This window comes from Scyliorhinus canicula, chromosome 3 (genome assembly GCF_902713615.1).
Source record: "Scyliorhinus canicula chromosome 3, sScyCan1.1, whole genome shotgun sequence".
Classification (NCBI taxonomy): Eukaryota; Metazoa; Chordata; class Chondrichthyes; order Carcharhiniformes; family Scyliorhinidae; genus Scyliorhinus; species Scyliorhinus canicula.
The window spans coordinates 270,024,256-270,168,428 of record NC_052148.1 but is presented as its reverse complement, the minus strand read 5'-3'; the positions used below and the strand labels follow the sequence as shown (position 1 = coordinate 270,168,428).

The 144,173-nt window shown below is 43.6% G+C and overlaps 2 protein-coding genes and 1 non-coding gene across 4 annotated transcripts in view; 1 reads left to right on the top strand and 2 right to left on the bottom strand.

Annotated features, from left to right (window-relative positions):
• Positions 1-22,738: 22,738 nt before the first annotated feature.
• On the bottom strand, positions 22,739-120,380 carry rap1gds1 (RAP1, GTP-GDP dissociation stimulator 1). 2 transcript variants are annotated; one of them, XM_038792786.1, is made up of 15 exons: positions 120,022-120,380; positions 104,698-104,805; positions 85,950-86,072; positions 81,354-81,479; positions 71,467-71,613; positions 64,783-64,911; positions 64,363-64,488; positions 57,209-57,352; positions 51,472-51,603; positions 45,582-45,716; positions 42,656-42,781; positions 33,719-33,858; positions 29,274-29,400; positions 26,360-26,488; positions 22,739-23,427 (listed from the first exon to the last, which is right to left on the bottom strand). In XM_038792786.1, the coding sequence occupies exons 1-15, from the start codon at positions 120,023-120,025 to the stop codon at positions 23,300-23,302; spliced, it is 1,824 nt and encodes a 607-aa protein (XP_038648714.1). In that variant the 5' UTR covers positions 120,026-120,380; the 3' UTR covers positions 22,739-23,299. The 2 variants fall into 2 exon arrangements, with proteins under 2 accessions (XP_038648714.1, XP_038648715.1); XM_038792787.1 differs by lacking the exon at positions 71,467-71,613 and having other exon boundaries at positions 120,022-120,379.
• LOC119963958 lies at positions 99,069-99,232 on the bottom strand. Its single transcript, XR_005460215.1, has one exon.
• A 21,458-nt stretch (positions 120,381-141,838) lies between the features above and the next one.
• stpg2 (sperm-tail PG-rich repeat containing 2) overlaps positions 141,839-144,173 on the top strand; it is a 587,689-nt gene continuing 585,354 nt past the window's right edge. Inside the window, exon 1 of the mRNA XM_038792780.1 lies at positions 141,839-141,871. The gene's annotated coding sequence lies outside the window, so the exon portion shown is untranslated. The remainder of the gene's footprint in view (positions 141,872-144,173) is intronic.

The following is a 144,173-nucleotide window of genomic DNA, read 5'->3' as shown; positions in this document are numbered from 1 at the left end:
GTGGTTGCCTTTATACCCCTGTTGGTCCGGCCCTCTAGTGATCATGTGGTTTTACTGATTACACATTAACCCCTTGTGTACATGCACGTACAGAGATCACTGCAGCCTCCTAACCCCAGATTCCTCGAGGCTACAGTATCACGTGGTACATCTCTATTGCCACCTGCTGGTTGGAGGTCTGACGTGTTAACATACAGAATTGCCTATGCATATCATTACAACGAGGGGTACAAATGTATCCTCCTTTGAGGTCATTCAAAGGAGTAGTTTAGGATTGAACACAGGCTTGTCCAGCTGCCCCACCTAGTGGGCATTTAGCCACATTGTCTTAAAAGTATCCAATCTCAATACTGAAAACTGAACCCTTTGTGGAATGAAAATTCTTGTAAAAAGTAATTTCATTGTTCAATTTATATATTTTTTTAAAAATGGATGAAAATTATTTTATTAATTTTCCAAGTTGCCCCTGTAATTTTTCTGCAAGATGAATGGACGATCTAATAGAGTGTTTGGCACCTGCCTGGGGAGACAATGGGCACTTTGTCATTTGCAGATTGAGTGTTGCTGGTTGTGGCGGTAGAGAATGATTGGTGAATGGCAGTCCCTCCCGCAGCTGGCACAGATGAATAATGTTGGCCTGTGGCCCACTGATTTTTTTTTGTTCCTTTCCCAGGACTCTCTTTATGTGAGGCATTTAAAATTTCATTTGATAGGGTGGGTAGACCACAAGACAAAGGAGCGGAATTAGGCCATTCGGCCCATTGAGTGTTGCTCTGCCATTCGATCGTGGCGGATATGTTTCTCATCCCCATTCTCCTGCCTTCTCCCTAGCAATCTCAGTGATTTGGCCTCCACAGCCTTCTGTGGCAAAGAGTTCCACAGATTCACCACCCTCTGGCTGAAGAAATGCCCCCTCATCTCAGTTTTAAAGGATCGTCCCTTTAGTCTGAGGCTGTGTCCTCTGGTTCTGGTTTTTCCTACCAGTGGAAAATTCCTCTCCACGTCCACTCTAATCTGGGTAGCCTGCAAAAGAGGATTTTTCCACTTGTGGGCAAGACCACAATTTGAAGCCATCAATATGATCGCGGCTAATTAATCCAGATGGGAATTTGGGAGAAACATCTTTAGCCAGAGAGGGGTGGGAATGCGGAACTTGCTGCCGCATGAAGCATTGGGTGAATGGTGTAGAGACATGTTTTTAATATTAAGGGGCAATTTAGCGTGGCCCAGCCACCTACCCTGCACATCTTTGGGTTGTGGGGGTGAGACCCACGCAGACACGGGGAGAATGTGCAAACTCCACACAGTGACCCGGGTCCGGGGTCGAACCCGGGCCCTCCGCGTCGTGAGGCAGCAGTGCTAACCACTGCGCTACTGTGCTGCCCGTTGGTGTAGAGACTTTTAAGGGGAAACTGGATAAACACAAGGGAAAGGGAACAGAAAGACATGCTGATAGGGTGAGGGGGAGAGGTAAGGGGCGGCCAGCAGCTGGGCTGAATGACCTGTTTGCTGTAAATTCTATGTAATTCTAGACTTGCACCCCCATTGAGAGGGTAAGCCTGAGTTTGTCTGTACGCCACTGACACTTCCTGTGTGCGAACGGGGCTTTGTCAGATTCCCCCGTACCACACCTGGTGTGAATTTGCCCCCATTTTCTTTCTGTGAGTGAGTTGTGTCTGCCCTCCTCCCTCTCTGTCGCTAGTTTCTAAAATCCTGCTTCCACACACATATGAAATGAAATGAATGAAAATCGCTTATTGTCACAAGTAGGCTTCAAATGAAGTTACTGTGAAAAGCCCCCAGTCGCCACATTCGGGGACGCTGGTACGGGAATATTACTTTCACGTTCAAGTTATTTATCAGGGACTCAGATTCGTACTAATTGGCAAACAAAAAGCTAACGTGGGAGGGGCGCGGGGCTGGGGGAAATGACAAGAATTTATTTTCATATACAGGAGTTGTCGTGACGAGGAATGCGCTACCTGAAGCAGGTTCGATAGCAACTTTCAAATGGAATTTGATAAAAATTGCAGGTCTCGGGGGAAAGAGCAGACAGGCACAATGGGCCGAGTGGCCTCCGGTGCTGTATCAATCTATGATTCAATAAATCAAGAGGTTAAATTTGGGACACGTGGCAGGGGAGTGCTTGTAGTTTGTATCGTACTATTCTCTCAACATGATTGTCAGAGCTCCTTCGTTAGTTTTGTCCCCTTGATTCAGAAACCCAATACAGATATCAGTAATTTGAAACTTTTCACGCAATATTGACAAAGTGATAACGTGGGTGCAGTGTTAATGCCCTCATGCAGCAGCAGACACTGCAGCCTGCAAGTACTCTCAAACAAGGTTTATCAAATTAGGGGTCATGGCACGTGGATGGGTGTCAGGAGGGTTGCAGGGTGACTGGTCGCAGTGTTTGCAATCGGTGCTCAAGGGCTCAATGGCCACGACCGGCTCCTAAATGCAAATGCTAGACTTCCCGCCAGAAGCAGCCCCAGAGAGCAGGTGGCGGGCCCGGCCTGTACACTGACGTCATGTGCCCTGTACATCCATGCTTTTGCCGTGAAATCGCGGAGGAGAAATTCCTCCATTTTGTGGCTGCAAGCATGCAAGGGAACAGATCTGTGAGGAACTGAAGATGGATTCTTTTGGTATAAGGATGAGAAGACCAGAGTTACAAACAGGCCAGGATCGCACAAATGAGTCTGCTGGAGAGAGAGCTGCTCAGGAATCAGCTGACAGGACAAAGCAGTGCTGGTGTGAGCTGTACGCAGAGCTCCAGGGCCTCTGGTCAACAGCCTAAGAAGAAACAGAAACTGGGACCAAAACAGTATAAAAATAATTTCTCGAGGTATGGCTTTGTCAATTGTGCCAATGCAAATCAGGGTGCAAAGTCTATGTGTGTTATATGCAGGGAAGTACTGGCAAATGAGGGTTGAATGCTGAATATGTCTTACCGTCCAGACATTGTTTCAATTCTAAATGAACCGAACCTCAAATTGCAAGGGAAGGATAATGATTGCTTTCAGCACTGTGAAGAAATAGATGCTTTCCAAAACTCATTGAAAGTTTGGCAAGTGTGAGTACAAAGCCAAAACTACTACATGTTCCCCACACTACTACAACACATTGAAGAAAACAATGTTAGTATGGGAGCTGCCAATGGATTGGCAAGTTTTATTCAGTCACATCTGGCTGTGCTGATCAACAGATTTTGTCGCTACTTTCCAGCGAAGTTTCAGATTTTGAAAGAGGAGGCGAGCTAAAAATCTTTGAGATCCTAGTCATTTACTAACTTACGGGCAGCACGGTGGTGCAGTGGTTAGCATTGCAGCCTCACAGCGCCAAGGTCCCAGGGTCGATCCCGGCTCTGGGTCACTGTCCGTGTGTTTGCACATTCTCCCCGTGTTTGCGGGAGTTTCACCCCCACAACCCAAAGATGTGCAGGGTAGGTAGATTGGCCATGCTAAATTGCCCCTTAATTGGAAAAAATGAATTGGTCACTCTAAATTTAAAAAAATTATTAACTTACAACTAACTCCAAGTGAAGAGACGGAACTTCTGCGCCTCACCTGTGACAGTACATTAAAAACATGCCACAAGTCCATGAGGTTGTCAGCATTCTAGAGTACTATCTTAGGGGAGTATCCAGTGCTGAGTAAAACAAGTATTTTGTTGCTAATGCCCTTCAGAATTACCCGCATGCGTGAGGCTGGACTTTCTGTCCTCACGAAGATGAAGACGGTACAAAGGAACTGGTTGAATTCTGCAACTGATATGCGCATTGTCCTCTCCTCCTGTCAATCTGATTGGAGTGAGATCGTGAGGACCTGGCAAAAGTGTTGTCCTGGGGGGAAAAAGTTTGAGAAACACGGATCTAGAACATCACAGGGCTTGTGTTTAACAAAACTAAATAAAAATTTCCACTGACCACAGCAGTGAAGTAGCAAAAGCTCTTCCCAAACACAGTAATGCACACAATTCCCCATGGGAAAACTCTTAATATTTCAGAAACTCATCAGTCTTATCCAAATTTAGATTTCTACCGTGAGTCCGTTATAAAAATTATGCTTTGACTTCACAGCTGCTACATGATATTTATAGGGTGTTACCAGAGCTGAGAGCTATCGGGGAAGATTGAAAAGGCTGGGTCTTCTTAAAAAAAAGATGAAGGGGTGACTGAATAGAGATCTTAATGATATTATAAAAGGATTTAATAAAGATGTTTCTATTTGCAGTAAAGATCAGAATAAAGTGTCATAAATATAAGATAATTACTAATAAATCCAACGGGATTCACGAGAAACCTTTTTCTTAAAATAAAAAGAGGCAGGAATATGTCACATGCTGCCACGCAGAGTTGAGGTGAACAGCAGAGATAAATAACACATGAGGGAGGAAGGAATAGAGGGATATGGGTATGGGCTTGGATGGAGTTGGGTGGAACAAGGAGGATGGTAATTACCAGCACAGACCAGTTGGGACAAATGACCTGTCCCTCTGTTGAAAGGAAGATATGTTGTCAAAGGAGGAATATTCTGCCTGTTTCCTTGGCAAATCCAGCTGGGATTTAAATCTGTTCTGGAATGAGCTGTTTGAAGGTCTCACAGAAGGGAATGATGGTTTGACGGTTCTGGTCCTTTCACACTCTTGGATATCTCCCTCTTGCTAAACATGGTCCATGTGTTTTTTAACTTTCTGGCAAAGTGGATTCCCAGGGAATTAAAATGTAATTTTAGTAGTTCTTGGCTGCTGCTCAATGTCCTTTCTGACCCCGATTGCTAACCTCTGAATATTAGGTTATAATGAATGGACTGTAGGATTTTCTTCTGACCTTTTCCAACACGCACTCCTTGCTTAGCCTCTTTGTCCCTCGAGGGACATAAAGCTGCTATGAGCTTCCACCATCTTTATCTATCTTTAGTCACATTTTGTGCTTTACCCCATCTCATTCAGCTTGGCCATCACAGCTCTGCACATGGTTGTCTTTGGCCTGCCTGGCATTCTCTTCCCTGGTGGTGTTCATCCAAGGGCCAATTGTGCCAAACAAGTTTACTGATGACACAACCATAGTGGGCCACATCTCGAACAACAATGAGTCAGACTACAGGAGGGAGATAGAAAACCTAGTGGCGTGGTGTAACGACAACAATCCCGCCCTCAATGTCAGCAATACTAAAGAGCTGGTCATTGACTTCAAGATGTAAAATATAGAACATAGAACATAGAACGATACAGCGCAGTACAGGCCCTTCGGCCCTCGATGTTGCACCGACATGGAAAAAATCTAAAGGCCATCTAACCTACACTATGCCCTTATCATCCATATGCTTATCCAATAAATTTTTAAATGCCCTCAATGTTGGCATGTTCACTACTGTTGCAGGTAGGGCATTCCACGGCCTCACCACTCTTTGCGTAAAAAACCCACCTCTGACCTCTGTCCTATATCTATTACCCCTCAATTTAAGGCTATGTCCCCTCGTGCTAGCCACCTCCATCCGCGGGAGAAGGCTCTCGCTGTCCACCCTATCTAACCCTCTGATCATTTTGTATGCCTCTATTAAGTCACCTCTTAACCTTCTTCTCTCTAACGAAAACAACCTCAAGTCCATCAGCCTTTCCTCATAAGATTTTCCCTCCATACCAGGCAACATCCTGGTAAATCTCCTCTGCACCCGTTCCAAAGCTTCCACGTCCTTCCTATAATGAGGCGACCAGAACTGTACGCAATACTCCAAATGCGGCCGTACTAGAGTTTTGTACAACTGCAACATGACCTCATGGCTCCGGAACTCAATCCCTCTACCAATAAAGGCCAACACACCATAGGCCTTCTTCACAACCCTATCAACCTGGGTGGCAACTTTCAGGGATCTATGTACATGGACACCGAGATCCCTCTGCTCATCCACACTACCAAGAATTTTACCATTAGCCAAATATTCCGCATTTCTGTTATTCTTTCCAAAGTGAATCACCTCACACTTCTCCACATTAAACTCCATTTGCCACCTCTCAGCCCAGCTCTGCAGCTTATCTATGTCCCTCTGTAACCTGCAACATCCTTCCGCACTGTCTACAACTCCACCGACTTTAGTGTCGTCTGCAAATGTACTCACCCATCCTTCTGCGCCCTCCTCTAGGTCATTTATAAAAATGACAAACAGCAACGGCCCCAGAACAGATCCTTGTGGTACGCCACTCGTAACTGAACTCCATTCTGAACATTTCCCATCAACTACCACTCTCTGTCTTCTTTCAACTAGCCAATTTCTGATCCACATCTCTAAATCACCCTCAATCCCCAGCCTCCGTATTTTCTGCAATAGCCGACCGTGGGGAACCTTATCAAACGCTTTACTGAAATCCATATACACCACATCAACTGCTCTACCCTCGTCTACCTGTTCAGTCACCTTCTCAAAGAACTCGATAAGGTTTGTGAGGCACGACCTACCCTTCACAAAACCATGCTGACTGTCCCTAATCATATTATTCCTATCTAGATGATTATAAATCGTATCTTTTATAATCCTCTCCAATACTTTACCCACCACAGACGTTAGGCTCACCGGCCTATAGTTACCGGGGTTATCTCTACTCCCCTTCTTGAACAAAGGGACCACATTTGCTATCCTCCAGTCCTCTGGCACTATTCCTGTAGCCAATGATGACCTAAAAATCAAAGCCAAAGGCTCAGCAATCTCTTCCCTGGCTTCCCAGAGAATCCTAGGATAAATCCCATCCGGCCCCGGGGACTTATCTATTTTCACCTTGTCCAGAATTGCCAACACTTCTTCCCTACGCACCTCAATGCCATCTATTCTAATAGCCTGGGTCTCAGCATTCTCCTCCACAATATTATCTTTTTCTTGAGTGAATACTGACGAAAAGTATTCATTTAGTATCTCGCTTATCTCCTCAGCCTCCACACACAACTTCCCACCACTGTCCTTGACTGGCCCCACTCTTACCCTAGTCATTCTTTTATTCCTGACATACCTATAAAAAGCTTTTGGGTTTTCCTTGATCCTACCTGCCAAAGACTTCTCATGTCCCCTCCTTGCTCGTCTCAGCTCTCTCTTTAGATCCTTCCTCGCTTCCTTGTAAATATCAAGCGCCCCAACTGAAACTTCACGCCTCATCTTCACATAGGCCTCCTTCTTCCTCTTAACAAGAGATTCCACTTCTTTGGTAAACCACGGTTCCCTCGCTTGACCCCTTCCTCCCTGCCTGACTGGTACGTACTTATCAAGAACATGCAGTAGCTGTTCCTTGAACAAGCTCCACATATCCAGTGTGCCCAACCCTTGCAGCCTACTTCTCCAACCAACACATCCTAAGTCATGTCTAATGGCATCATAATTGCCCTTCCCCCAGCTATAACTCTTGCCCTGCGGGGTATACTTATCCCTTTCCATCACTAACGTAAAGGTCACCGAATTGTGGTCACTGTTTCCAAAGTGCTCACCTACCTCCAGATCTAACACCTGGCCTGGTTCATTACCCAAAACCAAATCCAATGTGGCCTCGCCTCTTGTTGGCCTGTCAACATATTGTGTCAGGAAACCCTCCTGCACACATTGTACAAAGAATGACCCATCTAATGTACTCGAACTATATCTTTTCCAGTCAATATTTGGAAAGTTAAAGTCTCCCATAACAACTACCCTGTTACTTTCGCTCTTTTCCAGAATCATCTTCGCCATCCTTTCCTCTACATCCCTAGAACTATTAGGTGGCCTATAGAAAACTCCCAACAGGGTGACCTCTCCTTTCCTGTTTCTAACCTCAGCCCATACTACCTCAGAAGAAGAGTCCCCATCTAGCATCCTTTCCGCCACCGTAATACTGTCCTTGACTAGCAGCGCCACACCTCCCCCTCTTTTGCCCCCTTCTCTGAACTTACTAAAACACCTAAACCCCGGAACCTGCAACAACCATTCCTGTCCCTGCTCTATCCATGTCTCTGAAATGGCCACAACATCGAAGTCCCAGGTACCAACCCATGCTGCCAGTTCCCCTACCTTATTTCGTATACTCCTGGCATTGAAGTAGACACACTTCAAACCACCTACCTGAACACTGGCACCCTCCTGCGAAGTCAAATCTGTGCTCCTGACCTCTATACTCTCAATCTCCCGTACCCTAAAACTACAATCCAGGTTCCCATGCCCCTGCTGAATTAGTTTAAACCCCCCCAAAGAGCACTAACAAATCTCCCCCCCAGGATATTGGTGCCCCTCAGGTTCAGATGTAGACCATCCTGTCTATAGAGGTCCCACCTTCCCCAGAAAGAGCCCCAGTTATCCAGAAATCTGAATCCCTCCCGCCTGCACCATCCCTGTAGCCACGTGTTTAATTGCTCTCTCTCCCTATTCCTCATCTCACTATCACGTGGCACGGGCAACAACCCAGAGATAACAACTCTGTTTGTTCTCGCTCTGAGCTTCCATCCTAGCTCCCTAAAGGCCTGCCTGACATCCTTGTCCCCTTTCCTACCTATGTCGTTAGTGCCAATGTGGACTACGACTTGGGGCTGCTCCCCCTCCCCCTTAAGGACCCGGAAAACACGATCCGAGACATCACGTACCCTTGCACCTGGGAGGCAACATACCAAACGTGAGTCTCTCTCGCTCCCACAAAATCTCCTATCTGTGCCCCTGACTATTGAGTCCCCAATTACTAATGTTCTACTCCTTTCCCCCCTTCCCTTCTGAGCAACAGGGACAGACTCCGTGCCAGAGGCCCGTACCCCAGGGGTACACACCCCTATCAGCATCAATGGTGCCGAGGTGGAGATGGTCAACAGCTTCAAATTCCTAGGTGTGCACATCACCAACAATCTGTCCTGGTCCACCCACGCTGATGCTACGACCACGAAAGCATAACAGTGTCTAGAAGGAAATTCAGCATGTTTACATTGATTGTTACCAATTTTTACAGATGCACCAGAGAAAGCATTCTATCTGGCTGCATCACAGCCTGGAATGGCAACTGCTCGGCCCAAGACCGTAAGAAACTACAGAGAGTCGTGAACACCGCCCAGTCCATCACACAAACCCGCCTCCCATCCATTGACTCCATCTACACCTCCCATTGCCTGGGGAAAGCGGGCAGCATAATCAAAGACCCCTCCCACCCGGCTTACTCGCTCTTCCAACTTCTCCCATCGGGCAGGAGAGAGTCTGAGAACACGCGCTGACAGATTCAAAAACAGCTTTTCCCCACTGTTACCAGACTCTTCACAAATCTTCTCTACTGCTTGATACTATACTCCTGTAGGCTTCACCTGATGCCTGTGTCTATGTATTTACATGGTGTATTTTGTTTGCTCTTTTCTTTTCATGTACGGAATGATCTGTCTGAACTGTACGCAGAATAATATTTTCACTGCACCTTGGAACACATGACAGTAAACAAATCCAAAGTCCAAATCTATTCTCTCCGATGGCATTGTGAATATGTGACCAAGCCAATGGAGCAAGTCTATGCTGGAGATGTGGCTTGGACAGGAGATGTGGCAGATTTTCCTTTAACATTCATTGTGGAAAGCTTCCACTTTGCTTGAATCTGACTTTATGACTCACCAGCACTCATAATACCATGGGAAATATCATTCGACTGTTTATACAATTGTCACATTGCGCTGAATTCAACATCTAATTATCTCCTACAAAAACGCCCTGCTTAATTATTCATAGGAAAATAAATGTCAACATACTTATGAATTTTTTGAAAACAGGAATTAATTTTTCTGTCAGAATGCTCAGGTTAATGTTGGTGGGTGGGAAATTAAATGTGCTTTTTCCAGTTGGTTTTCGTTTAGTTTATGAGGAGCATCAAATTATAAGATCAATATATTTAAGGCCGAGATGGATCGATTCTTGATCAGTAAGGGAATCAAGGGTGAGGGGGAAAGGGCAGGAAAGTGGATGAGGAATGTTGGATCAGCCATGATCCTATTGAACAGCGGAGCAGGCTCAAGGGCCCGAATGGTCTCCTCCTGTTCCTATTTCTTATGGTCTTAATACACGTCTCTAATTGACCCATTAGTAATTATGGTCAATAGATGTACAAGCGGTCTGTTTTATACACCAGACCCCTTCTCTTCCTAATGACTCAGTTTCTGAAAATTCCCAGGCAAGTGGTAAAACACTGCAGATACTGGAAATCGGAAATATAAACAGAAAATGCTGAAAAGTCTGTTCTGATGAAAGCTCACCAGCCCGAAATGTTATCTCTGTTTCTCCCTCTGCAGATGTTGCCTGACCTGCTGAGTATTTCCAGCATTTTTAACATTTTATATTTATCAGAGGTCGGGTCGGACAGAGGTCCTCAGTAAAGGGGTGCGTGACCACCACTGGCAGAGGTTTGGCCTCAGCAATGGCAGTGGACAAAATACCGTATTGATCATGAGATGTTTGTGAGAGCCAGGTAAACATTTAAATCCTTTTTCCATTTTACCTAGAATGCTAGAGGCATTGACTTATAGCTGTGAATAAGTTTACCAAATCAGTGTAGAGAGGACATTTGGTAGCTTTGTTCATCTTGCAGTGCATGTGTTTGGCATCCATCTGCGACTGCCATTGCCTTGGCTGCCTTCTGGAGCCCAGCTGTACCTCGAGTCATGGATAACGTTGACTTGGCAGCATGGGTATCTGCGTGGGTATCTGCCGTGGGTATCTGCCGTGAGTCTTGTGACCAAGCTGGCTAATATGACCCTCAGCTGTTTTGGGGTATGTGGGACAGGACACTCCACAGGTTACTGGGATCCGGGGTTCAGGATTTACTTCTTTTCCTTTCCTTCTCTGAAGTCACCATCTCTGCACCATCGATAAGGCATTGCAACTCGAAATGCGGTGCTACTTGATAGTTAGCATGAAAATCCCAGATACTGTCAATGCTGCTGTGCCTCCCAAGAGAGACTCAAAGTGTTTCCTTTTTCAACCCCTAAAACGTTGGCCATTTGAGAGTTGAGAGAACAGTCCTGGCGAAGGAGATCAATTTCTGACTACATTGGGCAATTTTTGAATTGAATTTTTGGGCTTCATTGTCAATGGCAATTTGGCAGCAGCATGTATCTTTTCATTAATGAAGGATTTATTCACTGAGATCCACATCCTGCAACTCCATTCAACCACTCCTCTCTCCATCCTACCCTCCTCCTTCCCACAGTATTGTTTTTTAAAACAAATTTAGAGTACCCAATTCATTTTTTCCGATTAAGGGGCCATTTAGTGTGGCCAATCCACCTACCCTGTAGATCGTTGAGTTGTGGGGGTGAGAACCATGCAGACACAGGGAGAATGTGCAAACTCCACACGGGCAGTGAACAGGATCGAACCTGGAACCTCGGCGGCGCAGTGCTAACCACTGCGTCACCGTGCTGCCCTCCCACAGTAGTTTCTATTGATCAAGACAGCATTGAAATGATATTCTGACATTATTCAAAAGATAATCAGCAGAATAAAACATCGTACATCATGCCAGTTTTTTTTTAGTTACTTACAATTTTTTTAAAAAATGCTATCTAAAGTTGTCAGATTTTTAAATAGTTTTTTTATGACCAAGTGTCACTTTGAAAGGTTGAAATTCTGTAAAAGTGAGGTGTAATGTATTTTTAATCCAATTAGCTAAAGATGCAATTTTTATAAATTCAAACCATCAATTGCTGTTCGTTGATGATTATCGGCCAAATTTATTAGTTGGAAAATACTGTAATGATTAACATTTTAAAAATATTTCACTTGCTGCAGCATTACCTCATCCCTCAGTTACCTCACCCCTCAGCGAGGGGCTGGTTTAGCTCACTCGGCTAAATCGCTGGCTTTTAAAGCAGACCAAGCAGGCCAGCAGCACGGTTCGATTCCCGTACCAGCCTCCCCGGACAGGCGCCGGAATGTGGTGACTAGGGGCTTTTCACAGTAACTTCGTTGAAGCCTACTCGTGACAATAAGCGATTTTCATTTCATTTTGGAGATTTATCCCTTAATCCTTTAAAGATAGATAGTTTTTTGAAGAATAAAGGGATTAAGGGTTATGGTGTTCGGGCCGGAAAGTGGAGCTGAGTCCACAAAAGATCAGCCATGATCTCATTGAATGGCGGAGCAGGCTCGAGGGGCCAGATGGCCTACTCCTGCTCCTAGTTCTTATGTTCTTATTCTTATGTTCTCAAAGCTGCTCGTCTTTAACATTAAGCCTGACATTGTTACAATCCCAGTTGGAGACATAACGAGTCAGGCATACCAGAATGGCTCAAAGGACTGGAACTTTTACTTGTTTTTAATGAAATGTGGAGGAATAGAGTCACAGGACCACTAAATAGTTTCAACAAGAAAACCAATTAAACATGGAAAAAATGGATTATAATACAATACTCCTTTACTCCCCCCATATCAACAAATATATGGGTTTAAGATGAAAGCAGATGATAAAGTACATGGAAAGCTACAATGGTCTCATTAACACCAGAAGTCCATTTGACACATGCAAGATGCCTGTGGTCAAGTACACACTCCAGTCTGAAACCCCAAATGAAGGTCCATGGACGTCTCCTCAGAAGTGCCCAGGTGATTGTCACATGGAGGTTTCCAAATTCTAATCCCCAAAATATGCTTCAAAATCTTCTCATAATTATGCTCTTCGTTAGCGGTTTACATGCTGAAATCCAGTCCACATTTTCCAAAAGACTTGTGATGAACATTCGCTCCACATTTACCTGCGAATCCACTCTTGGATTTTACACCAACACCTCAGTATTCCTTTGTCTTGACTGATTTCCACTGTTACACCTCTGGAGAGACAGTATGGGCTGGATATCAATTACTTTTAAAATTTGTTTTGCAGACTGCAGTAAGACATTCCAAACGTCTAGGATTACTTTCAAAACTTATCTCCTCACCGGCTGATTCCTTCTCAGCTCTGTCTGTGGTGCTGTGAACAATATCCTGTTATTGCCAGGTTTCTAGAACCAACTGTCCATTAGTTTCACTGGAGCTTACTCTCTTGCATATTACTCCATTATACAGCTTCTCTTAACTCGAGCAGAGCTAAGAGAGGATTCCTCTCCAGCTCTCTATCTGCAACTGTTCTGGCATTCAGTTCAGTTCAGTACTGGTCTACCTTACAAAGGCCTCTCGTTGCTACGCAGCCATTTATCCTGTCCCAGGTTTTATTTTTCACAGCTCAGCCCCCTCCAAGCACCAAAAGAATCCCAGTTGGAATTGAAATCAACCCCCACACAAACACCTTTGTCCAGCATAAATCTAATTATAGGTTTTACCCTAGAAACATTACATTAAACACACGTAAAACGATACCTTATTTCTGAGGTTTACCGATACAAATATAAATCATTTAAAACTACCTCTGTCTTCCTAACACCTCCCCCGTTGAAAGTTATTTATGCTGGTGTTATATCCACTTCACACAAACTTAACATGATAAATATTTACTCACATAAAGTATGCTATAATACTTCTTTACTCCCCCCTCCTTATCAACAAATACACACACATTGTAAGATCAACAGATAGCAAAGTACATGAAAAGCTATAATGGTCCATTAACATCAGAAGTCCATTTGACACACACAAGATGCCTCTGGGTCAAGTACACGCTCCACTCAAACCTCAAGTGAAGGTCCGTGGGTGTCTCCTCAGAATTCTCTCAGATAATGGTCACCAAGGTTTCCAAACTCTTTAAAATCTCATCATTATGTTTTCATAGTTCACACTTACGCATGTCACAATGTATAATTCCAATGATTTAACCAAACCAAAGCAATAACTTTAACAGCACCATCGGAATCTATACATGGTAACAGCATCATAACTGAAGTCCTGTTTTTCTTTTTCTCCGGATTTCCAGTTTTCAACTCAGAAAATGTTTCATTTAAATGTACAGTTTACCAGACCCTCCATTTCTTGTTCAAGGTATTGTAGGCTTGGGACAGATGAACCTGCAATATATGTATGTGTTGAATGCATATTCATGCACAATCTATAGACACGCACCAATCACAAATACACAGTAATATATAATTACACACTTACTAACACACAACCATAATAATAATCTTTATTAGTGTCACAAGTAGGCTTACATTAACACTGCAATTAAGTTATCGTGAAAAGCCCCAAGTTGCCACATTCCTGTTCGGGTGCACTGAGGGAGAATTCAGAATGTCCAAATCACCTAACAAGCACGATTTTCAGGTCTTGTGGGAGGAAACCGGAGCGCCCGGAGGAAACCCACGCAGACACGGGGAGAACGTGCAGATTCCGCACAGTGACCCATGCCGGAAATCGAACCCAGGTGCCTGGCGCTGTGAAGCAACAGTGCTAACCACTGTGTTACTAACAATCCTAAAACCTGCTTCAAAGCGAAACATAGCAGTTCACGAGGCATACTGGGGTTTATGGCTAATGGACTCGACCATTTGTGAAACCTCGTTACTTCCACGGACATATATGGGAATGGCTTATTCAGCAGGAAATCCATTAGCAGCAGCTGCCTCCGAGGAAGCTGCTTGGAACCACAGAAACCAAGGACCGTGGATGAGGGAGGGGCCACCACCTGTTGTTGAGCAGACTATGCAGCCAGCTCAATTGTTCTCATCGGTTCTCTTTTTCCATTTCCAAACTCCTCTTTCATGTGTGCAAGTTGATTTGTGTGTCAATCTGGTTTTCCTTCAATTGCTTGTTATCTGCAACAAGTGTCTCATTTTTCTCCATAGTTTTCAAAAGTTTGTTAAGGGAGGGGGTCATGTGATGTGAACATGGGAACGGCTGAGTTTTCACGAGTTTCGGCTTCACAATAAGCGATTTTCATTTTCAACTAAATTTTAAATCATTTATTTTATCTAATGCACATTCCATAATTATCTATTTTGGGGATATATGTCTTGCACTATATCCCTGGGCGATCCTGGTCAGTTTGGTGATGAGGATTGAAGTTAAATCAGAGAATTCTCATGTGATTGAGCCAGTTGGAGATGGCTGGGGTGGGATCCAGCTTGCAGTGGAATTTTTCTGCTGAGTGGCCCCAGCCCCAGTGGTGCTGTTTGCATCGGGATGATGGTGGCTGCCTTGGCGAATTATGTTGAATGATGGTCTCAGCTCCGTGATGCAGGTCTTTGGTGCTCACATTGATGAACTGTGAAGGGAGGATGATGGAAGTACAGAAGAGAATCCAGAGAGCAATTTCACTGGTAGGGGTTCACCTTCTGTTCATAGAAATCCTGCTGCGTGGTGTGTCCTGACTGATTCAGGGCCAGACAAGGAGCGTTTGTGAGGCCGATCTCGAGAGATGTGGAAAACAAGTTTCCGATGAGTTTGAAAATAGGCCGCCAGGTTTTAGCAATCTTGATTTGGAGGCTTGGGGAAGGGGGGGGGGGGGGGGGGGGGGTCAACCAAAGGTCTTTTATCATCATGTTGGTGATACTTGTCGTGACGGGTTTGGGGTGGCTGGTCGTGTTGAGCTATGCCCCCCCCCCCCCCCCCCCCCCGCCTAGGTTCCTAGTTGTCTGGGTGTTAGGGCGACTGCATGGCGGAGGTGAAGGTGCTTTGTTTGATGACCTCTCGATGGCCTTCACACTATTTTGCTTCACACTCTCAAATTCAATGAGCTTGTCCTGGCTGCTTTCTTGCATTTCAAAATTTCTGCCTGTATGCCTCAGGGACCAAGTCATACACACCAAGGATAAAGCGGGGGTGTGGGCCAAGGGTAGGGTGCTCTTTAGAGGGTCAGTGCAGACCCGATGAAAGAAAAGGAAAATCACTTATTGTCACAAGTAGGCTTCAATGAGGTTACTGTGAAAAGCCCATCGTCGCCACATTCCAGCGCCTGTTCGGGGAGGCTGGTACGGGAATTGAACCGTACTGCTGGCCTGGCTTGGTCTGCTTTAAAGCCATCTATTTAGCCCAGTGTGCTAAACCAACCCACGCCGAATGGTCTCCTTCTGCTCTGGAATTCTACAGATAGCTTTCTTCACTGCATCATAATCTAGATACCTCTTCTGACAATCATGCATACACCTTACAAGCTCTACCTACCAATCCACTTTGTAAAAGTAATGTCCAAACTTCTTTTTGCCATTTCATCTGTTTAGCCACATTTTCAAAGTAAATAAAGAATGCTTCCCCATCTTTTCCCTCAAATTTTGGAAGTTTGTAAAAATTAAACATTTATCCACTGGGTTCATGTCTAGAACTACTTCCTTCCTCAACCTGCTCTAGTGTCTCTGCTTTAAAGTCCAGCATTTTAAATTGAATTCTCTCTGCCATTGCCAACTTCTCCATTTCCAATTTCCTTTTAAAAGCTCTTTGCCCTTTCCTGCATTTCTAATAGTTTCATATTTCTAATAGTTTCATTGAATTTAGCCAATTCAATTTTCTCACAAACTCAGCTTTCCTTACCCTTGCAGTTAACCCCAACTCCAATTTGTCTGCCAATTCAGTTAATTTACTCTTGGTTACTTTCTCTAAATCCATCAAAATTCCATCTTTAACAAAGTCTTCGTAATTCATTAAAAAAAATATTTTTATTGATTTTTTAAAAAATGAACAGAAATAAAAAAACACACCCTCAAACCAAACCACAACCACCCCCCCAACCCCAACAGTTGTGACTAGCTCTTTAAAAAACGGAATTAAAGGACGCAATCTTTCATAAAATAACCCAATTGCCAGTCTTTGCAATTTCCAATGGCATTTTGGATTCAAACCTATGCACCTCACAGTAACTCTAATTCTTTTAACCAGTATCGTTGTACCCAACTTACTCTTTGATGGCTCTTCACAAAATCTTTGCCGTTACGATATAGGCCTAGAGTTTTAAGATGCGTATGTATGTATAAAATTTGTATGTTGCTGTACACTGTATTGGTTTCACATATATGCTCACTAGGGCAGCAGGGTAGCATGGTGGTTAGCATAAATGCTTCACAGCTCCAGGGTCCCAGGTTCGATTCCCGGCTGGGTCACTGTCTGTGTGGAGTCTGCACGTCCTCCCCCTGTGTGCGTGGGTTTCCTCCGGGTGCTCCGGTTTCCTCCCACAGTCCAAAGATGTGTGGGTTAGGTGGATTGGCTATGCTAAATTGCCCATAGTGTCCTAATAAAAGTAAGGTTAAGGGGGGGTTGTTGGGTTACGGGTATAGGGTGGATACGTGGGTTGGAGTAGGGTGGTCATGGCTCGGCACAACATTGAGGGCCGAAGGGCCTGTTCTGTGCTGTACTGTTCTATGTTCTACATCAAAGGGCTGAATTGTACTCTTCTAGCAGCGGGTTTGCAGATGAGGTGGAAATGTGTCATTCCACTACCCCTCCTCCTGCTTGTCCACAATTTTACTGTAGGTCTGTATAAATTATAAAAGTAGCATAAATGGGGGCAGCACGGTAGCATGGTGGTTAGCATAAATGCTTCACAGCTCCAGGATCCCAGGTTCGATTCCCGGCTGGGTCACTGTCTGTGCGGAGTCTGCACGTCCTCCCCGTGTGTGCGTGGGTTTCCTCCGGGTGCTCCGGTTTCCTCCCACAGTCCAAAGATGTGTGGGTTAGGTGGATTGGCCATGCTAAATTGCCCGTAGTGTCCTAAAAAGTAGGGTTAAGGGGGGGGTTGTTGGGTTATGGGTATGGGGTGGATGCGTGGGTTTGAGCGGGGTGGTCGTTGCTCGGCACAACATCAAGGGCCGAAGGGCCTGTTCTGTGATGTGCTGTTCTATGTGCTGTTCTATGTGCTGTTCTATGTGCTGTTCTATGTGCTGTTCTATGTGCTGTTCTATGTGCTGTTCTATGTGCTGTTCTATGTGCTGTTCTATGTGCTGTTCTATGTGCTCTATGTCTGATGTGGAGATGCCGCTGTTGGACTGGGGTGAGCACGGTAAGAAGTCTTACAACACCAGGTTAAAGTCCAACAGGTTTGTTTCAAACACGAGCTTTCGGAGCACTGCTCCTTAGGTGAATCACTGTAGAGCCTGTCCATCCTTGTCCCAGTCATTTCCCTTGGCCTCAATTTTCAGGCTGCCATTCTGGATCAAGGGAGTCTAGAAAGGCTGCTTGGGTGTTGAGTGGGAAGGGAGAAACCTTGCCTCCTTTGCAAATAGAGTACCCCTCCTCATGAGATTCCTCCCCCCGCGCGGTTCCTCCCTCCTTCCCCCATCTTCCAAGCCCCTAAAGGCCTCACACCTCCCTCCTCAGCGCCATCTCCACTTTGTTCTGGACTCTGGGACCTAACTTAGAACCTAGAAAATAGTCCCAGTACTGGCTACTGTGCTATAGGCTACTGTGCCAAGGCCAGATTGGCTGGCGGTTCTTTGAGGTAGGACGTCCTCCTGAATGAAGGGCATAAATTCCATTTCCAGCCAAATAATGTTCCTCAGAGTAACAGTTGCAGGGCAGCCAGTATCAGCGGAAAAATGTTCCTCACCTTTTTTCTGGGTGGTGGGTCAGGAAACCTAACCCTCTGAAAAATCCCACCCCATGTCATATATGAAAATGATGGAGCTACACAGGTCTGGCAGCATTTATGTGGCAAAAAAACCTATTTCAGGTCAATGCCATTTCATACACATGTACTAGTTGGTAGTAATGGTTAGCAGCGTATGCTTAATTTGCACGAATGCCTGTTGAAATGCTTACTTTTTAAAAAAAAACATCCATTCTTTAAAACCTACCTCTTCAACCAAGCTTTAGGTCATCTAGCCTCATTTTCTTTTATTCATTCAGCAATGTGGGCTTCGCTGACCAGGCCAGCATTTATTGTCCATCCCTAACTGCATTTGGAGAGGGTGTTGAGCCACCTCCTTGAACCTCTACAGTCCACGTGGTGTAGGTACACTCACAGTGCTGTTAGGGAGGAAGTTCTAAGACTTTGACTCAGCGACAGTGAAGGAATGGTGATATAGTTCCAAGTCAGGATGGCACATGGCTTGGAGGGAGACTTGCAGGTGATCGTCTTTCCCAAGTATCTGCTGCCCCTATCCTTCTGGATGGTAATGATCGGGGGTTTGTAAAGTGCTATCTGAGGTGCATCCCTGCAGGAGATGGTACACATATCTCTCACTCTGCATCAGTGGAAGGGGCAGTGAATATTTGTAAAAAAGCTGCCATTAAGTAGACTGCATTGTACTGGATGATGTTGAGCTTCTTGAATGTTGTTGGAGCTGCACTCATCCAAGCAGTGGAGAATATTACATCAATGGCACTAATGCTATTGCCATCAGCCTCCACATTATGCGCTCCACTGCCGTCACACCTCTCACACCCCTCGTACACCAGCTGTACAGCAGACGCCGCAACCTGGAAACCAAGATTGAGTCCATATTCTGAACCTGCGCTCAGGACGCAGCAGACCAGCGCCAAACAGATGAGACGACGATACTATGCCACCTGCCACCTATATGCACACCAAGAACAGGAAGTTTGAGAAATTCGGCATCACCACCAGCAGCAACCAAGCTTCCCCCTGTACCACAGTAGAAAACAATACAGGGAAATCTTTGTCAACTTGTCGGACTACACCCTACAACCAGACAAAATCGAAGTCCTCAGCAGAAGGCTCAATTTCTGCACCACCACCTAAATGGACCCCATCAGTCTTGCGGCAGACACGGAGGAATTCATCAGGCGAATGAGGCGCCGCGAGTTCTCCCACAGACCCCAAGAGGCCAACAGCGAACCCAATGAGACAACCAATGAACCGGAGCAGCAGACGGAGAGATCTGCGGTGCGGCAACTAAGAGGAAAGACGAATTGGACCTCTCCGGAAGGCCACTGCCCTAGACTCGACATGTATGCTCAAGCAGTCAGGAGTCGGTTCAATGCCAGATTCATCAGTCGCATTCACAAGACAGCCCCGAATGTCACCCAAGCACAACGCAAGCTATCCACGCTCTCATGACCAACCGCAACATCATCAAACCAGCAGACAAAGGAGGGGCCACCGTCATACTGAACAGAACAGACCACTGCAAAGAAATGTACCAACAACTCAACAACCAGGAACACTGCAAACAGTTACCCGCAGATCCAACCAAGGAACACACCCATCAACTCAACAGACTGATCAAGACCTTGGATCCAAACCTTCAAACCACCCTCATCACACTTACCCCCTGCGTTGGAGATCTCTACTGTCTCCCATAAATACACAAGGCCAACACACCAGGCCGTACTATCGTTATCAGGCAATGGGTCCCTGTGTGAGGACCTCTCTGGCTACAGAGGGCAACTTGAAACCCATCATACAAAGGAACGCCGGCCTTCTGTCGCAATACGACAGACTTCTTACAGAAACTCAGCACCCATGGACCAGTTGAACCAGGAACATTCCTCGTCACAATGGATGTCTCGGCACTCTACACCAGCATCCTCCATGACGACAGCATTGCTGCAACAGCCTCAGTCCTCAACACTGACAACTGCCAATCTCCAGACTCCATTCTGCAACTTACTGCTTCATTCTGGATCACAACACCAAGTTCTTCATCCAGACACACGGAACAGCCACGGGGACCAAATTCGCACCTCAATATGCCAACATCTTCATGCACAAGTCTGAACAATACTTCCTCACCGCACAGGACCTTCAACCGACGTTATACACCAGATGCATCGATGACATTGTTTCCTTTGGACCCACGGCAAAGTCACTGAAATGACTACACGATGACATCAGTAAGTTCCATCCCACTATCAGACTCACCATGGACTACTCTCCAGAATCAGTTGCATTCTTGGACACATCTCCATCAAGGACGGTCACTCAGCACTTTGCTTTACCACAGGCCCACGGATAACCTCACGATGCTCCACTTCTCCAGCTTCCACCCTAAACACATTAAAGAAGCCATCCCCTATTGACAAGCCCTCCGTATACCCAGGATCTGCTCAGACAAGGAGTGTAACAGACATTTACAGACGCTGAAAGATACCCTCGTACAAACGGGATATGGCGCTTGACTCATCAATCGACAGTTCCAACGTGCAACAGCAAAAAACCGCACTGACCTCCTCAGAAGACAAACACAGGACACAACCGACAGAACACCCTTTGTCGTCCAGTACTTCCCCGGAGCAGAGAAACGACAACATCTTCTTCACAGCCTTCAACAAGTCATCGATGAAGACGAACATCTTGCCAAGGTCAGCCCCTCACCCCCACTACTTGCCTTCAAACAACCATCCAACCTCAAACCATTGTTTGCAGCAAACTACCCAGCCTTCAGAACAGCGAGGACACCACATAACCCTGACATGGCAATCTTTGCAAGATCGACATGGATACCACCATTACACGCGAGAACACCACCCACCTGGTAACTCGGCCAATGTTGTCTACCTCATACGCTGCAGGAAAGGAGGTCCCGAAGCGTGGTACATTGGCGAGACCATGCTGACTCTGCGATAACGGATGAACGGATATCATGCGACAATCACCAGGCAGGAATGTTCCCTTCCAGTCGGGGAACACTTCAGCAGTCAAGGGCATTCAGCCTCTGATCTGAGTAAGCGTTCTCCAAGGCGGCCTTCAGGATGCGCGACAATGCAGAATCGCGAAGCAGTAACTTTTAGCTAAGTTCTGCACACGGGTAGTCTCAATTGGGACCTTGGATTCATGTCACATTACATTCACCCCCCACCATCTGGCCTGGGCTTGCAAAATTCTACCAACTGTCCTGGTTGAGACAATTCACACCTCTTTAACCTGTGATTATCCCCTCTCTCCAGTTGTTCCGTCTGGACCTGTAAAGACTTGCATTCAAAGTATCGTCTTAGGTTTCTGGAATCTACCTCTTCATTCACCTGAAGAAGGAGCAGTTCTCCGAAAGCTAGTGATGTGAAACAAACACTGTTGGACTTACTAACCTGGTGTTGTAAGACTTCTTACATTATGCGAGGCATTGTTCAGTTTCCTTCAATAGGAACCCAGGAGTCCCTCTCTCCTTTGCTGTATTTGGAGCAGTTGTAGGTTGGTCCAATTTAAATTCTATTTCTGTTACTATCCCTTGCCCCTTAAATGTTTGTTAGTGCAATATTTGGTCATTGTTGGCTTCTAAAAGCCATATTCATTGTTGCAAACTGTGCTGCAGACTTGCTCGAGGCTCCTAAGATAACCTGACTGCTTTTACCAGAAAGCTTGGCTCAAGGTGCAAATTCAACACAAGTGGGGATATATAATTTCAGCAGTCAAATACCATCTAGATTGCAGTATCCAACATTTTAGTTGAGTGAAAGTCAATGGAATTTACACCATAGTTTTCCTACTCTCCAACCATAATGTCACAGATTAGATTTTGATATTAGAGAAATAACGAATGGCTACATCTCTAAAGTTAGGTTGGGATAGCAAGAGCATGCTGTAGAAATCAACCTCAATATACCTCATTCTACCAACCTCAAGGAGGATGTGGATAAATTGCAGGAGTGTAACAGGTACAACATTTGAAGGAGAATGTGCTATCGGAGGTTGAGGTGAGGAAAGGGAGACACCAGGGTGCAATTGTACCATCTTGATAGCACCACCACCTGGAGTTTGTGGCAGATAGTACAACCAGATGACAAAGCTTTTTGTACAAGTCACATTTCACACAATAAGCCACGTTACCACAATCACTCATTTTGTGAAAGGGAAACATGAACAAAAGTGTGGTCAAGCAAATAGTTTACCAAGAGGAACTAGAATTCCTTATATTCAGAAATCCAGTTCTTAAAATACAACACATACACAGTGGGGAACTCGAGATTTAATTTATTAATTCTATGTACCATGATTTTACATCATTAACAGCCAACATCTGGACACCTGGAAGGACTGATGATGCACGCTAGTTTATTTTTCCACTTTTTGAGAGGCTTTTGGAAGCATTAAGAATGAAGCAAGCTTCAACATCTGAATATAAAGGAAATCTAAGGTCTAATTTCTGCATCCTGCACTACCCCCAGTTGATAGCTTTATAGTGCTGTACGAAATGGAATGGGATAGCTGTATGGGTGGTGTGCATTTTTTCTATAAACATGGTCACATTGTTATTTTACTACAACATGCAAGTTCTACCACATTGCTTCAGGCAATAAGGGACATTAAGTGGACATGGCATGACAAATGGCTATGTTTTTTTTAAAACCACAGCTTACAGCTGAAAGTACCTTGGCCCCAGTTTTCTTTTGTCAAGACTGGACCAATCTAATGCATGCACGACAAGTGAGAAGCAAGGGTGCTGCAAGAGCATTTCACAGCAGACAAAGGTGACTCAGTGACAGGACACTGAAGAACAGGCAAACGGGAACAAATCTCAGCTTTCAATAATCAGTCTTTGCTCCGTCACTAATGCCTGCTGGGCTACAAGTTTATTCTCGTGGCAGCGAAGCTTTGACATGACCTCTTTGAATGGCATATTTTGTGCTTCCTTTCTCAGGAGCTCTGAAAAATACAAAACCAAAAAAATCTTGCTTACAATACTTGATTACAAACATACAGGTGACAAAAGTCTGTGTGATGCGCACTTATGGTTGTTATGGTACATTCACTGGTAGTAACTTCGCATAATTGAAGAAGTCAAGACACTATTATTGGTTACACCAACTTGACGATTACACCATTTATCACTCACTATAACTGAATGAGGCAGTCAAATGTGTGAATGATGCCAAAATATCCCTCCACACAACTATCGTACACATACAATTTTAAAGCACAAAAATAGTCAGCAGTGAAAACAGAGGAGAGAAGAGCTCCAACCAGTTAACTACAAGTGGTGTTGACTCTATCCACAGATCATTGAATAAAGCACAACATTGAATTGTTTAAAAAAACAGGAAATATTTGGTTAACTGTTATGCCCTACAATTTTGTTTTCAGCAGGTGCATCATAAAAGTGTGAGGGGAGGAACAAACAAAATTGAGCAAAGCAATTGAGAGATCTTCATAGGCAATAATGAAAAATTAAACTTTTGAAGGATATACGGAGAACTTCCCAAACAATCAATGCTGGAAACACAGAGGCTACGAGACCTGAACATTACAGCTGAGGGACGGCATTCTCCCCTACCCGGCGTGACGGAGGGTCCCGGAGTAGGGGAGTGGCGCCAACCACTCAGGGGTCGGGCCTCCCCACCTTTGGGGGCTAGCCCCGCGCCGGAGCGGTTGCCACCAGAAGACCGGCGCAAAAAACCGGCGCTCCCGGCAGTGGGGCTGGCCGAAAGGCTTTCGCCGGTCCGCGCATGCGCCGGCAGTGACGTCAGCAGCAGCTGGCCGCTGACGTCACTGTCGGCGCATGCGAAATGTGGGGTTCTCTTCCGCCTCCGCCATGGCGGAGGCCGCGGAAGAAAATAGAGCAGCCAGGGCACTGGCCCGGACTCTGAGGGGGGGGGGGGGGGGGGGGGCCCGATCGCGGGCCAGGCCGCCGTGGGGGCACCCCCCGGGGTTCCATCGCCCCCCCGCACCCTGCTCGCGCCACTGAGCCCGCCGTTCCAGAGGTGGTTTAAACCTCGGCGGCGGGAGAGGCCTCCCAGCGGCGGGACTTTGGCCCATCCGGACCGGAGAATCGCCACAGGGGCCTCTCCGATCGGAGTGGCGAGATTCCTGCCCCCGCCACTTCCCGGGTGGCGGAGAATCTCTGCCACGGCGGGGGCGGGATTTTAGGCGCCCCCAGGCGATTCTCCGACCCTGCTGGGGGTCGGAGAATTTCGCCCAAGATGTGCAATGTATGAAGGCAGTGATATGCAGAATTATTTTTTTCAAATTACTGCAGAAATATATGCATGGCTTATTTTATTCCCCGTTCTAGATAACTTAATTATACCGAAAGTGCATTGGGAGCAGAATTTTGTCGATCATTTCAAAAATAAACATCTAAACCACTGTTGGGATGGGCACTATTTTTAAACAGTTGAGATACCAATTAGCATATCATCAGAAATTATTTGCTCAAATATAGTCAAAAAGCCCCAGATGAGTCAGCATCAATTACAACGTTTCCCTCAGAATCTTGCACCCAATATCTTTGTAAAGATAGCACCCAAATTCAAATGGTTGAGAAAAACAGATGCCAGCCCAAATTTTATATAATTCTCTCTTCTGTGCACCCCCCCCCCCCCCCCCCCCAACCTCCAAAGGAGCTGCAATTGACGAGAGTCAATCATTAAGCAGCGTGTTAATATTACTAGAAGGAACTGGGCGAGGAGTTGCTTTACTAATTTTTTAACAATTGGATTAAGATATGTCAAGATCTTTCAGAGAATTCTAATTATAACTGAACATTTTATGCAGCTCTGTCACTGTAACTCCTCCAAGGCAGTCTCCCATACCAGCTTCCCCGGACAGGCGCCGGAATGTGGCGACTAGGGGCTTTTCACAGTAACTTCATTGAAGCCTACTTGTGACAATAAGCGATTTTCATTTTTCATTCCATTTCATTAATATTGTTTGCATTCACTACTTTCTTGACCTCCCATTTTGTGGAAATAATTTTAATCTGTTTGATTATTAATGGTGATACAGATATAATTCCAGGTCGAAACAAATCTCCATATGGGTGGGGGAATAATCAAACTGACTGCAAATACTTAACACTTTATTGACACCATAGGGCCAGCCTGAACTTGGAACTTATGACAAGTAAATTAGTGATATGCAGGGAAGTCAGCCTAGCCTGCTAAGCTTCATCAGGCATTCACACTATGTACAAGAAATCTAATCAACATAGCTGCTACACAGGTACCAACGGGCTGCTAAAGTACAGAGTTTAACTAGCCAGCAGCAAGCAGTCTGTCAGCCATTACCAATGACCTGTCAGTCAGATAAGAGTTAATGGTCTTAAAGGCTTTAATGTGTAGGCAAAAATCTATTGCACATCACCAAGACTCCCAAAGATCTTTCTGGCTTGTTCGCACTAGGACTAGGTTTGGAAGATCTTTCAGTCCATCATTGAAAAGCAATTACTTTTTTGTTGCACTATATTATTTATTCAATTGAACAAGCTGGCACTCTCTTCTCTAGCACAGGGAAAACTGCAAAATGGCCTAACAGAGCCCTTCAAGATTAAGGCTTTGGCAGGTTAAATGCAAAGATGTTTTCATTTGCAGGTGAGACCAGAATTAGGAGTCATAAATATAAGATAGTTACTAATAAATTGGATAAAACATTTCTAGCAAGGGAGCAATGAGAATGTGGAACTCACTGGAAAGCTAGATAAACACAATATAATGGTGGGATTAGATGAAGCGAAGTGGAAAGAGGGGCATGTGAACTGCAACAGTCTGTGTTTTGCTGATACTTCATATCAATTGCACTATTTGAATTTGCAAACAAGGTTATGCATTTAACAGGGATCACTTCTGTCCATTAGCCTCACCTGATCCCATTATGGTACAAATCATTATCATCGAGTTGTACTTGATTTCAGGTGCACTGGTGTCATCAGAAAGCAATTTGTGCAGAATTTCCACAAGTTTAGCATTCTCTAGATCCTGTTCAGCTGTACCTAGGTAGGAGAGAAAACAAAAAGGCACATCAAAACTGAGCATTTGAACCAAAATACTAAGTTGTAGACTGTACCATTTCTAATAGATACACATCAACCCACTATTCATGAAGCTGCTTCTCTTCGCACACACTATAATAAATCCCATGCTAAACATTTTTCTGGTTAACAGTGACCAGTGAATAATTTCTGATGTACTCAAGTATAAATCATTTCAAGCTTGATTTTTAATCACATTAAATTTCCTAAATTGAAAATGTCACGAATCTACTCGAATTGTATTTATCTGAAGTGAACTCAAGCCTAGCCTATAATGAACTTGCTACTTGGTTGAAAATGTTTAATTGAATATGTCTGTGGATACTGTTCAAATGAGTCTGTCATGTGCATATTAAAAAAAAACACTGCAGAAACTTCAAAAGCATAACAGACATTGAAGATAAACTGACATGAGAAAATCAGCTGCTTTGCCAATCTGTAAACTTCAAACCCAAATGCTCAGACAGAGTGTAGATGGTAATCAGTGGCCTTGATTCTTGAGGGATGTGCTTCTGCTGTGGTGGTTTTCTACTTCCTTTGGAAATTCATCCATCATTAAATGGGGGTGGAAATTGGCTAATAACTGCAGAATCTGTACAACTTCAATGTAATGGCTCAGAAAGCAATGATACTTTGATGCATTAATGTATCATGTCAGCACCTTTCTCACATTGTAAGTTATTGTTCTTACTGATGCTGTCAGAGGAAATACTGAGCAAAGCATCACACCAGGGCAGGTACTGATTTTCTTTTTGAGGCAGAGTATTAATAATTTCTATATACTGTAATTATCAGCAGGAATTACCTCTTTCAAGTACTTCATTTGAGTTTGAGTTTAAAACCCTATTTCAACCTTTATGAAATGAAACATCAACCTGTCAAGCCATGTGTTTTATCCCAAACTGACTCATTGGAAATGCCTAGACCTTTCCTTCCCCCTACAGCACTGGCTAAGGAGTGTTCAACGACATTGGGCAGCTTATAAGAGTGGTCACAATTCACAAAGAAGCTCAGTTAATCTATTCCATCAAAGAATCATAGGACAGTTTGATCTTGCCCTCCCATAACGTATGCAGAAAAGGAGACTGGATAGCTATTGAAAACCTTTGCAGATATTCACCCCCTGTAGCCTGGGGCCTATGGAATCGACTATGGTGTTGCCAATGCAGCAGAAGTCAGCTAGTTCAGTATAAAAAAAGAAAGAATTTTGTGCAACCAAGTTAAGACATATCAGAGAGTGTCTTCACTCACTATCCATTGTAATGGTTGAGTCCTACCATAAATAAAGTCAGCATGAAATACTTTGTGCTCTTGGGAACCTTTTAACAAGACAGAGGACTGACATACCAAGGAACAGACGAGTTAATTTTGTTCTAAAAAGATTAGTATATCTTATAGCAGCACGGTAGCATGGTGGTTAGCATAAATGCTTCACAGCTCCAGGGTCCCAGGTTCGATTCCCGGCTGGGTCACTGTCTGTGCGGAGTCTGCACGTCCTCCCCGTGTGTGCGTGGGTTTCCTCCGGGTGTTCCGGTTTCCTCCCACAGTCCAAAGATGTGCGGGTTAGGTGGATTGGCCATGCTAAATTGCCCGTAGTGTCCTAAAAAGTAAGGTTGGGGGGGGGGTTATTAGGTTACGGGTATAGGGTGGATACGTGGGTTTGAGTAGGGTGATCATGGCTCGGCACAACATCGAGGGCTGAAGGGCCTGTTCTGTGCTGTACTGTTCTATGTTCGCTTTTCCATGATCCCTTCGCAAAGTTCTTGATCAAGGGTCGAAACCCAAAGAGATGAAGAAATATAGAAATGTAAAAAAGATTTTCAATGAAGAGTGTGTGTGTATTGATTTCTCCAGAATGTTTTGGTACGCAGAGAGCTGGCTGCAAATGAGCTCGTTAGAACATGACAACATTTCATGGCAAAGACCTTAAATATTTCCCTCCAGAACCAGAAAATATCAGAATACTGGGGCACAAAGGACGTGAAATTCAAAGCATTGCTTTATTTTTAAGCCGAGAAACCTAGCTAACGAGCCATGGGCACAATGAAAGGAAACACCAAAGCTGAAAAGATAAAGAAAGCTGAATTAATAATTCCAGAAATGCCTAAGCTTTGCCCTGATACCAGAGCTTTTGCATTTCCAGGATCAAAATTTCCTTGGTAATGGGAGTTCTGAAAATTTACTCCCTTGAACCGTCTCCCCCATGATCATCTACAAGAGGTGTTACTTGTCCAGGAAATGGTGGTTAGTATTTCCCATCAGCAAATCTGTTGGGAGACGGAGTATGAATGACTGGCGGTTGTTTTTTTAATTGCACTATTGCCATACAATCCCTTTTGATAATATATTCTCTCTGCCTCAAGCAGATGGAACACGACACCGTATGATTCTGTGCAGCGCACAAGATGAAATTGGCTTACATTCTTCAAGATGCTTGTTACGTGATTTCAGTAACAAAGATGTCCGAGAAGTAGACTTCCACTTCTTACATGCCTAAAATACTCATTACTGTGCAGCACGATTCTTTGCCCTGGGATTGAACACTTGGGACATTTAAATGGACTAGAATGGTGCACCAAATCCAAAACAACAACTTTACCTGGTTTTCACAGCTATTCAGAAATCATAGTTTAATGACAATATGGGTATGCGTTGAACGCACTCACGTTGCTGCTCCCTTAAACTTAGCAGAAAGTTGCAGTAAATTGCCTAAAACAAGCCCCAAAATTGTATGGTCACCACTCACCAAGTTCCAGAGCAGCAATCAGTCCCAAAGCGACAAGAGCTTCATTCTGCATTATAACATGCTCACTTGTAGCCATAGTGACCAAATGCTTAACACCGCCACTTTGAACAATGGTCTTGACAACATCCTTGTGAAAGAGAAGGCAGGAGATAAAAGTTAAGAACAACAACAATGAACATGAATATACTTAAATCCAAGAGTCTCCATATTTATAATACTAGCGAAGTTAAATGAGTAGTTAACATTTATGACTTACTGACTCTGTTGCTATTTCAAATCAATGGTAAAGAGTACAAAAAACCTTAAAGTTAACATTTAATGATCTTTTAATTCACTCAGACAATTTTCAACGTAATGTTGCACTTTTTCTATGATCAAACTAAATGGCCCTTTTAATGGCCTTGTTCCTCCATGATGCATTCGTGCACTGTAGCGCTAACAATTATACTCAAAGCCGAGAGACTAGTACAATAGAGGCTTTATTGTTGTACAATGTTGTCCCTCCATCTGCAACTGTAGACTGAGGGTCTGAGCAGCTCTCATACATTTATACATAAGCTCCCTGTGGGCGGAGCTAGCCGGCAGGGGCTTACCGGAGGAACCTATATTACAGGTACAGGCATACATCCCCCTACTGCAGTACACATAACTACAGTGGTTATCTCACCACATGCACAAACATGAAGGCATGAAAGTAACTAACCAAACACTTTCTGAAAAGGGAAACTTGATGTTTTGTCTTGGAGTCATCAGGACAAAACAAAGAATGCCAAATTTCAAACAATCACAACATTTTATGCCACAGGAGAAAGGGGATGTTAATTGGCTGGCAAGTCAACTGAAAGGCTCCCAGAGCTTTGGATAATACATTAAAGATGCAAGGCTTCAACATTCCTTTTTCGGCAAAGAATGGGTCTCTGCATATGAATGTGTGTCGCTTCTAGCAAGCATAAGTGAGCCAATTTAAGAGCTCAACGGATTAGCTTAAATTTGTTGTTAGTGTAACTTTTAGTGCACTCAGGATTGTTCAGCAAGTGCTGCCTAATCGCACAATTGCATCCAACAGTAAATGAGGGGCTGGTTAAGCTCACTGGGCTAAATCACTGTCTTTTAAAGCAGACCAAGCAGGCCAGCAGCACAGTTCGATTCCTGTACCAGCCTCCCCGGACAGGCACCGCAATGTGGCGACAAGGGGCTTTTCACAGTAACTTCATTGAAGCCTACTTGTGACAATAAGCGATTTTCATTTCATTTCATTTTTCATGAACACGTTCCTTTGGCTGTTCATAATAGACAGAGTATCGGTCATACTGAATCAGCCCACGTTTTGCAAAACCCAAAATGTCTACTGTTAGATACGATTCTGCTTGGGGAGCCTCCATGCTTTCTCGATGGCAGTGCCTTGGCCAATTAGAGTATACTTTCTTCTGTAATATAAATTGCTGAGACCATTTGAAATTTGGCTGATGAGTGCAAGACAAAAAGTTTCAGTAACATGTCTCTTTTCAGCAATATTAAACTCACTTTAATATGGGAGTACAAAACTGTCAAAGTAGCACTTCTTGTCCAAGTCAGCACAGACCCCACTTAAAATTGTCATTTCTCTAGCGTGCTGCGGCAGATGGGAGTACAATTCTTGTGATTTTACCACGAGGGTCATGTGCAATCTAACTGACAGATTTACAAATCAAATTCTTCTTTCAAAAATAAAGTACCCAATTATCTTTTTCCAATTAAGGGGCAATTTAGCGTGGTCAATCCACCCATCGTGCGCATCTTTGGGTTGTGGGGATGAGACCCACGCAAACATGGGGAGAATGTGTAAACTCCACACGGGCAGTGACCCAGGGCTGGGATCGAACCCTGGTCCTCAGTGCCGTGAGGCAGCAGGGCTAACCACTGCACCACCTACAAATCAAATTCTGCCGTTTTCTACTTGCAATATATTCTGGTGCCACACATCATGTACACAGTTAAACTCAACTGTTATTGGGGTGCAAGAGCTGTATTAATTTCCATCATAGCTGAACACATCCATTATGCAACAGTTAAACCAAAACACATACAACAATAAAAACTGAACAAATATATTTATATAGAAATATGGAGGAACCCTGTAAGCTGCACAAATTTTGCTCCGATCTCTATGGCCCAAATGTTTCTATGACAAGCAAAAAAAGAGGTGCCGGTTATTTATTAGACTTGTTTGATATAGATGCTATTTTGCACTGCAAATTGTTGAGAATGAGATGGAAACAACACAGTGCCCTCCATAGGACGTCAGAGTCCTGAATGAACAGGACAAGCAATCATGCATCTTCTCAAACAGTCTGACTGAAGGTGTGAAATTAACATTGCAGGGACGGGGAAGGAAGTGCAAGTTAGGGTGGATGAACTCATCAAATAGAAAGAAATAAGAAGGAAAGAAGAATTGCCTTGGAGGGGGGGAAAAAAGGACACGTTATGAAAAAAACGTATTGTTTTTAAAAGTCTCCAACAATCAAAACCTGAAGGAATGATATTCCATACCTGTGACCGTTAATTTTTAATGTCAGAGGTGAACTGACAATAATTTTACCATCACATTGTTAAAATGGTACTTGAAATAATGACTTGTGGCAAATTTAGTTCACATCTATCATTTAGTGCATTTAAGACAGTTGTTTTCACAAAGTTAACTGTGGAGCACCACATCTACAACAGCAAACCTTTTATTTCTACATTTAACTTCATATCTCCTCTTGCCTGAAGTTGCTGTGGCATTTGTGCTTACATAACTGTGTGCTCTATTAGCTTTATTTTTTAGCATTACCATGACAGAAAACTTTGGGCCAACGCGTCTGAACTTTGTAGAGACTGTGCACCAGAATAATCTTAGAACATACAGTGCAGAAGGAGGCCATTCGGCCCACCGAGTCTGCACCGACCCACTTAACCTTCACTTCCACCCTATCCCTGTAACCCAATAACCCCTCCTAAACGTTTTGGTCACTAAGGGCAATTTAGCATGGCCAATCCACCTAACCTGCACATCTTTGGACTGTGGGAGGAAACCGGAGCAGCCGGAGGAAACCCATGCAGACACGGAGAGAACGTGCGACTCCGCACAGACAGTGACCCAGCAAGGAATCGAACCTGGGATCCTGGCGCTGTGAAGCTACAGTGCTATCCACTTGTGATACCCCTAATAATCTACAGTTGCTGTAAGCTATAGCTGCTTCAGGTTTGTTAGTAAATAAATACTTCACACAAGGGCTGAGCATGCTCAGAAAAACAATAAACAGCATTGGGAATTATTAGTGAGTCAGGGTCAGTGTGTGGCGCCAGGGAATTTGATTCATTTACTCAATATATTTACATGCAATTTTATTGAAATGAGAGCGCTATGATTGCTTATTTTGTAGTTTTACCTGTTGAAACACAGCATTTTCCAATTGAGTGTAGTGTAGTCCTGGCATTTAAATAAAAGTTGACTTCATCTTTCACTGGAATATCCAACATTAGTCTTCTACCCACTTTTTGTAGTTAAAATAGACAGTAGTTTCTACATTAGATAGATCAACTTATCACCAAAGGTTACAGGTTCTACTTCCATTTTAGAAGAGTCACTTATTTTTATAATGAATACAACTCAATGTTATATAAAGCCCTTAAAATGCAGCTTTTATTTATGGACTTCTTTTTTACTATACAAATATATTACTATACATTGAAGAGGAAGAAACATTCTGAAAGTATCGCCGTATTGCTAATTGCTGCCTTGAATCAATTTCTGTTAATTTGACTTTTTATGTTAAAATATCTGCAACAGGTTCTTGGTGGCACCATTTAGATATCCATCACAGAGAAGTAATTATGAAGTTATTCTGGATAGCATGCCAAAATCTCTCAATTAGCTCTTTTCAGTAAAGCTGCAAGAAAATAAAACAGCAGGTAGTGCAAACAGTGTGAGCACACTGCTTTGTCTCCAAGAAGCAAATATGCAATGTTTACTGCAAAGATTGTACAATTAGTCTCCTCAACCACAAAACATTACACTTGCTGCAATATTCTAGGACGAACATTACAATGGACCCTGAAAACATATGGGTGCCATAACTCTTTTACAAATGGAGAGTTGCTTCCATGTCATCATAGGCTATTTTACTGCAACCAGTTCCCCCCTCCCACCCCCAAATGCGTTGATGCAAAGTTCAGTTCTCACGGATTTATTTTTCTACTTTAGTCACTTTCCAATTCATTAATTTTGGTGGATCTGGTTTTTCGTGGAATGATTGTAAAATTTAGCCATTCTGCACCTTCGTGTTGCACCCACACACACATTGACCTACTTATATGACTGTATATAGAAGCATTTTAACATCTCAAGATGTGCAGATTCCCAATTTTACCGTTTACCACACAAGGATGCCAGATTTTAGAAAGTAGCATTCCTGAAAACAGACCTTTGATTTACTGTGTCTGATAAGTGCAGATAGCAGCCGGTTTGATTCACCCATGACACCTGCATGATCCTTCGCATCACACCATTCTACCAAACGCTCCACCAGTTTAATGTTCTTCCCCAGCTTATCAGCTGCTTCAGCTACATTGGAAAACAGAGAATTAGAACATGTGGAAGAGCACTTCAGAAAACAGTTCCTCCCCAGTCATCAGTTTTGAAGCCGAAGAAGCAGGTCCAGCAATCTGAACTTTTCTGGGTGGATTTAGTGAAACGGTTCTACTTTTAGTGTGCAGCTCATACCCCTGATTTAAACTCAGCTCAGAAGAGTTAAAATAGCAAATTGAGCAGACGAATTTTGGGATAATTCAAAATCTTCATTGGCTGTAAGTGACCGTTGCAAACAAAAACAAAATTGCTTTAAGAAAGTGCACTAAATGTACAAAAGCATCCCAAAGCACTTCTCAAGAGGTTTAATCAGACAAGAATGAATAGCGAACTAAAAACAGAAAGAAAAATTAGGAGTCTGACTGCTGTTCCTATTTTCTATGGCAGAGGAACTGGATGATGGACTCAGCGTGGGGAAGGCACGAGAGTTTTGGATGAGCCAAAGGTTCCAGAGAATTGACGATTGGAAGAGAGGAATAGTTGAGTTTCAACAGCAGATGGGCTGAGGTGGGGATAGAGGTAGACAATGTTTTAAGTGGGGAAGTAAAGGGCCTTTGTGATGGAGTATATAGCTCAGCTTGGACTGAAAGAAAATACCAACTACAAACAAGCTGAACCAGACAGATATAGCTGGTGTACTATTTGAATGAGTTGCAGCATGTAAGGAGGCAGAGATGGGTGCCTCAATCATAAATGCCAATGTTGGGTTCAATCTTGGAAAGCAACAAAGTTGCAACATAGTGCAGTGTAGGAAAGTTAATGTTCAACAATTAGCTTGACGCACATTCTCCAGTGTCTGTGTGGGTTTCGCTCCCACAACCCAAAGATGTGCAGGGTAGATGGATTGGCCATGCTAAACTGCCCCTCAATTAGAAAAAAATGAATTGGGTACACTTAAATTAAAAAAAAAATTAGTTTGAGGGGCGGCACAGTGGCTATCACTGCTGCCTCACAGCGCCACGGTCCCAGCTCTGGGTCACTGTCAGTGTGGCGTTTTCACATTCTCCCAGTGTTTGCATGGGTTTCGCCCCCACAATCCAAAGATGTGCATGCTAAATTGCCCCTTAATTGGAAAAAGGTATTCTAAATTTATATTTTTTAAATTTTGTTTGTAGTGTAGTTGTGTAACAATCGCTGAAAGCATATGAATTAATTAACCAATTATATTCTGTTTAATTGTAATCTGTATAGGACACGTGCCATGCAACTTCCCCATTGTCTGTAATTGCATCCTTACTTTACAAGTGAAAGATAACACATGGCCCCAAGTCTATGCAAAGCTCCACTTGTATAGTTTAATTGCAGGCTATTGCTGCAAAGCCTTTCACAGTTGAATGAGCAATGCTCTGGAACTGTTGACACTCAGCCATTGACATTTATTAGCTATACTGGAGTTAGAAATGTTATACTGTGTGAAAGGGTAGGCAGAAGATTTCAAGCTTCAGCCCTCCATCTTAAATTAGCTTACGTAGGAACAGGGATTGAGGCCCTGAAAGCAGATTTTAGGGAGTTAGGAAGGAGACAAGAAGCTAAAGCAATAATCTTAGGATTACAGCTACACTCATTCCATTGAAAGCGAGTGTAGAGTTAGGAGAATTGAGCGATTAAACACGTGGTCAGAAAGCAAGAGGGATGTCATCAGATTTCTACAGCATTGGGACCAGTTCTGGGGAAGGTAGGACCTGCACAAACCAGGCGGTCTACACCAAAACAGGACTGGGACGGTTATTCTTGCAGCGAAATTTACTAATGAAATGAAATGAAAATCGCTTGTCACGAGTAGGCTTCAAATGAAGTTACTGTGAAAAGCACCTAGTCGCCACATTCCGGTGCCTGTTCGGGGAGGCTGGTACGGGAATTGAACCGTGCTGCTGGCCTGCCTTGGTCTGCTTTCAAAGCCAGTCATTTAGCCCTGTGCTAAACCAGCCCCCTAGGCTGGTAGGAGGGGTTAAATTAGATTGGCAGGAGGATGGGAACCAGAGGGCAAATTCAGAGCAGGGAACAGGAGATGAAGAATAAGTGAGTGACTCTGAAAGACAGAAATAGCACAGGTTTAAAAAAAAGTGCGCAGCACAGGTGGCAGTGTTAAAGGGTCTATGTAAATGCGAACATAGCAAATAAAGCCGATGAGCTGAGGGCAAAGAAAAACACATGGTAATACATCACCTTTGCTACAACGAAAACTTAGCTTAAGGAATGGCAAAAATGCCCCTGGATATAGAGTTTTCAGGCAGGATGAGGAGTGGTGTAGCAGTATTTGTTTAAGAATCAATTATAGCTATGAGGGATGATGGACTAAATGAAGCATAAAATGAGGCCATACGAGTTGAGCTCAAAAATAATACTGCTAGGAATATACTATATACCCCCAAATAATGGAAGGGAGTTGTAAGAGCAGATACATAGAGATTTCAGTTCAAAAACAATAGGGCAGTAATTGTTGGGGACTTTAACTGGAATACGAACAGCGTGATGAGCCGAGGACAAAGATTTATGGAATGTATTTAGCCAGCATGCAACAAGCCCAACAAAAGGGGGCGCAATTCTAGACTTCTGTCTTGGAAAATTAAGCTGGACAAGTAGATGAAATAGCTGGGGGATAATGATCATAATATAGGTAGATTTAGCATCTTATGCAAAAGGACAAAGAATAGGAGTAAAAGTTCTAAGTTTCCAAGAGAGGTGAGCTGGCCAGAATGGACTGGATATTGCTATCAGAAAGAATGACTGTCAAATCAGTAGGAAGCATTCAAAGGCAAAGTTCTACAGGCATAGTGTAGACATGTCCTCACAAAGACATTCTGGTTAAAGTGTGAAATATTAAAACACAAAAAGCACAGGTGAGAGGGCAAATACTGGAGGGACTGGCATCCTTGAAGGTGGACAAATCATTAGGGCCAGATAGATTGCATCCCAGACATTCGAAAGAAGCCAGGCAAAATATAATGGAAGTTTTCCAATCCTCACTAGATACAGTCAAGATCCCAGAGGATTTGAGGTCTGAGAACATTGTACTATTATTTAAAAAAAGACCACAAAATTATAGGCTGGTCCATCTGGCTTCAGGGTGGACAAATTATTGGAATAAATTCTGAAAGACACTAATTGAGCAGTGATAATCAGCATGTTTCTGTTAAGGGAAGATAATGTCTTACTAACTGAATATAATTTTGTTGATGTAACAAAGATTGAGGTTAGTGCAGTGCATGTTGTCGTCATGGATTGCAGTAAGGCATTTGACAAGGTCCCACATGGCAGACTGGTCGAGAAGTGAGATCTCATGGGATACAGGGGAAGGTGGCAGATTGGATCCAAAATTGGCTCAGTGACAGGAAACAAAGGGTAATGGTTTTTCTAAATGGAAAACACAGTTTCCAGTGGTGTTCCACAGGGCTATATTAATGATTTACACTTGTGGGAGGCAAGATTAGGAAATTTGCAGGTGACACAAAAATTGGCTGCGTAATTGATAGCCAAGAGGATGGCAGTCAACTCCACAATGATTCATAAAATCCCCTGTACAGGAGGCCGCCATTTGGCCCACTGTGTCTTCACTAACCCCCCCCAAAGTGCACCCTACCTCGGCTCACCACCCCACCCCATCCCTGTAACCCCATTTACCTGCACATCTTTGGATAGTGGGGGAAACCCACGCAGACACAGGTAGAATGTGCAAACTCCGGAGATGGTCACACAAGGCCAGAATTGATCTCGGGTCCCTGGTGCTATGAGGCAGCAGTCACTGTGTCAATGAGTGGGAGGGGAAATGGCAGATGGAATTCAATACGGAAAAGTGTGAGGCAATACATTTGGGGAAGACAAGCAAAGCAAGGGAATACTCAATAAATGGGAAGATATCGAAGGGTTGAGGAAGTGAGACGCTTTGGAGTGCCTGTCCACAGGTCCTTGAATGTGGCAAGACAGATGGACAAGGTGGTCAAGAAAGAACATGGAATGCTTTCCTTTATTGGACAAGGAAAAGAATACAAAAGCAGGGATGCAATGATGGAACTGTATAAAGTTCTGGTTGGGCCATAGCTGGAAGTGTGTAGAGCAAATAACAAAGAAAAGTACAGCACAGGAACAGGCCCTTTGGCCCTCCAAGCCTGTGCTGACCATGCTGCCTGTCTAAACTAAAATCTTCTACATTTCCTGGGTCCGTATCCCTCTATTCCCATCCTATTCATGTATTTGTCAAGATGCCCCTTAAATGTCACTATCGTCCCTGCTTCCACCACCTCCTCCGGCAGCGAGTTCCAGGCACCCACTACCCTCTGTGTAAAAAAAACATGCCTTGTACATCTCCTCTAAACCTTGCCCCTCGCACCTTAAACCTATGCCCCCTAATAATTGACCCCTCTACCCTGGGAAAAAGTCTCTGACTATCCACTCTGCCTATGCCCCTCATAATTTTGTAGACCTCTATCAGGTCACCCCTCAGCCTCCGTCGTTCCAGTGAGAACAAACCAAGTTTACTCAACCGCTCCTCATAGCTAATGCCCTCCATACCAGGCAACATCCTGGTAAATCTCTTCTGCACCCTCTCTAAAGCCTGCACATCCTTCTGGTAGTGTGGTGACCAGAATTGAACACTATACGCCAAGTGTGGCCTAACTAAGCTTCTATACAGCTGCAACATGACTTGCCAATTTTTATACTCAATGCCACGGCCAATGAAGGCAAGCATGACGTATGCCTTCTTGACTACCTTCTCCACCTGTGTTGCCCCTTTCAGTGACCTCTGGCTTCTGGTCACATTACAAGGAGGACATCATTTCTCTGGAGATAGTGCAGAGCAGATCAACAGGAATGCTGCCGGAACTTTAACATTTCGGCTACGAGATGTTGGTTATATCATGGTTGTTTATCCTTAAAACAGAGGGGAGAGGGGTGACCAAAGTGAGGTGTACTAAATTATGAAGAGTGTAGCCAGGGTAGACAGGAAAGACTTGTTTCCCTAACTGAGGGATCAATTGCCAGGTGGCATAAATTTGAGGTGACTATTAGAAGGATTGGAGGTGGCAAACTGTGCTGGAAAGTGGAATATAAATGGAGTGGCTAGTTTCTTTCTTATATTCTGGCTGGCAATGAAACAATGGGTCGATTGGCTGCTTTCTGCACTGTGACCTTTCTTCGTTCTTGCAATGCCTTTTTGTCCTTCATTGCTAGAGGGATGGCGTTTAAGACTAGGGAGGTTATGCTGTATAAGGTGTTAGTGAGGCCACACCTGGAGTATTGTGTTCAGTTTTGGTCTCCTTACCTGAGAAAGGATGTATTGGCACTAGAGGGTGTGTAGAGGAGATTCACTAGGTTAATCCCAGAGTTGAAGGGGTTGGATTACGAGGGGAGGTTGAGTAGACTGGGACTGTACTCGTTGGAATTTAGAAGGAATTTAGAAGGATGCCCGGGGGTGGGATCTCACATAAAATTATGAAGGGTATAGATACGATAGATGTGAGCAGTTTGTTTCCACTGGCGGGTGAAAGCAGAAGGATTTAGCCTCAAAATAAGGGGAGGTAGATTTAGGACTGAGTTTAGGAGGAACTTCTTCACCCAAAGGGTTGTGAATCTATGGAATTCCTTGCCCAGTGAAGCAGTTGAGGCTCCTTCATTAAATGTTTTTAAGATAAAGGCAGATAGTTTTTTTGAAGAATAAAGGGATTAAGGGTTATGGTGTTCGGGCCGGAAAGTGGAGCTGAGTCCACAAAAGATCAGCCATGGTCTCATTGAATGGTGGAGCAGGCTCGAGGGGTCAGATGGCAACTCCTGCTCCTAGTTCTTATGTTCTTATGTATCATTGGGTGCATCCTGTTGCATTTTATAAGTACACCTTGCTACCAGATTTAACACACTTGTTGTCTTTATGCATCAATTTTATACACGCTGTGTGAAATAACTTATTTCTTGTAATTTTTGTGTTAGTTTTAAGGTTATGTGCCACGTCTTACTCTTTTGCTATTTTAGTTAACTTGTGATGAGAACCAACAGTCACTATAGAAAGCCACACGATATCAAAACATTTCTCGCAGCCAAAACTGATCAGCGTTTTTCTTAATGAGAAGTCTGCAGGACATGCAATATTGATACCCATTGCAAATTAGGCATGTTGGGTGGTGTGCCCTGAAGTTAATTAGTACATTGGCACCACAGTTTTATCTCAAATAAGCAGTCACAGAAACTAACCAAGGCACCTTGTTATTAGTGTCTTTCTGCTCTTTGTAAATTTTGCGGGGACCAATCAGGAGGTAATAGGAAGTGACATCTGTAAATGACTGCCATTCTCAAGAAACCAGAGACTGATCACGCACCATCTAAACCAGGGTTAATAGTCACAGATCATAGCCAGTGTTTCAGAAACGGTTAATAAGCAGCAGCTGGACATGCAGAGTTTGAAAACTGAAGTAGCATACGGTCAACAGACTGCTTTCCAGCTGGGGAAAGACCACAAAAGTGAGGGGAGTGAAGATCATGTGTCCCCTTGCACCTCAAGCAGAATCAGGGAGTTTAATAAATGCTTCCTGAAATTAGGCCACCAGACTATCTCCTACTGTCTGAATGGTTAAAGATGCAAATAAAAACAAATTAAAATTAGACAAGTGAAGAGAGTCTTAAACACCCCCAAAAGACAGAAGTAATGGTCTCAGGTTGGGTGGTAACCAAAATGGACACATCCATAATCTTTAAAATTGCTTGAAAACAATGTTGTTACATCAAATTTGGAGGGAGGTCTAGTACTTCTCGGATAAATAAATTTAGAGGACCCAATTCTCTCCCCCCCCCCCCCAATTTAGCATGGCCAATCCACCTAATCTGCACATCTTTGGGTTGTGGGGGTGAAATCCAGGCAGACATGCGGAGAATGTGCGAACTCCACATGGATAGTGACCCAGTTCCGGGATTCGAACCCGGGTCCTCAGCGCCATAGTCCCAGTGCTAACCACCGTGCCAAATGCCGCCCTCGATAAAGCATCATTGACACCAGGTAACATACACTCTCCCAAAAGGATTAAAAGAAAATGCCCAGGTTGGTGTCCCGGCTCTGGGCCACTGTCCGTGTGGAGTTTGCACATTCTCCCCATGTCTGCGTGGGTTTCGCCCCCACAACCCAAAGATGTGCAGGGTAGGTGGATTGACCGCACTAAATTGCCCCTTAATTGGAAAAAATAATTGGTTACTCTAAATTTTAAAAAAAATGACATTTATATTGCACCACGTGACCTCTCAAAAGATCACATGCAATTAAGCACTTTCTTGTGACTTCAATAGGTAAATAGGGTGGCAATTTCTAACACAATAAGATGAAGGCTAGGATATCTGACATTTTTCCATCTATCCACATAACCCTTGGTTAGTGTGAATTCAATATTTCAATGAAAAATTGAATTTTGTCTTTGTAGCCAGACACGGCTTTTGAAAAAAGTGCATTGTAGTTCTGCTAGATTCAACGCAAAGAGGGTTAAATTATATTTCCCAATGCTTCTCAGGGTGGACGGGAATTCATAGGAGGTCCATTTATAGACATGGCACTACTTGAACTATGAAACAAAATGAAGAGACACCCCAGTAGTCAGTTGGTTTTGTCAATACATGGTGAACTAGCTACTCAGTGAATTGAATCAAAAGCCCATATTGTCTCCACACATAAGGGAGAACATTTCAGAGAAAAGAACCTTTCCTCAAATAGTGCATGCTTTTTACGGCAGTATAATTATTGATAAGATGTTACTAAGCAGGAGAAACTAACATATGCATCGTGAAATTAAAATGGGAACAGAATCAAATCAAGTTAATCTCGCCCTGCAACTCCACTTGACTTGCCATTTGTAATTATACAATCGATCAGGTCTCTAATTATTCAGACCACTGACAATTAGAATACTATCACATTATAAAATATCATTGTCATGTGAAATTCATTCTGGTCACTGTCATTTTTAAAATTAGACCATTTAACAATCCTGAAGTTGCATCTGGAAACAGGAAAGAACTTGTAAAGTTTGTACCAAGTAGGCTTTTTGTTTCTCATGTGTAGTCAGTCAAACCTCTATTCACTGCTGCAAATGTTTCTTGCTTAGTGACTCTGAAAACTAGCAGCTTATACTGGAGTGTGGCTGCACAGGCAACGGTAACCCCCTCCCAGCACGTCATGACAACAAATGTGCATTAGCAGGCTGTAAGGCTACAAGCACAAGAACATTTACGCCAACTGTGATGCCCCCATGGCTTAAATAAGCTAAACGCTAACCAGGGAAATTTGCTTATCTTAAGCATTAGAGCAAGTTATTTTTTTCCTTCTCGGGTGCCCTCCACACACCCCAGCCGGAATTTATCCGGTCATTCGCTGGCGGTGGGATTCTCTGCATGTTTCCCAGTGGCGTGGGGTGGTTTAAATGAGATATCCCATCGACAGCGACGGGAGCAGAGAATCCTGCCCAAGCAAACGGCGAGCCACCTCCTGCTGCCGAGAAGCAGGCGGCTGGCAGGCTGGAGAATCCCACGCCCTGAATCATAAGTTCGAGGTTTCTCACCCCCCACCGAGATTTCAGTAACCAGGCATTAGTAGGTTCTGAAGACAAGCAACTGTTAAACACATTTCCTTCTCTTTTACGAGATTGTTCATCGCCACTCTAGGCATCTTTAGAATAGCTATTTGGTAGGAGACAGCTTGCCATTTAAATCATAGACCGATCACACAGGATAAAAAAAAAGAGCAACTAAAAATTCTCAAATACAATTTTACTACGAACAAGTATCTTGCATACAACCACAATACCTTGTGCATCAATTAGCATGCGTAATGTTCCAAGCAGTTTGAATTGGACGGGTGGCATCTCAGACTTGAGAAATTTCAGCACTTGCTCTGCAACTCCCGCTGACAGCATCTTAGCTTTATTTAATACTAGAGAAAATAAAAAATTCAAGTGAGTGTGATTTTCATGTTTACCTGGGCAGGACAGAAAGTAGGCAGTAATCATGGCACAGAAGGCTGTGGAGGCCAAATCACAGAGTGTGTTTAAGACAGAGATAGATAGGTTCTTGATTAATAAGGGGATCATAAATTATGGGGATACGACAGGAGAATGAGGATGAGAAAAATATCAGCTATGATTGACTGGCAGAGCAGACTCGATGGATCGAGTGGTTGAATCCTACTCCTATGTCTTGTGATGAGAAGCTGGTAAGCAGAAGAGATGGCGAGAATATCCAAGAACAGATCATTCATGTATTTTAAATAAAACAAAGCTACATTAAAATGTGAGGAATCAATATTCTCCTTGTGTTGATTTTCAATGCATTAAATCCTTTACTGGTGCTGAAATATAAATAGAAGATATTAAGGATTAAAACCAGAAACATAATGATCTAGGCTGTCATACACGAGCTATGCTGCCTGTATTGGTATAGCCTGTATAGCCGAGTTCCGCACACATGATTACGGCCTCAACCGGGACCTGGGATTCATGTCGCATTACATTCATCCCCCACCATCTGGCCTGGGCTTGCAAAATCCTACCAACTGTCCTGGTTGAGACAATTCACACCTCTTTAACCTGGGATTACCCCTATCTCTGGATATGTAAAGATTTAATTACCTGCAAATGCTTGCATTCAAAGCATTGCCTTGCATCTTTGACTTTGTCTATATATGTGTTTCTGGAACATACCTCTTCATTTACCCAAGGAAGGAGCAGTGCTCCAAAAGCTAGTGTTTGAAATAAACCTGTTGGACTTTAACCTGATGTTGTAAGACCTCTTACTGTGCTCACCCCAGTCCAATGCCGGCATCTCCACATCATGTATTGGCGTGTGTGCAATGTATCTGTCAGTTGATTATATTACTGTAATAAATTCAGTAAGCTCTGCATTTTGCATATTAACAACCAAACATCAAATCCTGTTCTGTTGAGTCCTGGTAGAATGAAGAGTGATTACTTATTTTTGCATATGTTTTTAAAACCAAATCTACATTATAATCTTGCCCTGCATTCAGTTTCCTATGTGAATGAGTGAATCGGTTTCCAATAAGCAGATAACAATTCCAAAGTTAATCACATTGTTACAGCTATTGACCTTCAGCCAAAATGAATAGATGGTGAAGAGGGAAATTTGGACATCAATAGATATCACACTGCAACCAGTTTTAAAACTCTAGATCCATTATTTATTAGGGAAGTTAAAATCAGTTCTGACTGTGGAATCAACACATACTACAAGGACACAATTTGCCAGTGACGTGCCAGATTCCAGTGATTAAAATCTGCAGGTGTTAAAATTCAAGGTCTGTTGATAGTGTATTATTTGCTATGGCTCCAGGATGTCTGCCGACAGCGGCAGGGAGGTCGAGGGGGATGGTTAGCTTCCATGCCTCGAGGAAGGTGATTGATAGCTACACCCCAGATATCACTAATTGCAAGACAGCATATGTGCCTTTGTGATGATTGGACAATTTAATGAAGCATACGGACCGTTAATGTGATTGGTTAATTATTCTTATATACTATGCATGATGTAACCTTAATCGATGTCATAATTGGACATAGATAACTAGTAACAAATGTTTGGTATATGCTAATTTCTTGTAATCGAATCTCGTATAACTGCCTGTACTATCCTTGAATTTGTACTGTCTGGTGTCCCAGTTTGGAATGCCAATTGCCCTTGCTTGCAATAAAAGACTAGTTTTCTTTACTCCAAGAGTCTTCACCTGGTTTCTTCTGAGTGGAAGAAAGGTCAAATAGCTATACTTTTCTCTGCAGCAATGGATAGAAATAAAAACATTTTACTTGCACCCCCAGTCCATTAAATTTAAAAAATAAAATAAATTTAGAGTGCCTAACTTTTTTTTTTCCCAATTAAGGGGCAATGTAACGTGGCCAATCCACCTACCCTGCGCATCTTTGGGTTGTGGGGGTGAGACCCACGCAGACATTTATAAATATTTACCCCGTTAAAATCTTGTTTTTGTTTAAAAAGGGAGTGATGACAATTATTTAATGATGGTCGCTAGGAGCGGTGGCCGATGTCTGCAGGCATGGGCCAAATGGGTCAAGGAGTGATTATCAATATGTCTTCCAGAATAGAGAAGAATATAAGGAGCACAAAATCACAGCAAGACTTAATGTGCTGAATATTGTTATGGCCCGGGACTGTGCTATCTTGTAACTAGATATGAAGTGGGAATGATATTCGACAAATCACAGAGGGCATGGATATATTCATGGGAGATTGGTAGCGACTATTATCTTGATTGTGCTAAAATATCCAGTGCAGGCCTGGAACTCTTGGGGTGTGCCAGGAACAGCAGTTATATGCCAGCAAATTTTCTTACTGGGTTATTTCACACTGGAAGCTGCACAGGTAATAAGTCATCTGATCTGCTTTCTTCCACAGCCCACCCTCCCCAATAAAGGGAGATATGGCTTCCTTCTGTGCTGTACTATTCTATGATTTTATTTTAAAAAACACCTGGTTTGATGTATTATTCAAGCTGAAACCTTTGGAAGTATTAAGTTTTCACAAAAGGGAGAGAGAGAGAGAGAGAGAGAGACTACTGGTTCAAACCTACTAATAAAAACAAAGATTTGTTTCAGTCGACAAGAATTTAAAATAATTTGCTAGAAGATGGTTGTTACAAAATGTAAACAAACATTTTACACGTGCATTTTCCATATTTCTGAGCGTTAAAGTCTAACCCATACCAGGAATAGCCAGATTTCGGAGTGCACTAAGTGCAGCATGTTGTACTGTCACGTTCCCCTCCTCTACATGTCTATCCAGTAAATCTAATAGCTTCTGCACAATTCCGATTTCCACCATGTGAATGCAGTTTCCATCTGGAGTGGGAGAAAAAAAAAAAGCATGTTAGCTGCATTAAGGATGTAGAATCACCGAACCAGTTTTGAGCACAGTATAGGAGTAAAGGTGTTAAAAAGCAGGATACACGATGTCAATTGTATTTGTGGTGATGGTCACGGAGAAGTGTTTAAAATTATATCTCCCTCCAACTGTTGGATATGACATTAACGTGTGGTTGCCAGCCAATGTCAGAACTTAAATCCAAGTGGAAAAATAAAATGAGGAACAGACCACATTAGAGGAAAAAGAAACAACGGATTAAAAAGGTAATTAATCAACTATGCGGCATTGCTCATCATGGTTTTCAATTCTACATCAGAAGATTTTTGGGATTGCTAATTTATTAGTGGTTCATTTTAGGCCATCAATATTATATTTTTTCCCCTCCAATTAGGGGGCAATTTAACGTGGCCAATCCACCTACCCTGCACATTTTTGAGTTGTGGGGGTGAGACCCTAGCAGACACGGGAGAATGTGCAAAGTCCAACCGTGATTGAACCCGGGTCCTCGGCGCCGTGAGGCAGCAGTGCGAACCACTGTGCTACCGTGCTGCCCTCATCAATATTAGATCAACGAATACCACAATCTTCAAGATTAGCAAAGACAAAGAATATCACTTCATATTTACCTCTTATTGGACTGAAAGAACCTAAGAAAGGCACAGCAAGAATTTTAGACTTTTTGCCTGCAGAAACTAAGTCAATGGATCCTGGACAAAGGGAAGGGGAGAAAGCTCATGTCAAATATTAGACAAGGGTTTATAATATTCTTGGATTACTGTGAATTCATATGCTGCAGTGATGTGCCAGTGAGTGTTTTTGAGGGAAGTTTGACCCTAATTGCAGAGTACAGTATTAAGGGATTTAAGAATATATCAACAACTTCCTTCTGATTAGTATATGTAGAAAATATTCCAAGTGCGCTATGCAACAAGAGTTAGGCTGTCGATGTGACCGAACACTAAAGGATTCTGACATGCTTAGGCAGATGACGGGTGAGCTATCAAAAGAAGATAATGCTCAGAAACTATACTTAAAAAAGCAAAGTGTGCTTGTGCAGACAATAATGGAGCAGGATGCACAGGTGGGGGTGACTGAACGAAAGGTCTAGAATTTAAAATTCAATGCAGTGGGTGACACTGAATCAACAAAGACCAACAAGGACGGGGTGCTGGGTTAGTGCAAATTGCTGCCAACTGGATATTGAAATTAGTGTTTTCTCAACCAATTTTCTTTGGGGGGGGGGGGGGGAGCATGATTTTAAATGACACTCAAACCAGACTTTAATCCTAAGAAATCCAGATTTCTCAACCTAAAGCAAACTCTACCTACCTACCATGGTTTAAGTAGCTGCTAATTCTGCATTTATTTAGCAATAATCACAAAGAGAGAGTAAGAAGAGTTACTCGAAGAGTTGGAATTCTTGAAAGGTGACAAGTTGCCAGGGCCAGATGGATTGTTTCCAAGACTACTGGAGGTCAGGGAGGAGATAGCAAACGCTCGGAGGATGATTTTCCAATCTTCACTCGACGCAGCTGGGGTAGCGGAGAACTGGGGAAATGCAAATGTGGTTCCATTGTTTAATAACGTGGTTGGTTCTGCTGCAGAGAGGCAGAGTAAAAAGTGTGGGAATGCAATAGTTATAGGGGATTCAATTGTAAGGGGAATAGATAGGCATTTCTATGGTCACAAACACTCCAGGATGGTATGTTGCCTCCCTAGTGCTAGGGTCAAGGATGCTTCGAAGCGGTTACAGGACATTATGGGGGCAGTGGGGGGAGAAGAGAGAGAGAAGAAACAGCCAGTGGCCATGGTACACGTCGGTACCAGCAATATGGGTAAAAAAAAAAAGGATTAGGTCCTAAAAATAGAATATAGGGAGTTAGGAAGAAAGTTCTGAAGTCAGACCTCAAAAGGTAGTGATCACAGGATTACTACCAGTGCCAAGTGCTAGCCAGAGCAGAAATAGCATGATATATCAGATGAATACGTGGCTGAAGAGATGGTGTGAAGAGGAGTGCTTCAGATTCCTGGGGCATTGGGACTGGTTCTAGGGGAGGTGGGACCAGTAAAAACAGGACGGGTTACACCTGGACAGGACCAGGACTGATGTCCCAGTATTTCCTAGAGTGGCTGGGGAGGGTTTAAACTAAAATGGCAGAGGGATGAGAGCCTATGCAAAGAGTCACAGGAGGAGGAAACAAGGACAAAAACAAAAGACAAAGAGGAATAAGAAAAGTGAAAGACAGAGAAACCAAGGGCCAGATTCAAACAGGGCCACAGTGAAACATATTGGGAGTGAGTCAAGTAATGTTAAAAAGACAAACTTTAAAATTAAAAAATGTAGAATACTCAATTCATTTTTTCCAATTAAGGGGCAATTTAGTGTGACCAATCCACCTAGCCTGCACATCTTTGGGTTCTGGGGGCGAAACCCTCACAAACACGGGGAGAATGTGCAAACTCCACACAGACAGTGACCCAGAGCTGGGATTGAACCTGGACCTTGGTGCCGTGAGGCAGCAGTGCTAACCCACTGCACCACCGTGCTGCCCAAAAAGAAAAACTTAAAGGCTTTGTGCTTTAATGTGCGGAGCATTTGCAATAAAGCGCATGAACTAATCACGCACATAGACGTAAACAGGTATAATAATTGATTTTTTACAACACCGAAAGAGGCCCTTTGGCCCATCATGTCTACACTGGCCATCAAGCACCTGACTACTTTCCAGCACTTGGTCTGTACCCGTAGCCTTGTATGCTATGGCATTTCAAGTGCTCATCTAATACCTCTTGAATGTCGTGAGAGTTCCCACCTCTACCGCTCTTTTTCAGGCAGAGTTCCAGATTCCCATCACCTTCTGGGTGAAAAAGCTCTCACATCCCATCTAAACCACCTGCCCCTTAAAATCTATGCTGCTTGGTTATTGTCCCCTCCTCTAAGGGGTAAAGTTCTTTCCTATCCATGCCCCTCAATTTTATTCACCAATCAGGTTCCCATTAAAACAATCCCAGCCCATCCAGCCTCGCTTGACAGAAACACAGAAAATAGGAGCAAGATGAGGCCCATTTGAGCCTGCTCCACCATTCATTATGATCACGGCTGATCATCCACCTCAATAGACTAATCCCGCTTCTCCTCTTCCCCCCGCCCCCCTATCCTTTGATCCCCTTCACCTCAAGTTCTATAATCTAACTGCTTTTTGAAAACACGCAATGCTTTGGCCTCAACTACTTCCTGTGGTAATAAATTGCACAGGCCCACACACTCTCTAGATGAAGAAATGTCTCCCATCTCTGTCCTAAATGGTCTACCCAGTTTCCTCAGACCCTGTCTAGTCCTGTTAAAAAGATTCCTCCCCCCCCCCCCCGTCTCATTCTCTGAACTCAAGCGAATACAATCATAACCAATCTCTCTCGTACGTCAGTCCTGCCATCCCAGGAATCAGTCTGGTAAACCTTCGCTTCACTCCCTCGAGAGCAAAAACATTCTTCCTCAGATAAGGAGACCAAAACGGCACACAATATTCGAGGTCTGGCTTCACCAAGGCCCTGTATAATAATTGCAGTAAGATATCCTCTCGCCATGAAGGCCACATTTGCCTTCTTTACTGGCTGCTATACCTGCCTACTATCTCCAGTGACTGATGTACGAGGACACCCAAGTCTTGTTACACATTCCCGTTTCCTAATTTATGGCCATTCAAATAAGTCTGCCGTCTCGTTTTTGCTACCAAGTGGATAACTCTGACTCGCTCTACTGTTGAACATCGTAGGGTAGAGGGCTGATGATAACAAGGTACTTTGTGGGTTCACCTCACCAAGATAATCAGAATTGGTTTGGATGATTTTGGAGCAAGAGAATGTTTGTGTGGGCGGCACGGTGGCACAGTGGTTAGCATTGCTGCCTACGGCGCTGAGGACCCGGGTTCGAATCCCGGCCCTGGGTCACTGTCTGTGAGGAGTTTGCACATTCTCCCCGTGTCTGCGTGGGTTTCACCCCCACAACCCAAAGATGTGCATGTTAGGTGGATTGGCCACGAAAAATTGCCCCTTAATTGGAAAAAATGAATTGGATATTCTAAATTTATTAAAAAAAAAGAGAATGTTTGTGGGCAGAAAGACAAGCAGGTTTTAATATGCACCTGTCTCTGACAGTGACAAGCAAGATCAAAGAATCTCTCCCACAAGCTTTTCTGACATGCTCTGCCTTGCTACAGTATATCAACAGCAATTATTAGGCCAAGGATCTGAAACTGAAGATAATTTGTACCCCTCAATGAGTAAATTGGGTGGACAAATTATCAGTTAATCTTCATCAAGCTATTGTTTTCGACAAAAGGCAAGCCTCAATCTGTCAGCCCACCATGCAATTCAGCGTGTACATGTTTTCAGTGATGCAGCTGCTACCCTACTTTCATAAGGAGAATTAACCATTCCATAAAGAACTGAACCACACAAATGTAATCAATAATCCTTTTTATTCAGCACCATATGTACTATCGAATTTTGTTTCTCACCTATTATCGAATATTCATAACCGTTTCTAATATTTAAAGATTTTATGCTTCAACCATACAATTTATTTCATACCCGATTTGCATCTTTTAAAAATTCTGTTGAATTTGCAGCTTCTGGCACGGACCAGCTTTAGGCTCCAAATGAGCAGTCTCCCACTTCCACCTCACCCTATAAAAATTTCTTTCTCCCTCATGTACTCGTGCATTTCTTACTAGATTTGCTAGTGATGGTTTTATATTTATGGCCCCCTAGATTTGGTCCCAAGCAGCAATATTTCTCTACACGACGAGCACCATCAATAGGGGGATGTTAAAAAGAATCTCCAAGTAGGCCCTCTCCTCCCTTTACTAGGGAAACTGGCATTCCATTCAATCCTTTTTTAAAAAAAATATAAATTTAGAGTACCCAATCCAATTTTTCCAATTAAAGAGCAATTTAGCTGGCCAAGCCACCTACCCTGCAGATCTTTGGGCTGTGGGGGCGAAACCCATGCAAACACGGGGAGAATGTGCAAACTCTACTCGGACAGTGACCCAGGGCGGGGATCGAACCTGGGACCTTGGCTCCAAGAGGCAGCAGGGCTAACCCACTGTGCCACTCTATTCACTCTTTTCTGATAACTACAAACCTTTCAGTTCTCTGGGTATAAACAGCAAAGAAATGCTATGAAAAAAATTCTAAACTCACTCAATGGAGCGCAACTTAAAAATTTTTTTTTTTTTTTTTTAAAAAGAGTACCCAATTCTTTTTTTCCCCCAATTAAGGGGCAATTTAGCATGGCCAATCCACCTACCCTGCACATCTTTAGGTTGTAGAGGTGAACCCCATGCAGACACAGGGAGAACGCGCAAATTCCACATAGTGGCCAGGGCTGGGATCGAACCTGGGTTCTTCATGCCGTAGACAACAGTGCTAACCTTTGCGCCACCATGCTACCCCTAGTTGAGCACAACTTCTACAGGTGATGCATTGCAATGTCATACGAAAACATTCTCAACCTATCGATATGAAAATGTGAAGATAACAGCCGTTTCCAATTACAGCTGAGAATGGGGAAATCAACTTGTCTGCATATTTATATAATCTAGGAGATTTGAAGGAGGTTTATGCATTTTAGGTAAAACCTTTAAGGTGAAAAATTGAGCTATTCTGTTGAGCCGAGTAGAATGATAAGACTATTGTTCGCGAACGGCAAGTTTTCGGGAAACTCACCATTTCGTGCAAAGTTCGCAATGGCCAGTGCTCCAGCAAGTTGTAGCTGATGATTATTTGAAGGAAGCCATGACAGCACTTTTTGAAAGACACTGCCTTTACCCGCATCGAACAGCTTCTGCATGGATTCATCTGCAAGAAAGGAGAAACTTCTACATAAATGAAGGTAACTTCCATAAATCTGGCATAATTCTGGAATGATATTACACTTTTGGGGTTCCAATTTTTTATGATGGGGGGGGGGGGTTTGCAAAATACAGGGTTTTTATTACTGAGCAAAATTTAGGAACAGGAGGAGGCCATTCACTTCAAGATTATTCCACCATTTAATTAGATCATGCTGAATTGTTTACCCTCATTCATCCATATCCCTTAATAATAATATTATTATCCAGCGCCTGTTCAGGGAGGCCTGGACGGGAATTGAACCCGTGCTGCTGGCCTTGTTCTGCATTACAAGTCAGCTGTTTAGCCCACTGCGCTTACCGACCAAAAATCTATAAATCCCAAGATTTATTTTAAATTCGATAGTCTCAACAACGTTTTGAGAGTTCCAGATTTCTACTAGCTTTGGAGTGAAAAGGTTCTTCCTCACGGCATCCAAATAATAGATTTATTAGAATGATTGAAAGTATTCATCATTCAACTTTTCTTCGTGCTTTTTGGAATTTCAAACAGTGGCTTGGCAGAAATGTTAAACCTTTGTGCGAGGAATTAGGAGTATCAAATTATATTTTTTCACTCTGTATCACAGAAACTTCAGCTCTAATATTTACTGGGCCTGGTTCTGAAGTAGGGTTTGCAGGGAGGAGTTATGGACCTGAAGGGCTAGACTTTTATAGGCTATTTTCATTGGACAGATTTGGCTGCCTGTTGCCGGGGAAGACGGAAGCCTAGGTTTAGTGATGGATGCCTCAATACTATTTAAGTAAACTATAATTATTTCCCATCATCCCATCCTTGCTACATCTTCTGCTGTCAGTACTGCATTTACTGTTGATTAATAATGGTTATTTTTTGTCTCCTTTCCCGCCCCACCTCTACTCCCCAGTGGCTTTAGAGACTTAGCAAATCAAACATGTGGGTAACAATGTACCGATATGGATTGCAATTTCCCAGCTATTATTCCACTGATTCAGTCTAAGTTCTATGCACGCATTAATAGAACATAGAACATAGAACAGTACAGCACAGAACAGGCCCTTCGGCCCTCAATGTTGTGCCGAGCCATGATCACCCTACTCAAACTCACGTATCCACCCTATACCCGTAACCCAACAACCCCCCCCTTAACCTTACTTTTATTAGGACACTACGGGCAATTTAGCATGGCCAATCCACCTAACCCGCACATCTTTGGACTGTGGGAGGAAACCGGAGCACCCGGAGGAAACCCACGCACACAGGGGGAGGACGTGCAGACTCCACACAGACAGTGACCCAGCCGGGAATCGAACCTGGGACCCTGGAGCTGTGATGCATTTATGCTAACTACCATGCTACCCTGCTGCCCCAGGATCAGAATATTAATCCAAAAGAAAATATAATTTTTGATCCAACTTCAACTACTGTGTAAAGTTTAAAAGTTGAATTATAAAATTACCACCGGAGCCATTACTTCTCCACCATTTTAGCTTTACAGTAACACAGTGGCATGGTGGCAGAGTGGGCAGGCCTATAGCCACTCATTTTTGTAATTTTGTATTTTATTTCTGCTTTGCTCTAGATTTAAGCCTATAGTGAGTATTAAGTAATTTTGTATTAAGACACTAATCTTAACCCAACTACAATTGTGCTTTTGATTAACTAGTCAACAATAATCAGTAGTGGCATGTTTTCCCACAGTTTGTTTTTTTCATACCAGCTATCATAGAATCCCTACAGGGAAGGAGGCCATTCGGCCCATCGAGTCTGCACTGCTGCTGATATTTGGACTGCATCTTAGTTTTCCATTTTTCCCAACGAAGAGAAAGAATAGCCAGGTAGCCAAGAATCAGGGGAGGGTAGCCAAGGCATGAAAGGGACTGGGAGGGAGTGGCAGCTAAACCTGAAGAAAGAAAGGCGAACCACGGGGGGGGGGGGGGGGGGGGGGGGGGGAGGAGACAGCGGAACTCGAGGAGGGAGGGGCGAACCGTGGAGGGAGGGGGGACAGGAGAGGAGAACCAGCGGGATGGGGCGGGGGGCAGGGAAACGGGAGCCGGAAGGAAGGCACGGGGTGCCAAAACGTGCATGACATCTCCAGGAGCGGGGAACGCGGAGGTTGGGGATGGAGGACGGGAGGAGCAGCGGGGGACGGCGGCGTGAACCGTCCGGGAGAGGCGGGCGACAGCGGCACGCGACCCGGCCAGGTGTCGCACACTGTGGGTATCTCCCCGGCACCCAAATGTATATTTGCCCCCCCCCCCCCCCCCCCCCCGCGCAAACAGTCACATACTTACGTGGTGTAAATAATTCGGCCAGATGCACAGAGCTGCCGCTGTCGAGCTGGTGCACAGTATCCCACCAGTTAGTCTATTTCATATTTTATTGTATTCTATGTTGGGGTGTGCCCTTCTCTTCTAAATATATATATATATATATATATATATATATATGTTTCTTATTCTGTGTACATAACAGTAACTATACCTTGTTCAAAAACCCAATAAAAACATTTATAAAAAAAGTTTTCCATTTTTCAAGCTAGAATACTAAAATATGTTTTTTTCTGCTTACCAGAAGCAATTTTTTGTTACTACATTCAGTGACCCGTTGGACTATAGGCCAAAATGTTGAGTAACCTTATATAGATAGGGTGGTCACCTGAAGCATCGAGGATGATGCATTGATGGTGTGACAATGATAGAGAAAAGACTTGGGGAGAAATACACGGAAATATTGGAGTTTAAAAAAAAACTGTACATTTTTTAAAATGGACATGAGACACCAAAGATGGCTGGTGAATTCACCATTAGCCACTGACAAGACTGACTGCAGAGAGTCTCAATGGAATGGGGCACCTTCCTGTGCTGCCAGACAACTCGAGGTGCTTGTTTTAAAAAAACACAGACTAAGTATCATCTCTGGAAGACAAAGGGACATAACGACGATCTCAAGGTCCCTGGATGTGATGCCTATTGCAGGTGAGTACACGTCTAGGGTTTAAAAGCTCATTTGCTGGCCTGTCTGCCAGGCATTCGTCTGTGACTCTCTCTCAGTCTGCATAACCGGTCTGTCTGTGCGTGCACTGAGGAACCGCAGCTGGAAGTTACAACACATACCAAGAGAATACCAGTGATCCAGGCAGTGACTGCTGCTGGGAAAAGAATGGAAACCTCTATCGCAGTGTTCTTCAAACTTTTTTTTTTAGAGGGACCCATATTTACCAAACGGCCAAACTTCGGGACCCTACCCGGCCGACCTTTGCGACCCACGCCGGCTGACCTTCACGACCCACCATTTTCTCTTATCTTGTTTGCTGCTGACAAAAATGGAGGAAATGGTTTTGGGTCCCTCTGGCCCTCATACACGCTCCTCCAATGGAACCTGTTGGATGAAGGTGAAACCTTCCGGTGTTGGAAAGTATGGAGTCTCCATCTGTCCAAAGTTCTGAATTTTTTTCCTGTAAAATTTTATCAAATAAACCCCCCCCCCCCCCGAACTTATATAAAAAAAAATAAAGTGAATAAAATAAATGAAAAAAATGAATAAAACCCCCCCGAACTTGTAAAAAAAGAATAAAATAAATGAATAAAAACCACTACAGAACTTGTAAAACAAAAAGCTGCAACCGGTTAAAAAAATAGCGGCCGCATGCGCAATAAGGTCAAATTAAAAAAATTGTTTTAAAAACATGTTCTTGGCTGCTTGCAGCCGGTGTTGTGAAAAGCTGGCTGCTGCGCAGGAATTTGCGCGATCGGGAGCGCCGAGAACTACTGCTCCGCGACCCACCCAACACCCGCCCATGACCCATCCGCGGGTCGCGCCCCCCGACTTTGAAGAACATTGCTCTATCGAACTACAGGAAGAATCAACTATTTGTCAGCAGAGGCTAACTAGAAATCATAGAATTTTACAGTTAGAAGGCTATTCGGCCCATCTTGTCTGCACTGGCCCCCGAAAGAGCAACCTAGTTAGTCCCATTCCCCAGCCTCATCTCTATAGCCCTTTAAATTCATCATTTTCAAATACATATCCAGCTGTCTTTTAAAACCTCCGATGGATACCGCCTCCCCTCCCCCACTCTCCCAGGCAGCGCATTCCAAACTCCAACAACTCGCTGAATAAAAAAGTTTCTCCTCATCTCACTCCGAGCTCTCTTGCTGACCATCTTGAAATTGTGACCCCGCGTCACTGACTTACCAACTAGTGGAAACAGCATACCCTTCTTTACCCTGTCAAAATTGTTCATAATTTTGAACAACTCAATAAGGCCGCTACTTAATCTTCTCTGCCCCCAGGGGAACAAGCCGATTTCTCTAATTTCTCCTTGTATCTAAAATTCCTCATTCCTGGTATCATTCTAGTCAATCTCCTCTGCACTCACTCAAGGACTTTAACATCCTTCCTTAAATAAGGTACCCAGAACTGAACACAATAGTCAAAAAGTGGTCTGACCAATGATTTGTAGAGGTGTAGCAACACTTTTTTGCTTTTATACATAAACCCAAGAATCTCATAAGCCCTCTGAACAACTGTTTCAACTTGCCTGGCCAACTTCAGAGAATTCTACAAAAATCCAGACCTCACAGCTGCAATGTATCATCTTCTTCTCTTTGCAATTCAAGGGATTCCACATAGCTTTTTAATTTATATTTATTCGTAATCCGGATGAATGCAGATGCATTTGTTTTACTGTTTCTAAAGTCTGCAGGAAGGCAGACCTCTCGTGTTCAGTGACCCAGAGAAGACAATAGAACAAGTGGGGACTGGAGTTAAGGAACAGCTCCGGAGACATTAATGGGCCTAGATTAGGATCAGGCAACACTGGTGGAATTTAAGCCAGACAAAAAGGTGACCTGGAAATCGTAGGTATGTTTTTTGCAGAGTTAAATAGGGACCAGACAAATTCTCAGACAAGGGACAGGGAGGGAGGTGCCACATCCAACTGCTGAGTTGGAGTGACTGGAAATTTAAAGGGTCAAAGATAGGCCAGCAGTAACAAACAAGGTCCACGAGGACATTTCTCGTTACTTTTATTTAGTAGTTAATAAACTTACTCCATCCCAGGCGGACATGACAAATCGAGCAGTCTTACCTGGATCAATAATTTTTGGGAAACCCCAATGGGCTACCTGGGCCAATTTTAAATAAATATTTTCCAAATGGATCACCAAAAAAATATTTACAATAGATTCTTAAGGGTATGAGAGAATCTCCTGCACTGTCCCCACCTCCCCACAAAATAATGACATAATAATCTTGTCAAAAGTAGGCTTACAGTTACACTGCAATGCAGTTACTGTAAAAATGCTCTAGTCGCCACATTCCGGCGCCTGTTCGGGTAAACCTAGGGAGAATTCAGAACGCCCAGTTTACCTAACAGGCACGTCTTTCGGGACTTGTGGGAGGAAACCCACGCAGACACAGGGAGAACGTGCAAATTCCGCACGGGTGGTGTCCCAAGCCGGAATCAAAGCTGGGGCCCTGGCACTTTGAAGCAATAATCCTTACCACTGTGCTACAGTGCCACCCATTTAACTTACTAGGTATTGACAAAAGACCAACTATTGATTAGACACCAATGAATCAAACTCACCACCCAAAAGCAGCAACACCATGAGATCAGAAGCTGTTTTAAGTTCAGAGACATCATCATCTTTATTGCTGTCCACAGTTTCTTGGACAAGCTCCAGCAGACAGTCGACTAATCCTGCATCAACCAGCTGTAGTTTGATGACATCTGAAGCGTAAGACAAAGAAACACATGTCAGCTTATAGCACTGGGTAGCAGTGATTTCAAATCTCATTTGATAGTTTCTAGACCCTCTTCAGTCTTGGGCCACAGAACCATTTTCAGCTAAAGGGTTCTGTCATGATTGGTTTCTAAATGTAGAATGGAAAACTATTTGTTAATAATTGAAAATTCAAAGCTTCACTTCAGTATGGAACCTTTAAGGTTCAGCCACAGCATCGAAGCAAGTGTTAGTAGCAATGGAGACATTACCCCACTGCCATTACTTTCTATCTTTAGGATTCAAAGTTTTTTTTTATCCACTTACTAGGGCAATACCACCCACTGCCAGCGCAGCCTTAACAATGGACATGTGGTCTTATTGCAAATTCCCAGGAGAGTCCCTAAGTGTTTCAGCACCTGAAAAAGAGGAAAATGAATAGCTGAATGTCTTTTAACCGAGAGAAATAGAAAGGAGGCATTAGAAAATTAAAGTTGAAATAATTGAGAAATGCGAACATTATTTCAATCAAATGGCTATTACTGAAACTGGCAGATCTCTTTAAATTGCTTCCATTCCATTATATATTTCAATTTTTGGATGAATGCCATGAGACTGAATGGAAGAGATTTGAAAAAAATGTAAATGTAGTTCTAGTACCTGCTGGCTTTAGAAACCCTGCAGTGTCCATGACATGCACTAGAATGTCAGTCAAAACGAAGTGAAGCAATTATTTTATGATCTCCACTTTAAGTTTTCAGCAACAGTGATTTGACTGAGATGAAGTTCTAACTACATCTTATTGCTTACTATTTCAACTTTAATCTCCATCTGCCTTCACTTCCATTTAAAACCCCTGCCAAATAAATCTCTTCAGCTATTTATTTTCTGCTTTTTTAGATGATTTGATACAGAACATTTTTATTTGACATTGGTGGTAAGAAACGGGAAATTAATTTGGCAATATTTTGCTGATAGCAGAGAACAGTTTCCCAAGACATGCAAGTAGCGCTTTTTTCCTCCAATAAAATAACATATGTATTTCTTAATATTAAATTCACTTTAATACTAGTGTGCAACATCTGCCTTTTCCCCCCCTTTACCAAACAATGGCAAATTAGATTCATTGCACCTGCATCGATGCCAGCATGGATTAGTTGAGATAATAGAATGATATACAAGGTAGGTCATTTTAACCCATGCAATGTAATCGAAGGTTCCGCTCTTCACCCCAGCCCAATGCAGCATCCAACTGTACTCTACCCCAGCCCAATGCAGCATCCAACTGTACTCTACCTGGAAGTATAAATTTCCTGATTCCTGCTCTAACTTAAGCCTATGTTTTTTTTTACCCAACTCAATTTTTTTTACTAAGTTTTTTCTGCAATTCTGTTAACCGTCTCCAAGATTACTTCTCCAACATCTATGCGGCTGAAATGCTCAAACTTCTCAAGTAGTTTCCTCACACCTTTGACACGAGCGATCAGCTTTGTTATGGTTCAGTGCTGCCTCCAGCTCTTGAATGTCACTGCCTTGCTTGGCAATCAAACTGGCTGCAGTTTAAGAGACAACCTGATTTATGTCAAAGCGATCTGATTTTATTGCGGTTATCTCACACTTTCCTTGGTCAATAATTCCAAATGTTTAGCATTTTGTGCTCATCCTCTGTTCCAAGTCTATTTGCATCCTTTATGGTTATAACCTCTTGCCTGACCGCCCTCTTGCTGTCAAGGTGAGAAATTAGAGCTCTAATCCAGGATTTGACACTGGAGTACATACTGATGCGGCGCTGCACTGTTGGAAGGGGTGCTCTTCAGATGAGACATAATTTCTGCCAGATACAGTTGTTCCCTGGGTATCCTGTGGCCAATATTCTGACTTCAATCTCCAAAGGCTGCTTGAAGAATCTTCCCACGTACAACTGAATTTGCTCACCCAACAATAACTGCATATTATTGCAGGGGCTGGTTTAGCACAGTGGGCTAAACCGCTGACTTGTAATGCAGAGCAAGCCCAGCAGCGCGGGTTCAATCCCCGTACCGGCCTCCCCGAACAGGTGCCGGAATGTGACGACTAGGGGCTTTTCACAGTAATTTCATTGAAGCCTACTTGTGATAATAAGCGATTATTATTTATTATTATATGGACCATTCATTCAATGTAAAGGATCTGAGAGATAGAAAATCTGAGAAATTATGTCTTTCTTTTCTGATGATCTAACATGGATCTTTGTGGGGTCAGGTTTGGATGAGAAGCTTGGGTGAAATAATATTTTTCTAAACCCTCCTTTTTATAAAAATAAATGCATTATCATTCTCATTAGCAAACAGCAAGCCATCCCATGCTTGGATCATTATCTCTATGGCTTTGCATCAATTTAGTCAGATAATTGAAAAATTGCCAACTGATTAAACACAGATTTTTAAAAAAAATCCAAATTAGCAAATTTAGGACACTGATCACATTTTGGTACTAGCTACGGAAGTGTTAGTGAATTTCTTGTTCATTCAGAGGCTTGGATGAAATTGTACACAATTTGCCGTTAAAAGCCTGAACTGAAGTAGTCAGAACGTCAATCAACTGTACTGCATAGGTTTAATCATTTTACAAAAATTAACTAATTCCCATTGAGGGACACTTTAAAGATGTGCATTTATAACAAGTCTTAAATATTTTAAGGCACTTCCTAGTAGGTTACATGACTGAGGTAGGAAAAAGGGGCAGATATTTTGTACATAGCACAATCTGAAACACCGATCAGGTGAATGACCAATAAATCTATTGTTGCAGATAAAACAGACTGCATTTGCTGTGCAATCGCCTGTACGTCGGAAAGGCAGAACAGAGATTAAATGAAAGCTTTGGCGTACATCTTCATTTAGTTTGCAAACACTGATCTGGCCTTCCTCCAGTTTGTCACAAACTGCCACACAAATCAATATCCGCACTTTTGATCTTTCAGGCTATTCCAACAAAGATCAGCTTTGTAAGCTTCAGGAACTATGGGGGGGGGGGGGGGGGGGGGGGGGAGAGAATTCCCACCCCCGTTCTCACGAGAATCCAACCGGAGTCCCAAAATGGCTTTTACAACAGCGTGATTCCCCCCCTCCCCCCGCTGCTAATGACATAATGGGGTAGGAGTTCCCACCATGAAACCGGTTGAGATTGTTCCCACCCCTGTCAATGCCATAACGGGGTTCCCACCATAAAAGGTTGGCAACCCCATTCGCATATATTTAATGTTATCAGCAGGCTTTCCCGCTGTATCAGCTCTCTTCACCCGCTCCCTCCCCATTCCCTGACATCGCATTGGCAGGGTTTACAACAGGACCTGACAACAGGGATCTGGCGCACGGAACCCGCTGGGGCCCCAGAGTGTAGATTTGTCATGCCGGGCAGTACCTGGTCACTGCCCCCGACATGGTTCTGCCAGGGGTGGGGAGATTCCGTGTCACTGGGGAAGGTCCCTTTTTTTCCCCCCCAGATTGTATGTCCTTTAAAAAGGGCAGCTCTATTTATCAGAAGTCGAGGTTGCTGGTGGGGTGGGCTCATGCTGGCTGCCTCGCTAGCATGACATTGTCGGACCTACCCCTTCCATCACCCCCCCCCCCCCCCCCCCCCCCAAAGTGCTGTAATGCAGCAGGAAAACCCTGCAAGCAGCTGGCGGGCTGACGCCTGTTTTTCCCTGTTGAAAAATTCCACCCTATGACAATTTTTGTCCAATGCTCCAACACAGATTTTAGTAACTTCAGACCATGGCTCTATTTTCTCCACAGATGCAGGTTCTCGTCATGTAAAGTCATACACAATAGATGTTCGCTTGGCTCACTGTGCCCGTACTGGCTCTTTGAGACAACTATTCAGTAAGTCCCCCTGATCTGTTCTTTCCTCAATCGTTCAGCAATTTCCCTCCACTTGAAGTATTATCAGATGTCTGGAAGACGGAAAGCATTGTTTTTGGTCCATCTCAAACTCTGTTCCCAAGTGAAGTAGTGGTTAGCACTGCTGCCTCATGGCGCTGAAGACCCGGGTTCGATCCCAGCCCACTGTCTGTGTGGAGTTTGCACATTCTCCCCATGTCTGCGTGGGTTTCATGCCCACAACCCAACGATGTGCAGGGTAGGTGGATTGGCCCCACTAAATTGTCCCTTCATTGAAAAATAAAGAATTGGGTACTTTAAATTTAAAAAAAGTCTGTTCCCTCATTACCAATTTCATCACACTCCCTGGCAAATGTGCAAAACAGAGCTACACTGTTTATTATAGATGATCGGTGAGTTTCCTACCACACATCATCATTAAGATTGCCTATTTCCACAAATGCAAGATTGCCTGGCTTCCATCTTGTCCAGTTTATCCATGGCTGAAACTCTAATCCATACCTGCTACTTCTACATTGGATTTTTCTATTGAAATCCTGGCTAGTCTCCCACATTCCATCCGTCACAAACAGGAGGCGGTTTAAAACTCTTGCTGCATGTACCCAAACTCCACATGTCCACAAAAAAAGGTCAAATCTAATCTGGCCTATTACTGAGAATGCGAAGCAAGGGTTAATAGCTAGAACAAGCCAGAATTAATGGGACACATTAGTGGAAAGTTACAAATAAGTGAGTTATTGAATTTGTGAGCCGACTCATGACTCTAAGCCGAATAGCCTTGAGAAACAAGGAAGATGGCTGGATGACGGAATATGAAATGTGGGAGCCGTTGATACTGTGGCTAAACACCTGCTGTTTTTGCTAAAACTGCTATATACTCATGTGCCAATAGATAACTTTAAAGTCTGTAAAATCATGTATCGAAATTATGGCAATAACAAGTTAATCATGTATTGGATCTATGGTAAAAACAAGCTATGCTTTGTAATGGGGGCATGCTCAAGTGAATGCAAGGGACAGCCCTCTTAAAAAACATATAAAGGATGCTTTAAGCAATATTTTGGCACTCTCAGAGGTGGTTCTTTGGAATACCTAGAGGGCTGCCCTGATCGCAATAAAGAATATTCTGAAGTACGGACGTGTTCGAGAGTACTTTCTTCCGGACTGAGACACAAGTGAATTAGAGACACATTCACATTACCATCTCAACAGCTTCCTCTCGATTATCTGGAAAGTGATGGAAGGGGCCTCATCAGCGCTATCAAGTGGCACTGGCATAGCAATAATCTGTTCATGAACGTGCAGTTTGGCTTCTAACAGGGCCAATCAGCTCTGGACCTCCTTACGGCCTTGGTTCAAACAGACAAATGAGCCGAATTCCATTTCTGACTGAAATGCTAGTTTATTTCTCATGCTACAACTTTAATGAAAGGTGCACACCTGAAATGTTGTAACCTGTCCTTTCTCTTTACATTGGCTGACTGAAGGTACTATTTCCATTTTTGCTGTTGTAATTTCTAACCTAGGCAGTTCTGGTTAAGGGAGGAAACTGGTGGGAAGTGAATTTGGTCTTCTGGTCAACTGGTGCCATAGAACGTTTAGCATCCAAGTGAACCCCTGAACAAGCTTATGAGGCAAACAAACCAACTACTTGTGACTCCTGCAATAAATCAGGTCAGTCAGCGTGGTTGATTATCAACCATTTCATTTGTTGAACAATTTTCATTATGTACAAGTTGTTTTATTCTTTCTAGTATGGCACAGGTAGTTTTCTAAAGAAAACAGCATGATCTTTCAAATCTGAAGGTACCATCCCCTCTCTTCCAACCAGGTAGCCCAGTAGGCAGCATCCCTACCTCTGAGCAAGCTCTAGGTTCGAGTCCTACTCCAAACTCTGATGGCCAAGCAAGCTGCGGTCATAACACGGCCAAGTGGAGTATCAACCTGAAAATCTTTGCAACAGATGATGATTGCAGGCAGAGAGCAGGAGAGATTCCTGGTCAGTCATCTGATGGAAAGAAGGCTGGACTCTCTATCATTACCATCCATAGCTCCAGATTACAACGTCCATGTAAAAGTGCTTTTTGCCACAGTAAGTTTGACTCCAAGTGAACTGTAACACCACCACATGCAAATTCTTATTTGTTTCAGAAGGATCTTCCAAATGTACATCTTTCTCTTTGGGAAACCATTAGTTTTTTTAAAAATCTGTTCATAAAAATCATGCAACAAGACAGAGGATACCCATTGAATTTTAATAAACTCTCAAGTCATTCCCTGGCTGAACAAATGCGGCCTGTTACCAGGAAAGTCCTAGCTTTGAACTCTGGTTAGGAGTTATCCGATTTAAATTAATATACAAAATCTTTACATTTACGATGATGTTCTAGTTACAAATGCTCACCTTGGTCACAAGTTTGACTTTTTACAATGGCACCAAGAATCACAATTAAGTGGGGTAAATAGAAATCAAGTCCTGACCCGACCCTTACAAAGACAGATGTGAATATGGTTTACCATTACATTGGGTAGAGAAGCTCTAAAGGATTGTATAGGCTGAGAGAGATTATTACAAACAGCAATGCACTTGAACCAACAAATCTCAGGTTTCAGCAGTCAACCTTAGATGCCAATCACCTGGAAGGTAGTTTGTTTTTGAGGATACTTCTCAGTTTAGATAAATCAGTTTAACAAATTAGCAAAAAACAAAATGTTGAACTATGATTTAACCTGAGAAATTCGAGACAAACCAAAAGAATGTACATAATTTTTGTAAATGCAAATGATACACAGTCATTAACAAGCATTTGACTAATACACTTTAACATCATGGTTCGGTCAAGACTTGGGGTGGGATTTTCATCCTGGCATCTCGACATCGAAATGAGTATTTCACCTAAGGTACATAACAATGGAAGTATTCAGAGTTGTGAGAAGTGAGTCGCCAGAGAGTGACTGGAAAAATTTGATAATCAGACTGACACTGGGACTTACAGCACAAAGCTAATATGTTACAATGAGCAAGACCACAGTAATACCTCTCTAATTATGATTAAGCAATTTGAAAATAAATGAATGGGTCTTTTAAAACAATGGGCCATCAATAATGTTCTCTCATGAATTAAAATAATACGCACCATGTTCTGCCAATGGAGCCAAGACTTCAAAAATCATCTCTTTCTTCTCGTGTTCAGTTTGCTTTTTGAAGAGCTTTACAAGTTCATCTGCAATCTGAGTTGATGCAAACTGCTCTTTGCTGGACTCTTTATTAAATTCAAATTTACAAATATATTAAAACAAAAGGCAATTAAAAATGAACAATAATATATTAAAAAGGGAAGACTATCCTTTAATATGGTCTTACACATTAGTTATGTAGTGGTTAATTTACTTGTCCTGCATTGAAAATAAATATGACAAAAGTCTTAAATTACTTGCTATTGGCCAGATGTAAAACATTTCCAAAATACTTCAGATCAAATGCGAAGACTTTGCTACAAAACAGACGTTTTCAGAAGTCACAAATCTGTTAGGTCTCTTGATGTATCCTAGCTTACCAATCTCTGCTAGGTTACCGAATGCAACCAAGCACATTTCTGTCAGTGCTGTATGTTGAGAATGTATTCCCAATAACTGAACCAGAGTAGGAATGACCCCCATATTTATCAGCTGGGCTTGTAGGGCATCTGTAAAATAATAATTTGAAAAAACAATATCAAGTTGACATTTAATTCTTAAAGGCCAAAACACAAAATCTATCGTATGACATTATAAACAAACAGTTAGAAAAGAAAAAGATTGCAAAACATACACCGTCTGAAAGAAATGGACTGAAAGGAGAGAGATTAAGTTGCTTGGAATGATTAAAGACTTGATGAATTTGAACCACTAAACCATGCTGGCTTTAACAGCCCTAATATATTGGGAGAGTTTGTAAATGTATGTTCAGAACCACAATGGATGATACAAAGTTGAAGAGTTTGTTTATTCGAAGTGAAGGTAAATCTACAAATACAATAATAAATGGTGCAACCCATTTCCTCCATGTCACTTTCTGGGAGAGCCATCGACATCGGAGGGCCAATTTAAAAATTATTTGAAGCATCACCATTTATTTATTTTTTAAAATCACAATGACATAAGGCAACAACTTATTAAAATATAAAAGGGAACTTGTGTCAAGGCACTACCGGTGAAGTGTTCCTGTGAGGGAAGAAATCGCTAATTCCCAATAGTTGCAATCTATCGACCCTCTCCTAGAAAGCAGTGCACACTTGCATGCAAGCGTAAACAGGATTAGGTTAAACTTCGGCATTCAAGTAGTCTGCTAAAACCCGTGGTCAAGTAACAGTCACTATCAGTGAATGTGGAATGGAACCTCGTCAAGAGTCACAAATTTCAGAAGACAAGTACACAGGATGATGCAATTTCCCAAATTTGTTCCAAGTCCTGTTGCAAGATATTGCATGCCTGTAGCATTTATTGTGCCAGTGGACTTGGTAACAAATTGTGGGGGAAAAAATAATAAAACTTTTACATCTTAAATGGAAAATGCAACAAACCATACCATGAAACTGGTCACACAACTGGATATAGCACAGGTTTTATCATGTGTTAAGCCTGGCTGTGTAATTTGATATGCCTGTTATTTTGCTAACTAACATCTGTGTCCAAACTCTTTAGGCGAGAATAATTTCGTACAAGCTATGAAAACAGCTCCAAGCTATTTTGAAATCAATTTCACTTTATATTAGTTAGAAACAGGCATTTACAATGGTTATAAACAAACACACTGCATCAGTCTCACATTTTCTCATTCTCAGTATTTATAATCGTGCTGGCAAATATTTATATTGTAGGGCATGTGTTTGCTTGATCTCTCATGTACATAAACCAAATTTTATGCTATATCCACAGTAGTAATATCGGTCACCACATTTATATTCAGTATTTACTATTACCAACAGGCAGTTTTAGATATCAACCACACTACATAGTATTCCCAAGTGCAAAAGGATGCTAGACAGGTGAAGAGGAGTTTCAAGTCAGCCATCTTTTATACTTACACAAGTCAGTATGAATGAGTCCTTAGGCCAAAGTCAGTGCAACTATAAAAGGTTTCAAATAAGTAGCAAGGACAATAAGATACCATTTATACTGGTCACTTCACATAGCATTGTCTTAGTGACATAACATGGAAAAGCAGGTTATAGGACTAAATTAAAAACACCCAAGATATGGGCTTCTGACATTTGTTTTGAAGATCTTTAACTTGAAGGCCATACCACTGCTACTACTATGGACTAAATGGAAACCTTTAATTGATTTAGTTAAATTAATCATCTTGGTCAATTAATTCTGGAATAGTAATACATTTTAGTGGTTGATTATTTCAGAGGTTTAAAGTAATTTTGAATTAATATTTTAGCATAGAAATGATCTATAGTGTCTTAACTAAGGAATCCAACTATTTTAAGTGGCTCACGTTCATCAATTAAGTCAAAATTCTGGTACTCCAAACAGAGCTTTGAATGCATAAACTTTCTCCTGGCTGCAGCCAAGCAATGTTAGTGCCTGTGAATTGATAACATAGCTACTAGGCGGAGGTTGGCGACTGCACTGTAACTGCAGCCACGAACAAGACAGACAGAAATTGAAAGGTCAAGGTCTAATTACTGAGCCAAGGTCTGAGAGATTAACTGTTTTTTGAATAAATTTAGAGTACTGAATTATTCTTTTCCAATAAGTGGCAATTTAGCATGGCCGATCCACCTACCCTGCACATCTTTGGGTTGTGGGGGCAAAACCCACACAAACACGGGGACAATGTGAAAACTCCACACGGACAGTGACCCAGAGCCGGGATCGAACCTAGGACGTCGGGCCGTGAGGCAGCAGTGCTAATCACGGCGCCACTGTGCTGTCCTTGACTGTTTTTTTAAAAATAAATTTAGATCACCCAATTATCTTTTTTCCAATTAAGGGGCAATTTAGCGTGGCCAATCCACCTACTCTGCACATTTTTGGGTTGTGGGGGCGAAACCCACACAGACACGGGGAGAATGTGCAAACTCCACACGGACAGTGACCCAGAGCCGGGATCGAACCTGGGACCTCAGCGCCGTGAGGCGGTTGTGCTAACCACTAGGCCACCGTGCTGCCCTATCCTTGACTGTTTTAATAGTCCCTACAAAGATCTCAATTTCAAGCCAAGAACAAAAAGTAGAAATAATGTAAAATTTAAGTAACGAGGAAAAAAATAATGTTTGCATTTTTCTTGAATATTTAATATTTGAATAAATTATCCAATTATTACAGGTCCAAGAGCCTACATAAATTAGAATTGAGAATATTCTGATGTCAGAGTTTAATATACAATGGGATATTTATAAAGTAATACAGTCTTAAAAACAAATGGATTGCTCATGTTAAACAAGCAGAATTCGAATCACTCAGCATAGATTCCCACGGGCATTAGGGTGATAGAAACTCTGTCCATCTGGCACATTTATTACACTTTGAAGCATCTCAAATTCAACACTCGTCACATATGCAACAATTATTTAAGACAGGACACCCACCAAAGAAATAGCATATTTTTTTTAATGGTATTCAAGCATTGCTGCCAAGGACAGCATTTATTGCTCATTCCCAAGTGCCTTTTTTTTCATTTTCATTTGAGGGGGTAGTAAGCGGTCTTCTTGAACTCACTGCAGTTCATCTGGTGTAGGTATACCAGAGTGCTCTTTGGAAGGCTGTTCCAGACATATAGTCCATCAGTGAGAATGGTGAACAGTTTCACACCACAATGCTTCGTGGCTTGGAGTGGAATTTGCAGCTGGTGGTGGTCCCATGAGTTTGCTGCCCTTGTCCTCGGTGGTAGAAGTCGCAGTTTGGAAGGTGGTGTTGAAGGAGCTTTGACAAGCTACCACAGTGCAGCTTACAGATGCCACACACTGCTGCCACTGTGTGCCAGTGGTGGAGAAGAGCGTATTTAAGTGGTCAATGGGGTATTGATCAAGCAGGTTGCTTTACCCTAGATGGGGTTAACCTCGAGTTGTTGGTGGAGCTGTACACATCCAGGCAGGTGATGATAAAATAAGGGGGAGCAGATTTAGGACTGAGTTGAGGAGGAACTCCTTCACCCAAAGGGTCGTGAATCTGTGGAATTCCCTGCCTGGTGAAACAGTGGAGGCTACCTCATTAAGGCAAAGGCAGATAGATTTTTGAACAGTAAAGGAATAAAAGGTTAGTGAGTGGGCGAGCAAGTGGAGCTGAGTCCACAAAAAGATCGGCCATGATCTTATTGAATGGTGGTGCAGGCTCGAGGGCCAGATGGCCTACTCCTGCTCCTATGAATATCCCATCATAAGCCTGGCTTGCGCCATTTAGATGGTGGACAGGCTTTGGGGAGTTAGAGGTTGAGTCACTCTCTGTAGAATTCCCAGCCTTGGTCCCGCTTTTGTAGCCACAATATTTATAAGGCCGATCGAGGTAAGTTTGATCAATGGTAACCACCAGGATGTGGATGATGGGGGTTTCACCAGTAGTATCAATGTTAAACAAAGGGGAAATGGTTAGATTCTCTCTTGTTGGAGGTGGTCATGGTCTGGCATTTGTGAGGTGCAAATATTATTCGCTACATATATGCCCATGTCTAGCTGCAAACAGAAACAGGATACTTCAGTGTCTGAGGAGATACAAATGGTACTGAACATTGCTCAATCAGCAAACATCCCCAATCTGACCTTCTGATGAAGGGACGGCCATTGATGAAGCAGTTGACGATCACTCTGTCTAGGAAATTCCTCAGAGAATCTCCCAGTGTTGTCCTGGGGCAGAGATGATTGGCCTCCAACAACCAAACCATCTTGATTCTAGGTATGACTCAGATTTCCATTGACTTCAATTTTGTCAGGGTTCTGTGATGCCACACTCAGTCAAATGCTGCTTTGATGTCAAGGGCAGTCACTTTCACTTCACTTCTGGAGTTTGTCGGTTTTGTCCATTTTGGACCATGGCTGTAATATGACCTACAGCCGAGTGGCCGTAACGGTAGCCAAACTGAGCATTGGTAAGCACGCCTAACATAATCATTGACATATTGACGACACCGTCTATTATTTTGCTGATGATTGAGTGTAAGCAGATCGATGGGACAGAATTGATCAGATTGGATTTATCCTGCTTTTTGGGGATTGAACATACCCAGACAATTTTTCACATCATCGGTTAGTGCCAGTGCTCTAGCTAAACACAATCAGCTTGGCATGGGGTGCAGATAGTTCTAGAAAACAAGTCTTCGGCACTGCAGCTGCAGCGTTGTCAGGGCTCATAGCCTTTGTTGACTTCAGCGGTTTTTTTTTTGACTAGCATGTGGAGTGAATCGATTTGGCTGAAGACTGGCACCCGTGAAGCTCGGAACTTCAGGGGAGATTGAGATGCATCATCCACTCCACTTCTATTTTCCGCAATTAACATGAGCTTATCCAAGTGCTCTATTATAACTCCTTTAATAAGCAGCTTCCAACATTTTCCCTACAACAGATGTTAAGTTAACCAGCCTGTAGTTTCCGGCTTTCTGTCTGCCTCCTTTTTCAAATAATGGAGTTACATTTGTGCTCTTCCAAACTAATGAGACCTTCCCAGACCAACTATCTCACTAGACACTTTATGACCCCAATATGAAGTCTATCAGAACCCGGACTCCTCAACCCACACCTCCAACAATTTACTCAATATCACTTCTCTGGTGACTGTAACTTTCCAGAGTTCCTCCCTTCTTCCATTTATAGCTGCTTCTGGAATTTTAGAGGCAACAGATTCGCAGGAGACTTGACAAAATAGATGTGAAAAGGTTGATTCCCCTTGTGGGAGTCTAGGACCGGGGGCATAATCACAGAGTAAGGGGTCACCCATTAAAGACAGGCAATTTATTTCTCTCAGTTTAGTTATCCCTCTTCGGGAACAATGTTCCTCCCTGTCTATTCTGGGGAAAAAATCCAGTTAATAATATCCCTTAATTTTCCTCTCTATAAATATAAATTCAGCCCAAGGATAACTGATAATGAGCCTGCCATTTTGCCCCGAAAGCACCTGCTAAAGTATACTGTCCCATAAATAGTTGCACCCCAGAATCTGATCTGCCTTGTGTGACTGAAACCAAATCAGATCACTTTGCTAACTTTTTGTCCCATCATAATCTGCAATTTTACTGCTTCTTTTACCAATAGAATGGGCCAGTGGATTTAAATCAAAAATCTTAAAATGGACAGTTTGTATATAATTGTCAGAATAATTCTATTCCTTGGTGTCTAACCCCAAAAACAATACATGCTGTGAAACACGCCAAATGCCTCCACAATAACTCGCATCCACTTTTGTTTGCTTAATCAAGGTGCCACAAAAACTGGCCAAAGTCTAACCCCTAGTTGCTGCACTGTCCTCTGAAGCAGATTCAAGCCTTGCAATTGCTTTCTAATGCAGATGAAAGAAGTTAAAATAAAAACAAAATAAAAAAATAATTTAAGTGTTTTTTAAAAAATGTATACACACTGCAATTCTGCAAGTTATAGTCTACAAAAGCATTAGGAAACATCTCGGCCTTATTTTGCTTTTTATTTCTTGTGGGTCTAAGGGATAAAAGTTAATGGAACCAAATACCATTTCAGATCAAGTCACTAAAACTCTCAACAAGGCAAATAGAAAATTGCATTGAAAAATGTCCTTTTGATTATACAGTAGTCACCGGAAATTCGAAACCGTTGTTAAATATGATGCTCTGCAATAGTATCACTGATAAGATGAAGCAGATAGCAATAGAGAGATTAATTGTCTTGACACTGTGCAGAAAACCTCTTGACTGTACAAAATGGAATAATTTAATGGGACACTAATTAGATATTGTTTGAAATTCATAAATGAGAAGTTTTTTTCCCCTCCTCTTTTCCCTCTACAAGATGGGGCTATTTTAAATAAATCAATGCAACTTAAAGTTGGTCTTTCCTTTGACCGATAAGCATCAACTTTTGGGACTTTTTTTTATGCCAGTCAAGGATCTTATTGTAGTGATAAAAAGCAATAGATTACAAAAATACGGTGAAAAGGTAGGGAAAGAGGACAAGACAAGACATTCATGTCAAAGGTCGATGATTTTATGTTACATTTACTATCGAATATAAATTAAGTTTGCTTTAAGATGTCAAGTATGTATGCAAACTATAAAGTTTTCTTTAGTTTACCATTATCATTGCTATAGTTCAACAGGAAGCCACAAAAGACAGTCAAGAGCTTCTGATTGGCCGCATCAATATTACTGCATAGTGTCTGTAAGTGGTCAACTACTATCTGTGCGCCACCAGATAGGTCAACTGCACTCCTGCCCTCATCTGCAAAACAAAGAATTAAATTAAAAAATCTACAACATAAAGATAAATTTAAATAAGACAGTGAAAATAAAGTAAAATGCTTTAAAATAAAAAGTTAAGCAATATTGATAAAACCACCAGGAAAATCTCTCAGGTTGTGTTCTAGGCAAACCTATGAAAAATATTTGAATAGAATAAAATGAATACAATTTTTGAACCAATGAATAAATCAATTTTTCTAGGACTCCAAAGCACTAGTTTACTGAATTGTTACAGGATATTTTTCCAAGACCATAGGAGACAAAATAAATAGATTAATAGTTTGACCTCTCACCATGGTTGATAAAGTAAAATCCTGTACTACTTTGTGCAGATGCATTACTCAATAATCCAGAATCAAAAGTAAAACTTACTAGAAATGAAGGTAGCAAAGCAGGACATGAAACAGACTCTGGACTTGAAGTTACAAACTTCAGACAAGGATTACTAAAACATTATTCAGTTTTGGGACTTGGAGGAACCAATTTTCTTCACTTCACGAATCAACACAAATTAAAATGGTCAAGATATCACTGAAATGTACACGGTGATGACAATAATATCTTGAAAACTAGTGAACCCGTTGGAAAAACAGAAATAAATACAAATGGACTTTTACTGTGTCTGGTTTTGGAAATGGCGGATGGTTATGTCTAATGTCAACTACCCATCGCATCAACTGAAAATATCAATACGGTTGCTTCATCCTTTTCAAATAGGGCATTTTGAGCTCCATCTTTTAGTTTTGTGCTACAGCGCAATTTGGCTAATGGAAATTATGGATGAGGTTAACGTAAATCATTTAAAGATAAATCATTAATAATAAAAATATGCCCTAACGATTCATGTTTTTGATACTTTTTTGAAGCAGCTTTTGCAGGAGCTGCTGCAGAAAGCCTTTGGTAAGGTGCTTTACCAGAATGTTATTCATGGGGAGGAAGAAAGAAATCATTCTCTCTCAAATGTGTCCTACATTCAAGTCTTCAAGTCAAAGATCCAGACTGCATAATTTAATTGGCATTTCATACATTCAACACTTGGATCAAAATTTAAAATCAAAATAAACTTGAAAGCTATAAGTATGCCAAACAGTACAAACCGGATGGTCTGCACCAGGACTGGAACTAATGTCCTAGCGGAGTGTTTGCTACTGCTGTTGGGGAGAGTTTAAATTAATGTGGCAGGGGGATGGAAACAAATGCAGGAAGTCTGAGGGAAGTAAAGTGGGGACAGAAACAAAGGTAGTAAGTGAAAAGTGAAAAGCAGAGAAACCAAATTCAAAAATCAAAAAGGGCCACAATTCAGACTGTGGATAACTCGGTGAATGGGTCCAGTAAGGCTAAGAGAAGTAAAACACAGCGAGTGTACAAAACATGACTGGACAGATGGTTTGAGAAAGCAGAGAGCAAGGGAAGTCTAGACTAAACTGCATATTATTGCAATGCACGAGATCTGACAGACAAGGCAGATGAACTCAGGGCATGGGACTGGGGTATTATAGCTATTACTGAAACAAAGCTATGGGAGGGACAGGACTGGCAGCTCAATGTTCCAGGCTAAAGATGCTAAAGAATAGAACAGGACAGGAGATGAGAGGAGGGGGGAGCTGCATTTTTGATTGGGGATAATATCACAGCAGTACTGAGCGGGGTATATCCAAGGATTCGCCCACTGAGTCTGAACTGAAAAATTATAGAGAGATCAGGATTGTACTACAGGCGCACAAAGTCAGCGGGAAATTGAGGAGCAAATATGCAAGGAGATTACAGATGGCTGCAAGGAAAATAGGGTGGTAATAATTGGGACTGCCATTGCATTAGGGGCTTGGATGGAGAGAAATTTGTTGTGTGTGTTCAGGAGGCATTTCTCATTCAGTATGTGGGTGGCCCGACTAGAGGAGGCAAAACCTGACCGCCTCTTGGGAAACTCTTGGGCAGGGAACAGAAGTGTTAGTGAGGAATCATTTTGGGACCAGTGACCATAATTCCATTAGTTTTAAGATAGCTATGGAGAATGATGGGTCTGGCCCAAAAGTTAAAATTCTAAATTGGGCCACAGCCAATTTTGATGGTATTAGACAGGAACTTTCAAAAGTTGATTGGGAAAGTCTGTTCGCAGGCAAAGGGGCAGCTGGTAAGTGGGAGGCTTTCAAAAGTGTGCTAACCAGGGTTCAGGGTAAGCACATTCCTTTTAGAATGAAGAGCAAGGCTGGTAGAAGTAGGGAACCCTGGATGACTTGGGCTATTGAGGCCCTGATCAAAAAGGAGGCACATGACTCGTATTGGCAGCTGGGATCAAGTGGATCCCTTGAAGAGTATAGAGGTTGTCGGAGTAGAGTTAAGAGAGAAATCAGGAGAGCAAAAAGTGGACATGGGATTGCTTTGGTAGATAAGGCAAAGGAGAATCCAAAGAGCTTCTACAAATACATAAAGTGCAAAAGAGTAACAAGGGAGAAAGTAGGGCCTTTTAAGGATCTACAAGGTCATCTATGTGCGGATCCACAAAAGGTGGGTGAGATCCTAAATAAATATTTCTCATCTGTATTTACTGTTGAGAAAGGTATGGATGTCAGGGAACTTGGGGAAATAAATAGTGATGTCTTGAGGAGTGTACATATTACAAAGAAGGAGGTGCTGGAAGTCAAAGCGCATCAAGGTAGATAAATCCCCAGGACCTGATGAAATGTATCCCAGGACGTTGTGGGACATTAGGGAGGAAATTGTGGACCCACTAGCAGAGATATTTGAATAGTCGACAGCCACAGGTGAGGTGCCTGAAGAATGGAGGTAGCAAATGTTGTGCCTTTTTTCTTTAAAAAAGGGCCGCAGGGAAAAGCCTGGGAACTACAGACCGGTGAGCCTAATGTCTGCGGTGGGTAAGTTGTTAGAGGGTATGCTGAGAGACAGAATCTACAGGCATTTAGAGAGGCAAGGACTGATTAGAGACAGTCAGCATGGCTTTTTATGAGTGGAAAATCATGTCTCACAAATTTGATTGAGTTTTTTGAAGAGGTAACCAAGAAGGTAAATGAGGGCAGTGCAGTCAACATTGCCTATATGGACCTTAGCAAGGCCCTTGACAAGGTACAGCATGGTAGGTTATTGCATAAGGTTAAATCTCACGGGATCCACGGTGAGGTAGCCAATTGGATACAAAATTAGCTTGATTTGGTGGTTGCAGAGGGTTGTTTTTCAAACTGGAGACCTGTGACCAGTGATGTGCCTCAGGGATCAGTGCTGGGTCCACTGTTATTTATTATTTATATTAATGATTTGGATGAGAATTTAGGAGGTATGGTTAGTAAGTTTTCAGATGACACCAAGGTTGGTGGCATAGTGGACAGTGAAAGTGGTTATCTACGATTACAATGGGATCTTGTTCAATTGGGCCAGTGAGCCGATGAATGGCAGATGGAGTTTAATTGCGATAAATATGAGGTGATGCAGTTTGGTAGATCGAATCGGAGCAGAACCAACTCAGTTAATGGCAGGGAGTTGGGGAGAGTTATAGAACAAAGAGATCTAGGAGTACAGGTTCATAGTGCCTTGACAGTGGATTCACAGGTGGACAGGGTGGTGAAGGTGGCATTCGGCATGCTTGCTTTCATTGGTCAGAACATTGAATACAGGATTAGGACGTCTTGCTGAAGTTATACAAGTTATTAGCAAGGCCACACTTGGAATACTGTGTACAGTTCTGGTCACCCTATTATAGAAAGGATATTATTAAACTAGAAAGAGTGCAGAAAAGATTTACTAGGATGCTACGGGGATTTGATGGTTTGAGTTATAAGCAGAGGCTGGATAGACTGTGACTTTTTTCCCTGGAGAGTAGGGGCTTAGAGGTGATATTAGAGGTGTATAAAATAATGAGGGGCATAGACAAGGTAGATAGTCAACATCTTTTCCCAAAGGTAGGAGAGTCTAAAGCTAGAGGGCATAGGTTTAAGGTGAGAGGGGAGTTACACAAAAGGGTCCAGAGGGGCAATTTTTTCACACAGAGGGTGGTGAGTATCTGGAACAAGCTACCAGAGGCAGTAGTAGAGGCGGGTACAATTTTGTCTTTTAAAAAGTATTTAGACAGTTATATGGGGCAGGTGGGTATAGAGGGTTATGGGCCAAATGCGGGCAATTGGGACTAGCTCAGTGGTAAAAACTGGGCAGCATGGACAAGTTGGGCCGAAGGGCCTGTTTTCCTGCTGTAAACCTCCATGACTCTATTTGCCCCAAATTAAATTTGCTATGTGCTATTAGAAGTGTTTTCAATTCTTGATAAAGTGTAAATAGGATTTAATCCATCTACATGGTGGTTACTGAAGGTGATAATGGTTGTGTTCACTGCATTCCTCACCATCGAGAACTTAATTTAAAACCTATTTTTAAAAAATGAAGGCGGCTGGCAAGACTTTTACACAAGGTATTTTTACAGCTTTTCGCCTTTACATTCGATGAAAATAATCCTGCCAACTTTGTGTGCGCGCATGCATCGTATATATGGAAGTCCATTCTATTAATATGCAAATTCTTTCACAATAAAGCATTTTAAGCAGCTGTGGTCCAAAAAAAATCTACTATTTCATTGACAAACCTGCACACTTTACACCTTGTGACAATTATGTAACTATCTGGTTAAGCGAGATTACTTAGCTTTTACGGGCTTTTGAAAACTTTTAGATCAGGTTTACACACAGAAATATGCCATGCAATCCAACAAGCCACATGAGTCTGCTTCAACCTTACTTCATCTCACCCTGGCCTATCAACACATCATACTAGTGGAGAAAGGCCATTCCTATGTGCTTTTCTGCAGGGAAGAATCACACGAGGCAATGCTTATGGATTATTTACTTTATCTCGCGTACTGAGGTTTCAATTTGTTTTGTCTCAGGCTAGTAAATTATAAACATCTTTCACCCTATCTATTGGGACAGCCAAATATTAGTGCAGAGCTGTGGGCCTGCCTTTTATTTAAAAATGCATACCTTTATATGATCAATCTTCCGAGAGTGGTAAATGTTGAAATTCTCTCCCTCAAGGAGGCTGTGGAGATTCAGTCAGACTATTCAAAACATAGATCAATCTATGGGGATAGTGTGGGCAGAAGATCAAACATGATCTAGTTAGCTGGCGCAGCAGGCTGAGGGGCCAAATAGACTACTCTAGCTCTTATTGCCTGTGTTCCAAAGATTAAGAGTCTTTCATACACTGCACGGTACTGACAAAGTAGGGCCCAAAGAGATCACAGTCACCCATCACGAGACTGACCTGCAAAAGCAAACAGCTGGACTAAATTAAGCTAATATTTGGTGAAAGGTATGCAGATCGATCCGGGTCACAATGTTTCTGATATTTAAAAGCAAATGAAAGATTCAAGTGGAAGGAGATTTGGTAGAGTGCCAAATTCCCTTCCCAGAGATATGATAGACGTGAACGACGTGCTGGAGCAGACATTCACCAGTCGGTTTGGAAATTGATTTCCTTTGGGTTCATGCCACGAAGAGCTGGCAAGATCAATGGAAAATTTTAGTACATGAATTAGCACCTCAATTCAGATGGGTGTGATGTGGAACAGAATAAAGATGTAATCGCCGTTGCAAATGAAACAGACGAAGAGCACACCCAGATTGCATTTAGCCTGTCACAGCAGGAAACATAGCGGCCAGGTCCATTTAATCATGGGAAAGCCCCTGCATCAGACTTCCGGTGACAGCAGAACCTCCCCTGATTAAATGGAACAACTGACATGGTTATCTTGGCCGCCTGACACTCATTATCTGAACCCACTACAACTTGGTGCCTTCGGGACTAAACGGGGCTGTGCGGCTTTCGCTTTTGGTTTCAACAGCAGCCTCGTGATTGGGTTGGGGGGTGGGGCTCTCTCCCTTGCAGTCGGGTACTCTGCAAATCCAGGGATGTAGCATCGAAGAGAAGATCCCACCTCCCACTGACGCAATCTCGAACTCCACCCCACCCACCTTTGGTCTGGGTTTCCATGGTGATCCTGGACATTTGGTGGGTACATTGCTGTCAGCTGTCACCACTTCCTCTGGGGCCTTAAGCAGAGTCAGAAGCTCCTTAGTGGGCAGGGCTTCAGCCGCCAGGATCACCGCAATCACAAGGAAGGCTTCAAGGTGGCCACTTAAATACCTAAAGGACACCTGATTCTGTCGGGCCTCCCCCACAGAGCTCCAAGATTTCCACGGTTCGCCAACTGGTAAGCGAAACCCCCTTCAGCCCGACAGAATCCTGGCCATAAATCTTTTTAGAAACTGGAGGTGCTACTCAAGTACAGCTAGATTAGAATGCAAGATCACATATTTACTTGTGGTAAGGTAATTTTGCCCACCATAATTTATTCATCCAGAATAACCTTTCACTATAACAGTGCAGCTAATTGTCTTCTTAAATTATTCTACAATTTACATCTCCACTATGCTACCTGGAAGTCTATTCGAAGTGAAGCAGATCTTGATACTTGCCCAAAAATGACTTTCTGTCCCCTTATCCTATTCCAGTTGTGTATTTTAATGTAGCATTACAATGAACCTTTTCCATGATTCACTGTTTAACATCACCTCTCAGATGATTAGAGCCTAGAGATTCAAAGTAAAAATAATTGAGTTGCTAAAGAACTGCAGTAAAAATTCCATGAAGGAAATACTCAAAGCAAAGAGGATCAAACTTCCAAAACACTTCCAATAAAATCTGAAGAATATAAGTCTCCATAAGACTATCAAAGGATCGTCTCCAAGGAATGCACCTGAAAGATCACAAAACTGCATTAGCCCCAACATGAACATCAACATGATTTGATTTGAGTGCATTAGCTGTCAGTCTGTTTACTTCTGACAAAAGGTAAGGGTTAAGCTTAATGGACAATCAAGAACTGTCAGGGATAGCAAGTATGAGCTGTGGCTTCACCCTAAGGAAAGATGTTACAACTTTTTCAAGATGACATATCCTCTCCAGTAATGTTCTCACCCTCTAAAAGGACCCCCATGACTCCAGATACTCTCACTGTTGAACCTCCTCCGAGCTCTCGGAAGGCAACAAACAATTCCAGAGTCCAAGTGGAGATTCCCACGCCAATTTTCCTGGCTGTTGAATCATGATTATGACAACCTGTAAAACTGTGACGGCCCTGCTGTTCATTTGACGGAAGACATAGGGCATCCTTTAAAACCTAAATAAAACCATGCATTTTTCAGCCAGAACAAAGGTGCCAATAGTCTACAGATGAAATAAATGGATAAATCACATAATCAGAATGTTATCCCAAGTTGAAACAAGGGAAGCCAAGTTTGAGGCTGAAGTATATAGTGTAGTGCAGGATTTTCAACAACACTGGAATGTTGTCTATCCTGACTTTCCCCGTGACACATAGGTGGGGCCTCGCTCCAACAGTGCATGGGGATACTGAAAATGTGCTCAGTTAATAAGCTAGCTAAAAGATTACCATGACTGTTAAAGGGATGGATAGATCAAGGTTTAGACCACATCTTGTATTTTCAAATTGCTGCAAGAAATAACTCTATTCTGTTCCTCTTTGTACCAAGGGATGTTTTTTGATAATTTACCACCTCGTGGCATTTAGTCATCTTCCTAAATTCTTCAAATAAGGCACATTGCTCTGATCCTCTGCTTTACCTAGCCTTTTACACATGTAACAGTACAGAATACATTTTGACTATCACAAAAAATATCTGCAGAGGCATCGTCAGTGCATTTATCGACGGCATCGTGGGATAATTGCAAGAAAAGCATTAGATATTTTAGCACAAAAACCCAAAATAAACCGGTTAAAACAGAACATTGCGTAAAATTTGTTCAACATAACAGCTATTTATCTGCCAAACAGTACAATTTTCTTCAACATTGCAGTATTTCTGGAATTTGCCATGTTTTCATGGACCTGCATACATAATGGAATCCTAAGGGATAAATGAAGTTTTAAATCTACGATATATTAACCAAACTGGCTATTAAAAGTATTATTACTTCATATGAGTAATGAATGACTGAAATAATTCTGAGAATTACAGACTTGTAGGGAAGAGGTTAGATGCATTGTCAATTTCATATGTATTTAGAGGTTACTGTAAAATATACAATATAATACAATCACTTGGTGCTATTCAAACTTGTATTTTAGCAGTTGTAGAGAATTCAAACATATGTGGAACATGAACGTTGCCAATTTCTACACTTGTATCCCAGCCAACATCTTCACAACTCTCTCGACTGATAAGCTGACTCACCAGACACTTCAGTATTATCAGTGGATTCATTCATCATTCAAGAATATTTACCAATTATATAAATTTAGCCTGTACGCCAACTTGTGGTTCTAACCACTGAACCATAAGGGGCCAAGGAGCTCATGGCTGAGAGCAAATCCTTCGCAGAAGAGGGAGAGCAGTTGAAGAGGGGCAGGGGAAGGGAATCAAAACATAAGGAGTGATACACAAATTATACAAAGGATTAAAACATCATTTGGCTCCATCATCCATTTGCTTAAAGCTGGTGCATCAATAAAACTGCCGGAAGATTCTGTACCTATCCTACAGAGTTCACATCTTAATTGTATTAACTATGATTTGGGGGGCATGGTAGCACAGTGGCAAGCACTGTCATAGAACATACAGTGCATAAGGAAGCCATTCGGCCCATCGAGTCTGCACCGACCCACTTAAGCCCTCACTTCCACCCTATCCCCGTAACCCAATAACCCCATCTTTTTTGGTCACTAAGGGCAATTTATCATGGCCAATCCACCTAACCTGCATGTCTTTGGACTGTGGGAGGAAACCGGAGCACCCGGAGGAAACACACACAGACACGGGGAGAACGTGCAGGCTCCGCACAGACAGTGACCCAATGTGGAATCGAACCTGGGATCCTGGCGCTGTGAAGCCACAGTGCTATCCAGTTGTGCTACAGTGCTGCCCCCAACTGTCACTTCACAGTTCTAGATTCCCAGGTTCGATTCCCGGCTTGGGTCACTGTACGGAGTTTGCACGTTCTCCCAGTGTCTGCATGGGTTTCCTCCGGGTGCTCTGGTTTCCTCCCACAATCCAAAGACGTGCAGTTTAGGTGGATTGGCCATGCTAAAATTGTCATTGTGCCCAAAAAGGTTGGATTGGGTTACGGGGATGGAGTGGGGGTGCGGGCTTAGGTAGAGTGGTCTTAGGTAGGGGCCGGTGCAGACTCGATGGGCTGAATGGCCTCCTTCTGCACTGTAAATTCTATGATTCAACACGAGCAAAACTGAAAGGAGCAAGTTATACCCCTTTAATTAGCAAATCAATACAAGAGCAAATAAAGAAACTAAATTACTACATGGGTTTGATAACACCCAGGATTATTAATAGACATCGAGAGCACATTTAGATGTTTGCGGCAGGTGTTTTAAATTAAAATTAGAATGCCTTTCAAAAATAGCATCGTTATTAAAACAATCTTAATCACATTTAAAGCAAATATATATTAATTTTGCAAGGATTGAAAACCTCCTGGTGCTTCCTGACACATTGATGCACATGCTTCTACATATGGTTTGTATTTAATATTGAGGGATAATGACTGGATAATTCATGGATTTTATTTTGACAGTAAAGTATTGATATCATAGGTGGTCTGCTAGTAAAAAAGGATTTGTTAAAGAGTGCTAAATATAGACGTGAATATCATATCATTGCAAAAGCGTTTTTATTCTGGACTTACGGCTGTCATAGCAAATGTTCCCCAGTGCACGTCCTGTTTGAAGAAGTACTTCTTGATCCCTGTTGTTCAAGAGCTGAACCAAAGGCGGTATCAATGCTGTATCCACACAGGGATTTCGCATGAATTCTGCAAACAGTATGGATAGCAGTAGAGCAATTAATTGAATATTTGACGTGGATATTAATTTCTAGGTTTCAAGACAATGCTTATATTGAAAGGTGAATGTATAATATTTGCATATCTTCTAAACCTACATATTCTACTTAATGTTATTCTGCCTTGGACAGAAACTGCAAGGCACATTTCAATATTTTCATTGCAAATTTCAATAACCCAAGACTGCTATTTTAAACACAAAAATGGTAATCTACAACACTGGCTTATGACCAATCTTATATTTATACGGAAGTTATTTGGGAAGAAACCTTTTGGACTTGCAACCATTTTGTTTTAACACAAGGAATTAATGAAGGGGCAATCCAAAACAAGCTTCTTCTGCAAGTAATTTAACAAAATGGCTCATTAAAATTTTAGCTACAAACATAATTGATCTCTGGAATGCATCACTAGACATACCCATTGTAATCTGCCAAACAGGAGTGCACAATTCTGTCAAGAGTGACATTTAACAAAAAATATTTTCTTTTCCTTTTTCCTTCAAGTCCATCTGTGATATGTACGATTTCCTGGCCAAAAGAACAAACAATCTGCTCCTAATGCAACTCTCAACAGATACCAAGTAGCACACACAGACAACCTCCCAACTAAATTTTGATGCTTTCCTCAAGGGGCTAAACTCTTCTACTTGTATTTATAAAGTGCCTTTAACATCGAACAGAAATTGATTGTTCACAAGGCACGACCTGATGAGTTTTGAAGAAATTAATCGAAGGCAGGAACTAGGGCGGTATGGTGGTGAACACCGCTGCCTCACGGCACCAAGGACCCGGGTTCGATCCCGGCCCCGAGCAACTGCGGAGTTTGCACATTCTCCCCTGTGTCTGCGTGGGTCTCACCCTCACAACCCAAAAAGATGAGCAGGGTAGGTGGATTGACCACGCTAAATTGCCCTTAATTGGATAAAAAGAATTGGGCATTTAAATTTGAAAATAAATTGAAGGCAGGAATAGAGCTGGAAACGCTCAAGGGTTTTACAGATAGTGATGGGAATACAGCCAGCTTAAGGACCAGTCAAGTTATGAGATTGGTTGAGGACATGGATGAGATGCAACAAGGCCAGAAATGAAACACTGGTGAGCTTGTTTTGGCACATATGATGGGATGAGGTATAGTGGAATGTACCAATGTTTAATCTGTTAGGTTGAATGGGTAGGGGACCAACAGAAACCAGAACAAAAGGGGAACAGGACAGTGCAGCCTAGGATGAAAGAGATTTTCACAAATTACGAGTTCATGCAAGGTAAGGCATGGCAAACTGGTAATGCAAATGTCGAGAGCTGAGAATGTCTGGATGACTGCATCACTGGAAGAATCGAAGTAAAAAATGGAATTCCGTTCTACTGCAGAGATGGAAAGGGACAGTCCTGATAAAAGGCTGGGTTTGAAGCAGATCTCGGGGGCAAACAGAAGACCAAAACTGTCTTCAACCTAAGCAAGCAGCTGGAGGGGTATGACTAGCATTTTGGAGGGCTTGGTGTGGTGGAGAGATGATCAGTGATTTGGGTCTGGAACACACTGTTTGGAAGTGTGTTGGAGATAGTTTCAATCGATGCATTCAAGAGGGTATTAGATTATTACGTGAATAGAAACTATGTGCAAGCGCACGGGGAAAAGGCAGGGAAATGGCACAAAGCCACAATGCTCATTTGGAGAGCGGGCGCAGAAACGATGGGCCAAAAGGCCTCCTTCTGCACCATAACAATTCTATAATTCAGCATGCAAAATGAAGCTAACACTATATCTATACATCAGGTCAGAGGAAGAGAGGGGGATATAATAGTGGGGGATTCTGTGGTTGCAGGAGAAGCCATTGCAGAAGATGAACAGACTTTGTTGGGACACCAGTTAGAAATTGAATGGAACAAGGTCAGCACCAAGCTGGTAGACAATGGAGCAAACACTGGGGAAGGAGCGAGTGGTTAACCATGGCAACCACCATAAAAGTTTTAAGAGAATGATGAAATGCATGCATCACAATTTCAATCATGAAATATGTTTTGACAATGACCAAGAGAGCTTCAGTGCTGGGGGGAAAACAAATCAGGTTTAGGGGATTTGAAGGGAGGATTTGGTCAATGAGGGGTGAACATGAAGCGGGGTGCTGATGATGAGTCAAGGGCATAGAAGTGCACAGGGGTTAAAGTGAGCAAGAATGCACATTCATACTTTATCCCAGCTAATAGTCTTCAACATGGCTTTTCTGATGAAAAGGGGCACACAATGTGTAGTCTTTGGTTCATGAGCATAACCTCCCACATACCCAAGAAATAAATAAAGCATTATGATGGAATATGTATCAAGGTTCCCAGTCACAATATCTGTGCCAGAATTTAGCCCAGGTATTGTAACATTTTTGTAGCAATGTATGAAAAGGAGATAGAAAACTATATCCAGTTGTTTAAATGAATAAAGTGAGTGAGTTTAGACTTGTTAGAACACTAACTGGAAGGTCTACATAAAATATTTACAGGCATCTTAAAACTATGTGAAGTCCAAAGGGTTAATATTGTTAGGACTAATCCCTATCCCATTTCTTTTTTTTTTTTAAATTTAAAGTACCCAATTTATTTTCCAATTAAGGGGCAATTTAGTATGGCCAATACACCTACCCTGCACATCTTTGGGTTGTGGGGGCGAGACCCATGTAGGCGCAGGAAGAATGTGCAAACTGCACACGGACAGTGACCTGTGGCCGGGATCGAACCTGGGTCCTCGCCGCCATGAGGCAGCAGTGCTAACCACTGTGCTCCCTTCCTATCCCATTTCTGTTGTTCAATACACACATCCGCCCATCTGGGAACCTTTCAGAAGGTCGCAAGGCCAGAACCTGTTCCTCCCACATGGGATGCTAGCTTTAAAAAAAAACTAAATACTGTGTGAAGGTGCATGACATAGATCACAGACAGGAGAACAGACAGAAGATAACTCAATCTATAAATGAAAACAGAAGTCAAACCAGAAGGGAAAAACAGGAAAATAAAAACCAAATGATGAACAAATTAAATTTTAAATACACAATTAATGTAGTATTGGAAATTAATGACAAAACAAAAAGTGATTAGTATCAATGTTTAATGATTTTGATGCTACACTTTCCAGTGCTACAAGCACTTGAGTACAGAAGCTGAAATTGTACTTACCAACTAAAACAGCATTAGCATGATGCTAATCATACAGTTTGACAGTTAAAAGGTTCTTAGAGATCCACATACATGGCTCTAACCAAAATTATAATAACTGTAAGAACTTCAAAAAGGTTCATTAGATACCAGCTTTAAGCTTTCTTTCACAAAAATATATTTTGCTCAATCAATTACATGCACAAAATTAACCCATCAATTAATATCACCATGAGTTACCAGCAATACATGAACTACAGCTTCATGGTTTGGGTTCATTCCTTCTCAAAATGTAGAAAAAATGCATAAGTTAACTTTAAAAGAACATAAAACAATAGTACATCATAACACTTTATATGTCATCATAGTCAGTACAATACAATTAATAAAAGTCAGAAAATAGTCACTGTGGTAATATATATATATATACATATTTAAATAATATATACTGAAAATTTTACCTGCACACATTTCCCGTCTCACTTCCGGTTGTACTTTTCCCCATTAAAAATTCCTTAAATTATTTGCACTGCACATTGTGCCTGCATAAACTTGCTTTCCTGGGACAACTTTCTATTGGTGGAACATTGGAGGCCCCTTGAGCCTCCTCCACCATTCAATAAGATCATGGCTGTTGCGATTGTGACCTCAACTCCACATGCCCCCCGCCCCCCTCCGCCCGGTAACCTTCGACTCCCTCGTTCGTCAAGAATTTATCTACCTTTGCCGTAAAATATTCAATGACCCTGTCTCCACTGTTCTCTGGGGAAGGGAGTTCCAAAGGCTCAACCCTCAGAAGATAACATGTCTCCTCAGCTTAGCCTTAAATGGGAGACCCATTATTTTTAAACCATGTCCTCTAGTTCTGGACTTCCAAATGGCGAAACATCCTTTCAGCATCCACCATCACATTCCCTCAGAATCATCTCTCACTCTTCTGAACTCCAATGGATAAAGGCCCAAGTTTTTCTCATAAGATAACTCACCTCAAATCCCCCACCCCAAACACCCCAAGTATTAGTAGAATGAACTCAAATAAAATATATAACTTAAAAATCCAAACTACATCTAATCTTCTGGCTGCCTTTCAACCCATTTAAATGAAGACTACACATTTCATGCAAGATCAAATATTTACTCTAAGTAAATTGCAGATTATGTTATACTGAAATCAGCAAAATATTCACTGCACCAAAAGGCTGTTTAAAAAAAAAATAAAACAATTGAAAACATACTGACAGATGAGGTGCAAAACTGAAGATGTTCCACCAGAGAAAGTTCTTGTTGAAAACCTCACCATTTTTGGCTATTTCTGCTACGATGTTTGCTACTTTTGCTACACAGGAACAATGTGGAGACAACAGACGCGGGAAAACTTGAAGGATTCCACTCTCTTGGACCTTTAAACTGGTTTCTGCATCTGCAATAAACACAAACAAGTCCAATCAAAGTCATAGAATACAATAGTACATGTCCTTACCCATGGCAAACAACAAATAATAGGCTGGGAATTGCATTTTGTATATATGTGAAGCTTTTGATCTGCTGGAAAATAAGATTATAAATCACACATCTACATGTGAGTTTTTGAAAAAAAAGTGAACTATCAGTTGTGTCAACAAGCTGTCTTTAATATGGAACAATTTCTCAATGTGCTTCAAAGAGGAGCAAGGGAGAAAATATGCAAATCAAAGGCGATATTAGGATAGGTGGCTTTAAAAGTTCACATTTAACTGTGCATTTTAAGGAAAAATCTTAAAGCAGTTTATGCTGAGGTTCAGGGAGGAGTTTTAGAGCATGGGGCATAGACAAATAAATATTGCCATCAATAGTGGGGTGAATGCAGGGACGTTACAGATAGGGAGGAGCAAGTTCATGGGAGAGAATTAATTGTGCACAAGAATGAAACTTTATGCAAGGTGTGGAGAAGTGGGAGCCAATGTAGGCAACAAGGACAGGGATGGTGGTAGATAGGATTGATGCACAACAGGATATAACAGCAGCATGCTGATCAATGCTCTCCTGATTGACCTCGAGTACGGCACAGTTTTAATAGAAGAAAATGGTTGATTTGGACCTGCTAAATGGATGGTGATCGATAGCTGTGTCAGGTGTGAGTTCATTTTTGTGCTTCTTGAACTCGAGATGAGATAGAAGACCGAGGGTTTGCTGATGACAAGGACAAAGTTGGAGATGAGGAAGTAGATGAGCAAATCAATGGCTGTAAAGTTAATGTGGCTAATTAGGGGGAATCAAAGGCTAACTATATGTTGGTTTCATATAGTTCCAATGTTTACCATATGGGTCTCTCAAGCACGTGTCTGGTAAATATGGTCAGATTTCAAATGCATGCGTGGTTCTTTCACATCAATAATTACTGTTCCTCTGCTTCCCATTTCCCTTTTAAAAGTTTGAGCTCAAGAAGCACAAATTTTAGCGATTCTACTATTAAGAAAGCAACCAAAGTATATTACGTATTTCAAACCAATGATCTTCACAGTACCTGCTTCACTAATACTTTCAGATTATTACACCGAAATTTGAATTAGAGATGGTAAGATAAAGTAAATCACAAATCAAGAAATAATTTGGGATTCACAGACTTAGAAGGAAATGATTAAGAGGTAATGATTCAGCATATGGTTCAAAATTCTCTTCGATCACAATTCTATTTTTCTTCACTGGATTTTAAATTTGATATTGTGAATGGAGATAAAAATTTTCATTGAAAGTGTTATTTTAAAAAAAATTACAGTAGAAAATAATTTTTTCCCCAATTAAGCATATCTGGTCTCTCCAGCGCAAAGTTTAGTGTCTGTACCGTTTGTTTTTTGTACAACTGTGTTGTGAACTGGTTTACTAATCAGAGTATCCTACCCCACTCCCCATAGGTTGGTACTGAGGGGAGGGTACCCTGTTTGACCAATGCAAAATTAGTGTTTGTACCGTTTGGCCATGTACAAATGTGATGGTTACTGTTTTAATAATCAGAGTATCCTACCCCCTCCCTATACATTGGTGTAGGTGTTTGTCCCATTTGGCCTTGTATATATTTTTTACTGTTTTATGGGGCTGGTTTAGCTCAGTGGGCTAGATAGTTGGTTTTTGATGCAGAACAAGGCCAGCAGCGCGGGTTCAATTGCCTTACCAGCTGAGAATTCCGAATTCTCTCTGTGTACCCGAACAGGCGCCGGAATGCGGTGACTAGGAGCTTTTCACAGTAACTTCATTGCAGTGTTAATGTAAGCCTACTTGTGACAATAAAGATTATTTATTTATTTAAAATGATATGGCCTATCTGCCTAACTTCACATCTTTGGATTGTGGGGGGTGAAGCCCACGCTGACACCGGGAGAATGTGCAAACTCCACGCAGTCACCAAATTTAACACAGGTCCCTAGTGCTGTGAGGCAGCAGTGCTAACCAATGTGCCATTGTGCCGCACAAGATTGTTTTTTGTTCTTCAATCCTCTAGCTATACTCCGAAAAGAGAAATTCCTTCTTAAAACTGTTCCCTTTGAGCCTTCACCCATCATTGTTTCAATCATGCACCAATCTGAAGTGGAAGTTTAAAAGGAGGCCACATATTTCAGCACTTGGAGCTCACTAATGATAAGGGTGCCAACCTCAATATTCTTCCAAATTCTCAGCAGATTTGCATCCCTGGTAGGTGCATCAAAGTGGGTGATATCCTCTTGGATCTCTGGAAAAACATGCCAGCATCCAAGATACTTATGGGAAGGGACTTTATTTCTCTGAATTTCCCATCTTCCAATCAGCTCTCCAGTGCAGTACATTTGAGATGGGCAATTTGAGGAAGTTGAACAACACATCTGTAGCCTGGAGAAGCATAATAGTGACGCTCCAGTAAACAGAAAATCCTCAACACAAAATGCACTCATATCCAATACTACACAGGCTGGAAATCCATGCCTTGTGGAAGATATAGAAACATATCTGGACCTTGATTTCTAAGTTTTAATGAATGACTTGCAGTATGGGGTTGGGGGGGGGAATGAAAAAAGGATTATTCATATTTGATAATAGGGAAGGAAAAATACTGTTCATAACTTCATGATTGTAAAAGTTCTTTGGAGTTGGGCTGAGAGAGAAAGCAAAGGTGATGCAAATATTCAAGACCTTGATATTTTTGGGAAGTGTAAAGAGGGAAGGCAACAAAATTTAAGTTGCAGCAAAATCTGTTTATCAGGAGGGATTAGGGAATCAAACAGGCTATTCAAGTTGTTCCAATACACTAGAGCTATGTTGAACCATTTTAAGGAATCCAAAAAGAGTCTGTTTAAGTAAGATAGTTGAGTAATTAAGATTATATACAGAAATGTAATTTAACCCAAATGTAGCATTTCAAGAGGATTTAATGACTGAAATCCTTTGCATCATCAGCTCTCAACTCTTGGAAAAGGCTGCATATTTTAAAAGCAAGAGTTTATATTCCAAGTTGCAGCTCTTCACTGCATCTGTAATTTGAATATAATCATATAAAATAAAACAGCATTTTTTTTGCATAATTTTAATAGAAGTTAAGCAGTTCTGAATTAAAAATATACTGTTTATTTTGTACATCCAGATAGCGAACACTATTCGAACTACTGAAAGGGATTAGGAGAAACATGCATGCAATTAGTTGTCCTTAGCAGTTAATTTTAAATCGATTTAGATATTAATATGCTAGCTTATTTAATGCAGAGTTTATGCTTGATCTGGGCACTGCATGCCCAAACAGATGGGATGATCTGTCTGGACTGTATGCAGAACAATACTTTTCACAGTACCTCGGCACACGACAATAAACAAATCCAATCCAATGAGGACATAGGATTTGCTACACCTAGCTAGGCAGTTTCTTTCACTGGCAGACTGGCTTAATGAAACGCCAAATAGGAAAACAGATTACTTCTCCATTTCGTAATTTTTAGCCAACTGACAAGATTTAAATTTTATGCAATTTGTATTGAGACCGCAACAGCTCAATTTTTAAATTACTCAAAGTTAGGTGAACATTATGCACAAGGGAAATCTGACCCGAAACAATAGTCTTAAATGACTAGAATGCATGCATCGCTAAAAAAAAATTAAGAAACCTGTAGAATTAGTCTACTCCGAGGGCACGCTATAATCTAAAATATCACGAGTGCCAAACTAGCCACCATGGACATTACAAATGTACTCCAGCCTTTTGAAGGCACAACCTAGGTACAGGTTTATGTATGCCGAATTACCTAGTATATTGCCCACATGACCATTCTTCTTGTGCGAATGTAGAAATTGAATCCCATTACACTATTAAACTTTGGATCACAGAAATCTTAGTTATTCATTTATGGGATTAGGATGTCACTGGCGAGGTCAGCAATCATTGCCTATCCCAAATTGCCTGAAATTACTGGTGTGCTGCCTTCTTGAACTGCTGCAGTCAGCACTACACCAAAGTGGTGTTAGCTAAGGAATTACAGGATCTTGGCTCCGCCACTCAAACATATCATGGCTGATCACCCGCCTCTGCCATTTGTCCCAAACTATCCCCACATTCCTTAATATTGTGAATATCCAGAAATCTATTAATTTCTGTCTTAAACATGCTCAATGATTGAGCTTCCAGTGCCCTCTATGGTAGAGAATTCCAATGATTCGCCACCTGAAGTGAAGAAATACCTCCTCATTTCAGTCGTAAATGGCCTGCTTCTTATTCTGAGGCTGCAATATATTTACAAATCAGGATGACAAAGAAGCCTTGGCGAGCCAAATCCTGCTGTCTTTGGCCAAAGTCTACCTGTGCACTTTCTAGTAAGTATCAATACATTGTGCTCCAGTCTAGAAGCAGTGCTAAGATAGGTCGCAGGATCTCTGTGCCATCCTGATTGGTATGAACCAGTGAAATTCTTACTGCAGGCTGAACTTGCAATTGGTTTGACAAGCTCAGTAACACGATATGCTCTACAGATTCAATCAGCAGGCAATTCAAAGCAGAAGTCATAGTCAACAGTGAAAGAAGAAGCATGCATTTGTGTAGTGATAGGCTGAAAGTCTAGGCCGTGAATGCCTATCTGGGGAATCAGTGACAAGGAAGAAGGCCAAAGTGGGACTTCCTCTCACCTATTATCAGTCTCAAGATGGCATAGGTATTTGTTGCTTCTGGACTTATTATTTAGACACTTGCCTAGTCAGCTTTCCATATTTCATAATGCATCATAACCTACACAAATTTTCTGGTGAAGTATAATTATAGTGCCATAACAGGGAGGATAATCGGTTTCCAAATTTGGGCCAGAATCTCTCTCCTCCTGGTGCAGCCTTCCAGGAAAGGGGCTTCAGATCACATATTAAAAGGCTCAAGAGAAGTACATTATTTTGTCCAATAGCAATTTTGGTGCAAGATGATAGTTTAAATTCCAAACTTTTGCCACACACAGCAAATCCAAAGCTTAGTTACATAGCACTTTTAACATAAGCAAAATGTCAGACAATTAGAACAAAATTAACACCGGGCCAAGGGAGAAGACACAAGTACAAGCGACCAAAAGCTTGGTTTCAAGTGTTGTAATGAGGAAAGAGATAGATAAGGGACTCCATAATGTGGGGCTTCAGCAGCTTACAGCACAGGTCCCAATGACAGAAAGTAACACAGTTTGAAGGATGTAAAAGACCTGAGGGAGGGATGCGACAATGAAGACATTTGAAAACAAGTATGAACATTTTTAAAACCCGGTGCTCAGAGTCTAGTGATACAACACCCTGGGCTCGCGGTCGATTTCAGCCCCACAGGCCAGAGTGCCAATTTGTATAAAGTTTCTGTGATCTTTGGCCCTTGACTGCTCCAATGACTTACAGGCATCAGATTGAAAATGAAAAAATGAAAATCGCTTACTGTCACAGGTAGGCTTCAAATGAAGTTACTGTGAAAAGCCCCTAGTCGCCACATTCCGGCGCCTGTTCGGGGAGGCTGGTACGGGAATTGAACCGTGTTGCTGGCCTGCCTTGATCTGCTTTAAAAGCCAGTTCTTTAGCCCTGTGTTAAACCAGCCCCTCATTGCGGTGTTAATGTAGCCCAGCATTAAGCGAGATTTTAGGATTGACAAATTGCACATTTACCCTGTGATATTGGAGAGTGCTGCAATTGCTAGACAACAGAATGATGGGCTATAGCTCCTTTTCTTTTACATTGTGCATCATTGCAAATGCAGAAGGCATTATCTTAACAAAAAGCTACCAGTGCATAGATACACTTTGAAAGATCACATAAAACAAAGAACCTCAACGTCGAAGTTGCACAATTTTGTCAAGTGACAATAGAATAAGTTAACAACCTCCATTATTCAATTTGATTTTTTTCCAGATTATTTGCTGTAATACAGTACAATGTTCAGTGTAGTTTGTTATTGAGAGCTAACAAACATATTACTATATCACTGTCGTTGCTTTTAAAATTGAATTACCAGAATGAAAGCCTTTTGCATATTGGTCATTAAGTGAAAAGTACAGCAAAGTATAATTAAATTTAAAGTAAAAGCTGCTCTCCAGCTTTTATGTAACAGATATGCCTATATTTCAATTATTAAAACTGCAAACATGCAATTAAGCAATACACAAGGCACGAGAAGCAGCTTTTTGCTGGTTTCTCCCATCTTTCTAAACATTCAATATTCTTGCTTTTGTGAATTCTTGCTTGCTCTTTCCCAATGTTTGAGCTGCATGCTTCCTGAGGTTAATGATTGCTAATGTGCTAAATCAACACAACCGTGCCCTTTGGTTGGGGGGGGGGGGGGGGGGGGGGGAGAGAAAAGTATACTGGTCTCATTCCTGTACCGTGATAAGTTTTATACTGAAGGTGAACAAATTTCATGAATCAAATTACTACGGTCAGTACTGAAAGCTCCTTGGTCATATACAACATATATATGGCAGATTAAACCTCCATTTACTGCTAATCTACAAAATAACGGCTTCATTTCCCACATTGGGTATTTCTCTGACCCAATTTCAGGACAAACGCGTGGGCACATCACGTCTCCCAATTAATTAAGAGCATCATCAATGAAGTGAGATAAACATTTCACCCGCTAATCTAAATTGAAAAAGAGTAGCTAAAGCAATGCTCTAATCCACTGAGTTGTGTTACCAACTTTAATTTTCTCCACAATTTCTTTATTTGACAAAAGACGTTAAACATCTAGCAATAATGCAATTCCATCATACTAATGGGCGGCGCAGTGGTTAGCACTGCAACACCCCAGGTGACTGAGTGGAGTTTACACATTCTCCCAGTGTCTGCGGGGGTTTCCTTCGGGTGCTCCGGTCTCCTCCCAGTTCAAACGGTGTATGTGCAGTTGCTCCCAATTAGATCATTGCGATCAACAGGTCCCATTTGGTGGTGATATTTGTGTACACCACATTCCCAATTTCACTTTTCAGTGATGCGACCTACTATATTTGCAGACCTTGGTTCAAAGGTTTATATCCTTTAGGGGATTCTAATTTCCATCCTATTCCCTAAGGAATGCACCACAAGTGGTGGATAAATAAAAAAGCAAGGACAGAATGCAGAGTTATTTTCCCTTGCAAATTTAATGTGCAGTTGCATTGAGAGCTTCTTTTTCTTCAGTATTTGAAACGTTAACCATCCTGGTACAGAATAAATATTCAATAAGCCATCACTGTCGCCCATCCCTGCTTCCCCACGCCATAAATCAAAGTTATAGACTGGGCGCAGTGTGATTGGTTTTCTGCTCACGTCGGGACCTGTGCACATGCAGGCAGATATGCATTGGTGGCCATCTTGCATTGGCAGGAGACCACATAAAAATAAAGACTCGATTGATTGATTTTGATTTGTCACGTGCACCGAGGTACAATGAAAAGTATTATTCTGCGTACAGTCCAGATAGAGCATACCATACATGAAAAAAACGTAGGACTTGCATAAATACACAATGTAAATATATGGGCACAGGCATCGGGTGAGCATACGGAGTGTAGTACCTCTCACTAGAGAAGATGTGCGAAGAGATCAGCTCAGCCCATAAGAGGGTCATCATTCAGGACTTGCTGCCCCAGAGTACTTCACAGCCAATTAATTACTTCTGGAAGCATAGTTACTGTAAACTCATTCTGCCAGACCAGAAAGCAAAACAGAGAAGTCGGCTCCCACTTGCACGGTTTCTCCAACCCCCTTGTGTCATCAACTTGACTTATAGTACTTTTGGTGGAGTGAAAAGGTTGTGCGTTCAAGCTCCACTTCAGAGATTCTAGCACATATGATAAATTGACTATTTATTGCAGTGCTGATGCACCAGCCTCCCCGGACAGGCGCCGGAATGTGGCGACTAGGGGCTTTTCACAGTAACTTCATTGAAGCTTACTCGTGACAATAAGCGATTTTCATTTTTTTTTCATTGTTCAAAGCTGCACTATTATCTCAATGTCACAGATTTCTTTCAACTCCCAACATGGGATTGTTCCCCAAAGTCAATCAATGCCCATTTTGTATTTAAATTCAACGTAAATGTGCTATGATAGCTCAAAATATCGTTTAACGACTCCAATTTCCTCAATAGCTTCAGTTCTTGGGCATCACGCCACACATTCCCATCGCAGTGAGACAAATGTTAGTGACACAGACCACTGGCCATGAAACTCATTCTACTACATCATGGTATTTACTGGTGTGCAAGGCTGCAATATGCTATACTATACCATCCACAATCACCATCCTTTCCATTTCCCCAGAACTGAAACCTTTTTGACAGTAATTGAATCTGTTCCAAAAATTCTAATTTTGTACTTTAAATTAAGGCACGCTGTAGGACTTGAAATCAATATTTGAAATTGCAGCAGTCAACTAGCTTTGTGTGGCTTGCAAAGCCCAATTTGCAAGTCTCAACAAATTTGGGAACGAGACAAGAAAGCACATCAGTTTGTAATTGATCAGCAGTTTGAGTTCATCAGGAAGTCTGCAGTGAAGTTCACTTTATGGTATACATTATCTGCCTGATCAGACTAGTGAAATTTAATTCATAATCATAAAATAAGATACCTTATAAGGAAGACAATAAGGGGTAAAGAAATTAGTATGATAATAGAACATAGAACAGTACAGCACAGAACAGGCCCTTCGGCCCTCGATGTTGTGCCGAGCCATGATCACCCTACTCAAACCCACGTATCCACCCTATACCCGTAACCCAACAACCCTCCCCTTAACCTTACTTATTAGGACACTACGGGCAATTTAGCATGGCCAATCCACCTAACCCGCACATCTTTGGACTGTGGGAGGAAACCGGAGCACCCGGAGGAAACCCACGCACACACGGGGAGGACGTGCAGACTCCGCACAGACAGTGACGCAGCCGGGAATCGAACCTGGGACCCTGGAGCTGTGAAGCATTTATGCTAACCACCATGCTGCCCATAATAATGCAGGATAGATAAAAACTAACAAGTTTGGTTTAGGAGCGCATAACTTACATGGATTAACAAATCAATCAAGGTACAGAAAAAAATAAACTCAAAATTCCTGCTAGAAAAAGCAAGGAGTTACGGTTCAATCGGATGTAGAAACATACCAATCAATAATGAAAATAGATCTAAAAGGAACCCAGCAGCAGATGCCAAACTGAACAGCAAGAAATTCTTTCAATACTTCAACAGGGGTGCAATCTGAAATGAGATGCAGAAACAGAAGAAGAAAGCATATATTCCAAATGATCATTTTTTCCCAAACACCTACATGGGAAGACAAAGACAATTTGCTCCCCAGAGTTAACCCAGACAAAATTGGCAGAAACTAGAGGGGATTGGATATATACTTGAAAAGAAAAAACATTACAGGTTTATGGGAATAAAGCAAGGTAGTGTTACAAATTTCATTGGTCTTTTAAATGAGCCAGTGCTGGCATGATGGATCAAATAGGTTCTTGCTCTGCTACAACATTGCATAACAAAGGAGTTGGAAGCTGTTCTGTGCTGTACTGTTCTATGTCTCAAAATAAATAGAAGGAGCTGTAAGGCATGGGCAGACTTCTGAGGGAGTCTGTGATCAGGGATGTGGACTCGGAGAATTAATTTGGTAAAGCCACCACATGAAAGGCTATTAAACCAAAGAAAGCTATGGCGATCCAGAATGAAACCTTAGCATTGATATTATTAAGTACTTATTATTGGAGCAGTATCAGTTAGCAGAGAAGATGGGGTGCTCGACTGATCAACGTTAAGGCTATTCCTGTTTTTAATTTCTGTCCATCAAAACTGGCCACATTTGCAAATGACACCAAACTAGGAGATAGCACAAAAATCGCAGAACAAGCTGAACAAAATATGCAACTGACCAGGACAATGGCAGATGAAATTTAATACATCTCAAACAAAATCCCGTATATAGGGAGGAACGGTGTCCTGTGTACTGTCATGATCGCAGCTGATGTTATTGCTGGGCAAGTCAGATCCCAGAGCATAACTTGGTTTATAGATCCTAACTTCTTTGTTTAGAGACGCGGATGAATGAGTCACAGGACGCCGATGAACAGTTAACAAAATAAATAATTTATTAAACAAGATTAACTATAACACAAATATATCTATGAAGGAGTAGTGCAAGGACACAATAAAACATCTTGTACTCTACTGTTCTCAGTAAGCACATGGTCCCTGCAATGTGGTCAGACACACCAAACGCTGAAACCAAGTGACAGATGCCACTCAAAACAATTCCTGTGAGTTTCTCATCAAACCCCCTCCCCAGGTACTTGTCACACTGAGAACCAACTGGTCCCAATGCAATTCAACTTTCACTTAAGGGTTTTCAAATTCTGCTCTCGAAGAACATGCCTTGGAATCTTCTCCCACACAAGGCTCGCTCTTGGGTGCCTTCACCAAGGATCTACATTCAGGGTTTCAACCTCTCCTTTCAGTACTCCTCTGCCCTGGGACCACAAATTCAAACTTCCACACAATCTCTCAGGTGCCCAGTCACACCAACAGAAAGAAGTCCAGCAGATTTGTTTGGAATCAATGGCTTTCGGAAGCTAGTGATTCCAAACAAACCTGTTGGAATTTAACCTGGTGTTGCAAGACTTCTTACTGTACCCACCCCAGTCCAATGCTGGCATCTCCACATCATGGACACCAACAGAACACTACTGCTTCATAGGCTATGCTAATGTTTCACTAACCTTAGGACAAAGATGTCTAGCTTCACGCTAGCCGACGCCTCCAGGTGTGCACCTTGCACCACTCTAACTGGGAGCCTCTCTCTCTACTCCTCTTTGCTAAGAAAACCCTTTTTCTAGATTTCACTCCTTTATTCCTGCAACTCGCTGGAACTTTCTTTGGTCCCATTCCCTGATTTTTGAGATTTTGTTCTTTAGCTTCTGGGACTTGCTTATTGTCCCACTGTGGTTAGCTTTCTTGGCTTTAGGTATCTTCAGGTGATGGGATTGCATGAGTAGAGGTGCTATCCTTCATGGGGCTGCCGCCTCCGATGTTGAAGGACAAATTGTTGTCGATATTGGGGAGGGGAAGGTATCGGATATTTGCAAGGAATTGATGGAGAGGGAGGGTGCTCCGGTGGAGGAGATTAAGTGCAAGTGGGAGGAGCAGGGAGGGGAGGTGCGGGCCGGTGCATGGGTAGAGGCCTTGTGGTGTGAACACATCTTCGTTGTGTGCGAGGTTAAGCCTCATCCAGTGACGGTGGCGAGGAGGAGTAGATGGAAGACAGGTGTGGGCGGTGTGCAGGGGGACCCATGAATCACGTCCACATGTTTTGGGCATGTCCAAGACAGAGGGGCTCCTTGGATCATGCGGCGGATAACTCAATTCAAAACTCCCCAAAGCCTGTCCATAATCTATAAGGCATAACTCAGGAGTGTGATGGAAAACTCTACACTTGTCTAGATGTGTGCAGCTCCAACAACACAAGGTGATTGACTCCACCCAGGACAAAGTAGCCTGTGGGATTGGCACCTGATCCACTAGCATTCACACACCCTTCCATCACCAACACACCACAGCAGCAGTGTACACCATCTACAAGCTCCTTAGGCAGCAGCTTCCAAACACACGACCACTACCACCTAGGACAGAGGCAGCAGATACATGGGAACACATTCACCTGGAAATTCCCCTCCAAACCACTCACCATTCGGACTTGAACTGTATAACCTTTCGTTCAGTGTCGCTGGGTCAAAATTCCCAAACTCTTTTCCTTACAGCACTGAGTGTACCTACACCACATGGACTTCAGCAGTTCGCCACCACTTGCTCAGAGGCAATTAGGGATGGGCAATGAATGCCGGTCTAGCCAGCCCAAACCTACATTCCTTGAATAATAAGATACAGTGCAGCAAAATGAAAAGAATGAACTGCTACAAAAGCTCCTCTGACTTGTAGTCAATTTTTGGTTGTTATCAAACTTTGCCTCGAGCTTTGGGAGCAGTGTCTTCAGATCTTATCCTTTGAATGATCAGTAAGAGCTTGAAGGAGGCATCAGTTATTCGATCGTAGAGGTATACAAGGTTGTAAATCATATAGAAGAAAAATCTGGAAAATTACTTCAAACCAAGAACAGGATCAGGGACAAAAGGTTCAAGTCAGTGTAATTAGTAGCACTGCTGCCTCACAGCGTCGATGTCCCAGGTTCGATCCCGGCTCTGGGTCACTGTGCGTGTACAATTTACACATTCTCCCCGTGTTTGTGTGGGTTTCGTCTCCACAACCCAAAGATGTGCAGGCTAGGTGGATTGGCCACGCTAAATTGCCCCTTAATTGGAAAAAAATGAATTGGGTACTCTAAATTTTTAAAAAAGTCAGTGTTATTGGAAAATTTGGGATTGATAATTATTCAGAGTTAGCTGTGCTGTAGGGTAGCATAGTGCTTAGCACGGCTGCTAAACAGCTCCAGGGTCCCAGGTTCGATTCCCGCTTTGGGTCACTGTCTGCGCGGAGTATGCACGTTCTCCCAGTGTCTGCGTGGGTTTCCTCCGGGTGCACTAGTTTCCTCCCACAGTCCAAAGATGTGCAGGCCATGATAAATTGCCCTTAGTGTCCAAAAAGGGTAGGTGGGGTTACTGGGATAGGGTGGAGGTGTGGGCTTAAGTGGGGTGCACTTTCCAAGAGCCAGTGCAGACTTGATGGGCCAATGGCCTCCTTCTGCACGGTAACTTCTACGATATTTGCCACATGGAAGAGAATCTTGATGATTTTCACCTCCACGATTCTACGTGTGTAGTCATATTTTCAATGAGCAAAGCCAAATTCATTCATGGTCATTTCAGTAAATTCTCATTACCTTGGAGATAAATTTGACTGTTTTAAGTATACCTAGATCACAATCCATTTCCCCACATTAGAGTATTCATTCAAATTCTTTAAATTGGCAGAACACAATTTTCCAAAATTAATGTTTTGTATGCAGCATTATACATGAACAACAAAATCCTCTTAAGATGTTCACACCTGTTACTGCCAAGATGAACTTTGAAGTTCAACTTTTGTTAATCTAGGTCAAGGCTTGAACTCCTGAATCGGACGAGAAACCCCCAGGAGTTGAACAGTTTCCAAGACCGTTATTATTCTGTACAATTTATCATAAAACATTACAAAAAAGTCATATGGCAAGAAACAAAACAGAAGGATTTGAGGGTCTCCTCGCTTCCAGGCAGCAACAATGATATTCCAGATAGGAAATTCAGGCATTCCATGGCAGCAGTGCTCAAAGTAAAATGGTCTGCAACTTTAAATTGGTTTGGAGACTGATCTGGGGCCACCTGACTCCAGGAAAAGATTATCTGCTGCATATATTTGTTACAATCCAATTAGGGACCAGTACATTTTGTTTATAGCAGACAAAGTTTGAAATACCAGTTATTCATTTAGGAGAATAAAACCACAAGATTCCATGGTTTTAAACAAACATAAACTTTACTACAAAATCAGAAAAGTAAAACAATTTACAATCTACATTCAGAATTAACATTATGCAAATGTGAATTAACCAGCAAACTGGTCAAACGCCAACATTAAATGGCAGGTGCAACCAATACATATCCCGTGGATTTCTTAGCAACCCAACTAGACATCAATAACCAAGAGTCACAAAATCTCATTAAAAAACGTCTTCCTCATGGGAGAATTCAACTCCTCGCTTTCAAATAGTCTTCAATCAATGCCCCAACGACTCATCTCATCTTCTTAGACTTTGTTCCACAGGATTCATAAAGCTACACTCACCAGGCTCATTTCTAACTCTGTCGCCAACAATTTGCTTCACTAAGCTGGCACTGCCCCATGGTTTCTCCAACTTCCTGTTTCCCCGATGCATTGAGCTACAAATGGTTCCCAGAGCTTCTCCGAGGCCCGTCTCCATCACTGAACCAATGACCTTCCAGTGCCTTCTCAGCCTTCAAGGACAGTTTCTGAGCCCTAACAACACCAAACAACTGCCAGGATTTCTCCATGAGCTGCAAACCACACAAGGTCCCAACTCAATACATTCAAAAACAGATTCTTCCCCTCTGTTACCAGACTCCTAAACGACCCTCTTATGGACTAATCTGATCCTTTCACACATCTTCTCTACTGGGTAGTACTGCACTCCTGTGTGCTTCACCCGATGCCCGTGTCTATATATTTACATGTGTATTTAGGTGTGCCCTGTTTTTTTTAATGTATGGAATGATCTGTCTGGACTGTACGCAGAACAATACTTGTCACTGTACCTCGGTTCACATGATAATAAAACAAATCCAAATCCAATCCAATCTCACCTCTCAGCTGCTCCCAGGGTTTTCTGAGATCTACTAACAGCAGCATCTTTTAGGTGTGGTACCCCCTTCCCCCTGTTACATCACAGTCCAGTAAATCGGAATCAGAGAATCGCCTTAACCTGCACTCATCTCCATGACAACCTAGCCTTTCAGGCTGCACTGAAAGTTTTTAAAATTGATTGAACTCTAACCTCCAAATAAAACTTCTCTCTGGACTGTACCTCTTTGCAGGAAGTGTAGACATCACTTCTCCAGCTCCCCCATTAAGCCCATCTGCTGTTTTAGGATCATATCAATCTGGCTGCTAACCCCTCAAGTCCAACATGACCCTAACCCAGTAATAACATGGAACGCTGCTTTAGTTGCATCGTCCCATGGTCTACAGTTAAAAATTAATCTTCTCAGAACAAAAAGATTACCTCTGAAATACTACTACGAACTACAAAATAGATATTCGTCACATATTGTAAAAATTGGGCTTGGTAGGAACAGATGCTGCAAAATTTGCAAACTAGAGTAAATGAGGATGATGAGGACAAGGGTTACAGTCAAGAAAAGACATGGGGAATGCAGCTTGGAGGAACCAACAGGTTTGTGGTTGGCACATACAAGTAGGAACGGGCTTGCGATACACCATGTTTTGGGATGCTGACAGCAAGTAATGGAAGGGTTACATTCAAAGAGGTCACTCAAGAAGTTTGGGGGTCTGAATGGCACCATAAAAGCTGGACCAGACAACCAGCGGGGTGACGGTAAAGCCAAAATATAAACTATGATCGGTGGGGCGTGGAGAACATGGGTATTGAGTAATATAAATAAATGTTAAAAATATTCAAAACACATGTTCATTATGTTCAAAAGCTTAAAATAGAATAGCTAAAAATATGACAAAATTCCAATCCAGTATGGGGAGTAAGAAAGAAACAAGTGCCTCTATCTGACATTAAATCGAAGAAAGGAATGCCAGCTATCCTAATGGGCATCAAACGAGAGTATTTTCCCCATCTTGTTTTTCTCACCTGCCCCAGGAGATTTCTGGCTGAGTAGTAGTTGGGATGTAGGGAATGGTGAAGCAGTGTTTAGCCAGAATAGTCCAGCCATCTTGGTGTGGGAATGTTTTAAATATACTAACTGGTCTTTTCTTACGTGATATTTTCATATATCCATACCACATTCACATTTACAGGCCGACAGAATATAGATATGCATGACAGAAACGGATTCCAGAATGTGTGATTCTGAAGAAAATAGCAAGTTTAAAAATCAGTAACTTCAACGGTATGCATTAGAAATCAAGCTGTGAGGAATTGAAAATATAGCATGCATGCCAAATCCCACCATCAACAACCTCTGTAGGCAGCTATGAGGTGAACGGTTGCACAGAAGGTGGCTCTCGCTTGGGGGATTCTGTTTTTGTCCCGGTTTGCCTGCTTAACGGCTTCGTCATGCGAGAGAGTATGGTGGGGAGGCCGGGGGGGGAGAGAGAGAGGAAGCGTGAGAGAGAGGCCAGCGTTTATTGGCTCACCAGCTTAGTTCAGGTTAAAGGGTTGGTTTCTGCACCAGAGAAGGTAAATGTGGTTTTCGAGACCTTTTATCAGGGTCTACACAAGTCTAAGTCTCCGGAGGATGACTCTACTATGGTACAATTTCTGGTTGGGTTGGACTTTCCCATAGCGGAAAGGGAGAGGGCAGGAGCTGGAGGTGTCACTTGGGCTGGAGGGAATCATGAACCATATTCATTCAATGTAGTCAGGGAAGGCACTGGGCCCAAAAGGATTCGCCGTGGAATTTTATAAACAGGACGCGACTGTGTTGGGACCACACCTGATGGACATGTTTAATGATTCATTGCCCCGGGGAGATCCTGGCACATTGTGGCGCAGGCAATCTCCTTCACCTTGAAAAAGGAGTGAGGGTCATATCGGCTCATCTCTGTTAAATGCTGATGCAAAGCTGTTCGTTAAGGTGTTGGCAACCCATTGGGAGGGGGTGCCTGCTGGGGGTCATTTCTGAGGATCAGATGGGTTTTGTTAAGGGCAGCAATTGTTGGCCAACATTAGGAAACTTCGAACTGGTGCTGTCGCCCTCATCGGGGAACGCAAAAAGCATTCGCCCGGGTGGAGTGGGGGTACCTTTTTGAGGTATTGGGTGGTTTGGCTTCGGGCCAAAATTCATTGCGTGGATTAGGCTTTTGTACAGGGCCCACCCCATTGCTAGAGTCCATACCAATGCATTGGGTTGGGGTATTTTCAGTTTTATAAAGGGTACAATGCATTTTCCCCCATAACCGTTACTGTAGGGGGCATATAGTGTCCCTATATACAGATGATTTATTGCTGTACATCACAGATTCTGTTGGCCAGGATTAGTTTTAGGTACTTGGGAATACAGGTAGTTCACGAATGGGCCTCCTTAGATTAGTTAAACCTGGCCAGTCTGGTAGAGGAGACAAGACAGACTAGATGAGGTGGGATGCCCTCCAGTTGCCCTTGGCGGGAAGGTCAAGTTGAAAATTCTTCAGAGTTCTGGTATTTTAACGTTTCCCAGTTTTTCCTTCCCAAATCTTTCTTTAGTAGGGTCAACAAGTTTAGACTTATTTGGGTGAGTAAGATCCCCCCCCTCCCCCCAAAGAGTGTTCTTGCCAAGGGATAGGCAGTCGGGGGATTGGCATTACCTAATTTGATGTATTATTACTGGGCTGCAAACATGAGAAAATATGGGGGTGGCTTCTAGTACAGGTTTGAATTGGAGGGCACTGGTTACTGCTCCTCTTCCATTCTCTCTGGCTAGGTTCTCTTAAAGTCCAGTGATAATAGCTCCTCTGAAAATATGGAATCAATTCAGACAACATTAGAGGCTATGTCGTTACTGCAGCCGATCTATGGGAACCATAGGTTTATACAGGCTGGGATGCGTTTGTCGTATAAGATCTGGGAGAGGGAGGAGGTCTGAGAGGTTCAGAGATTTGTTAGTGGAAGATAGGTTTGCTGGGCTGGAGGAGCTCCCGGGAGGGATTTTTTTTTTTTTTTTTTTAAAAAGGTATTCGCAGGTACGGAACTTTGTGCTTACGAACTGTGTTTTCTTGGTTGCCAGCACCTTCACTCTTGATGAGATTGGGAAAGGGAGGATATCAGATATAAATGGGCAGATGATGGCAATGGAGAAGGCTTCACTGGAAGAAGGGGAAAATGAAAGGAAGAGTTGGGTTTGGTTGGGGGGGGGGGGGGGGGAAAAGAGAAGAAATGAGAGGTGGGGAAGGGGTGTGGAGTGCGATTCTGCATAGGGTTGATATTACCGTCTCATGTGCAAGGCTGGGTTTGATTCAGTTTAAGGTGGAGCACTGGACGCACTTGACCAAGGTACACACGAGTGGGTTCTTTCCAGGTCTGAAGGATGTATATTGTTTGGAAAAGATAAAGTATGCCATAATGCCGTAATACACTGACCATTTTTATTTCATAGAATTTATTCAGCATTCAAGTAAAAGAAAGCAAGGCTGAAAAACAGATGGCAAAAAACACTCTCTCCATAGGCTACAAATCATACTTCAAGATGACTGGCATAAGAATTGGTCTTGGGCCAGGTTGTATGAGCAGAGTCCTTTCCTGCAGGGAACTAACTAATAAACACTCATATCAATGCCACTTAGGGCAGCACGGTAGCATGGTGGTTAGCATAAATGCTTCACAGCTCCAGGGTCCCAGGTTCGATTCCCGGCTGGGTCACTGTCTGTGTGGAGTCTGCACGTCCTCCGCGTGTGCGCGTGGGTTTCCTCCGGGTGCTCCGGTTTCCTCCCACAGTCCAAAGATGTGCGGGTTAGATGGATTGGCCATGCTAAATTGCCCGTAGTGTCCTAAAAAGTAAGGTTGGGTGGGGGGGGGGGGGGGGTTGTTGGGTTACGGGTATAGGGTGGATACGTGGGTTTGAGTAGGGTGATCATTGCTCGGCACAACATCGAGGGCCGAAGGGCCTGTTCTGTGCTGTACTGTTCTATATCTATATAATCAAAGTCAAGGTGTAAGTTTGTAAGAGAGATATCCAGACATGAACCTACTTATTACCAAATGCGTTAGAGCAACCGTAAATCACTAAATTTTTTTAGCTATGAACAACATTAGGAAAATCTGTAAATTCGGAGTACAAAAGATCACGACTGACAAAGCTCAGCTGTTAGCCGTGACATATCCTTGGTTTGGACAGCTTGAATTGACAGCAATGTTTCTTCAGACCATTTAGCATAAGCAATATACCCCATAATCCACTCACTGTTTTGAGCCAGGGCATGGAGTAAGCAGTCAAGACATCCCTCTACGTTATCAGATGCACCATCAGCAGCAGTCAGCTTCAGTTTTTGTAGGGCATCATTTAGATTATCTATGAGAAAAAAACAACTCATTTTAGATAATATATCAAAGCTGCTCATCAATAGACAAACAAAATTGACTATGCTGGTTATTTGAATTTCCCCCAGACAATCTTTAATAATGGCAGCAATGTTCCACGATACAGTTTCCTGTTCAAGAATGAATCATACGGAACAGAGTTTGAGCAGTATTTGAACAAATGTTTCCTTTAAAAAAAGTTGAGAACTTAATTTGGAATCAGCTTTCTGCAGACTTTTTGCACTACGTTTTGTGATGCACATCCTTTTCCGTTTGCATCAGCATTTCGCAATGCTGTTCAATCACGCTTTGCAAGGATATTGATTTGTTGAATCATCACTTGTTTAAAGGTAGAAGTAAAACTGCAGTGATTTTTTAATATCAATTTCATTTTAAGATAATGGCATATGATCAAATCATATGTAAACAGTGTGATTTTCATATGGTAGTCACACTTGCGTAGCACTTAGCAAAATACCTTTGGATGACTAAGAACTTATCCGCGTTAGTACTACATGTAGAAATTCTTATGCGGTGACTGAAGACTTGGGTGGGGTTTTCTTTAAAAAGAGAAAAATGCAGTGTCAGAGAGGCTTAGGAAAATAATTCCAGACAGCAGGACATAAGAGGAAGTGCATGATAACCAGTCAAAGGACTGGACTGTAAAAAGCTGAAGAGGGGTTACAGAATTAGGTGGACTGAGGCCACTTGCAAAGAATGAGGATTTAAACATTTGGTGTGCTGGGGAACAGGAAGCCAGTGTAGTCCGGCAAAAACAGTAGGCAAGAAGAATTTAGCACGAAGAATGTGAAGCGTGGGTAGGATTTTTGTCCATGTTTGAATCCCTACAGTGCAGAAGGAGGCCATTCGACCCACAAGTAGTGTGGATGTGCAGAGGGATCTCGGTGTCCATGTACATAGATCCCTGAAAGTTGCCACCCAGGTTGATAGGGTTGTGAAGAAGGCCTATGGTGTGTTGGCCTTTATTGGTAGAGGGATTGAGTTCCGGAGCCATGAGGTCATGTTGCAGTTGTACAAAACTCTAGTACGGCCGCATTTGGAGTATTGCGTACAGTTCTGGTCGCCTCATTATAGGAAGGACGTGGAAGCTTTAGAACGGGTGCAAAGGAGATTTACCAGGATGTTGCCTGGTATGGAGGGAAGATCTTATGAGGAAAGGCTGATGGACTTGAGGTTGTTTTCGTTAGAGAGAAGAAGGTTAAGAGGTGACTTAATAGAGGCATACAAAATGATCAGAGGGTTAGATAGGGTGGACAGCGAGAGCCTTCTCCCGCGGATGGAGGTGGCTAGCACGAGGGGACATAGCCTTAAATTGAGGGGTAATAGATATAGGACAGAGGTCAGAGGTGGGTTTTTTACGCAAAGAGTGGTGAGGCCGTGGAATGCCCTACCTGCAACAGTAGTGAACTCGCCAACATTGAGGGCATTTAAAAATTTATTGGATAAGCATATGGATGATAAGGGCATAGTGTAGGTTAGATGGCCTTTAGCTTTTTTTCCATGTCGGTGCAACATCAAGGGCCGAAGGGCCTGTACTGCGCTGTATCGTTCTATAAGTCTGTACCGACCCTTTGAAAGAGCACCCTACCTAGGCCCACTTCCCCTCCAACCCCATAATCTAGCTTGCACATCCTTGGATAGTGGGAGGAAACTGGAGCACCCGGAAGAAACCCACGCAGACATGGGAGAATGTACAAACTCCACACCGACAGAGATAGCACTGCTGTCTCACAGCGCCGAGGACCCAGGTTCAATCCTGGCCCATGATCACTGTCCGTGTGGAGTTTGCACATTCTCCCTATGTCTGCGTGGGTCTTACCCCAACCTAAAAAGATGTGCAGGGTAGGTCAATTGGCCACATTAAATTACCCCTTAATTGGAAAAAAGCATTTATTAAAAAGAAACTCCAGTGACCCAAGGTTGAAATTAAACCTGGGTCCCTGGTGCAGTGAGGCAGCAGTGCTAACCACTGTGCCAAAGTTGCAACAGTGCAGGTCAAGAATCCAATAAGTAGTGCATTGGCGACTTCCGGCAGCAGCCATGAGCTGAGCGGTTGCACCGAAGTTGGCTCTCTTGGGAACTTTTTACTAGGCCCTTTAAACACGTCAAAGCTCCAACAGTACTCATTACATCCTTGCTTCAAACATGAACAAAAGAGCTGAATGCCAGAGGTGATGTGACAGTGACTGCCCTTGACATCAAGGCAGCATTTGACCGAGTGCGGCATCAAGGAGCCCGAGCTAAACTCTCTCAGGGGGAAAACTCTGCTGGCTGGAATCAAACCTGGCACAAAGGAAGATGGTTGTGATGGTTGGAGGTCAATCATCTCAACTCCAGAACATCACTGCAGGAGTTGCTCAGGGTAGTGTGCTAGGCCCAACCATCTTCAGCTGCTTCATCAATGACCTCCCTTCCATCATAAGGTCAGAAGTGGGGATGTTTGCGGATTACTTCACAATATTCAGCACCATTCGTGACTCCTCAGATAATGAAGCAGTCCATGTCCAAATTCAGCAAGTCCTGGACAATTTCCAGGCTTGGACTGACAAGTGGCAAGTTAGTCACGTCACACAAGTGCCAGGCAATGACCATCTCCTACAAGAGAGGATCTAATACTATGGCTACCTGGGCAGGTCAAAGGCTAGGAATCCTCCAACGAGTAATTCACCTGACCCCCCCCCCAAAAAGCCTGTCCACCATCTTTAAGGTACAAGTCAGGAGTGGAATGGAATACTCTCCATTTGCCTGAATGAGTGTAGCTCCAACAACGCTCAAGAAGCTCAACACCATCCAGGACAAAGCAGCCCACTTGATTGCTCCCCCTTCCACACAAACTCAAACCCTCTACCACCACTGACGAACAGTGGCAGCTGTGTGTACCATCTACAAGATGCACTGCAGTAACTCACCAAGGTTCCTTAGATAACACCTTCCAAACCCACGATCGGTACCATCTAGAAGCAGCAGAAACCTGGGGACCCACCAACTGGAGGTGCCCCTTCAAGTCACTCACCACCCTGACTTGGAAATATATCACCGTTCTTTCATTGTCACTGGGTGACGCCCACATCCGTAAATGATTTTTTTTTTAAACGGACACAAAAATACCACAAAACCCCCAGCTTCACCCCAATTAATACCCAACCGACTGAAATGCCGTCGAACCAGCTCAGCAAGTCAGGAAAGGAAACCACAACCCCAGAACAAGGGGACATGCAGGGCGATCCAGATCAGAACTTGGTGGACCCAGTAGTAAACAAATCCAAATACCTACAACTGAGGAAAAGTGGAAGGAGGAGCTGGACATGGAGATCGGGAGAGGACACTGGAGCGAAACACTCCATAGGGTGAACTCCACTTCCTCATGCGCAGGGATGAGCATAATGCAGCTAAAGGTAGTGCACAGAGCACACTTGACCAGGACATGCATGAGCAGGTTCTTCCTGGAGGTGGAAGAGAAATGTGAACGGTGACAAGGCATGTTCTGGTCCTGCCTCAAACTTGTCAGGTACTGGACCACCGGCATTCTGGAGAGAGAAGTGAGAGAAAGAGGCTCGGAGGCAACACCCAGAATTCGGGGAAAAGAGTGGTTAAGGGGGGGTCGAGAGAAGGGAAGAACCTATTTATGCTGCCATAGCGACCAATGTGTTATGCGTCTGTTGCCATGATCATGCCCCTAAAACATTTTAATACAATGGGGTTAGCCTGTATATAGTTTATGGTATGGTTGTCAGAACCGATTATTTGGATTCTACATGCCTCTTGTTCCAATATATTTCCAGTGCACTCTTATATTTTCTGTACAAATATAAATTAAAATGTTTTTTTAAGTAGTGCTTTGGAGCTTACAGAGTCGAATCAGTGACAAAAAAAAGTGAACAAGGGTTTCAGTAACCATGAGGGTTCGGAACAGATGGAAACAAGATACAGTGATACTGAAAGTAAGTGATTTTAGTGATGTTGAAATTATGGAAGTTACAATCTAAGTTCTGGCTTGCCTCAGAATTATGGCAATTAGCACTGCTGCCTCAGCTCCAGGTTCAATTCCAGCCTTGGGTGACTGCCTGTGTGAAGTTTGGACGTTCTCAGCGTCTGTGGGGGTTTCCTCCCAGTCAAAAGACGTGCAGGTTAGGTGAGGTTACAGGGCTAGGCGGGAGGATTGGGGCAGACGCGATGGGCCGAATGGCCTCCTTCTGCACTGTAGGGATTCTAAGGACACCAAGGTTTTAAATAATCAGCTTCAGTTAGAGCTTCCAGTAAGGTGGCGGTGTTGTTCACAGGGCCAAAAAACAATGGATTCAAATTTCTTTAAAATTTTATTAAAAATAGATTTGGGCAGTTTGTGGATTAGACAGGTGAGAATCAAAGTTGTATCTATGAAAAAGTCTAGAGGGATCTATGCTGCAGAGAGAAGAGAAAGCTTCACTGGTTGCACTAAGATAATTAAGGACAAAAAGCTGTCAGACCTATTGGAATTTTTCTATCCGGAGAAGATCAGATACACCATCCGAGGGTCAGATGATGGCTTCCATAAAGTGTGGGGGCAATTCATCAGCCTGATCCCACACCTGTTTGAAGCCGTCAACGGATAGAATGGGGGTGGGGTAAGTTTCATCCATCTCTTGTAGTGTAAAAATGTAAATTTTAATTAAAATATATATATTTTTTAAAATAGGAAAAATTTGGAAATAATATGTTTAAAGGCTCTGGACAAGATAGTAAATTGAGAGACTGCATGGGTCAAGTCTGGGACAATGTTAGTTTTTGAAGTGACAAGAATTGATTTAAAGCAAAAGGTGACTGCCAAAGATTCTGGAAAGCACATCACTGGAGGCCAATCAGACTACTGTCCAAGAAAGGGAAGTTGAGGCTGGAATCTACATTACAAATAAGTTGATTAGGCCATTCATCCCACTGGGCCTGTTCCACCATTCAAGATCATTGGCATGTAATTATAGCCTCAACTCCACATTCTGGCTCTCTTCTACGCCCCCCCCCCCCCCCTCCCCCCCTCCACCAAAACACCCTTTAACTGTTTTGTTAGTCAAAAATGTATCGCCCTCCCCGGGGAAAGAGAATTCCATAGACTCTCAAAAAACAATCTGCCTTAAATGGGGAACCCCTTATGCTTAAGCCATGTTCCAGTTCTGATCTCTCGCAAAGGAAAGATAATTTCTTTCCCACTGTTAAACCCTCTCAGAATCCTGTATAATTCATGAAGATTAGCTCTCACAAGGTTAATCCAGGAATCAGGAATGTCAGGTTTTGTAAATAGTTACTTCAAGCTATCTTAAGATAAAATAAAATTGGGGGAAGGTAAGGGGGCGTTAAGGGGTAGCTAATTATCATTTCTCCCTGGATACATGGCCCAAGCGACTCATGCTGCCATAGAAATAAGGTATGGGAAAGTAGAAATCTATAGAAAGGCACTGTAGGTTGGACTGCAGGTTTTCTCAAAGATCCCTGAACCCCACAGACATTAGAGAGAAGGTTAAGAGGGGACTTAATTGAGGCATACAAGATGATAAGAGGATTAGATAGGGTGGACATCGAGAGCCTTTTTCCACGGATGGTGATGTCCAGCACGAGGTGACATAGCTTTAAATTGAGGGGAGATAGATATAGGACAGATGTCAGAGGTAGGTTCTTTACTCAGAGAGTAGTAAGGGCGCGGAATGCCCTGCCTGCAACAGTAGTGGACTCGCCAACACTAAACGCATTCAAATGGTCATTGGATAGGCATATGGACGATAAGGGAATAGTGTAGAGGGACTTTAGAAGGGTTTCACAGGACGGTGCAACATTGTGGGCCGAAGGGCCTGTACTGCGCTGTAATGTTCTTTGTTCTATGACATAGTTAGTCTTCAAGAATCAGAGAGAGAAAGCGAGACACACACAAAAACAGTGAGTCTCTATTTTTCACCACACAGGTAAAAACTCATACTTAAAGTGACCAACATTGAGAGGATTTAAATGGGGCTGGATGATTTACATAGCTTTGGCTAGATGGAGGCATCTACAGCCCCCCCCCAATTGCAAAACCCAGTTTGGGGATCAGAAACTCTCGGATTGGGAAATGAAAAAAGGAATCCATCAGCAGCTGAGAATAGCTTGGACCTGGTCCCTGAGAATGAACTGCCCACTGATGGAAAAACCTAAGTTAACCTATGGAATGGAACTTTCAGTCGTTTACAAGTTAAATGTGGAATGATTTTTGTATCTTAGAGCATAGGTTGTCTACTGAATAGTATTTAGACGAGAACCGAGAATGCTGGAAAAACTCAGATAGAAAGGAGTTGAAAATTCAGTCCGACTATTCAGAATACTGTGTTCTCTCCCTCCAGATGCTGCCAGACCTGCCGAATCTTTCCAGCATCTGTTCTTTCAGATTCAAGCATCAGCAGTATTTTATGTATTTTAGTATTTAGACAAGGTTGCTTTTAGTTTGTTTATTTAAATCTTGTTGTGATGTCCTTCCAGTCACTAAGAATTTAAGCACTTTTTTAAAAGCTATTGGTCTCTATGGGATCATAACATTGAACACAAATTATGACCTCAGGTTACATCATAAAAGTGCTAGAGAATCAGAGTGAGGAAAAGAAATGTAATTGGTTCACAAGATGTTTGAACTGTTCTGCCATTGAACATTCATTTGGACCTTAATGAATCAAAGGCTCCATAAATTAATACATTCCTAAAACACAAGATTTTTAAGAATACTAACATTATACAGTAGCATTAAAACAGTTTAGCTAGCCATTATTATTTGGAGGACCTTGCTGTACAGAAATTGCTGCCGTGTTGCCTACATTACAACAGTGACCAAATTCAAAAGTGCTTCCATTGGCTGTAAATCTGTTTGGGATGTCCTGTGGTTGTAAAAATCATTTCTTTTGAATGGAAAAACAGCTACAGCACGTATTAAAAGGCAAATTAATAACAAGGTCACACTGATTTTAAAGATAATCAATTTTGAGTTCCTGGTTTGCTCTCGCATATAAATGAACACTTAAAAAGTAACCCTCTTTGAAACTGTACAAGTGAGCTGAGCAAAACAGCATCAATTATTCCCCATTACCTGGGATTTCAAACAATCCAGATTCCTATCAATTGTGCCAACACCTTCACAGTAAACTGTGTGGGTTTGGATAACTTGGCAGCAAGCAGTTTCCTTGGTAACTTATAATACTGTAAAAAATTACAAATTGTAGCATGATCACTGGAAATATGGCAACTTACATCGATCAATTATTATGTAACAGTGCAACACTGTTGCAATATATTCACAAGATATCTTTGGCAGCATAAGGAACTAGGGAAAAAAAATAATCAAGGCCACAAAAGCAATAGGCACAAAGACCAACAGATAACTCAGGCAGGTCTCTAGTCTGATTATGAAAATTCCCTCACGCAAAAAAAAATTATTGTTAAGGGACAATTTAACATGGGCAAACCACCTACCCTGCACATCTTTGGGTTGTGGGGGCGAGATCCACGCAGACACAAGGAGAATGTGCAAAATCCACACAGACAGTGACCTGGGGCCAGGATTGAACGTGGGTCAAGCGCCAACCACTGTGCCACCCTATTCATTGCATTTTATAAGCTCATGTATGTGGCAGCAGATTTTGGGAAGCATAAACAAGCTTCTTTATGGGAATAGTTCACTGCTGAGAGAACAACGAATATCATTTCTTCAGTTGTTAATCTGCCCCACAGACCATTTTTGATACCAAGCTTCAATCATGTACCAAATGCTCAATTGCTACCAAGGCATTATAAAAATGAGTGCACTCTACTACAATTAGATACCCCAGATCTACATCTCCCTTTTAATAATTTTGCAAAGTAATACAAATCGCCAGTTGTGCTTAGGAGCAGACTTTCGTTATTAAGCACTGAGAGGGCAGCATTGGTTTGCACTGCTGCCTCACGGTGCCAAGGACCCGAGTTCGATCCCAGCCCCGGGCCACTGTCCGTGTGGAGTTTACACATTTTCCCAGTGTCTGCGTGGGTCTTACCCCCACAACTCAAAAGGATTTGCAGGGTAGGTGGATTGGCCACGCTAAAATTTCCCCTTAATTGGGAAAAAAACGAATTTTCTTTTTTAAAGCACCAACAATGATATACATTATGGTTGCCATCAACATTTTCTGTAACATTCATCAAGTTTTATTGGTCATTAATATACAATGTTACATAATTAAATGTTTCCCCTCATTTTTTTTAGTTCAATTTAAAATTGCACATACGGACACCAAATTGCAATTCTTAATACAAGTTTGTTGAAACGTCTGCTCAGCAATATATAACTGGCGCCATGTAAAACCTTGCATTTATATCCCACTTTTAACAATACCAGGATATTCCAAAGAACTTTACAGTCAATTAAGTACTCAGAGTAGCTATTTGTACTGTGAAAGTCAAAATCATACACAGAAAGGTCCGATAAAAAAAACATTCTGGTGGTTGCTTTAACAAGTGCAAACGAAAAGGTTCGGATCCATGTCTCTCTCTCTCTTCAGTAACATTCAAGGATGAGATCCCTTATGTCTGCCCTAATGTATTATTTATTAATAATCTGATCAAATAAACGGTCACTGAATCACAATCATTGAAAATGACAGTAACATTGGCAGAGTTTCGGGGAAAAACTGCAAAAATGAACTAGATATAATATTTTACACAAAAAGACAAAACATTGAGCCACATTTTGTCAACACGATGGAACTCTGAATTATTAGCGGCAATTCACAAATTGCCATAAGCAAAATATGGAGGAGACAATGATAGAAAACAATTCATTTTCATCTACTAACACACTCCGGTCTTTGCATCGAAGTGTCAATTATTTAATTTACTGGATACTTGAAGGCTCTCCATCAAGCTGGGAAAGCTCTGTGCTTACTGGGAACTTTCACCCAACTGTCCATGAAACCGTATTTTAAGCCTTATGTCCTTTATAGGTATGTTAGCATAGCTATGGCAATAAAAATACACAATTCTACATTAAATTAATTTGGGTCACCTCACCAGTAATGCCAATACCGGACCAGTCCACATTTGTTAGGATGCCGGACAAGAACACCAAACTATTTTTCTATTTGTCAAACTGTAAGGAAAGGATACTTTATCCCAAGAGTGGTGACTCTGACCAGTAGGTGCCTTTTATGGTAAAAAAGATTTAAATTTAAGCACGGAAGCCACCACATAAACAGTTGTAACGCACAATCTATCCCTGCCACTAATTTTAATTAAGCAATACAACAGTTCAAATGCCACTTATAAATAGAATTAACAAAACAGGTTTCTTGCATAGCTGTATCAGGACTTTTAAAAAGAGAGATCCTTTCAAGAGCAGACCCTGTACACTTCTGCTCAACCAAACAGCATTTGGCAAAACGGCTGTTCAACTTAAAATCCGTTAACAGAGTGCAAAACCAGACAGACCTGGCTCCTCTCATTAATTACATCATCTACATCCCACTACATTCCATGCCCTGCTTAGCTGAACACCATTCCCTAAAATTATATATACTCCAGGGAATATCAGAAATCAAAACATGATTCTATTAGCTCTTTATCTGTAACCAAGTAAATGGTTGGAATAAATGATCACCTCACCTTTTACAAATCTTTAATTATAGCTTTAGCAGACATGCTGCATGTATGTATTTTAAACCAGGGGTTTTCAATAACATTACTGCAATTTATTACATTCACAATATTTTACTCAATTGTAATGGGATAGGATACCTAAACTTGAATTTTGTAGAAGTACAAGTAAAACTGGTACACTAAACACAATATATTAACAAATATGACTGATCCTCATCTTAACTTCACTGACTTGCCTTGATTCCTTAAAACCGTTGCCTAACAAAAAATCTCAGTTTTGAAATTTAATAACTCTGCTTTTTGATAAGAGTTCCATATTTTCACTACCCTGTGTGTGAATAGCTGCCTGGCATTACCATTAAACAATCTTGCACTACCCTTTGCACCAGAATACAGGAGCAATCCTCATTTCCCTTCCCAATCTCCTAATGTGAGGGAAGCACTTGGGAAATATTCTGAACCAATGTGTTAAATAGAAGAAAGTAGCCATCTTATGTTAGAAGTGAACCTTGATTTCTTTTAAAAATCTGTCAGGTAAAGTTTCTAAGTAAAAGAGACTGGTCCAATGTTATCTTAAACCTTTTGCCAAGCTCCAAATGATTTCAGTTACTTTGCCATAAAAGGCACAAATTAAATTTGAAAATTCAAGCTTGCATTGCAAGGGTCAGAAACAGAATGTGCATTTACATATTTCAACAACCATTTCACCTTGGATCTCATGTCAACAATCTTCATTACTACTGAAAAGTTACCTTCCTCTCTGCTGAACAATGGTGTCACAATAGTGGCTTAAAGGGAGGGAGATAATCAGGGGAGAAACTAGTGAAATAACATTTTGTCAACAATTCAACAGATCATCACGGCTTCAGCTCACCCTGTGTGCAATAATGCAGCCTTCTCGTGTTCTTTCACTAATTTCACTTCTGCTTCAGCAGCCAAGCGATTCACTGAAAGACTACTTGTCATGCCATATCCTGAATGAAAAGCATGATCAAACACATTTTGTGCCTTAATGTGGATTACTCGGCAAAATACAGTTCAGCATATGTAGCTGTAGGATTTTTCCTGAGGATACTAGCATTTTTAAAGCTGGGATGGAAATTTTAAAGGCTAAAATTGGCCAGTGTCATTATTTCCTTTTATTTTTAAAATATCAAAATGGAAGATCTGACCAGCTGTGCTCCAAATTCCCTTCCAGACCTGCACAGTGCTGCCAGATAAACAGAATACTAAGTATAGAGTAGAAACAGCCAAGTCATAACATGACTGGCGATCGGCCCAAATTTGTCAGCTTATTGATCTTACTGGAGATCTATTTTCCACTATTCCTTTTTCTCCCACATCTATCTTCATCCCTCATTTCACTACCTTTTGCAACTGCGGCCGGATCCATATGGCAGAATAGTGGATCAGTGATGCATTAAACTGCTTTCAGCTCAAAAAATATTGATTAAATGCAACATTTAACTTGTTTAGGACCAGGGCACATTCATGTCTATTGTGTATTATCAGGAAAAATAATTTACTTATACTGAAATGTGATTAAATTCCAGAATGTGCAAACCTGACTGGAACATACAATTTACCACAAATTTATGCTTAAAACCACTCAATGCATTTGGAATGCCTGTAGAGCAGAATGGAATATTTAAGAAAACAACTACTATGATGATATAGTGTGGGAAATATCATGGCTGACTTCCACAATAAGTTTACTTTTTGCTTTTGTGCAACCTAATGAAATTTGGGAATGGTCCTTTCAGACATACAATCACCTTCTCAAGGGCAATTAGGGATGGGCAACAAATACTTAGCAGCAACACTCACATCCCATCAATTTTTTTTAAAAGTCCATGATCTTGTGTAATGTTTTATGCTTATGTAGTGGTAGTCTACAGCTTAGATGAATGGAAAATACCGATGCATTTGTTTTACATCGCTGCAGTAGGGCACAGAATGCCTTAATGTCTCAGGACTGCAGCAGATATGGCTTTTAAAATAGTTCCAGTTAATTTTTCATGAACTGTTCTTTGCCAGGAAGGAGTATTTGGAAGAATGCACTGGCCTGAATTTTGCAGTGGTAAACAATGCAAAATCACCAGCCAGCTGCAGTTATAATGCTCCTGAAACTGACAGATATCTGGAATTTGCAAACATAGAAATGCAGAAATTGCCATCAGTGATGCAGCTTCCTAGCCTGCAATGAGGGTATCCATGCACAGAGATCATCCGAACTTTAACGCCAACTGTTTTCATGGGCAGTGGCATCATTGCGCCACGACCATGAAATACAGGTCAGTTATTGCATTTCCGAACTAGTCTTGGAAAGGAGACACCCGGTTAAAACTGCACTGTGCTCAAAATAACATTTGTTACATTTTACAAAGAATTCCAGATACATATAACGTACAATTAATAAGCGAGAAACTAGAGTCTTGTACCACTATCTGAAAGCACAATTAAGAATCTTCAAATGTAGAACTACGAAATATTCTCATGGCGGGCCCTCTGAAGATTGAAATGGAAAGTCTCAGCCATATAGTTAATGTTCTCTCCATTTCTAACATTAGGAAATAGCTGCGTAACATGTTAAAAACTCATCATGTGTCTTTCTTAAGAGCGACAGCTCCTTCCTGGAATACAATTTTGCAGATACCCTCTGGCACGTCAGCCATGCGTCCATTATGATTGGAGTTTTTTTTTAAATTGCGTGTACACTATTTTTTTTTCCAATTAAGGGGGCAATTTAGCGTCGCCAATCCACCTACCCTGCACATCTTTGGTTTGTGGGGGTGAAACCCACACAGACACGGGGAAATTGTGCAAACTCCACAAGGACAGTGATCCAGGGCCGGGATTCGAACCCGGGTCCTCAGCGCCGTGGTCCCAGTGCAAACCACTGCACCACTTGCGGCCCCCAGTGGGTTGAGTTTTTGAGTGCTGCTAACTATTTTGTCATGGGAGAATTGCACTCAAGGTCGGTCAACCTTGTTCTTATCCACGTTCTCCGGTTATTGTGACATAGAAACCATACAAGCAGTGCCTTCACACAGCTGCGTCACAAACTTCATTAACACAAATTATCTTTGTGCATTGATGCACAGCTGAATAGGAATAAAGATGTTCTCATTTCTAAATTTCTAGTCGCTTCCTGGGATTCTGTGGTTTTTGGATTTGCCGGTCCTTCTCCTTCAAACACCTAGTTTAAGCACGAACATCTCGCCAAAGCAGCTACTTAATGTAGACCAAGAGAACAGCATCAAGATGGATTCCATTATGTGACAAACACACCTGGGTACTTGCCTACAAGATAACAGCAGAACCAGGCCTCTGGTTGGTCTCCCCGCAAGGGGTTCTGAAGGCCAGTTCGAACACCTTCATCTTCAAAAATTGTTCTCAATGCTTGACAAAACAATGCAAGTGGAGTTCATTCATCCTGGCAGTTGTCGTAAAAGATAACTGCAGGTGAGCAGGGTGAAACAAGAGCAAAGTAATGCTTACATTTTGCTACGCTCCTTCAGATTGAGATTTAACACTTGGGGAAAATTTAATCCAACTACACAAGATTACACTTTGAAATTTTGATCTCGGGTAGTTTAAGGAGAAAACAAGACCGTCAGTTGAGATAGCAATCCTCACGCTAGGGAAGGCAAGTAGTGAGGATAACGCAAAGTGTCTACAGAGGGGTATAGAATAGGTAAGTGGGCAAAAACTTGGCAGATGGAACATATTGTAGTAAAGTGTGAAGTTATGCACTTTGGTAGAAGGATAATGGAGAAAGATTGCAGAAAACTGCAAGAGGGGGATTTGGGGGATACTCGTACATAAATCACAAAAAGCTAGCATGCAAATTCAGCAGGTAATAGCGAAAGCAAATGGAATGGTGGCCTTCATTTCAAATGAGTGAAGTATAAAAATAGGAAAGTCCTGCTAAAAGTATGCAAGGCACTAGTTAGACCACACCCACCTCTGGAAAACTGAACAGTTTTATTTCCTCATTGGAGGAAAGATATACTGGCATTGAAGGCAGCCAGAGAAGGTTCACTAGGTTGACCGCAGGTATGGAGGTAATTTCTTATGAGGAGAGGTTGAGAAGATTAGGCCTGCACTCATTGGACTTTAGAAGAATGAGAGGTGACCATACTGAGACATTTAGGATTCGTTAGGGGCTTGACAGGGTAGATGGTCTATGACCACAGGGAATAATCTCAGATCAGGAGTGGCATAGTGGTATCGTCACTGGATCCAGAGACCCAGAGTACTGCTCTGGGGTCCCAGGTTTAAATCCCGCCACTGCAGATGGTAAAAATTAAAATCAATAAAAATCTGGAATTAAAAGTCCAATGCTGACCAGTAAACCATTGTTGATTGTCGTTAAAAACCCATCTGGTTCACCAATGTCCTTTAGGGAAGGAAATCTGCCATCCTTACCTGGTCTGGCCACATGTGACTCTAAGACCCACAGCAATATGGTTGACTCTTAACTGCCCTTCAAGGGCAATATATGGTGGCACAGCCCACATCCCATGAACAATTTTTTTAAAATGGAGTCGCCCATTTAAGAGACGGAGGAAGAATTTCTTCTCCCAGAGGGTAGTGTATCTGTGGAATTCTTTACCGCAGAGGGCAGTAGAGGTCGTCAAGTATGTTGAAGGCTGCCATTTTTATTGTAATAAGTCTTACAACACCAGGTTAAAGTCCAACATGCTTGTTTAAACAGGGGCTGTTTAGCACAGGGCTAAATCGCTGGCTTTGAAAGCAGGCCAACAGCACGGTTCAATTCCCGTAACAGCCTCCCCGAACAGGCGCCGGAACTTCAGTAACTTCATTTGAAGCCTACTCATGACAATAAGTGATTTTCATTTCAAATACTAGCTTTCGGAGCACTGCTCCTTTGTCACCCGAGTGCTCCGAAAGCTAGTCATTGAAACAAAGTCCAAACAAAGCCCCAGTCCAAAGCAGGCATCTCCACATTTTTCATCAAGGAGGGATCAAGGGTTATGGGGATTAAAGCGGGAAAGTGGAGTTGAGGATTGTATTATGATCTCATTGAATGAACGGCCTCGATGGGCCGAGTGGTTGAGTTAAAAGCATCTGCTTGGAAGGGGGCACAATTCGACGCATGAACCGGCGTGGATCCACTGTTGCAATGTTACTGATTACAACGCCGCGCGTTGCTTCCCTCCCCGGGAGGGGGCGCTGGGGCGGGAATACCCCGGTGCGGGGGGGGGGGGGGGGGGGGGAATACCCCGGTGCGGGGGGGGGGGGGGCGGGAATACCCCGGTGCGGGGGGGGGGGCGGCGGGAATACCCGGTGCGGGGGGGGGGGCGGCGGGAATACCCCGGTGCGGGGGGGGGGGGGGCGGCGGGAAAACCCCGGTGCGGGGGGGGGGGGGGGGGGGCGGCGGGAATACCCCGGTGCGGGGGGCGGCGGGAACACCCCGGCGCGGGGTAAGGGGGGGGGGGGGGGGGGGGGGCGTAACCGGCTCTCGCGTACGCGCGGCCATGCCCGCCCTCGCGCGCGCAGGTGGTGGGGGCGCGCCCCCCGCACGCGGCGCGCGGACACTTACCCATGACGCGCCGCTCCGGCGCGAGGCCCCGCCGCCGCCGGGTTGTTGTGGTTCCTCCTCCCCCACCCGAGGAGGGTCGCCCAGCTTCGGAGAAAGAGGTCCCCCCCGCTCCTCGGCTCTCGAGCGAATTAGCCAAAGGCGCCGATCCGTGAGGGCACAGCGACGGGGTGGGAGGCCCGGAGTGAGGTGGGGGAACCTTTCCGCTCGCTCTGAGACTGGAAGCCGGACACTGTGGGGAGGTTGGGTTAGGCGGAGGCCTCGCCGAACCGGTGGTCGCTCCGCTGCCGCTGTTTCCCCTCACGCGTCCTCCGCCGCCCAAGCTGCGCTGGAGCTCACCGCAACTGGCCCCGCCTCTGCTCGCGCCCCATTGGTGCGCCGTCAGCCCGGACGTGCTGATCTCATCGCCGGGCGCGCACGCTGATCGGTCGACCCGCACGTCAATCAGGATGACTTCACGCGCCTGCCCGCCCCCCCCTTGACTGGCGCGGGGGGTGGGGGAGGGATTATGGGGTCGGACCTCTCCCCATTGGTCCGCGCTCCTCGGCTCCCCCGGGGGGGGGGGGCGTGGGGTAGGGATTAACGGGTCGGACCTCTCCCCATTGGTCCGCGCTCCTCGGCTCGCCCCGCCTCTTTCCCTGTGCCGCTTTCCGGGCATCTCACTGTGACGTCACGGCTCAGCGCCCACTGTGATTGGCTGCCTGAGATGTCGATCAGCGAGGGGCTATTCTTGCAGCAACCGCAGGCGGCGCCATCCTGCCCCTCCTGTCACTGACTGTCATTCACTCCTGTCCAAGGTTTCCAAACCTCTGCATCATCCACAACAAGGGCTGGATTCTCCGTGCCAAAATGGCCAAGGGCGCGGGGGCGAAGAATGGGTGTCAATGACGAAATCCAGTCCCTTCCCCGGAGAGTCACGCGTGCGCGGTCTACGTGGTGGGGGTGGAGGCATTGACAGAGTCCACCCATGGCCGAGTTCCTGACGGTGTGGTTCTAACCCCGTTTTGCCTGTCGGGAACAGCCGGTGGCGGCTGCGGACTCAGTGCTGGTGCGCACGATTGGGCCACGGTTGCCCGGCGTGGGTGTTGGGTGGGCTGGGGACCCTCCCATATTGCGTTCGGGCTGGGGGTGTGTTGTTCCTTGTCTCTGAATGAGGCTCGTAGTCTTAAAGTTGAAGTAGATGCTTTATTGTGAGTTTGTTCTCTCTCCAGCGCTTAACTTATGTTACATCTGAGCTACCTCTCTGTTCTGCTCCCAGCTGCCGTTCCTGTGAAGTGCCCTCTAACTTGCTGTCTCTCTCTATTTATACCTCTCCCGTGCTCCCTATAGTGCTTGCTAAGTTGTATTGCATCTACATTGATCCCTTGTATATATACAGATCACTACGGGGGGGAGGTTGGGGATTCTTTTGGGGACATTGGATAAATGGCGTCCCGATCTCTCGCTACAACAGGTAGTTCCGGCGAGCAGAGCTCCCCAATGTATAAACTGGGCTATGTGCGGCCTCAGCCGCATGTCCCCCATTCAGGCTCCTTATTCAACACGAGTCGTTGACTAGCCATGTGTTTAGGGCAGCACAGTGGTTATCACTGCTCCCTCACGCGCCAAGGTAACAGGTTCGATCCCGGCTCTGGGTCACTGTCCGTGTGGAGTTTGCCCATTCTCCCCGTGTTTGCGTGGGTTTTGCCCCCACAACCCAAAAAAGATGTGCAGGGTAGGTGGATTGGCCACGCTAAATTGCCCCTTAATTGGAAAAAATGAATTGGTTACTCTAAATTTATTTTTAAAAAGCCATGTGTTTCTCAGCACTACGAGTGCCAGGGAACACGCGGCGAAACGCACTCGCTTGGGGACTTTGTTCGCTTTTGGGAAGATCGCACCCTCTGAGTTTAGGAATCTATCTATTTCCTTCTTAAATATATTCAGTGATTCGACCTCCACAGCTTTGTGTGGTAGAGAATTCCACAGGTTCACCACCCTCTGAATGAAGACATTCCTCCTCCTCCTCTCAGAGGATTGATGATCATGGAGGGCCCGCACCCTCCGCCCATGAGAAATGCAATTCTCTCCGGTGTGATTGCATTTTGAAATTTTCACCCCCTTGTCCTCCCCGTAGTCCGAATTGCCTTGTGGGAGCCCAGGAAACACATTTTAATACAGTAGCATGGCATTAGTTAACACTTTCTCCAGACCCTCAGTCCTCACAGAATATTATCCAGGTGCCAGTGTGGCGTCCTGTCAGCGTCATTTGCAACAGGTTTGGCCAGGTGCGAGGCAGTCAAGGGGATCTCTCGGGGAGCGCAGAGGTAGGTTTGCCCCCCCCCCCCCCCCAGGGAGGTGGAGGCACACGCCGCTTCCTTGTACAGGTTGCAACCTATACCACGGGGTAGTGCCGGGGTCAGACTCCAGTGGGAGCCCCATCGTCTGTGTGGTGGGTGGGGGCTGTGGGGTGATGCTGAGGATGAATATCGGGGGGGGGGGGGGAGAACTCCTGAAACCTCCGTGATGTGGGCTGGGAGCCATTAGACTACAGCGCTGGTCAGGGTGACCCTTAAAGATGGCGCCCTGGTCTGTTTGGTGCTGTTTCCGAGCTCGAAGGTCCTGCCCGGCTCTGCCCTGTCAGAATGAAGGTGTAATCCAGGCCCACTCAGGTTTTTATTGACAAAGGTGCTCAAAGTTCCATGAGAAATATTGTGAGGGAATCGCACAGTTTTTCGAACCGGAACTGACACTTTGTCATTTATTTTTGGTAAGGTTCCTCCAAGAGAGATTTTCAAGCACGGAAAGTAGCCCTTTGGCCCATTGTCTCCGCGCTGGCCATCAAGCTCCCGTCTACTCTCATCACATTTTCCAGCACTTGGTCCGGAGCCTTGTCTGCTGTGGCACGTCTTAAATGTCGTGAGTCCTTCGTGACCTACCCTGTATCCTGATATTGTGACCCCCTTGTTCTAGACCCTCCAGCCAGAGGAAACATCATCCCTGCATCCAGCCTGTCGGAGCTTTATACGTTTCAATTGGATCCCCTCTCATTGTTCTAAATTCCAGTGAATACAGGCCCAGTCCACCCAGTCTCTTCTCGTACAACAATCCTGCCATCCCCGGAATCAGTCTGGTGATCCTTCACTGCACTCCCTCTATGGCAAGTATATCCTTTCTTAGATAAGGAGACAAACTGCACACACTACTCCAGGTGTGGTCTCACCAAGGCCCTGTACAGCTGCAGTAAGACATCCTTGATCCTGTACTCAAGTGCTCTTGCAATGAAGGCCAGAGAGAGGGTCCTGGATATATATGAAGGTGACAGGACAGGTTGAGTGGTTGGCGAAGCATATGGCATCCTGGGCTTTATCAATAGGGACATAGCGTTAAACCTGTATGGAACAGAGGTTAGGCTCAACAGACCACTGCGTTCTGGGCACCACACTTTGGGCGGGCGTGAAGGAGTTAAAGAGGATGCAGAAAAGATTCATGAGAATGGGACTTCCATTACGTAGGAACTTCAGTTATGTAGAAAGATTGGAGAAGTTGGGGCTGTTCTCCTTGGAGATGAGGTTAAGAGGAGATTTGATGGAGGGATTCAAAATCACGAGGAGCCTGGGCAGAGTAGACTGGGAGAAACTGTTCCATTGGCGGGAGGATCGAGAGCCAGAGGACCCAGACTTAAGGTAATTGGCAAAAGAAGCAATGGCGACATGAGGGATATAGCGAGCAGTTAGAATCTGGAATGAACTGCCTACAGTCGCACTCGGTGAATTGCTCCTTCAGAGGGCCAGCACAGACATGATCAACGGAATGGCCTCCTTTTGTGCTGTCAGTATTCTATGATTCTTTTTTATTTTAGAGTACCCAATTCTTGTTTTTTCCAATTAAGGGGCAATTTAGCGTAGCCGATCTACCTACCCTGCACATCTTTGGGTTGTGGGGGCGAGATGGTTAGTGTTAGGGGAGAATGTGCAAACTTCACACGGGACAGTGACCCGGGGCGGGGATCGAAGCTGGACCCTCAGCGTTGTGAGACAACAGTGCTAACCACTGCACCGCCGCATCTATGATTCATCCATGTTTTGGAAGTTCTCCAAAGCCTTGCCTGTCCCTATCTCTGTAATCTCCTCCAGCCCCACAACAACCCTCTGAGGTCTCTGTGACCCTCTAATTCTGGCCTCTTCAGCATCCTGTTGTTAATCACTCTGGCATTGGTGGCTAAGTCCCTCAGCACCAGAACTCCCTCCCTAAACCTCTCAGCCTTTCTATCTATTTCTGCTCCATTAAAAAGTACATATGCAACCAAACTTTTGGCAATCTATCTCCTTATCTGACATATTATGTTTTCTAATAATACTTTGCTATTTAAAGGTATACAAGTTGTTGCCGTTCATGTATTTATCTGGCTTACCTCAAACACGTATACCGCTACCAAATACTACCAGCGGACATCAAACAAACAGTGTGACAAATGAAAGGGAGTGAAGAGAGGTGGTAGTAAAGTAGAGCTGGAGAGCGTCAGTGCACATGTAGAACCTGGTGTTTCCACAACTCAAACTGCTGCACTCCTCACAAAACATCCCTACCTGTGGCACCCTCGTTGCAATACAACAAATTGGAGAACCCACCGTTGTAGACACAGATCTCAAATCCAGCAACCTCGGGGCTGAGCCCATGTTCCATTTTGGAACCTTGCTGGTTTTCAGAAAATAAACCCGGAACCCTTTCGTTCAGTGAAAAGGTGACAACGTGAAAACCAAACGATTGCAAAGCACTTGTAGTTAATCCACATCTCGGATTGGATTGAACAACTCTTTCTTGCCACCCCCACATCAGTGTTTAACATGAAAGAGAGCAATCAAACTGAAATGCTTTTGAAAAAAACAGTTGAAACTGGAAACTTGTTTTTAACCCTTGCAAGATTGTACAGTAAGTTCTCTCTTTGAACTGACTTGGGCCAGCAGCAAGGAGGGAGCCAGTACCCAGAGGAATTAACAGTTTTTCTGGAATCGAGAGCAATGTTTGAATTTAAACCTCGGCTTCCATTTGGGGGGCTCTTAATATCATCAGAACTCCACAATATAGCAGGAATAGGCATAGGTCCTGATCCAAGTCGAAAACATAGCTAAATATTCTACCTGCATTTTGTTCTTCCTGGATGAATGCAACCATCCCTGCCAGAACTCTGACCACTCGGAGTACAGGGAACAATAGGCTTCGCTCGAACTCCCCACACCTTTTTGAGCTGGTTTGGGTGAGGGGGGGGTCAAAGGTCACTCAGCCACTTAACATCAGATGCATGAAGTAGATAACTACTCGCCACACCATCATGCCAATGCAGCAATTCCCCAAAGAAGCCCCGTTAGTTAACCAGCTAACAGTCGTTAGCACTGCTGCCTCACAGCGCCAGGGTCCCGGGTTCAATTCCAGCCTTGGGCAACTGTGGAGTTTTCATGTACTCCCTGTGTCTGCGTGGGTTTCCTCCCACAGTCCGGAGATGTGCAGGTTAGGTGGGGTTACAGGGATTGGGCGGGGGAGTGAGTCTAGGTAGGGTCCTCGTTCAGAGGATGGACACAGACTTGATGGCCCAAATAGCATCCTTCTGCTCTGCAGGGATTCTATGAAGCCAGTATGTTTTTTCACTCGTTTAAAATTCTTGCACAGCCCACTTAAAAATAAATCCAATTTTCGGACAACTCTGGTATTGGGGTAGCCAGATTTGAGGTACTGTACCAGTAATGTGAAGCAATGAATAGCACTTCTGTGCATAGAAAAATCTTCTATTCGCACAGTTGTCCTGGTATTGCTGATTGTATATTTTGCAGATCATTTGTGTACTCATTGTGATGAGGGACATTAGCTCTAGGCAAACCCCCAGGACTTGTTCCCAAAAGGCTACAGGCTGCTTAAGATGCACTGAAAATTTCAGCTTGGTGTACCTCAAAGTAATCATCTTGTACAAGAGCTCAGCAAAGATCAAGAGTTCTTCACTGTTTCCAGAGGACACATTTACGGTATAAAAACAGAAAATGCTAGGGAAACCCAGCAGGCCTACCTGGAACTGTGGAGAGAGAAAGAGTTAACGTTTTGAGTCCGTATGATTCTGAGTATAAGAATTGGCAAGTCATGTTGCAGCTGTATAGAACCTTAGTTGGGCCACACTTGGAGTATAGTGTTCAATTCTGGTTGCCACACTACCAGAAGGAAATGGAGGCTTTAGAGAGGGTGCAGAAGAGATTTACCAGGATGTTGGATGCTGGTATGGAGGGCATTAGCTATGAGGAGCGGTTGAATAAACTCGGTTTGTTCTCACTGGAACGACGGAGGTTGAGGGACGACCTGATAGAAGTCTACATAATTATGAGGGACATAGACAGAGTGGATAGTCAGAGGCTTTTTCCCAGGGTACAGGGGTCAATTACTAGGGGGCATAGGTTTAAGGTGCGAGGGGCAAGGTTTAGAGGAGATGTAGGAGGCAATTTTTTTACACAGAGGGTAGTGGGTGCCTGGAACTCGCTGCCGGAGGAGGTGATGGAATCAGGGACGATAGTGACGTTTAAGGGGCACCTTGACAAATACATGAATAGGATGGGAATAGAGGGATACGGACCCTGGAAGTGTAGAAGATTTTAGTTTAGACGGGCAGCATGGTCGGCACGGGCTTGGAGGGCCGAAGGGTCTGTTCCTGTGCTGTACTTTTCTTTGTTCGTTGATTCTTTTTTCAGGGCTTTAAGGTGATTGGCAAATGAACCAGGACCAACAGGAGCATGGAGTCAGATAAAGGATAAGGAGCGTTGGACTAGCTAAATGGCTGTCACAGAGAGGTAGCACAGACTTTTTTTTTGTAAACATTTTATTGAGGTATTTTTTTAGTTTTACAACAACAACAAAATAAACAATGTACATGAATCTATAAACATAGTGCAAAAGCTGTCTCCCTCCCTTACAGGTCCCACCTTTATTAACCCCCTACTCTAAGCTAAACTAACCCACCCCCCCCTTCTGCTGACGATTAATTTCCCGCAAAGAAGTTGACGAACGGTTGCCACCTCCGGGTGAACCCTAACATTGACCCTCTCAAGGTAAACTTGATTTTCTCCAGAGAAAGCTAGCCATGTCCGATAGCCAGGTCTCCGATTTTGGGGCTTTGAGTCCCTCCAAGCTAATAGCTACCGGAAGCAAAGGCCCGAACGTCTGCCTCTTTCTCCTCCTGGATTCCCGGATCTTCCGACACCCCGAAAATCGCCACCTCTGGACTCAGCGCCACCCTTGTTTTTAACACCTTGGACATGACGTCCGCAAACCCCTGCCAGAATCCCCTAAGCTTTGGACATGCCCAGAACATGTGGACATGGTTCGCCGGACCCTCCCGCACATTTTGCACACCTTTCTTCCACCCCAAAGAATCTGCTCATCCGAGCCACTGTCATGTGAGCCCGATGAACGACCTTGACTTGTAACAGGCTGAGCCTGGCACATGTTGTGGACTCACGCGTCCGCCCATAGACCATCCTCTATCTTTCCTCCCAGCTCCTACTCCCACTTGCGCCTCAGCTCCTCAGTCTGTGTCTCCTCTGACCCCATAAGTTCCTTGTAAATGTCAGAGACCCTCCCTTCTCCTACCCACCCTCTGGAAACTGCCCTATCCTGAATCCCCCTTGGTGGTATGAGCGGGAAGGTTGAAACCTGTCTACGTAGGAAGTCCCGCACCTGCAGGTACTTGAATTTGTTTCCCCTCACCAATCCAAACTTCTCCTCCAGCGCCCTCAAACTCTGAAAGCTCCCCTCTATAAACATATCCTCCATCCTCTCAATCCCTGCTCTGTGCCATCTCAGGACCCCCATCCACACTTCCCAGGACAAACGGTGATTATTACAGATTGGTGACCAAACCGATGCTCCATCTGCTCCGACATGCTTCCTCCATTGCCCCCAGACTCTCAGGGCCACCACCACCATGCCAGCGGGGACGGCAGAGGAGCAGTTACCAACGCCCCCAAACTGATTCCCTTGCATGAAGCCGCCTCCATCCGCTCCCATGCTGACCCTCCCCCACCACCCACTTCCTGATCATGGCTATATTTGCCGCCCAGTAATAGCCAGCCCGCCCTCTCCCCAACTCCGCTCAAGCATTACCTTCCTTACTCGCGGGGTCTTGCCCGTCCAAATGAAGCCAGTGATCACTTTGTTGACCCGTTTATAAAAGAACCGCGGAATAAAGATGGGGATACATTGAAACACGAACAGGAATCTGGGGAGGACCGTCATTTTCACTGTCTGCACCCTGCCAGCTAATGACAACGGGATCGCGTCCCATCTCCGAAAGTCGTCCTTCATTTGGTCTACTAGTCGGGCCAGTTTTAATTTATGCAGCCGGTCCCATTCCCACGCCAGTTGGATGCCTAGATACCTAAAGCTTCCCCCTACTGACCTAAACGGGAGCTCCCCCAATCGCCTCTCCTGTCCTCTCACCTAGACCGCAAACATCTCACTTTTCCCCATATTCAGCTTATACCCCGAAAACCGGCCAAATTCCCCCAGAATCCTCATGATTTTCTCCATTCCCTCTATTGGGTCTGATACGTACAGAAGTAGGTCTGCTGAAATTTCCCCCGTGTCGTTGACCTCTGGGTAATTCTGAATACATTTCCTCAACCGCCCGCACACCTCCTCGTCTGCTAAAAGCCCCACGTCTAACCTCCAGTGCGGGCGCTGATTACTGTCTTTACTAACCTGTAGGTCAACCCAGTGCGGGGCATGGTCTGAGATTGTGATCGCCGAGTACCCCGGGTCCACCACACTGTCAGTAAAGTCCCCTCTAACCACAGCCTACAATGCCTATTAGTAGGTCGTCTGCATAAAGCGAGACTCTGTGCTCCCCCCGCCACCAATCCCCCCCCCCCCCCCCCCCCCCCCCCCCCCCCAGACCAGCCCTTGAAGCTCTCAGACCAATTGCCAGTATCTCTATAGCTAGTGCGAATAACAGTGGGGGAGGGGGCATCCCTGTCTCGTCCCCCCTTGCAGTCTAAAATAGTCCGATGTTGTCCTATTCATCCGTACGCTCGCAACAGGAGCCTGATACAGCAACCTGACCCAGTCAATAAAGCCCCACCCAAATCTGAACCGTCCCAGTACCTCCCACAGATATTCCCATTCTACTCGATCAAAGGCCTTCTCTGCATCCATTGTGACCACTACCTCCACATCCCTCCCTTCTGGGGGGCATCATGATCACGTTTAATAGCCTTACATTGGCCATCAACTGCCTTCCCTTAACGAACCCCGTCTGGTCCTCCCCAATAACAGCCGAAACACAATTTTCAATCCTGGAGGACAAAATTTTGGCCAGCAGTTTGGCATCTACATTCAACAGAGAGATCGGCCTGTAGGACCCACACAGCTCTGGGTTCTTGTCCCGCTTAAAGATCAGCAGAATTGTGGCCTGTGACATTGTCGGGGGAAGCACCCCACGCTCCCTTGCCTCATTGAATGTCCTCATCAACAACGGCCCCAATATCCCAGAGAACTTTTTATAAAACTCCACTGGGTACCCGTCCGGCCCTGGGGCTTTACCCGACTGCATGGCCTTCAGCCCCTCCACTATCTCTTCCAACCCGATCAGGGCCCCCAGCCCTTCTACCAGATCCCCGTCCACCTTTGAGAAACTCAGCCCCCCCTAAGAAGTGCCTCATCCCTTCCGGCCCTGTTGGGGGTTCTGATCCATACAGCCTACTGCAGTATCTCCAACCAGGTTTACATCTCCATCCTTTACTTTCCCTATCTCCCTGGCTGCCTCTCTCTTTCTAATCTGCTGTGCAAACATTCTGCTGGCCTTCTCTCCATGCTCATAAATCGCCCCCCTCGCCTTTCTCAGCTGCTCAACCATCCTCCCTGTGTTTAAGAAACCGAACTCCGCCTGTAGCCTCTGCCGTTCCCTTAAAAGCCCTGCCTCTGGGGTCTCTGCATACCTCCTATCGATCTGTAGTATCTCCTTTACCAGTCGGTCCGTCTCTGCCCTGTCTACCTTCTTCCTGTGGGCCCGTATCGAGATCAACTCCCCTCTAACCACAGCCTTCAATGCCTCCCAGACCAACGCTGCTGAAATTTCCCCCGTGTCGTTGACCTCTGGGTAATTCTGAATACATTTCCTCAACCACCCGCACACCTCCTCGTCCGCTAAAAGCCCCACGTCTAACCTCCAGTGAGGACGCTGATTACTGTCTTTACTAACCTGCAGGTCAACCCAGTGCGGTGCATGGTCTGAGATTGTGATCGCCGAGTACCCCGGGTCCACCAGCCCTGCCAGTAAAGCCCTGCTCAGAATAAAGAAATCGATCCGGGAGTACACTTTATGCACGTGTGAGTAGAAGGACAACTCCTTCACTCTCGGCTGCCCAAATCTCCATGGCCCCCCCCCCCTCCCCAATCTGCTCCATGAACCCTTTTAGCTCCTCAGCCATTGCTGGCACCCTGCCCGTTTTTGAGCTTGACCGGTCCAAGCCAGGGTATTGAAGTCCCCTCCCATGACCAACCTGTGCAAGTCCTGGTCCGGTATCTTTCCCAGCATCCTCTTAATAAACTCCACAGCATCCCAATTTGGCACATACACATTTACTAATACCACCTCCACCCCCTCCAGTTTCCCACTGACCATAATGTACTGACCTCCCATATCCGAAACTATTCTACCCACCTCAAACACCACTCGCTTGTTGATCAGGATCGCAACCCCTCTAGTCTTTGAATCCAGTCCCGAGTGAAAGACCTGACTGACCCAGCCTTTCCTCAATCTAATCTGGTCAGCTACACTAAGGTGCATCTCCTGCAACATTACCATGTCTGCCTTCAGTTCTCTCAGATGCGCGAACATGCGTGCCCTCTTGACCGGCCCATTGTGCCCTCTTACATTCCGTTTGATCAGCCTAGTTGGGGGGGGGGCTCATTGCCCCGCCCCCCTTGCCGTTCAGCCATCCCCTTTTATGGGCCAGGCGCCAGCCCGTGCTCCGCGCCTCCACTCGCCCGCCCCCAGGCAGCCTCCGCCCCAACCTCCTCTCTGTCCCATAGCACATGTTCCTCCCTCGTCAGCAGAACATTTTCCTCCCCTCCCTCCCATAGTAACAGCATAATATAACTCAACCCTTTTAATAAACCTAACATATGCACACACCCCCACTATGCCTCCGTGAGCTAGCCTGCCCAGCTAGCTTGGTGGCCCCCACCCCTGGTGCCGAAAAGTCTCCCACCTATTGTTCCCTCCCCCCTGCTCATACATACATATTCCAATGATAAACAATCCCAACACAATTGCCCGACAGAAAAAACAGGAAGAAAGATCAAGTAAGAGATCCAAAATCTAAACAAGCACACCTCCATCCCCCAACAGTGCAAATGTAAACCTTAACTTACTCATCTTTGCAACTGACCCCAAATCAGTACAGAAGGCATTACAGACAGCATCCACAAAATGAAAAACGAGAAACTTTTTTAAAAAAATGAACGTTGCAGCAAAGTTCAAAAGTTCTCAGTCCACCACCAGTCCTTTCCTTTGTGCGAAGTCCAGCGCGTCCTCAGGCAACTCAAAATAAAAGTGCTGTTCCTCGTACGTGACCCAGAGATGGGCCGGATACAACTGTCCGAACTTCACCTTCTTCTTAAAAAGGGGCGACCTGATCTGATTAAAGCCCGCTCTTCTCCTGGCCACCTCCGCACTCAGGTCTTGGTAGATCCGCAGGATACTGTTGTCCCACTTACAGCTCTGTGTCTGCTTGGCCCACTGTAGAATGCGCTCCTTATCCAAGTACCTGTGGAATCTCACCACCATTGCCCTCGGGGGTCTCCCATTCGTAACTTCCTCACGAGCGCTCTGTGAGCCCTGTCCACCTCCAAGGTTTGGAGGAATGCCCCATCCCCCAGCAGCTTCTCGAACATGCCCGCCATGTATGCCCCAACGTCCGCTCCTTCGGACCCCTCCGGGAGCCCACCGATTCTCAGGTTCTGCCAGCGGGACCTATTCTCTAGGTCCTCCACCTTCTCCAGGAGCTTTTTCTGCTGGTCTCTCAGCATCCCCACATCCAACTCCACCGCAGTTTGATGTTCCTCCTGGTCAGCCAGCCCCTTCTCTACCTTCTGGATCGCCCGATCTTGGGCATCCAATCTAAGCTCCATCCGCTCAATTGACTCTTTTATCGGGTCCAAGCAGTCCCGTTTCTGCTTAGCAAAGCCTTCCTGAATACCTTGCATCAGCTGCTCTATTGACCGCTGGGTCGCCGAGCCAAAGGTCCGGTCCTCCGCCATGTTTTCTCCCCCTGCAGCTTCAGCCCAAGCCTTCTCTGTCTTTCTGTTTCTGCCTTTGCGAGCACTTCTAGTCCTTCTCTCCCTGCACCGATGTGAGAATTCAGTCCATAATTGCCTCTGTCATCAATTTTTCAATTCAAGTCCGGTAGAAAATGGGGGGAAAAGATCCAAGAGTCCGTCCCGAGCGGGAGCCACCAAATGTGCGAGTTACTCCTTCATAGCTGCCATCGGAAGTGAGCTGGCACAGACTTGATGAGCTGAGTGGCTCCCTTCTGTGCAGTAGCCATGCTATGATTGTGTCTAGGTGTGGGTTTGACATTGGTGTCCGTGTGATGGGAAAATCTTCCACAGCCCCTGACCTAATTTCCTGGATGAAGAATCTCAATAGGAAAGGATATTCAAGCTGCATCTATTTTGAAGAGTTTATGTTGAATGGGGTCATCATAGTCGTGGTCTATCATATCACCTGAAATGGAAGGTGCCAACCAAACTGATGTTTGTTTATCATTCTGTCAAACAAAGGAGATTACAATGGGATGAGAGAAGAACTAGCTAAGGTAGACTGGGAGCAAAGACTTTATGGTGGAACAGTTGAGGAACAGTGGAGAACCTTCCAAGCAATTTTTCACAGTGCTCAGCAAAGGTCTATACCCACAAAAAGGAAGGACGGTAGAAAGAGGGAAAATCGACCGTGGATATCTAAGGAAATAAGGGAGAGTATCAAATTGAAGGAAAGAGCATACAAAGTGGCAAAGATTGGTGGGAGACTAGAGGACTGGGAAATATTTAAGGGGCAACAGAAAGCTACTAAAAAAGCTACAAAAAAGAGTAAGATAGAGTATGAGAGTAAACTTGCTCAGAATATAAAAACAGATAGCAAAGGTTTTTACAAATATATAAAGCAAAGAAGAGTGGCTAAGGTAAATATTGGTCCTTTAGAGGATGAGAAGGGAGTTTTAATAATGGGAGATGAGGAAATGGCTGAGGAACTGAACAGGTTTTTTGGGTCGGTCTTCACAGTGGAAGACACAAATAACATGCCAGTGACTGGTAGAAATTAGGTTATGACAGGTGATGACCTTGAGAGGATTGTTATCACTAAGGAGGTAGTGATGGGCAAGCTAATGGGGCTAAAGGTAGACAAGTCTCCTGGCCCTGATGGAATGCATCCCAGAGTGCTAAAAGAGATGGCTAGGGAAATTGCAGATGCACTAGTGATGATTTACCAAAATTCACTAGACTCTGGGGTGGTCCCGGTGGATTGGAAATTAGCAAACGTGACACCACTGTTTAAAAAAGGAGGTAGGCAGAGAGCAGGAAATTGTAGGCCAGTGAGCTTAACGTCGGTAGTAGGGAAGATGCTGGAATCTATCATCAAGGAAGAAATAGCGAGGCATCTGGATAGAAATTGTCCCATTGGGCAGACGCAGCATGGGTTCATAAAGGGCAGGTCGTGCCTAACTAATTTAGTGGAATTTTTTGAGGACATTACCAGTGCAGTAGATAACGGGGAGCCAATGGATGTGGTATATCTGGATTTCCAGAAAGCTTTTGACAAGGTTCCACACAAAAGGCTGCTGCATAAGATAAAGATGCATGGCATTAAGGGTAAAGTAGTAGCATGGATAGAGGATTGGTTAATTAATAGAAAGCAAAGAGTGGGGATTAATGGGTGCTTCTCTCGTTGCCAATCAGTAGCTAGTGGTATCCCTCAGGGATCCGTGTTGGGCCCACAATTGTTCACAATCTACATAGATGATTTGGAGTTGGGGACCAAGGGCAATGTGTCCAAGTTTGCAGATGACACTAAGATGAGTGGTAAAGCGAAAAGTGCAGACGATACCGGAAGTCTGCAGAGGGATTTGGATAGGTTAAGTGAATGGGCTAGGGTCTGGCAAATGGAATACAATGTTGACAAATGTGAGGTTATCCATTTTGGTAGGAATAACAGCAAGAGGGATTATTATTTAAACAATAAAATATTAAAGCATGCTGCTGTGCAGAGAGACCTGGGTGTGCTGGTGCATGAGTCACAGAAAGTTGGTTTACAGGTGCAACAGGTGATTAAGAAGGCAAATGGAATTTTGTCCTTCATTGCTAGAGGGATGGAGTTTAAGACTAGGGAGGTTATGTTGCAATTGTATAAGGTGTTAGTGCGGCCACACCTGGAGTATTGTGTTCAGTTTTGGTCTCCTTTCTTGAGAAAGGACGCACTGGCACTGGAGGGTGTGCAGAGGAGATTCACTAGGTTAATCCCAGAGCTGAAGGGGTTGGATTACGAGGAGAGGTTGAGTAGACTGGGACTGTACTCATTGGAATTTAGAAGGATGAGGGGGGATCTTATCGAAACATTTAAAATTATGAAGGAAATAGATAGGATAGATGCGGGCAGGTTGTTTCCACTGGCGGGTGAAAGCACAACTAGGGGGCATAACCTCAAAATAAGGGGAAGTAGATTTAGGACTGAGTTTAGGAGGAACTTCTTCACCCAAAGGGTTATGAATCTATGGAATTCCTTGCCCAGTGAAGCAGTTGAGGCTCCTTCATTACATGTTTTTAAGGTAAAGATAGATAGTTTTTTGAAGAATAAAGGGATTAAGGGTTATGGTGTTCAGGCCAGAAAGTGGAGCTGAGTCCACAAAAGATCAGCCATGATCTCATTGAATGGCGGAGCAGGCTCGAGGGACCAGATGGCCTACTCCTGCTCCTAGTTCTTATGTTCTTAAACAACCTGCTTGTACTGAAGGCTGGAATTCATAAATCCTTCCGTGCATTTGAGTTTGAAAGTGACATTCAAAACTCCTTGGGAGTGAGGAGAACTCCTTGATCCCTTTGTATCACCATATTGTACTGCTCACCAGTTAAGAAACTGTGTGATGTCTCCACAGCATCATGCAGTGTGTGGCTCAAAGACGACTGCCCACTTCTGTAATTATGCAGTGGAACCATACAATTCCTACAGTGCAGAAGGAGGCCATTCGGCCCATCAGTCAACACTGACCCTCCGAAAGAGCACTCTATCCCATCTGTACGTCCCTGGACACTAAGGAGCAATTTAGCATGGCCACTCCAGCTAATCTGCACATCTTTAGGATGTTGGAGGAAACTGGAGCACCCGGAGGAAACCCATGCAGACCCGGGGAGAACGTGCAGACTCCGCACAGACAGTGACCCAAGGCCGGAATTGGACCCGGATCCCTGGAGCTGTGAGACAGCAATGCTAACCATTGCGCCCCCCTGCCTCCCAATGTAAAAGCATAATGCAAAGTAAAAGTCGAGGATAATTACGTAGAATTATATTGAATTTACAACAAACAGCAGGCCATTTGGGACAGTGGGTTCACTGCATTCTCCACACAGACCTCCTCCCAGCCTGCTTCATCCCACTCCATCGCATATCCTTCTATTCACTTCTCCATCATGTGTATATCCAGCTTCTCTGTTAAATGTATTGCGGGTTTAAAGTGCCACTTTGTTCAGAAGGGATGTGACTGGAGGTGCACCTATTAATTTTGCTCAGAAACAGCAAACTGTTTATGTTCTGTGTTTTATTCATGGGCTTTGAGTGCTTTGTTCATTACTATTTTATCTGCAAGCTATTTACTGTTACATGTTTTATGCTTTACTTATGGACTTTGCTGTTGGGCTTGTGTTGCCTATTCAGTAGGCATTTCATATAATTTACAGTGCAGAAGGAGGCCATTCGGCCTATCGAGTCTGCACCGGCCCTCACAAAGAGCACCCTACTCAAGCTCACGTATCTACCCTATTCCCGTAACCCAGAAACCCCCACTTAACCTTTTTTGGACAGGAAGAGCAATTTTAGCATGGCCAATCCACCTAACCCGCACATTTTTGGACTGCGGGAGGAAACCGGAGCACCCGGAGGAAACCCACGCAGACACGGAGAGAACGTGCAGACTCCGCACAGTGATCCAGCCAGGAATCGAACCTGGGAACCTGGAGCTGCGAAGCAACTGTGCTAACCACTATGCTACCGTGCTGCATTGTTGCATAGAAACAGCTTTGGCTCAGTGGGTAGCACTCAGGCCCCTGAGTCACAAGGTTGTGGGTTGAAGTCTCCTTTCAGCGGCTTCAGTGTAAAACTTGGGCTGAAACTCCATTGAGTGCTGCACTGTCAAAGAGGGTTCCATCTTTCAGATAAGATGCTAAACTGAGGCTCTCGTAAGCGGGCATAAGCAATCCCCTGTCGCTATATCAAATAAGAACAGGGGAATTCCTCCCGGTATTCTGGCCAATATTTATCTCCCAATCAAAATCTGTAAAATAGATTAGTAGGTTATTATCACATTGTTGCTGGTGGGAGCTTTCTGTACGCAAATTGACCACCACATTTCCTAAATTACAAAAGTACATTTCAGAACGTACTTCATTAGCTGTAAAGGACTTTGGCTCACACTGAGGTTATGAAGGCACAATGCAATATAATTCTTTGATTTAATAACTCCGTATATTTTTACTATCCTCTGCTGTTTGCTTATATTTTTTCTTGTTGCCAAAGTCTTTGTGGCAGATGAAGGTCACGATATTTTCTTCCTGATTTGTCACTCTCTGAAGTCTTGAGTATAATGTTCAGTGATTGCGTTCCTCTATTCAATAATGGCCAGAATCCTGAGGCTGCACTCGCCACCCGTGGGATTGGCAGCCAGGGTGGAAAACCTCACCAGAATCGGGAGATGTGATTCTTGCCGGAGAGATCACGTTTCCCGATGTTCCCTGTTCCTCGTCGACAACTTCATGAGATCCACGCCCACAAAGGATCATGTCCCCTGGCATTGCCAGGGATGGATCCTCCTGGGAATCCCATGGGGGTGGCGCGTACATGTGTGGTGGTGGTGGTGGTGGTGGGGGGGGGGGGGGGGGTGATGGGGCAGAGAGTGAACACTGGGCGGGGATGCCAGTGATGAATGTTGAGGGGCGACGCGGTGTTTACTGACGATGAATATTGGCGAGTGGGACAGCCCCCAAGACCTCCGTGATGTGAACTATGGGTCCTGATATGCAGCACTGATCAGGGCACCCTTTAAAGATGGCCCCCCAATTGTTTTGTAGCCGGTTGCCAGCTCCAGGGTGCCCTGCCTGCCAGAGTGATGGCGTAAACCACGTCCACTCTTTTTGGCAAAGAGGCTCAGGATTCTATGAGAAAACTGGTCTGTGGAACTGGAGAGTCCCATGCCAGCTCTCTGTGTGAGTCTGACACTTTGCCAAATTCTGGTAAGAATCAGCAGTTGCACAGGCCACTACTTGATAGACGAGTCGAAATACTCAGGCCTAAAAGGGAAATATTTCCTAGTTGCTTGTTCAAGGAATTGTTTGTGCCAGACTTCCGAACACAGTCAGGAGGGAGGCATGGTAGCACAGTGGTTAGCACTTCCAGGGTCCGAGCTTCAATTCTCCCTGTGTGGGTTCTCATCCCTGCAACCCAAAGATGCACAGGGTGGGTGGATTGGTAAAGCTAAATTGCCCCTTAATTGGGAAAAAAAAGAATTGGGTCTCTAAATTTATTTTAAAAAGAAGACATGAAAGAAAGACTTCTGATGTCTTGTGATGTTTTGTGATGTTGGGATATTTCAAAGTGCTTCACAGCCAGTAAAGTGTCGTTTTAAATGTAGTCACTGTTGTAAGAAACACAGTCGCTAATTTACAAACTACACTGAGGTAGTTGCTGGATAATATTTTATTTTCAACTGTGGATTGAGAGATAAATAATGGGAGGGGCCACCAGGGATAACTACCCTGCTCTTCTTCAAACAGCACACCAGTGGCGGGCAGCATGGTGGTGCAGTGGTTAGCCCTGCTGCCTCACGGCGCTGAGGTCCCAGGTTCGATCTCAGCTCTGGGTCACTGTCCGTGTGGAGTTTGCACATTCTCCCCGTGTTTGCGTGGGTTTCGCCCCCACAACCCAAAGATGTGCAGGGTAGGTGGATTGGCCATGCTAAATGACCCCTTAATTGGAAAAAATGAATTGGGTAATCTAAATTTATATTAAAAAAAACAGCACACCAGTGAAAAAGTAGCCCATTAAAGTGATTGTTACCAATTTGTGAACTTAGACTGAAATTCTTTTGCTTTTGGTGTCAACATTCGCTCCCTGCAGTGTGTCTGGCTCTTAACGTTCTGGGATGCATGTGTATTAACATATATTTATGTATATGGACTCACAGATCATAACAATATACCCCTTATTTTATGTAATGTACAAGAAATGTATAGTACACAAGATGCATCCTCTTGTCCCATAATTCGGCGACCCTGACTGTCATGATATGCATAATGTAAGCTTGTACATAATGTTATGCACGACCTCTGACCACTAGGTAGCATTGTAAACCCATCAAGTCACCATGTGATCTGGGAATTGGGAGTTGGTCGTGCTGGGAGATAGACCTATTTGCAGTAGTTCCACGAGACTTGTTTAGTTAGTTTGTCAGTTAATTTATCCTAGTTATCTTACCATGCAGTTTGTTCGATAATATATTATTTTAAACTACATGTTTTTTAAAATAAATTTAGATTACCCAATTATTTTTTCCAATTAAGGGGCAATTTAGCGTGGCCAATCCACCTACTCTGCACATTTTTTTGGGTTGTGGGGGCGAAACCCACGCAGACACGGGGAGAACGTGCAAACTCCACACGGACAGTGACCCAGAGCCGGGATCGAACCTGGGACCTCAGCGCCGTGAGGCGGTTGTGCTAACCACTAGGCCACCGTGCTGCCCTTAAACTACATGTTCTGTAGTTCGTCATTCACTTTGGCCAGTCTACAGCACATGACACTGACCGGCTGGCCCGGTGAGCAGGTGAGCCTGACCCATTGGCCGGTACGTTGCAGGCTGACACTCAATTGGCACTCTCACTGGAAGTGCAAACAGATGTCTCCAAGTGAGATGCTCCAAGATGCTTTTCTGGGTGAACCTTAAAGACATTCTGATGAAACGTAAACACAAATTTGGATAAATATCTCAAGGGGAAAAAGAAGTGCAGGGTTTTTGTGGAAAGAGCGGGGGGGGGGGGGAGAGGGGGGGGGGGATTAATTAGGCACCTGATTATTACCCAGGCAAGCACAGGTTGCGCACTTGTGAAAGGAGTAACAAGACACTTGATCTGGTGCTGTACGGTGAGGGAACTGGCGGGGATTTATGAGATGAAGGTCTTGCCTGACAGATTTACTGGAGCTTTTCCAGGCAATTACAGACGTTGCTGACAGCAGAAACTCTGTATATGTGACGTATTTGGATTTCACAGCTTTTCACCCTGTGTTGGATGGGGATTACTGCACGATGCTGTAAAGCCTGGTGTAGGGTATAAACCCCAGGAAGTTGACAATTGGCCAAAGAGGAGAAAGCAAACTGCACAGAGTCACCTTCAAAGTGGGATCAGGATTAGTGCTGGTGCATCTCTGTTATTTGTATTGGCTATGTATTACACAAACTGGGGGAAGGGTCAAGCAATAGTCAAGAGCCGAAACAAATCCAAAGTAATTGGGATGGCTCAAAACAATAAAAACTTCATAGAATTTACAGTGCAGAAGGAGGCCATTCGGCCCATCGAGTCTGCACTGGCTCTTGGAAAGAGCACCCTACCCAAGGTCAACACCTCCACCCTATCCCGATAACCCAGTAACCTCACCCAACACTAAGGACAATTTTGGACACTAAGGGCAATTTATCATGGCCAATCCACCTAACCTGCACATCTTTGGACTGTGGGAGGAAACCGGAGCACCCGGAGGAAACCCATGCACACACAGGGAGAACGTGCAGACTCCGTACAGACAGTGACCCAAGCCGGGAATCGAACATGGGACCCTGGAGCTGAGAAGCAATTGTGCTAACCACTATGCTACCGTGCTTCCCAAGTCAAGAGGCAAAATGCATCCAAAGTAATTGGGATGGCTCAAAACAATAACAACTTATATTCATAAAATACCTTCAGTGTCTAAAACTCGGGGGCATAGAATCAGTATAAGGAATGGCCATTTGAGACTGAGATGAGGAGAACTTTCTTCACTCAAGGATGTGATTCTTTGGAATTCTCTGCTCAGACTGTTGTGGATGCTCACTTATTGAGTTAATTCAAAACTAAGAGGGGTAGAGTTTTGGACACTAAAGGAATCGAGAGACATGGGGATAGGACAGGAAGCGCTGTTGAGATAGAAGGTCAGCCATGATCACATTGAATGGCCAAGCATACGCGAGAAGTCGTGTGTCAGGCTCTTGTTCTTACTTCTTAATGCAGAGGGAGCTGGGCGTCCTTGTGCATGAATCACAGAAATACAGGCACAGCAAGTAATTAGAAAAACTACTGTGAGGGTAATTTAGTACGGAAGTAGGAAAGTTATGCTTCAGGACACTGGTGAGACCACAACTGGCGTATTTTGTACAGTACCCGTCTCCTTATTTAGGGAAAGGTTGTAAAAGTAAAAATGGGAAAATATGTCATTTGAAACGTGGAAGTCTGGCAAAACCTGACCTAAAGATACATGAGAGAATTTGGGGAAAAATCTCACAAAGGGTTAACAGCAGCTGCAAAGAAGGTTTTGAAATGCAGATAGCCGTTATCAAACAGGCTTTAAGAAAATGGGCTTGTGACTATTCAAGCTATAAAACTGACGCATGTCTTTTAAGTCAAAGCAGATTGAACTTTTAGTTATATGGAAAAAAGCAATATTTTGCACCTTCTTTGAAGTTAATTATTTTAATAAACAGCTAAAAAAGAATTGCTAGGATCTTCAGTTGAATTGGATGACAAATGTTTATGTGTGAAATTCTGCTGACACCAGGTGAATATGGGAAGCTGGAGACAAAGTGACAACAGGAACACACGTTAGCCCCAAATCGGAGTCAGAGTTCTGAGCTGGGGGCACTATTTGGTAATAAAGCAACTTTAGAAATGACAGAAACCAGATGTAACACCCCTCTGGGATCAAAGCACTTTTGAACATCACAAGGGAAACAATGTAATCTGAGTTTGATGAGCTGAAGTCATGCTCAATATGAATACATAGTCGTGTTAGAAATCATTCAGATTAAAGGTACATTGTACAATCAAGAGTAAAAGAAAGTTACTTTACGATAATGTCATATAAGCTTAATAACTGCGAGAAGGGGAATATAAACCTTAAATCGGGGACAGCCAGCACAGTCAGCTCTCATAGATCGGTCATGGGAAGAATAGAACATAGCAACCGAGCAGAACAGCGAATCCATCTGAGGAAGACCAAAAGGTAAAGAAGAGAGAGTCAGTTCTCATAGCTGCCCTCGGTCATAGGAAGGATAGAACACAGAAACTGAGTGGAACAGCGAATCCATCTGAGGAAGACCAAAAGCTAAAGAAGAGAGATTGTCAAGGTGGACCTGAAGGTCTTTTCAACCAACCAGGAGAATCCAGAAGCAAGATCTTTTTACTTTTCTGTAAAGACAGTGATTGCATCTTTTAAAAGAAAAAATATAATAATTAAATAGCTTAAAAGTTTTAACCTGAAACAGTGGTTATTACAAAGTCTACTTTACTTACTTAGCAATGCGGGACCCAGGATCGATGCTACTAAGTGGTAAGTAAATAAAATTATTCTATGAAGATATGGGTTATACCAGGGGATAACTTGAAAATATAGTTTGCCCCGAATAGCACCCACCTTAGTCTGCATAGGAGTCAGGGAGTGAGAATCCCTGTTCACCATTTAGAATGTCTTATTGACCCTTTTTGGTATAGGGGGAATTCTAAGAATAGTGGTGATGTTTTTTACTTCAAAGTGTAAATGCTTTAGAAACAGTTCAGAGGAGGTTTACCTGACTAATATCAGCAATGGATGGGTTGTCTTCTGAGGAAAGGTTGGAGAGGTTAGGTTTGTATCCACTACAGTAGATTTCGGCGTCGGGCTACAGAGAAATCGGGATAGACGATCAGGTGGAGAATGGCTTCTGATGCCGGATTCGGGGCAGGTGGCGGTTTGACGCCGGTTCCTCCCACCCGTTCCATCCAAATCGGCATCATCGGGACGCGCGCCGTGTGCAGCCGTAATGCCATTGGCGCATCTTCAGCTAGCCACCCACGATGTTTCCCCCCCCCCCCCCCCCCCCAATGTGCCAAGTTCCCAATGTCTCCTGTGGTCCCAGCGGTTGGGAACCTGGGGGTGGCCACAATGGGAAACCCCAATGGCCAACTGCTGGAGCGCAGAATCCCGCTGCCGGTGGAGGAAACGGGTGCAGCGGGACAGGGAATCCCGCCCAATGGCTATTCAACTCGACTCGTGTTGAATAAGGGGCCTGAATGGGGGAACACGCGGCCGAGGCCCCACATAGCCCCGTTTGTCACAGTGCGGAGCTCCGCTCACCAGATATCCCCATTGTAGTGAGAGATCGGGATGCCATTTTTAAATGATGCCCCGATCTCCGAGACCCCCGAAACAATCCCCAACCTCCCCACAGCCCAAAAATAATATGGGAGAGGGAGGAACCCCCCCCCCCTCCCAAACACCCACACTGGGCAACCTTGGCTGTTCACACACACAGAAATGCCAGCTTGGCAATGCCAGGCTGGCACACAGGTGGCACTGCCAGGCTACTAGGCTGGCACTGTCAAGGGGCAAGCAGGCACTGCCAGTGTATCCAGGTGGCACCAGAAGTACCTGCACACCACCTGCCCAAAGGGGCCTCTGATCCCCTGGGAGACCCCAAAAATGCCATCTTGCTGATATCCATTTGTGGGGCCCAGTACCACGTGGTGCTCATCCAAGGTCCCTGTGGGTAGGACGGTGGCGCAGTGGGTTAGCCCTGCAGCCTCACGGCGCCGAGGTCCCAGGCTCGATCCTGGCTCAGGATCACTGTCTGCGTGGAGTTTGCACTTTCTCCCTGTGTTTGCGTGGGTTTCGCCCCCACAACCCAAAAAAAGATGTGCAGGATAGGTGGATTAGCCACACCAAATTGCCCCTTAACTGGAAACAATTAATTGGGTACTCTAAATTTATAAAAAAGAATCCAAGGTCCCTGAGGCAAAGAGGTTGAATTCCAAAGCTTCAGGTACCTCGGGAATCTGCACATTAAAGTTAGACTAACTGTCTCGCTCTAATATGAAGATTTGCTAAAAAGCGATCCTGCCCATTCTGGGCGGGATTCACATCACAATATCTTGCGAGATTGCGTTGAATCACGCAAGGCGTTGCGAGCTGGGTAGATCCCGGGAGGAGGGTCTCCCAGCTTTACACAGCCATGCTGCGCCATGGTGAGCTGCTTTCTGGCACAGCGTGGGTATAGTATCGTGCCCTAGATATATGTTAGGGAAACAAGATAAGGGATTTATATTTGTATTGGTTAAAAATAAGGTATAGTTTTAAGTGGGTTTTATTTAATATTTCTGTGGAAGAAAGGGTTAAACGTACAGGGCAGCACGGTAGCATGGTGGTTAGCATAAATGCTTCACAGCTCCAGGGTCCCAGGTTCGATTCCCGGCTGGGTCACTGTCTGTGCGGAGTCTGCACGTCCTCCCCGTGTGTGCGTGGGTTTCCTCCGGGTGCTCTGGTTTCCTCCCACAGTCCAAAGATGTGCGGGTTAGGTGGATTGGCCATGCTAAATTGCCCGTAGTGTCCTAAAAAAAAAGTAAGGTTCGGGGGGGGGGTTGTTGGGTTATGGGTATAGGGTGTATACGTGGGTTTGAGTAGGGTGATCATTGCTCGGCACAACATCGAGGGCCGAAGGGCCTGTTCTGTGCTGTCCTGTTCTATGTTCTACAGTTAGATTAATGCTGGACAAAGGTATCGGTATGTGTGGGGGTTAGTTAAGTTCCAACTGTGATTCTATTGTGCTTGTTGCAGCATGAAGAGTAAATAGAAGGCTAGAGAAGGATAGGTTGTCACT

What these genes read in the sequence shown, in the direction of transcription:
- rap1gds1 (XM_038792786.1), bottom strand. An exon ending in CCATGCCCTGGCTCAAAACA is followed by an intron (nt 86,073 to 104,697) that starts GTGAGTGGATTA and finishes TGTTTATTGCAG; the next exon opens with ATGCAGAAACCAGTTTAAAG. An exon ending in TGCGAACTTTGCACGAAATG is followed by an intron (nt 45,717 to 51,471) that starts GTGAGTTTCCCG and finishes CTCCCACTCCAG; the next exon opens with ATGGAAACTGCATTCACATG.